Below are 137,729 nucleotides of genomic sequence, written 5' to 3'. Positions count from 1 at the left end.
GGTTGATGTGCTTCTGGTGGTGACATGGTGAAATAGAACCCTGCAGGGATAAATGAATGAAGGGGAAGAAAATATTGGAAATTCAGAATGTACTGTCGGCTTGCGAGCTGTAAGCTGTCTGTAAAAGAACTAGTTAATAAATAATAACGAGCATGTTAGTATATTTGCATTTTTCCGCATTTACGGATAGCATATTCAGTGCTAACTCTGTCGAATTCATTAAATATACGACGGTTATGACAAATTAAGAATGGAGGGAGTATTTACTAGAGGACACGGTCCGGTCAAACAGTAGTATTTCCCTTCCCCAAGAGAGTGATTTTCCTCGCTTGTTCTTCGAACCTGTTGCCTTCTCGTCTAGAAAGGAGGATCACAGAATCGTCGTCCTAGGAAACTTATTTTAGAGGTATAGATAAAAAAAAACTTTTAGACCAACTCTAAAAATAAATATACTCGGGGCCCGATTTAAGCAGAAGTAGGCCTAGGCCCGGTGTGTGGGGTTCCTGGCTGGCCCAATTTCTTTCAAAAAGAAAAAAGAAGTCAGCCCAAGCCTCAGGCATTGGAAGGCCCATCCCCTCCCATCCCTCGCCGGCGCTCCCGCTGCGCATCGCAGCCTCTGCTCGGCCACTCTCCCGTAGTCCCGTTCGTCCCCCTCCTTTTGGCTCCTTCCTCCTTAAACCCTAGATCGGGTCCCTCCGCCACCCGTCCGTCCCCCGGCCGCCGCCGCCGCCGCCGCCTTGGTCTCCTTGACTTCCATCTTTGACGTCGGCCGTAGGCCTCCATCAGTCCTCGGCTCGTTCCGCCGTCGCCGACTCGACAGTGCCGCACCTCCGCTGCCGCGGCCTCCCTCGGTACCTCTCCGGCTTTCCCTCTCAGCGGCCGACGCGGCGACGCCCCCCACGGTTCGTAGTTAGAGCTCCCAACTGCTATTTCTGCTCGAGTAACAAAATAGGATTTCAGTAAGTTGGAGACACGCGTTAATTATGTGCCCCTCTGGCTCTGAGAAAACTTAGCGACTAAAGTCAACTGATTTTTAGCAAATAAGACTGCATATTGAGCTCAGTAAGGATGGTGCTCTTGCTAATCTCGGGTTTTGTAAGCCGGTTGACGAGTTTGGTTCTAATATTGGCGATGGTATTAGGCCCTTTTTCGTGTCATTGCGTATTTCACTTCTGCATTGTTTGTTGGAGTAGCGATTACTCTAGATAAATTAGCTGGAACCTTGTGATACTTTTTTTTTATCATTACTTAGCACCTCCCTGGCTCTATTTGTAAGTTTGCCAATGACACTCAGTCCGCCCTGGCATGTGCTCTGATGTCACCATGAACTATTTCTGTGCAGCAGGGCTGGTTGTGTATGGAGCTATGAAGTACTCAGAAGCACGACAGGGATCCCTCACTCACTGCTGCTGACTCTGGGTTATCACCACACTCTCCCATGGCTGCCGGCACTGTGTTCCCTGTGCTGCGCTCCTCGGAGTACTTCACAAGGCCGTCGATCAATGATCTGGTTGAGCGGGAGGTGGCTGATCCTGGCTACTGCAGCAGGGTTCCGAACTTCGTCATCGGGAGGACTGGATATGGGCAGGTTAGGTTCCTGCGAAACACCGATGTGAGGGGGATTGACCTGAATGATATCGTCAGGTTTGATAAACATTCTGTGGTGGTTTATGAGGATGAAACTTGTAAACCTCCTGTAGGGCTTGGTCTTAATAAAGCAGCGGAAGTGTCATTGCTGCTGAATCTAAAGGACCTTCCGGAGCCCAGTATCCTTGTTGAAGTGCTAAAGTGTCGTGCAAGAAAGCAAGGTGCTAGGTTCCTTTCGTTCAATCCAGTGAATGGTAAATGGAAATTTGAGGTTGATCATTTTAGTAGATTTGGGCTTGTGGATGAGGAGGAAGAAGATGTTCTGATGGATGAGGCAGCTGTTCGGCAGCCAATTGCCGAACTAAGAGAAAGAGACCCACCTTCAAATGGTTATGAAATTGAGCTTTCGCATTCATTGCCTGCTCATCTTGGGCTTGACCCTGCAAAGATGCAAGAAATGAGGATGGCTATGTTTTACAATGAGGAAGATGATGAATATATGGAGGATGGGTTCCCATCTGATGAGAGGTACCTTAGCAGAGAAAGGATGAATGTGGATTCGCCCACTTCATCAAGTGGTAAAGGTCCAAAGTTAAGGTCTGTCTCACCCTTGCACATGTCTTCTCAAAAGGCTGGCAGGAGATCTGGTATGCCTTCTCGGAAAGAACCACACACACTATTGGAATACAGTGTGAATTTTTCAGAGCTTGTTCCATCGACTCGAGGCATGCTAATGTCTGGGCAAAACAAAGGATTTCCAGTGAAAATGACCAAGGTTGAAGGCTTTAAGCTGCCAGCTGAGCAAGAAACTCCTGTTGCTGGAAAAATGTATGCTAATTGTGTAGTGGATGCTGCTTTATTCATGGGTAGGTCATTTCGTGTTGGTTGGGGACCAAACGGTATGCTTGTTCATTCAGGTAGTCTGGTAAATAGTCCAGGAACTGGCCTATCTTCTGTTATTCACATAGAGAAAGTTGCAAGCGACAAAGTTGTGCGTGATGATAAGAACAAGATTAAGGAGGACCTAGAAGAACTAGTTTTTTCTGATCCGATGGACCTTCATAAGAGTCTTGATCATGAATTTCTGGAGACTGAGTCTGACTCGTTCAGATTAAAGCTTCAGAAAGTTGTGGCAAATCGTTTGGTTTTGCCAGACATCTGCAGGTCATATATTGACATCATTGAAAGGCAGCTTGAAGTCAGTGATTTATCTATGTCATCACGTGTGCTGTTAATGCATCAAGTTACAGTCTGGGAATTAATTAGGGTCTTGTTCTCAGAAAGAGCAAATGGAAACCAGTTGGAGCCCATTGGAGATGATGATCAGGAAGGCATGGTTTTAGACAAGAAAGAAGGTTCTGTCAACATAGATCTTGATGCACTCCCTTTGGTTAGGAGAGCCGACTTTAGCAATTGGTTGCAGGACAGTGTCTGCCATCGGGTGCAAGGCGAGGTCGGTTCCTTAAGTGATGCCAGGTACTTGGAACATATTCTTCTTCTTTTGACTGGTCGACAATTGGACTCGGCCACAGAAGTTGCTGCCTCAAGGGGTGATGTACGGTTGGCAGTCTTGCTAAGTCAGGCAGGTGGATCAATGACAAATCGATCTGACCTTTCTCAGCAACTGGATCTATGGAAAATGAATGGCCTAGATTTTAATTATATTGAAGAAGACAGGTTAAAGGTATATGAGTTGCTTGCTGGTAACATACAGGCTGCTTTCCAAGATTCATCAATCGACTGGAAAAGATACCTTGGTTTGATCATGTGGTATCAATTACAACCTGATACATCACTTGATGTTATAATTCGTTTCTACGATCATCTCCTGAGTAAGGGCAAAGTTCCCTATCCTGTTCCTGTATATATAGATGAAGGACCACTTGATGAAGCACTTAAGTGGTCCCCAGGTGATCGTTTTGACATCTCTTTTTACCTAATGCTTCTTCATGCCAGTCAAGACGAGAAGTTTGGGCTGCTAAAAACTATGTTCAGTGCATTCTCATCTTCATACGATCCCTTGGACTATCATATGATATGGCATCAGCGTTCAATTTTGGAAGCTATTGGTGCTTTCAATTCAAATGATCTTCACTTGCTGGATTTGAGTTTTGTTTATCAGTTACTTTGTCTTGGGAAGTGCCATTGGGCTATCTATGTCATTCTACACATGCCATATCTCGATGATGCCCCATACATCCATGAGAAGTTAATCAGGGAAGTTTTATCACAGTATTGTGAGTTGTGGAGTAAAGATGATGCTCAAAGGCAATGCATTGTGGAACTTGGTATACCAGAAGAATGGATATATGAAGCTCTGGTGAGTGTTTTTTTTTGGGCTTATCACAAATTATGTAATGCTCATATTTGCTGAGTCTGTGGCCCTTAAAAAGATTGCAAATATTTTTGTGATGCCAGTGGTTGTTTTTAAAAGAAACATTACACATGATTCATTGATAATAAGCTTTATATACAGGCTCTTTACCATGAATACTATGGAGATCAGCAGGGTGCATTGGAGAATTTTATTCGGTGTGGCAATTGGAAGAAAGCTCATACTATTTTCATGACCTCTATTGCTCATACTATGTTTCTGTCATGTAAGTTTTCCCTACAGTGCACTGGCCAAATATTCCTGTGCATAAGTATACAGCTGCACTTTTTTGCCAGAAAATTGAGCTTGGTCAATAAATCTTCTATTCTTTTTTCTCTTCATCATCTATTTGTTTATATGCTTGGTGGAGGTGCCCTTTTCATTTCCCTTCTGTTTTTTCCCCTCAATAATCATGCCATTCTTGATGCTATGATATTAGTATGCAATCACTTTATTTCTTGGTATTTGGTTCAGCAAACCATCAGGAGATCTGGGAGATCACAAGTGCCTTGGAGAATCATAAATCTGAAATTGCTGACTGGGACCTTGGTGCCGGGATATACATTGATTTCTACATTCTGAAGAACTCAATGCAAGAAGAAAGTGCAATGGATGATTCGGTATGAACTCTTTCTTCAGCCTCTATAACATTTTATTGAATATATGTAATTTTTTTAGAGAAATTGAATATATGTAAATGGAAGCAGCGTTACTTTATCTTTCAGGATTCACTTTTGAAGAAAAATGAATCATGCAAAAGTTTCTTCGGCCGATTAAATGATTCATTACTAGTCTGGGGAAGCAAACTACCTGTTGAATCAAGGTAATATTTGATTCTTCGATGTACAATAGATCCAGCACTTAAAGCGACTAAGAACCAATCCCCACTTGATTGCTTGCTTTTATTCATGTTTTGATGGAATTGGTCCCTTTGTCGCCACTGAATTCTATATTACCTAATGCGATCTCAGGCTACCTGAGGAAATCCGTTTTCATTATATTAACTACTCAAAGTTCGGCTGTTTAACTATACTTTGAATTCACCCACATTGTGTTGTAACCGTTTTAGGTTTTGTTTTAGAATATTTTCATGCTGGGCTTGCTGACAGTGTCGAGAATGGCAGGGCATGCTACTCAAAGATGACAGATGAGCTATGTGAGCTTTTCATGAAGGCCCCAGGCGTGGCAATGAATCTACACATGGAATGTTTCCAGACGATGCTGAATGCTCCGGTCGCTGATGACCGCAAGTCATCATACCTGCAAGAGGCCGTCTCTGTGTTCACCGAAATCCTGTGCAGCGATTCATGACAGAAGTATCCGTGCCATCATTTAAACATGGTTTCTGTTCAAACGTGTACGGAATCTGGGTGACCTCTGATTCCTCGACAATACAGCGAAGAGCTCCGGGTGTTCGCACGTCTCATGTGTGGCAGAAATGTATAATATGTTGGTGTCCCCGCTGAATTGGCATGTAAACCCCGGAAGACATGTAGCAGCGGGGTTTTTTTTTGGTTGCATGGAGAGAGTATCAGGTTTTGTAAACTGTAGAGTTGTGAGGCTCAGCGCATCAACTTTTTCCTCGGCTTCTTTTTTGTGATTACGAAAAGAACATTGGCACAGCGACTTTTGTACGGGATACGTTGAAGATTATAAATCCGTGCAGATTTGTTTGTCCTTCCCAAGTAACTGTGTTGATCTTGCTCTGGCGTGCACGTCTGGAGGATCAGGTATTCAGGTCACGCTGCTGGAGTGAGCCAAGACTGCTCTTGAACAAACTTGGGAAGCTCCTGGTTTGTTTAGCGAAAACAGGGACCCGCTGCCGTGGCCTAATACCGGGGGACGATGTCGACGCGGCACGCATGGGTTTCTGGCTTCGCGATGCGAGCGTTTCAAACTTTGCAGGAAAAAGATGGCATCTTTTATGGCATCAGGCATCAGAACCCCTCCCGTTCGCACGTCACTGCAGAGTGCAGACCCGGCACGCCCTGAATTCCTGGGTCGTCTATCCTCTTAACTCGAGAAGTTGGTCCGTTGCTGCCGATGGTGTGTACACACACTCTTCAAGTCCCCAGCAAGTAAACATGGTTTTTTGTGGTTTAGTGCGATGGTTTAGAATAATATAAACGATGCAGCTCGGTAGCCCAGCTGTCCAAGAGAAATGATAAGACGGTGAGTCAGCTAAGGTCTGGATGTATCATCCACGACAACCTTTTGTAGGCCTTGTTGGGTTCCAGGACTTTTTTCATAAATTCCTATCACATCAAAAGAAATCTTACTATTTTATAGTATTAAATAAAATCTGTTTATAAATGTTTTTTGACAGCTTAGTGCTAATTCGCGAGACGAATCTAATAAGTCTAATTAATTCATAATTTGCTACAGTGATGCTACAGTAACCATCCGCTAGTCATAGCTCAATATACCTCATTAATTTAGCCCCAGGATTCTGCAGTTAGTTTTATAATTAACCTTTATTTAATACTTCTAAATACTAAAAAGTTCCAGGGACTTAAAAAAGTCCCTGAAACCAAACAAGGCAAGCCTGTGTTTATGAAAGAAAATCTCAATCGAGTCCTAGTACAAAATTCTACTAGTACACTTGTGTGATTGAAGCACAAGGCATGGCGTGACCGTGCTGGGCTGCTGGCGACCTGGCGTGGTCAGTGCTACCGCCACAAGCCCACAACCGGCGGGATCCAAGGGAAGTGTCCCAGCACCGCCCTCGGATTCCAGGAACCGTCCAGAAAGAGAGACCGGGAGACAAACACAAGACAATGGCCATGTTTGGTTGGAGGGTAAAAAAATTTTGATGAGAGAGAAATGAAGTTTTGACCACTAATTAGTAGTATTAAATAAAGTCTAATTACAAAATTACCTCCACAACTGTGGTACTGTAGCAGGTGCTCTAGCTAATGAGGCATTTGACCGTACGATTAGAGGATGATTGAGCGCGGTTACTGTAGTATCACTGTAGCCAATCATGATGAAACTTGGCTCATTAGATTCGTCTCGAAAAGTTACACCCATTCCTAAAAAGGTTTTACAAATAAACTTCGTTTAGTACTTCATGCATGCATTCGTCTTTTTGTGCAAAAATTTTCGTTGTTTTATCCAAACACGGCCAATAATGCGGCGCTCATCTGCCCCGCGGGTTAACGAGCATGTGCTGCCCATCCCAGGGTTTTATTTCCCAACCGGAAACCGGAAACCGGTTACCGCCGCCCTCCGGTACCGGTTTACCGGACCGGTTAGGCCGGTAACCGGTGGAAACCGGTTAAATTCAAATCCAAATCCAAATAAATTCAAATTTTCCCGTGCAACCGGTTCCGACCGGTTTACCGGCCGGTTTGACCGGTTTACCGGCCGGTTTTACCGGTTTACCGGTCGGTTTGACCGGTTTGAAATTCAAAAGCTCCCGTGCAAACGGTTTACCGGCCGGTTTTACCGGTTTACCGGCCGGTTTGACCGGTTTGATCGGTGGGCCTTCATGGGCCGGCCCATTTTTTTTCTTTTTCTTTTTTGATTTAACTTTAAATTCCCACAAACTATACTAAATGAATGAATTTCTGAGAAAATTTGACACCATTAGATTCATCACACCTTGAAGTATTTTTAGGAATTTTTTGGGAATTTTTCATTTTTTTAATTTAAATTTAAAATTTGAATTTTGGCCGGTTGGGTACCGGCCGGAACCGGAACCGGACCGGACCGGTTTGACCGGTAACCGGTCAAACCAGACCGGTTCCCACCGGTTAGGTTAACCCTGGCCCATCCACGAGAAAGATACCGCCGCGACGCGGACACGCGCGGAGAGGTGCCAACATGTGCTAAATCGACGGCGGCACAGATGGAGACGTCTTCTCGCCAGGGCGTGAGCCAATATCTTCCCGTTTTCAACTTTTCATAGACCTAACGCTACTCTTCTGTTGATGAAAAACATAAAGAAGGCTACTTGATAGTGGTAAATTGCTTGCAAATATGCCAGGGTACTAATAAAATGTTACGGAGTACTACACTGAGACAGACCCGTCAATCAAAAGGCAAAAAAAGATTGCTGGGACAGAACGTGCAGCAAGCAGCGGCAAGGCGGCGCCACGTCGCTGCCGCCGCCACACCGGCCAACGGAATCGAAATGGGGAGACCACAGAAACAACCGGCAAACGGACGGCTTGGCCTGGTCTGGCCCTCCGTACTAAACAAAACCAGCGACGCTGCCCCACCGTGATCAGATCGCGGCGCAAACCGGCGACGCGACATGCTTAAAGAAAGGAACGCTCCATGCTTATCCGGACGGAGCTCAAAGCAATGATCGCTCACCACCGCACCGACGCCGGGCTATAAAATCCCCGCCCGCCCACCATTCGAAAACACAGCATCCAGAGCAGAGCAAGCGGTAAGCAAGATCAGAGATCAGAGCAAGCAGTAAGCAGTAAGCAGTAGTAGTTTCCGAGCCGAGCGAGCGAGATCATCAGTAGTAGGCAGCCAAGAAGTTTTGGTTTCCAGGCGGTGCCATGGCGGACATCGCGTTGCTTGTGGCGGAGGAGTTCGAGAAGAGGGTGAAGCGGGGAGCCCCCGACGGCGGCGACAGGAGGAACTTCGGCGCCGTGGCCAAGGTGTGGAGCTCGTGGGTGGAGTCCGCCGCCGGCGCCGCGTCCGGGGTGCGGGTCAACGTCGCCGTGCAGCTCAGGGAGCTGGAGCCCAAGAGCGGGCTAGGCCTGGCCGCCGTCGACGGCCTCTTCTCCGCCTAGCGGCATCGCGCTCTCCTCCATCTTTTGATTGGGCGGAAGCGGAAGACTTGTGTTTGTTCTCTCTACTTACATGTCTCTTCCTCCCCTGACTGAGTGGTCAGTCAAAAAAATATTATATGGCGGTGGAACCTGTACATTCGAAATCTGAAAAAATATAAATCATTCCAGCCTCCATCTCACCAAGCTGTGTGCGAACTGTCATGTGTCAAACTGATGATCTTCGTGCTCGGAAATGGTTCCAGACGCCGGCCGGCCGGCAAGAATCCAGTTCGGTTCGTTTGCTCCGCGAGAGCCCTGGGTGACAACACCGAGCCCTCGCCTTGGGAGGACTGGCCTTTTGCCCTTTTCTATTCTGTGTGAATTGTAATTCGGCTTCTCAACCTGTCAGTACAGACATCATGGCTAGCTAGGACAATGGACAAGGATCAAGGACTGAAACTGTTTCCTCATGGCTGGGCAGGCTGGCGCTCAACCTGTCAGCCAAAGCAAATACTACTGAAAGCAAGAGGACAAGTCTGATCCTTCTTCGTCTGTATCACAGTCCATTCAGTTCAATCTATTCAGGCAACGACTCGAAGCTGATGCTACGGACAGTCTGAAACTGTGCACTGGACAAGCCAGCACTGCTGATAATGAACGCGAGCACCTGTCACACCGTGCCGCGGGTCCGATGCTGAAGTAGAAACGAAGCTTTTGGCCGCAGACAGTGAAGCGGCCGCGGATACGGCGCGGCGCGGCGCTGGTTGGGGGCAGCAGCGCGTCGCACCGGACCGCGCGGCTTGCAAGGTGCAGGCGACACAGCTCGCGTGACTCCCCACCGTCGTCGTGCAGAGTGTCCTGGCTACCGCTACCGCTTCGCGGCCTCGGTCTCTCAATCGTTTCCACCCTCACTCCTCAGCTACCTGACTAGACGCCCACACCCCCCTCAGCTACCTTGCCACTGATTGAAACATTTAGAGCCCATTCAGGTGCAATGCCATCCAAGAGATCGACCGATTGCCTCTGCTGGTAGCATTTAGGCCTGCTATAACCTCCTCTAGCCAATGCAGATACCAACTTGGTATCCCGAGTCATCAGTTGCAGTGGCAAATTAAAAGCATGTCGACTGGCAAAGTCAAAACTCCTCCACAGGTGCTGAGCATCTGAATCCATGACCACAATGCCAAGGTTGGCCCCTTGTGCGCATCGGCCCAACGAAATCAACGAGCTGGAAGGCATCAACAGCTTCACATTTCACACTAACGGAACACGAGTCACTGGCTACAGCTACTTTGCGTGTCGACCCGGCTAATCTATCTAGCTGCTGCTTTTCATCGCCAATGTTAGGATCTCTGAGATGACCCTAGCTTTGTCGGCCTCGAACTTCTTGTCATCTGCATCCAACAACAAATGAAATCACTACTCTCGAACATGGTTTGGTTCACTGAATGCAGAAAAACAATATAATCGTGGTTCAGATTTACCTTTGTCGACGGCGGAAAAGTCTTTCAAGAACCTCAGGAGCTTGTTCCTGTTGGCGTGCAGTATACAGGTGATCTCAGACGGCTTTTCCTTGTTAACGACGAACAACTGATGACGGCAAGCATTTTGTATTAAAATCAGCCAGTGAAAATAAAAGTTCACAACACTACAACAGTATGTGTGGAGACAAGGAAGAAGTTGACTGATGTTGTACCTTGAAGACGTGGAAAGCCTCTACTTGAATAGCTTTGCTTTGATCCTGACAGTGTGAACATAATAACAGGCTCTGTCAGTCTGAACTGTGAGAGCACATTCAGGTACACGAAGAGTACCGATAATTCTAATGGTTGCGCATCTACCTTAAAATGCAAAAATAAATCTTACCCTTAGAAGGTTCATTAGAATTATGAGGTGATCTTTTGAACTAACATAGCGCGCCATCACTGCTGCGTTTGATCTTTCTAGAAGAATGTCTCGCAGGAGCTGAAAGACATACCATGTGCATAGAACAAATGGGATAAGATCAACAGAGTTAAATCGGATGTGGAAAAAGCAAAATAAAGTAAAATATCAATTTATGGGTGGCGGGCAAGATAGGAAGTGCGTAAATAGTGCTAAAATAACAAGAATAAAAAAACATACTTGAACGGCTTGTCTTCGAATGAAATAGTTGGAAGCAGATAATATCAGTTTTGAGTTAAAATCAGCAAAGAACTGTTACATATCACAATGAACAGCAACATAAAAATTTAGAGATATTAGTTAATGTAGCTTGCAAGTCACATTGTTGTATTGTACACAAAGAAGCAAAATTGATGGTAATAGATTTACCCAATCATAGTTCTTGGAAAAGAACTCAGCGACAGTTGATTTATGCCGTGTCATGAGTTCCTGTTAAACAAAAAATAAATACCATCACCTGTCAACAACAACGACAAAAGTAATGAAAATATACTAATATGCATATGTACCCATGAGTGTAAAACAAACAATATGATTATATTTTATCTCTATTAACAATTTTGAGAAAAGAAAAAACTAGAACATAATCAAACAATATTTATTTTGAAAGGTATGCACACACTCACCTTAAACGTTTTAAACACATCGGATTGTACATTAAAGTCCGGAAACTGTATATAGTCAAAGAAACTTCTAAAATGTTGAGATTCCAAAACATACCTACAAAACAATCACTAATAAATACTAAACAAAACAAACATATGAGAACGTTTGATATGTCACATGACAATAAATATTATTGACCATACCTCGCGGCAACTTGGTGGCGTATGCAATCTCTAAGCAAAGTACTATAATGTATTGCAATGTCCATGTTCTCGTACCTTCAAGCAGATGTACTTAATTTCATTTTGTATTTCAAAAATATAATGTACACTCATCATTCATCATACAATACCAAAGTAAAAAAATTCTTTTTTTCTATCCATATGATTTAGAATATTTTATATAGTTTGAACAAACTTAAAGTCATCAAGATGATAATGAGTTAACTATGTCCTTACCTAGACATTAAAATATCCAAAAGATCTGAGTTAGCTTCCAAGTATTCAGAGGCGACTAATCTTGAATCAACCTTTTGCCTTTGCAAATTTGCAATTACTTGAGTAACATCTTTTTGTGTCTGAGAAAAAAGTGTAATTAGATATGATTGATACATACCAGTATTAATTACTAGTGTTATTGGATAAAAAAATAGCGCGCAAGATATCTGAAAACATATAGATATTGACATACTTCCAAGTCGAGGTGTGGAAGGCAAACAACTAGTTGACGAAAGATGTCAACATTTTTCTTGAAAAACTCTTTAGTCAGTTGCTTGCAAGCTTCATCGCAAGGATCTTCTTCACCATTGCCATAGAGAATGACTTTCATCTCCTTGATGCTTTTGGTTAGTTCTGTCATCTGCAAGCCAATAAAAATAAGGACCTAATAGCTGCTTTCAATACTTCCAGGAATCAAAATCCATTGATTGTTAGTTTGAAACTTTTATGTTTGCACATTTCAATCAACAAGAGATAAAGCACAAGTACAGAATGTTAAACCCCTAAAATCATGCTAAATCGATTTTCAAAAGACGCATTACGATATATATTGTAAATTGTAATGAATAACCCAGCCAATTTAGTTATTTAATATATGATGTCATATGATACTCAACCTATGGCGCAGCATCCTTACATATATATAATAAAATGATTCCTTATATATAATCATTTTGGTTACACAATGGTAATATATTAAAATTTATGATTTATTACTTATAATGGCAGTGACAAACAAAAACATATATAAAAAATAAATTTGGAGTTTTCCATCGAGTAGTTGTTAGGGTTCAGCTTATTAGTCCTATGCAAGTCCTATTCAATAAACTGTGATATGTATCGCACGCGAAGGAAAAAAAAAGGGTTGACAAATCCTTCTCATTTTCTAGACTTTTCCAATAATGCATTACGGGTTCTTAGTGACAGTGGCAGCACGAGAGCATGCATTGTAAACAGAAGTAAACTTTTATGGGAAGTAGAAAATAACAATGAATAAATATGTGACAAGGCCCCAGGAAATTAAAGGCGCGCGTGTGTTACCCTGTGCTCAAGCTTGGTGTCCCGCTTGCCGCCGCCGGCGGAGCCTTCGTGCAGCTGCTTGTGGTCGAGGATGTAGGTAACTAGCTCCACGACGTGCTGCACCACCTCCGGAGGAGTCCTGGGCTTTGAGCGGAAGAGCCCCCCCTTGACGCGCCCGGCTCCACTCCCAGGAACCACCCCTGTCACGCACGGCCACAGGCACCCCGCCATCTCGATCGATCGGCGAAGAACAAGGCGGAGGGCGATCGAGGTCGCCCCCCCCCCCCCCCCCCCCGGCCGCTAGATTATATTTCGATCGCCGCCGTTGGCGACGTTCGATCGTCGTCCCCCAGCAGCAGCCCTAAAAGGTGTCTATGATGATCATTGCTGATTATGACTTGGGGACAAACTTAAGAACACCCTCACGGCGAGGGAACGCGTGCGTGGGAGATCTCAGCGAGCGCCGTGCCAATCGAGGGATCGCGGCGATAGAATGAATTATTGTGGGGAGACCGAAGAGGCCGCGAGTCTGGCGAGCTGGGAGAGAGCCGGCGGCGAAGGCGGCGCGGAGAGGAGGGTAGGATCGGAGAAAGAGGAGACGACGGCGATTGAGGCGAGGCGAGGGCGAGATGTGGGCCGGTGCGGCGTGGCCTCCGCGGCGGGTCCGTAACGTCCCGGATCAGCTGGGCGACCAGATCGGACGGGCTCGATTCGATATCGGTTCCTGTATCCGGGTGCGATGGCCGGCTCCATCGATCTCAACATGCATGCATGCCGAGATACAGGTCGTGTTCAGACTGTCTCGTGTTTCTGCAATCTTCTGGCAAGGCAAGTAGATTACGAGATGACGATGATGAGATCGGATATGATCGCGCGCGCAGGTCACGGCAATTACGACGCGCGATCGATGGCCATCAGAGTTGGGCCGTGTGCCCTGTCTCTCTTATTAGTTGGGCCGACTGCTTGCTGTTTGATGGAACAGGAGAACGATCGAGCACTTATTTGGATGTTGATACGGGGCACAAGTTTGCACGGTTGCACGAAGAGATTGACTTGCATCCGATACGTTGCCTAATTTAAATCAATGGATGGCGGTAGATCTTTTCGAAATACCATCGCAATAAGGAAGTGTGGTTTCAGCAATAGGGAAATATAGCCAACAAGTTAAGGAAAAATATATAGTATATATGATAGATGCATTATTCTGAACAGAAAAATAAGGAAATTAAGCTCTGCTACTACAAACTAAAATAGCGATGAGAAGGAAAAAAAGGGTACGGTACTCGTGGAAATCTAACGACCAACTCCTCCTCTGAAACTAAGCAGCGATCAACTAGACGTAATGCTGATATGCATGCAAATGGTTTCCTGCATGGGGCACTGCGCGTGCATGACGTAAGCACGCACGCATGCCAGGGGCTTGCATATTGTCTAAATTGCATGGGGCGTTAAGGACCAGAGCTTCCACGACGTGGTCCCCAGGATGCCCCAGACGAAGGCGTCGTACTGCGTCTTCTTGCCGCCGGTCACCGTGATGACCAGCCGGTAGTTGTACCCGCCGTCGTACGGCTGAGTCTCGCCGCTGACGACGCTCTGCAGCTGCATCCGGAGCTCCTTGGTGCTCAGCGCGTAGATGCGCACGGCGAACTGCGCCACCTGCTGGATCGTCGGGTCGTTCACGTTCGCCACGGGCGTCCAGTTGGACGCCGGGGGCGGAGAAGGAGGCGGCGGCGGCGGGGACGACACGGGTGGCGGCGGCGAAGGTGGAGGCGGGGACGACGCCGGCGGTGGTGGCGAAGGTGGAGGCAGGGATGATGCCACTGGCGGTGGTGGTGGCGAAGAAGTTGGAGGCGGGATATATACAGACGACTCAGGTGGCGGCGTCGGAGGAGGATACAGCTGGGTGTCCGGCAGTGGGCTCGGCGCTTGCGCGGTGTCGGTTTGGGCGCTGGCAGTGGCAAGCAAGGTGGCGAGCAGAGGAAGGACCAAGCAGAGAACCGTCGTCGTCGCCCTGGCCATTTCTGCTCGGCGGCCGGCACTGTGCACTGTGGTCTGCTGATTGCTAGAGCATGCTCGAGAGCTACTCTACTTTTATGGTACGGTGCTTGTAGTGAGAAAGGGACGTGGTGGTGTGCGAGGAAAGCTGTGTCCCGTATGGACTATTTATAGTGCACCGTCTCTGCAGACTAGATTCAGTTGGGCAGGTCGGCAATGCGCAGTAATTGCACATTTGCCCTCCAGCAAGGAGATCAGTGAACACAGGAGCGAGTTGTGTATTGGGAAAACAGCAAGTTGCGTTGTTTTGACTTCACGGATACATATACTACATTGTTAATAACCACTTGTTTTAGTTTGCACATTTTCAAAAGAACACGTTTGCCTTTCAGGGATCTGAACAAATATGCATTTGTTTTGCTAGGGGTCGCTCGGCCTGTGACTGAACAATTTGCACCGGCCGTCCGGCCGGGCAACTTCCGATCCGATTCACACCCAATCGGTCGCGGGAGTGGAGATTACTACTTAAATGGTCATGATGCAGTGTTTGCGAAATTACTGCAGTGCTTGCGAATAAGTACGTAGTCCCCTTGCATTTTGATCCAGCTGAGCTGCAGCAACCAACTGCATATCGGTGTACCTCGTACGTCTCGATATATAGATGAATTTTGCACCCAAGATATCGTTATTAGTTTATTTCTGCTACAAAGCGTGAATCGTTATTGTTATCCTTATTAGTTTATCACTTTGTACGACGTACTACCGCCGCGCGCGCGGATTTAGCCGAACCATATGCAAAGATCTGACCTGTAATTTTTTTAGATCGGGCGTGGTCAACGAGAGCTTTGTTGACTAGCTAGGGAGATGATGACGTGACACTAGCTACTCCCTCCGTTCTAAATTATAGGTCGTTTGACTTTTTTTATTTCAAATTTAATCAATTGTCCTATTCAAAAATTTGTGCAAACTATTATTTTTTTATTATAATTTGCTTTATCAATACAACTTCTTCCAGAATAATTTAAATTTGACTATGTTTGTACAATTTTTTTGAATAAAACAAGTGGTCATACTTGATGTCAAAAAAGTCAAACGACATATATTTTGGAACAAAGGGAATACTAACTAATGGCTTGAGAGTTTCTTTTTGTTTTGGGAAACTAATGGCTTGAGAGTTTATGAAGCGAGCCAATGCTACTATACGGCGGCTGATCTAGCTACCAAAGCTGGGCGGACTTGAACAAATTAAATTACCCCAGTTGGATGTAGAAAAGGCCGGTCGTCACTCGATGGCAGCTAGCATCTCTCCACTGCGCTCGCGCACACCGTTGGAAAGTCCACGCAGTATGTACTGCAAGCGCGCCTCGCCGGCCGGCCGGTCAGATACGATCGACGACCTTAGCTTGTAGAGAGACGACTTCGTTCCTTGCTCTTTCAGGTCAGCGGCCAATAATAATGCTTCCGGGAAATGCACTCCACCATAGACGACGACCTTGCCGGATGCCCTATATATGCATATGCGTCTATCTGTCGACACTTACACAGTTACTATTAATATATGTGTGTGTATACATGTTGGAGTGGAGCATAGTCAGTACTATATGCTGTACTTGTACTTGTGGGTAGCTGATGACAATTTTGTTCAAGTTCAGTGCATGCCGCTCCAAGTTCCAACCACCACTTATTTGAACAAATAAAATCTGGCCATGTCGGCGAGCATGCACGATGGTGATCTACTTACTTGAGAAAGTAATTAAGAACTGATGATGGACATCGTTGTATTCCGATGCAAGGGACAGCGATGAGCATCGTTCAGAGTTCAGACGTTGACGCTTGACCCATGGTAACGCTGTTTTGTTGGATCCAAAGCTAAACGGCCCACAGGAGTCTCCCGACGTCCCAGCCCATGATAGCCCGCCTACGATCTGGTCGTCGAGTCCTAGCCTCCGAGGGCAACGCGGTGGCCCATGGGGATTGAGGAGAGGGACAAGTCCCTCGCTGCTGCGGTTTTTTCTTTTTTATATTTTTTAAAAATAAAAATTTCAAAAATATATGTCCGTTTTGAAATATTTCAAAAATACTCCCCGGTCGCCCCCCATAGGGCGACAGGCTTTAAGTGTAATTTTTTTTAAATTCGCAATGAGGTCACTGGAAGAAAAAAAAGGCCCTGTCGCCCCCCAACGGGCGACAGGGGCCTGTCGCCCACCCCTCGGGCGACAGGGGCCTCTATGTCATTAAGCATGCCATTTTCAGCCATTCCCTTTATCATTTGAGCATTAAAATTTAGGAAAAAACAGAGGGGTGAGAATAAGAAAAACGGCAAAGCTCTGCCGAATTGCGTACTTTTTGAAATGGTGGAAGGGCACTGTTATTGGGTCACGTATGTCTGGGCAAAGAATGCCACATTTGGAAAACCCGTGATCGCCGTGCTGAGCAGTGGCAATCTGTGATCTCGTACTCGCAGCTAGATAGACTATGGTTCCTATTTTGAGCTATTCGAGCGTGTAGTCGTCATCATCGCCGGCAGGATCTCGGCCGCTAACTCCTACCGCACCTAACTTTTCCTTCATTAAATCACGGGAAAAAATCGCAAGAACTTCCCTTATTTCACGAGCATTATGGAACACATAAACATAATAAGTTCACATCAATAGTATCTATAGAAACAAATGACAAGTAAACTACCACAATCATAAACATCGGATACAAATAAGAGGTCCACAGCTATCTCATTACAATTAAACATCAGAGATACAAACATCAGATACATCTAACCACCCCTAGGGCGTCGGACCCTCTTAGCCCTCTGCTGGGCACGGACATGGCCCTCGGAGTAGGTGAGAACATCCGGAGACCTCACCTGTCGCTCAGGACGCGCAAGGGGCTGCGGTGTCTGCTGCTGAGAGATCCCAAGTGGTGCTCCTCCTAGATGTGAATACCCCAAGACATCGGGGTCGCCTTGTGCGGCAGGCTCTTCTGGACTCAAGCTGTCCAAGTCGTCTAAGGTGAAGGTCTCGTTATCTGGTCGAAAGGAGGAAGAAGAAGGTCCGGCGAACGCATGGGGGTAGAATCCTACGCAAAAAAATGTGGATGTTAGCGTACGCTCGTATATTTTGTCATGACATGTAGAAACCGAAATACGAAACATAAACTAACCTGTGTAGGCCGGTATCTGTGGCCCGGTACCATCCCTGGATACGGTCCGCCAACTGGTGCTGTCCCTCTAAACATTCCAGTATGGCCGAACACAGTAGCTGGATCGTATCATGTATGTGATATTAGTAAATATGTAGGAACACTAGATGTAATTTTAAAGAGATATGTACGTTACCTGCACTTGGGAAGAACTGCGACGTCGGCCCGTGCATGGTCGACGGACACGGGAACGACGACGAGGCCTGAGACGACCCGTGGCTGTCTTCGTACTGCACACGGCTTCCGAAGTTGTGCACTACCTGACGCAACTGATCACGCTGCCTCGACCATGCCTCTGTCTGCTCAAACTGGGTCATTGGGGATCCGGCACGTACCCTCGTCAAGTAAGTCGAGCAGTCCGTCTCCATCATGTTGCAAAGGCGAAGCTGCATCAATTCAGTAAAGGTACAGTTACAAACACATGAATTATCTTATGAATATGATTATATATATATATATATATATATATATATATATATATATATATATATATATATATATGCAAATATGATCAAGAGACTCACCGCGCCAGCTAGTGCCTCCACGTGGTGCCTGCCATAGCCATCCTGAGGCCTCGCCTGGTGTGGCTGCGGGTGAGTGTCAACAAAAACCAGACGAGCCCGAGTCCGGGGTAAGTACCAGGTGAGGTAAGCCCTAAAGGAGCTGTCTGTGTGTGGTCCTGTTGGATGGACCAAGTGCTCGTCTGCCTGTTCCCATTGGTCCACCCACGGCTGGATCTTGGTGATCCAATCATCAGAGCACGGCAAGCCACTCCTTGACAACCTACAAAGTGGACCACGAAGAATCGTTAGATTCGACACGAATGTATGAGCCAAGTTCATTCATAATTACCTGTGGTCCTGGCGACTGACACGCTCCAACGCGGTGGGCACCGGAAACTCCTGGCGCTGCCCAAACTGTCTCCTGACTCTCCAGGGGCAATATGCCTCAACCGCGATGTCATAAACCAGGACGGCGGAAGTAAGCCACAGTCTCGCATTCGCGGAGCAGTGCGAAGACAGGCCTGCTGGTGCACGGGTAGCCACAGCCTCTGGGCTGTAAGGCTCCCAGACAACGTCCTCGGGCGTCAGCATGTCGAGCTCTGAAACAAACTCAGGATATGCGCGTCTAACCTGCGCATGCGCCCAGAACCTCTGCATTCGGAATAAGTAACATTAAAAGTGCGCTAATGCATCATGTAACAATGAATAACAAAATTAGATGTATAAGAACGCACCTGACGCCAGATCCAGATAGTTCCCATAGTGGGCCTCTCGTCCTCCTCTTCGCCGTACATGCCCCCGTGGTAAGGCTCGTGGCTGACCAGGGGCCGACCAACGGCTAGCCTCTCGTACGACCAAAGCTGTAGCAGTAGTGGGCACCCTGCCAAGATAGCGTTCCCATGTGTCTTCATGCAGCCGTCGCAGAGTCCACGGTAAGTGGCTGCAAGTACCGCCTCACCCCAGCTGTAGGGCGGTACGTCCTCGTCCCCATCCGCAATCTCCCGTGCATACGGAAGGAGAATCCTATCGACCGAGTTGCCATGAGTGTTGTTGAACATGATGTAACCAAACAACCAAAGTAAGTACGCCTCCAGCGATCTGGTCACACTGTACTCGTCTGCATCCGCAGCCAACAGGGCAGGCTGCATAAACAATTAAGATTAATGGTTTCAACTGTCAATGGAACATTTGAATTGTAACAATTAAATTTATATATGGAATGAATACGTACTGTAAACTGTAGGAACTAGGTCTTCGAAGGACCTGCTGCTCGCGGGTGTGGGTTGATCGGACCTGCTTCCTCCACGCGGTCAACCAGGGCAAAACGGGCCTCCAGCTCATCCTTCCACGAGGCCGCCACCACACGCGGACCTACAGCTCATCCTTGCATAGAACCTCAAATCTATGCTCCATTGTACCTGTCGATATGACGCGGTGTAGTTTGGCCTTTTCAATCTTCTCTTGCATATATTGTGTCACTCTTTTGCAAAACTGAATTTGGGGGTTGCTGATGTTTATGCTTGTAGCCGTGTAACGCTCTCTGAAATACTTCATGCACCCATACATGATGAACTCAACAATTCCCACAAGAGGAAAGGCACGACAAGAACGCATAACCATATTGAAACACTCTGCATGATTTGTTGTCTGAATACCATACCGTATTCCGTTGGTATCATAAAGGAATGACCATTTCTCCTTAGGTGCACCTCGAATCCAGTGTGAAAATGGCTTCTCAATTGAATCCCTAGCCTCTGCAGCCTGACTCGTGCCTGCTCCTGATGCCCTTGCCTTCACTAGCTCTGCAGTCAACTGATCAAGCATCTGCCATAATGTATTGAATTTTCTCTGTTGATTTTGGGTGCACAACCTCTTAAACAGGTTCTTAAGATCCTTGTTCTTGAAGTGCTCATAGAAGTTTGCACCCATATGCCTAATGCACCACCTGTTTTAGACATCGGGCCACAATGGAGGCGTTGTCGCAGTTCCACGTTGCAATTTCAGTATTAATTGCAGGATACCTGCATGCCTATCACTAATAAGGCACACATCTGTGCGTGCAGCAACAACATGAATCTTCACTCGTTCAAGGAACCAATACTAACTGTCTATGTTCTCATTCTCAACAAATGCAAATGCGAGCGGAACTATTTGGTTGTTGCAATCTACACCGATTGCGGTGAGTATCTGACCTTTATACCTTCCAGTAAAAAATGTGCCATCAATGCAGATCAACGGAAGACAAAACTGAAATGCTCTAACACAAGCACCTATGCAAAAGAAGGCTCATTGCATAATTCTTTGTCCCCTAGTCACGGCTGGTACGAGGTATGTGTCATAAAAGCTTCCAGGATTTCTAGCAGCAACCTGGGATTACTTACGAGGTAGGTTATCATATGAAGCCTCGTATGTGCCGAACCGCATCTCCAACACCCTTTGTTTAGCCCTCCATGCCTTCAAATAACTGATGGTGTACTGTTAAGTCTGCTCAATGTGTCGAACAATCATTTTTGGCTCATAATTAAGGTTGTCCATAATAAACCCATACATTTGCTTTGCAACAAAGTCGCATGATATATTGCGATGCGAGGGAAGAACTTCTGATAGCAAACAAGTGTGCTCTGTGACAATGGAACATTTCCAGTTGGACTTCCATTTTCCCTTGAATGCATGTACTTGCCTTGGACATCCATCATTCACACACTTCACCTCATATTCTTTACTGCCAGACTTTACGACTCTGAATTCTCGTTTCAATGATATTGCCCATAGTCTCACAGCATCTTTTACGGCTTCAATGTTTGGATATGTTGCACCTTGCACTACCTCATTCCCTCTGTACTCCCACTCCTGATTTCGTACATCTTCTGCGACATGGCTGCCAAAACCATGCTCCTTCCACTCTTTTGGCAATGAGTACTGTTCGTCATCAGATGAGCCCTCATATTCTTCCATCTCTATTGCGGTTTTATCTTCTGCCTCCATCTCGTCCACAATGCTATGTATCCTCTCTCCCTCATCAGCAAGGCCCTGTGGTCCCATGTTTTGGTTCTCTGACTCTTCTGACTCTTCTGACTCATCTTGCTCAACATAATTGGTCTCTCTTCGAATACTTGGAGTTCCTTGACCTGCACAATGTTGGATTTCATTTTCTGTCTTCTCCCTAATTTGAACAAGAATGGCCAGAGGCCACCCACGCTCTAGAGCTGCTTGCATGTACTTCTGCCAGTCATCAGTGCTGTGTATCATCATCAATTCCCATAATTCACTTTCTACCTCCCAATTAACAAGAGACTGGACAGTGATCACATGTGTCAACGGATCAACATGGAACCCACGCTGCAGCCACTTACATATGGAACCAAAACTCCTTTCCAGAGGTTTATCTATGCCGCTAGATGTGCGCTTAAAGGCAGAAAGATCTACTCCATTTGGCCCATACATAACATTGTATTCACCATAAAATACTTGAAACTGCATCTTGCTCGACATATCTGTATATCACATAATACTTATCGAGTTATACTCTTTACTTCACTAACTTATTCAATAATCCGTAAAAACTAAGTATGAAATTCAACTACAACGTATAAGTATTCATAACTACGTGATGACACTCAAATTCTATACTGCATATGCCAAATTCTATTCTAAATCATAATTAATTTATAAACACGTCTCTAATAGTACTGCAATTGTAATAATAAATGCGTAGAACTAATTTTCTAAACTAATTTACTACTACGTAACTACAAACTAAAGTATCATTGAACTCCTACTTAAATGGTTCTATTATAGCACTAATTAAATTAAATTACTCACCCTACTTAAATTATTCATATTTAAATACGTAGTACTTAAATATAACAATATATAAACTAAATGTACTAACCTGCAGATCACAAGTGGTGAATCCGGCAGGGCTTCGCCGCTTTCTTTCTCCTCACTCCTATCTTTTTTTTTGGATTTTTGGTGGAAATTTTGAGCTCAAATGAGGAGGGAAGGGGAGGGTTGGAGCATTTATAGGGGGGATACCCCGGTCGCCCGAGGGGGGGGCGACAGGCCCCCCTGCCGCGCCCGTGGGCCGGGGCGCGCGCTGGGCCCAGCGGTCGCCCGAGGCGGGGGCGACAGGCCCCTGTCGCCCGTTGGGGGGCGACAGGGCTTTTTTTTTTTCAGGGACCTCATTGCGAATTTGAAAAAAAATTTACACTTAAGGCCTGTCGCCCTATGGAGGGCGACCGGGGGTATTTTTAAAATATTTCAAAACAGACATATATTTTTGAAATTTTTATTTTTAAAAAATATAAAAAAGAAAAAACCGCCTCGCTGCTGCCGCTGGAGGTGCAAGCTGATCTGCTGCGGATGCATGCATGATTGATCAACTCGATCACGTGTAGCCTCCACGTTCTGGAATTCGCAGCTGGATCATCATGCATGCACGGTGTTGTTGCGTCCAAGATTCGCAGAGGCCATATGTATGCCTGTCGTTGACGCTTACTCCCGGCCCAGGGGTGCATTTATTGGGGCAAATTTTGCTAACGTGACAACGTAGGTCATTCCAAACCTGAATGGGATACCACAATTCACAAAACATTGTCACATGTGACAAAGAATGAAATATAACAAACAGGCATTCCCTCCGTCCAAAATTATTAGTCGTTTTGTTGTTTCTAGATATATGAATTTTGCTATATACTCGTATAAGATATAACATATATCTAGATGCATAACATAAACTACGCACGTACAAAAACCAAAATGACTAATATTAATTTAATTTAGGACGAAGGGAGCACATCATACATCATACATGACGATGTAATAAGTATATATCTTGAAACAACAACTTACACTGATGCAAATATCAAACGAGTAACAACATCTATCGTACGTCTATGCTGCAGCTGATCGATGAGCAAGACCAGCTAGACCTTATTTCGATGAAATTAAAATACATGCAAGCACTGCACGTGTGTGCATGTAGCACGCACGCCATGCATGATGTGCTTCGCTCTTTGCTTGGACGATCAGAGCGTGGGCGTGAAGGACCAGAGCTTCCACGACATGGTGCCCAGGATGCCCCAGACGAAGGCGTCGTACTGCGTGTTCTTGCCGCCGGACACCCTGACGACCAGCCGGTAGTTGTACCCGCCGTCGTACGGCTGGGTCTCGCCGCTGACGACGCCCAGCAGCTGCATCCTCAGCTGCTTCGTGCTCAGCGCGTAGATGCGCACGGCGAACTGCGCCACCTGCTGGATCGTCGGGTCGTTCACGTCCGCCACGGCCGTCCAGTTGGACGCCGGTGGCGGCGGCGCCGTGGAGTTTTGGGCGTCGGCGGTAGCGGCTAGGAAGGTGGCGAGCAGGAGAGGAGCGAGCAGATCAGCAGAAGCGATGGCCTCATGTTGGCAATGCAAGGTCGATCAGTGGCTCTTGCTTGCTTGCTCTTGTGGTTTGTGATCGAGACGACGTGTGTACCACAGTATGTGCACAGTGCCTGTTCTAGTCGCTGGCGGAGCGTGCTCCTATCTTTTATCACTGAAAGCGCGTCGCGCTCGTGGCCAGGGAGGCCATCCACGTCAGCTCCGAAAATATCGGCCGTCGGATCGCGATCCGACGGTCATGAATAGATAGGGACGTAAATTTTGCAAAAAAAACCCCAAACTTTGCTAAAATGAATACGGAGTCCATTAATTTAATGGAAAACCCCTCGGACTTTGTGGAACCTTACTTTACAAAAAAACCTGAACTTTTAGTGAATTTTGTAAAAAAAACCCTGGACTTTGTTAAAAAAATTATGAAGTCCATCAATTTTATGAAAAATCCCTTGAACTTTTCAGTAATGCTCCGAAAATATCGGCCGTCGAATCGCGATCCGACGGTCATGAATAGATAGGGACGTAAATTTTGCTAAAAAAACCCCAAACTTTGCTAAAATGAATACGGAGTCCATCAATTTAACGGAAAACCCCTCGGACTTTGTGGAACCTTACTTTAAAAAAACCTGAACTTTTAGTGAATTTTGTAAAAAAAAACCCTGGACTTTGTTAAAAAAATTATGAAGTCCATCAATTTTATGAAAAACCCCTTGAACTTTTCAGTAATCGACCGGTAGTCCATTGACGCCAAATTTAACAAATAACCCCCGCAGTCTACCAATTTTACGAAACCCCCCGAACTTTTTGCAGTTCAATTTTTTAAAATAAACCTGAACTGGAGGGCTCTTTTATCACTGAAAGCGCGTCGCGCTCGTGGCCAGGGAGGCCATCCACGTCAGCTTCGAAAATATCGGCCGTCGGATCGCGATCCGACGGTCATGAATAGATAGGGACGTAAATTTTGCAAAAAAACCCCAAACTTTGTTAAAATGAATACGGAGTCCATCAATTTAACGGAAAACCCCTCGGACTTTGTGGAACATTACTTTACAAAAAAACCTGAACTTTTAGTGAATTTTGTAAAAAAAACCCTGGACTTTGTTAAAATAATTATGAAGTCCATCAATTTTATGAAAAACCCCTTGAACTTTTCAGTAATCGACCGGTAGTCCGTCGACGCCAAATTTAACAAATAACCCCCGCAGTCTACCAATTTTACGAAACCCCCCGAACTTTTTGCAGTTCAATTTTTTTAAAATAAACCTGAACTGGAGGGCATATTTTTGCGCGGCAACGCCGCGCAATGTTCTAGTGAGAAATAGAGAGACTTGCAATTGGTGGTAGAAAAGCTGTGCCTGGTGCGGCCTATTTATACCCCTTCAGGGGCCAGGGAGGTCGCCACGTGTCAGTAGTACGAGGTGCGTACCGACATATAGCATCTCCAGCACGCTCGTTTATATGTTCGAAAATCAACATATAGTAGTACTTGCGTGCCTGGCCGGCTAGGTCAAAATAATAATGGGAGACGACTTGCTCCTGGAGGCCGACGACCCGTCTTTTCTTTTTTCGGAAATGCACACTGCCATGCTTTTTTTCCTTTTTCTGTAAAGTTACGACAATAAACTTTTTTCAAAGATTGGCTTCGGAACGCGAAAAATGGTAAGCTTGTATAGATTTGTCTTGAAATTAAATTAAAGGAATCAAATTATTACTCGTTATGTATATATTTTAGGCCGTGCCATCTCCAAGTTACTTGGTAATTTTTTTATTGATGGACTACATATTATATGTAGATCATACGAGTATGGGAGCAATCAGTCGCATACACTTAATAATATACAGTCTGCGTTTACCAACATTTATTTAAACACATTCGATGTGTACGTGTACATTTTGCAGCACACATCTAGAGACTAGAGATCTAGTACGTGTACTTCCGGATGGCTGATTGTGTTTAGATACAGTGCATGTTGTTCAAACCCCGAGCCGCTTCTATAAATGAGCTATGCTTAACGAAATTATTTAACAGCTGCTGCAGTCATATCATACTACGAGTGTTGTCGGCACAGCTACTACGAGTCTTCGACCAATCAAATTAACTGTTACTCCGTATATCATTACGTTATTTGCTCCGGCCGGCCGGCTTTCGGAAGTCAGGTCTCAGGACTCGGACCTTATGATGAACATGGTAAAACTCCTGGGTGAATGAACCTCACGAACCAGCACACGTAGGCCTTTGTTTCTGCTTATCTGGATCTCGCTTTTTCCAAGTTAGTTCACACTCATCATCGTCACTTTCGCCGGGAAGTTGGGGCGTGTCCCATGTGAATCGGGCTTTTTCCAAGTTGGGTCGAGATGTCGAGTGTCTGCATGTTCAAATGGCCGATATACAGATGCGATTTCGGCCTGGATCTAATGAGTCTTCTTTCGCTGGCCCAAGATGCGATTTCGCCCAAGTGTTCGTTTGACCAATTCAGTTCTGGTTTCATACCCAGTTGTGCTGTAAGCTGGAGACCATTGTAGTCAGCGTGTGTTTTGGGCTCTGGCTCAGTTATGCTTTGGAGCCAGGCCCCTGAGTTTGTTGCTCATCTTGTATCAGGAGATTTGCCTAAACCTAATGTTTAATGAAAATATGCATCTGTGTCAAAAAAAAAAACAGTTCTGGTTTCACTCACCTCTTTCTTGGATAGAATCAATGCATGAGAGATACTTCTCGAAATATCATCTAGAAAAATCGAAGCGCGCGTGCAGTAACGATGATCGCATGTTTATTGATCGCGTGTACTTGTGGGTCGTATTGCAGGTTGCAGCTGATTCTGTTCTAAGTGCAGTGCGCATGCCGTTCGAAGTTCCTATAGGGTATTGATATATTGTTTCCCACTAGTACTACTAGCCGGAAGAGAGTCATGGTCCTCAAAATTGTCAAAAAAAAAAAACCAACGAGGTTCTCAATTGGGAAAAGAAAAGTGAGACAACTCCGGTGCGTAGGCTGATAGGCTCAGTAACAACTGCTATTTTAAAGCATCTCCTTGGCCTTTCAGCAAGTCCAACTTCAATGCGGCCCCTGTTTAAACAGTGCCAGAAAAGCCCATCTGAAAATCCGCTCAGAATTCCGCAACTGTAGGGAGCATTTGTGCTTGGCGAAATGAGCATATTACAAAGCTTTTGGCACAACTGGTAGAGAAGATTATATTTCTGCTAGATACAAACGATAGTTCACATGCTTATATACTTGGACATTAATAATTGTATTCACTTGCTTATCAATGGTAATCATACATGATAGTACGGCCATGATGACTCCTGCTAAAACAAGGAGAACAAGCCTTGAAGTTTGACTATTTTGATATAATAAGAACCTTATTACTGACGCTTACATGGCAGAAAATGTTTGGTTATCGTAAAATACGCCAGCTGCGGCATATATGTGATCCTTAAATAGAGTTACTTACTACTACTCTAGCTGCTTGAGGGGACGGGTGGTGAGATTGAGATCATCTGCCCGCTATATATAGCTAGCTCTGGATCTTCCTGAACCTGCGGAGCTTCCAGGTGTCGGAGCGCGAGCCGGGCACTCCCCACACCAGGCAGTCGTACTGGGCGGGCCTCCCGTCGTCGCCGGGCTTGGCCGCCGCCACGACGAGGCGATAGTTGGTGCCGCCGCCGACGGCCTCCTGCGTCTGGGCGCGCACCACGCCCAGGAACGCCAGGTCCTTGCGGTGCGCCAGGCCGTACACCAGCACGGCGAACTGCCCCACCTGCCTGATCACCAGGTCGTTCACGTCCGGGACGGCCGCCCACTCGGCGCGCGACGGCGCCGGGAGCGTGGACGCCGCGGCCAGCAGCAGGAGCGCGACGACCCCGAGCGGCGGCGACCTCCAGCTCATGGTGTGTCTTGCTGTAATTGGCTACTGGTTATCGTTGTATGGCCGTGACACTGACACCTGACAGCATTGTGGCTATGCGAGAGATTTATAGGGCAGGAAAAAGGGTATCGCTGTGTGCGTCCACCTGACGTTGTATGCTGCTGATAGATCGAGCCACGTCGATCGGTGGATGCATGCAGCATGAGACCGTGATGATCAGCACGCGTGCCGTGGCTAGTTCTTCGACGAGGAGGTCAAGAGGTTTCGTACGGTGTCAGGCACTACTTACCGGAACGTGAATCGAATTGATTTAGTTTAATTTAATTATTTTGTGGCGGGCGTAGAGTAGAGAGGCTGGAAAGGTACGTACGTTGGGTGCTGGGCTGGGTGGCCGGCCGGCCGTCGATCGGCGGCGCTCCGGCTTTTCTCGGATCTGCTGTTGCCAGCTATAGCAACAAGTAGCTTATCATCCCGGACCCTCTCGTGCGCCGTGTGGGATCCAGGGTTTACGTTATCACTGATACATGGTTTATCAGTGCCCTCCGGTATCGATAATCGATTGAAAATCGGTGAAATATCGCTAAAATCGACTGATAAGGAAGATCAAATTCAAATATCGATAATCAATGATTTATCATTGATAATCGATGCAAATCGGTCGATTTATCGAAAATTCGGCTGAGAAATCTATTTAGCAGATGGAAAATAGAAATTTTTATAGTATTTTTATTTGGTTTGTTATGTATGGTATTTTATAAGGTAAATTATACATACATACATAGCTTACGATAGAATTGCATTAGAAATAAACATGTACATATATTTTGGACATAAATTGAATAAACTATAGATACATATTACATATATCCATGTTATGTATAATTATGCAAACCACACAAATAGACATACACCAAATGAAATTGCACATAAATACAAAAAAGTACATAGTCCATACAAACCACATTGTCCATATTAGCATAAATTGACACAAGTTTTATGCAAATTGGTAACAGACTCATATGACCACATCCATAATTCATACAGAAAGACACTTAAAACATCCATTTTTCATAAATGACACTTTTTTATATAATAATTATGTAAACCAATTAGACATTTAGACATAGTTTTTTTTAGTATAAGCATACATATTATAGTCAACATTGAAGCCTATTGTATCCTAACCGATTTAACAACAAGTCAACATTGAAGTCTTTCTTCCCACCACTAATATTTAACACTAGTCTACATTGCAAATTATCAGTATAACCATCCATTTGTAGCATAATATACAACAATATAGTAAATACCCCATGCATATTTGGTCAAGTTGGTGAAAGGAAATAGAAAATCAACCAAAATTGTTGAATATCAACTGATTTGCATTGATTATCGATGGATTTGCATCAATTATCAGGCTTTAGTATTGGAAACATTTTTTTGTCTAAGCAAACGGTGGTTGTTTTCAATATGTGACATCATTCTAGACTATAGAGAGGCTCTAGTTTTTTATATAATTTTTTCCACACTAGTTATAAATTTTTTTGAATTTTTGAAATTTGGATTGAAATCCATCGAAAAATCAATTGATAACGTTTATCAGTCAACATCGGTAACGGTAAATTTCACCGATAATCACGATTATCGAGCGATTTTGTATTCCATGGTGGGATCTCGGATGATCAACGGTCCCACCGGCGCGCGCACTACCCAGCCTCATGCATGCATGCAGCCGGCCGGGGCTGTTAGCACTCTTGGATGAACTAATATTAAAATTAAGGGAAAATTCGATTCATGCCACCACAACTCCGTGAAATTGGGTTTCATGTTCAAAATCATGCCACTCAATGGCATGTATTTCAACATGAAATCCAATTTCAAGAAGTTGTAGTGGCATGGATCCAACTGACCCTAAAATTAAATATTTTCATCTATTAGCACTTGGATCTGAATACGATCAAGTGCAGTAGCAACTGCGCGTGGCCAAATCATCCAAACGTACGCCATGCAAATCGGTATCCGAACACGTAAACGCCAACTTGCATGAGGCAGTACTACTACGTGCGACGAGATGAGCTGGCACTGCTCCGATCCAACTTTGATCACTAGCACAGCAAGCAGCACCGTACGTCCGTACCTAGCCGTCTTCCTTAATTTCATCGCGCGCGTTGGGTGTTGTGTTGGGTGCAAGTTCGCACGGCACCTCGAGATCGCCATTGAAATAAAAGCTTCGATCAGCTCTCTTGCTAGCCTCACGAAGAGTACAAAAGGACGTAAAGAGTAGAGAGCGAGTACCTTGCATTGCCGGAGTTCACGCATCACTCAACTATATATATTTATTATTTAATTTATTTGGAGATACACAAAATTTCTGGAACCGACCCAAAGTTATTGAGACCATCCACCTAAACCTGATCATATCATTCGTAGACACCACCCACCCACGCCAAAAGCATATCTATCACTGATCCAACATTTTGTTAGCTAGCAAAACCCTCTAAACCCGCAGTACACTCATTACAGTACGTGCAACCCTCTAAACCCACAGTATACAATCATGTGGAGTCAACGCCATATTATGATATATACAAGCAAGTTAGTGTCCACTGTTTATTAGTAGTAGCACTTTTAAAAATAGTACTCCATTCGTTCCAAAATGTAGGTCATTTTGGCTTTTTTAGATCTTAGAAAAGCCAAAACGACCTACATTTTGAAACGGAGGGAGTAGCTATTAGACAAAAGGAAACATATCTGGTGCAAACTAACCTCTCCGTACAAACTATGGAAACTTCAATCTGAGCCATCAGATCAACATCCAAGGGGAGGGGCGCAGAGAGGTTGGAGGGGGGATTTGCAAAAGTGTGATTACTCAATCCAAGGGCGGGTCTAGATTGTAAAATTACCCAATCCCCCATACCTCTTGGATGTTGATCCATTGACTCAGATTAAAGTTTTCATAGTTTGTATGGAGAGGTTGGTTTGCACCTGATACGTTCCCTAGACAAAAATACAGCTAGCTTGCGGTACAGTGTGCCGATGGCTTTGCTGCAAGCAGATACAAAACTTAAAGTACCTCCACAAAAAAAAAACTAGAATCCTTAGCAGTTAGCATGTAGCTAGTTGTACACATTCGATCGGAACACATTTTTTTCTTGAATACCATTATTGATCGCTCTCAATGCACGCATTGCAGATACCAGATAGTGAGGCAATACCACTGATGGGAGCTGAACTTTCTTTTTTTTTTATCTGAAGTAAAACATAGCATGCATGCATGATACGGCGGAGATACAAAAATTAAACTCCTTTAGTTCACAGATCATATTGATCGTAACAATGCAAAAACACAGTCGTCTCTCTCTCTGCTGGTGTACTACTTTAGGAAGAGAGACATCTTATTCTTATTCCTAATAAGGCAAGAAAAGCACACACGTACATCGTCACTGGTGGTAGGCAGTGGCCCCTAAACGATCGATGCTTGAAAGGGAGTGGCTTTGCCGTCGACAACTGATGGATGTGCTATATATAGCTAGACCGCCGCCTGCTTGTATTGCACGAAGCTGTGGAGCTCCCACGTGGTGGCGCGCGAGCCGGGCTTGCCCCGCACGACGCACTGGTAGAGGCCCGTGCTCCCGGTGGCGGTGTTCCTCACGTTGAGCACGAGGCGGTAGTCGGTGACGCCCGAGCCCGCCGGCTGAGTCTCGCCGCGCACGACGTCGACCAGCGCCAGGGGCCGGAGCTTGCGGGGGTCTGCGTGGCTGTAGACGATCACGGCGAAGTTGCCGATCTGCCTGATCACCAGGCTCCTCGGGTTGCCGATCGGCGTCCAGGCGGCGTCCGCCCCCGCCGCCGAGAGGGCGGCGACGGCGACGAGGGCGGCCACGAGCAGCGGGAGCACCGACCTCGTCATGGCTTATTAGGCGCTTAGCACTGTGAGCTGCAACTGCTTGGTCAACCTTAGCTTGCCATGCATGGCGAGGAGCAGGTGACCTTTATAGCGGGGGGAAAGTGTAAGGCGACGCGTCCATCTGAAGCGAGTGCCGACGCTCGCCGCCTGCTGCTACAGAGAAAGTTTACAACTATCTGCAAGGTCCAGCTAGGGTGACGAACGCACCCATGCTGCCATCATGCATGCATGCATGATTCAGCATGAGAGAGCGCACGGCCGACTTGACGAGGCCTCGAGATCGCGAGGGCGGTGAGGTCGAGTTGCTTGCAGGAAGGTGGCATCTGTTTCGATCATTATTTTTTACGTGCTCTCGTGGTGGTGTCGGGTTGAGAACCCTGCAGAGTCCACCCTTCGTGGCGAGAGTCAGAGTCTCGGATCGGAGTCAATTTAGAGTCAGCATGAGATGCATGCATAGATGGTTGTGAACTCTTCTGCTACTTGCAACTCATTTTTTTAGTGGCGGCAATCTCAATTCTTTAGCTATGCCAATGCACACCCACCTGGAAAGGGCCTCTGACCTTGCTTACCGTTTGTAAAATTGTACTGGACGAGGGAAGAGACAGCTATTTGACCTAGAAATCTTGGAACTTCTTCGATGCCGACCATGATTACAAGTTTACAGCCATCTAGACGCGTTCAGGCATGCAAGTTGCTAATACAAGTTGGGATTCCTAGCTGAGTCAACTCAGCAGTGTTTTGTCTTTATCTCGGAATGCACTTTACTTGTGGGTTTCTCAACCACAAATATAGTTTTCTTTTGCTTACAAGTGACCAGATGAGGAGTAAAGAATGCTAGGCGCCCCAAAAAAAAAACGAGCTTGGGAACTTCCATGAAGATCATGTGTGATCTTTGCATCTTCCCTTTGCGTCTTGGGATATCCATAAATGTACGTACGTACTTATTCCCTTTTGTTTTTTCTTTCTTTCGTGTGCATTGCGGTTAAGCAAGCTATAGCTATCTTGGAGATCGATCTGAGATCTCCCAAGATGAACGTCTAGTAGTGATCATGAATCTTCTCTAGTCTCTTGTAAGGCAACTAACCAACACGCCTAGTGGCATTATTGTGGTAGTCTCTCATAGCTAGTCGCATGTACTATATGCATGGCAATTAACAGTAGTACCACACGACTAGAGTGACCAACAAGTTCATTATTAAGCGTGCAACAGCTGGATGCAATCGATGTTGTTGTGTGTAAACGGAACAGTGGTGCCTCAATATAGTTTCTTCATGTTAGCTGATGCGAATATATATAGGTCCTAGTTTTTTGCATGTCGTTGACTTCTTTTAAACAAGTTGTTTTAGTATAGTATCTATGCAACCTTAGTGTATTAAACGGATACATGCATGTTTCTATACTGATCGTATTCGCTCTGAAAACCATGACCTGAACAAGTTTCTATAGGCAGATTTGGGCCTCTTTTTTCAACTTCGTTCCTGATAATACACTAGCATGCTATTTCAGAAATATATACAGTACAGTAGAGTCAAGTGCATGGGCAGTTTTTAAATTTGTTCGGCGAAGCCATCCGAGTCGTTGACTCTGCCTAAAATGTGTTTATGACTTTCTAAATTGTGCCACTTGAGGTCCTACATTTTGTAGCCAGCATGTTCTTGAGCCTTCAGGCGGTGTGACCTGCCACTTATCGTTCAGATCACAATGTTGGCTCTGTAAGCCAACAAAAAGTAAGAAATTTTGAGTGCGCAGATTGGACACCATAATATAATTAATGTGTGTACAGTACAGGACTAAATGTCGATGACAAATTTTATTTTGTATTTCTTCAAAAAAAATATTTTGTAATCAAGTAACCAACAACATGTAATATTATGAAGTATCTAGGTATTATGCGAAATGAGATTGTTATCACACTGTCAAGGAAACAGAAAAACTATGCTATAAAAATGGTCATAGGTCACTAAAAAAAAGTTAAAAATGCAAACTGTTGGCCACTCGTAGCCAAATGTTGAAACTCTGGTACAGGTAGAGATGAACAAAGTATATATAGACATTATCAATAATTGTAAATAATTTTTTTTCCTTATTAATTAGCTGGCCTCATTTGGCATACACGTAGTAACATGTTTAAACAACGATAAGATAGTGTAGTCCTCCCTTTCCATGAACGTAGACACATTATTATTTTCTTTCTCTAGCATACGTTGCCTACATACATATATATAGGCTAGCGCTTTATATATACTTGCAAGATTTCGCGACGCAGGCATGTGTACTGCTTGGTGATCGCGAGATCAGTTGATTTTGATTTTCTTGAACCCCAAAAGCATCCACTGGTACGTCCCAGGGATCCCCCAAACCAGCACCTGGTACCGCGCGGTGGCGCCGCCGGCGTCCGCCGCCGTGACCACCATCTTGTACCTCATGCCGCCCTGGTGGGGGCGCACGTCGCTGCCGGACACGCCGACGTACTTGAGCTTGGCGTCCCGGTTCATGCTGTACACCAGCACGGCGAAGCGCGCGATCTGGGGCGGGTGGGTTCCCGTCGGCTTGTCGGCGCCCGGTGGATCCACGGACCTCGCGGACGACGCCGCGCCGGCGGCTACTGATGTGGCGAGGACGACGAAGAGGACGGCGGCGAGTGACCTCATTTTTTTTTCTCGTTTTTTTGGGTGGTGATAGATAGAAGTAAGCTACGGTGTGGTGAATAGCTAGCTAGTTAAAACTACTAGCAAAGCTACAAAAATTTACTCGCTCCCGCGAGCGGTTGGGGGGTGTGTGTGTGTTTACGCCAGAGGTGATTTGTTGGCCTAGCGAGATGGCTATTTATAGCACAAATGCGATTCTGCGAGGAGTGAAATGTCGGGAAGGAAGGTTTGCGACTTTGTGTGCGACGGTAATCTTAGTTTCTCAGTACAACTGCGTTACTTTGCTTGGCATTATATAAAGACACATTGTGGCGTAAAATAGTGGCAAAAATTTACATTTTCTTTTTTTGGAAGAGAATTCCATGATGATGATTATGATCCGTTCGTGCTATTTAATGACATGGGCCAGGCCGCGAGTAGATTGATTGATGCCGTCGAGCAAAAGAAAAATGCGAAAATGATTCGGCTCGGTCTGCCACGGAGAATATGACGAAGCCCACCAGTTTATACCCTGATACGGCCCAAAATTCTGACATCGCGGATCGCAGCAACGCGACCACGGCAGTCGGCAATCCAAGATCACTGGCAAACTTTGGTCAGTTGCAGCCATGTGTTCTAGTAAATAGTAGAAAAAACGAAAAAAAACTATACAGCGAGAGGCGACAGTCTACGCGGGATTCAGTGGATTGGTATCCAACGTCGTTCATCGACTCAATTCTACAGCGAGTGAGCAACTCTCGTTGCTTTCCTTTCAGGCACCCATGATACTTCTAATCATAGTACAACACAAGGACATTATAGCACATTACACGGCTACTAGTAAGAGTATATATATCCTTGCAGAAGTAAATTTTTACTTTAATAGAGATTGTATTTCGGACTTGCTAGCGCCCAGACGTCTGATGGGAAGTCTCATCGGACACTCCGCTGCAACATCGAAACAAGACATCTATAACATCAAAAATATACAGGTGCAACATTGGACAACATGTAAAAAAACTAATTAAGTCGTTTGATTCTCGGATATGAAAATTTCCGTCGCAACACGAACACCATGTTTCATGCAACATTCACCGTGAAATATGAGGAAATAATAGTAGCAACATGGAAGATCAACTAGCGAAACATACGTCGGAGCTAGCGTCCAATTTTCTTCCCTATCGGGCGTCTATTTCTTAGCATTTCTGATTGTATTTTCTAAAGCCGAAGTTCAAATGTGGACAAAGCAACATATCATAATCTTCACGAACCCCATGAGTCATGAGGTCCAAATGCCAAGCTAGGTAGCGTCTGCTGCCCAAACAGTGGTGGCTGCTGCCACAGAGATTGGTAATTGCTGTAGCTATGCACGTTAGGGCCAGGGGCAAACGATGCATACACAGGATTGCATGGGCCAGCCCACTTGTTGAAGCACTGCAGCTGCTGCTGCTGGTGTGGCACATTCTGATTAATGTTGCTGTCAGATATGAAAAACTGACCCCCTCCCATCTAGTGAAGTTAACCTGCGGAGGCAGGAAATGGCCGCACATTCTAGTCACCTTGTTGTATGGCGTGTAGGAAAAAAGGATAGCACATAGCATATTGTTTTGATCAGGATGGACATGTGAGCCAATATAAGAACATTCCGCGGAGCACTCTAAGCTCCATTTTGGGCAATGGTTGATATTAAAAATAACAATGCGTACTCAATAAAATTCTACAAAAATTTAGAAATAGCTAAGAGAGAGGAGTTGGCATGCTCCATGGCAAGGCAATAATTCTCTAAAATTAGATATTTTATATAGTTGGATAAGGATGACGAAAATTCTAGAATTAGATATTTTGTAAAGAAGAGTGTCGAAGTTATCACATGGCAACACTACAAAAGCCGCACCTATAAATAGAGGTGCTCCCATCCCCTGCATAAGAGCTATCAAGTAGGAGGTGACATGGTAATCATGTAATGTAATTGTGTCATGATAGGGTAGCCACATAAATAATGCAAGATTCTTGTGTTGTATCAAGTTATAATGAATAAAAAGTTGACTTCTCTTTTATAGAGTTGGTTTGGTCTAAGTTAAGGTCTCATGGTGTAGTGTGGGTCTAAGGACATAAGCAAGAGAAGCTTAACTAGCTGGAGCATTTTGCAATCCCAAATTTATTAATCCTCGATTACCCTTCCCCTATTTTTATCCCCTAGAATCCCTAGGATTGGAATCGGAAATTCCAGCCCATGATCGTTTATCCTTCCCCGAATATATCAATCCTCGATTACCTATCTCCTATGTTTATCCCCTATAATAGTTATCTGGCTGCCATAGGATTGGAAACGGAAATTCCAGCCCAAGAAAGAGTATATGCAGACTTACCAAAGTGATGATGCAGTAGGGTTCGCAGCCTCCCGTGCGCTCGGGGAAGAGCCTTATGCGTCGTGGCACGGAGCGCCGGAGGTGCTAGTGGAGAAGATCATGGGCACGACGGTTCTCCACAGGGCGTTGGTGTCCTCGGCGGAGGAAAAAAGGCATCGCGGATGGCAGTTCGAAATTTCGGTGAGCCGGTGAGGAGACGACGCATCGCGGATCGGCGGGTGGCAGTTCGAACATTGGGTGAGCTGGTGAGGAGACGAACGGACGGCCGTTCGAAATATATATAAATGTAATTTTTTGGACGACTCGCAGCATTGGTCGGCGCGCTTCTGCTTCCCCCCTCTCCCGTCCGGCGCCCGTCCTGCTTCTTTTGCCCGGCCGGTTTTTGCTTCTCCCCTAAACCTAAAAAGGTTAAACCCAGAGCATCTGCTTCTCCCCTAAACCTAAAAAGGTTAAACCCAGAGCATCTACTTCTGCCCTAAACGATACAAGGGTAGACGTCGAAGGATAAACGTCTGGGGATAAACCTAAAAAGAACAATCAACAGTAGACATAGGCCCAATTATCCTTCTCTGTTTGTCCCTACTCGTTTATCTTTTCGAGTTTGAGCCTTGGACCTTAACCTTCTTTAGCCGGATGCCCCGATTATCCTTCGACATTTAAACCAAATTCACAGCACCACATCGTCAGTCCATACAACAGGTTAGCCACTCATCTTTATTTCAAGCCCATCTTATTGCATATCTTCGGGAACTCTGCCGTGTTTTTTTGTGTGTGTGGAATACAAGGTACTAGTATTCTAGAACTGAGGTCATGGACAACGTTTTCATAGTATGTTAAAATGCGGGTGAGGGCCAATATACTTACCATGAATGACATACCAGAAAAGTTATCCAGGAACTGCATTATTTCCAATAAGCCAACTTTATTGGAAGTACTGATCAAGCTTTCGTATTCAGCACAAATAACATCCCGATGTTGCTTTTAAATGGATGTTGTTGTTTTTGGCAGATGTATCTGTTTGCAACGTGGTGCTTTTCCTATTTAATTATTAAGAAGTGGTAGGAGCTGTTGCTTTCAATTAAGGTAGGAAAAGAGTTTATACTTTATACACAGCTCTTTTCCCTCACTTGGGCACACATAGGCACCATCGCCCGAAGAAAAACACAATTTTATACTTGTAAGACTTTAATTTAGCCCAATTTTGAATTTGGTACAGAGCTAGAAAGTTGCTTGCAAGTTCCCCACCTCCCCAGGCCAGCCAACTAGGCCCACTCAACCATTCCCTCCAGGATCTAGCCCAGGATTTGGAACAACGGTGTGGAGCATGGCTGACAGTGGCAAGGCACAGACTCATGTGAAATCATTAGGTAGGTGGCGGATCATTAGAGTCGTGCGCTTAGAAGCTAGGTCGAACAGCAGCCGAGGCTTCATGACGCTTCGCCGCGCTTCGCCTTTGGGAGCCCGCTGGGCACGAGGAGGCCCGCGCCACCGCCACTAAATCTTCGGTGGGCCAGCCGGCATGCTACCTGTACCGTGCTCGGTGCTGTGGCGAGGCGGTTCCGTTGGCGGGGCTAGGGCCGCAGTCGCCGGAGGCGGGCATGGCAGCGGGGATGACGACGGAAGGGACATCGTCGGCGAGATTGGCGGGCTCATGGCAACGAGCACCGACCACGGGGACCGCACATTGGCTGCCTCCTCTCCGGCCACCAGGGCCTTGGTGTCGCGGTACGCCGGATCCGCCTTTAAGGCCCTGTGGACACCGGCACCAGCAGACTTCGCGCCGCGGGACGGTGCGGCAGGACCCGGACACCACGCCACCGGTCGCTGCAACTGCGGCGGCGGCGGCCCGGTTTATGATTTTGAGTTTGAGCCTTGCCCCTTAGCCTTTCTTGTTGAGCCCGATTAGCCTTTCTCGTTTATCCTTCTAGGTTAATCCCTCCTTGTTTATCCTTCCCGAATCATCCTTATCATCACATGATGAGTCATTGCTAGATGATGGTGATTCAATTATCCTTCTATGTTTATCCTTCTCTGTTTATCCCTCCGCGTTTATGCTCCATAGCAAGGCAAGAATTCTCTAAATTTAGATATTTTATATAGTTGAATAAGGATGAAGAAAATTCTAGAATTAGATATATTTGTAAAGAAGAGTGTGGAAGTTGCCACATGGCACACTACAAAACCCATGAGTACCTATAAATAGAGGTGCTCCCCTCCCCTCTTATTACACCATGGCATAAGAGCTATAAGTGGGAGGTGACATGTTAGTCATGTAATGTAGTTGTGTCATGATAGAGTAGCCACATAAATAATGCAAGTGTCTTGTGTTGTACATTAAGTTATAATCAATAAAAAGTTGAGTTCTCTTGTATAGAGTTGGTCTCCAATTTTTGTCTAAGTTAAGGTCTCACGGTGTAGTGTGAGTCTAAGGACATAAGCAAGAGAAGCTTAACTAGCTGGAGCATTTTGTAATACAAAGAGAGAGATATGATAAAAGGTACCTACAACCTTATTATTTGACTTTTTAAAGAGCTCCACGACTATATGATCTAGCTTGCTGAGACTTTAATGACTAAAAAAACCGACAAATAAACCCATAATCAATGCTACAATCATAAATAGGGATTCAATAGTGCTCAAGTTATTTTATTTTGGTAGACTTAGATAGAGAGCAAAACATGCTCTAGAATGCCAAGCTCCCATTAGAGATGTTACTTTGGCCAGGTAGCAACATCGAATACACTAAGTTGTCAACCAAAATATCATAATCAAAAGTGCAACCTCGGTGCCAATAGTTGGACATTAAATACCTAATCCATATCGTGGCACTCTAACCATTCATTGAGAGTAGCATTTTGAGCTTGAAATCCACATTTTTTTTCCTTCCTTAGCTTTATCTACTTTAAATTGAAAAGTACATCCTTATGGCGGGGGTCAAAAGATTGTTCAGTAGGAACATCTCTAATCACTTTTGTGATCACGCAGTGTTCCATCTCAAGAAAAGTGAACATAGAGATCCTGAAAGCACTCGGCATAGAGATACTGAAAACACTCGGCGCTAGGTCCATAGAGAAGTAAGAGGTTGGGCAATGGGATGTAGTGCAGATGAGGGTTTTTGAAGTATGTCGCGCACTAGAATGCCTTGCACAAGATATACCCACATAGCACCCTATAATGGACCATGAAAACCTTCTCAGGTACAATTGCATAACATCCAGGGCATGGACTATGGATGGCTGTCAGCCATGGACCGAGGAGTTTCTTAATTAGTCCCCCATGTGCTGTCCTCAGACGATAAGATGTGAAGCTGGTAGGGCGATCAAAAGATAATGTTCCTCCAAGTCACCGTGGGGTACGGTTCAAACTCGCTAGCCCAGTGCAACAGCCTAACATTATCGGGGAGTAGGATGCTTTCCGAGGACGGAAACTTCTGATCGCCCTTGTAAATGAATTATTCATCGACGCCTTCGCCGGAAGCGAAGTGGGTACAGAAGAGAATGAATCGACCATATGAGCCGACCACATGGGGCTGAACTTCCAAGTCAGCATGCTCGCAATTGGACGGGCGGTTTCGAGCAGTGGAAAGTGTAGAAGGACATAGATGGAGGGTAGATATCCACAACGTGACCTCCATAGTATAGCCGACCCTTGATTTGGCTGAGGTTGTGGTGTCATTCTTTATCTGATCAGGACATATGCCTTGTCGGTCAGGGGAGGCGTTGTCGGCGTAGTTGGAGGGGTTTAAGGATGTCATCGGCATCCTGATGGGATTGAAGAAGGCACTCAACATATTTTGTGGAGGGTTACCTCTCGGCTTATACACTTTGGGAGAAACTCGAACTCCTAGTCGTATCGACTTCCATGTCAGCTAGTCAAGTGAGGTGGAAGGGAGAGGATAGCGAGCTCGTTGCTGCTCTCGTCAATTAGCTAAGAGCGTGCTCGAAGACTCGCATGTGGGTCCCGTCACTTCTATTCTCTCCTCTCCGATCAGTAACCATGCCATTCACACGTGAGCATATGACATGTGGATCTACTGAAATAATAAATTAAAGAAGTATGTCTTGAGTCCATGAAAAGCTAAACCGTTGCATGAATTGATCTCTACCGATGATGCAAATGGCCTGATAGCCAAATGCTCGTCTTAAACATGCTTTTATCTCTAGAGGGGATGGGAACGGTGATGCCCAAAGATTTTGACTGCAAAAGACTTGGTTGAATTCTGACTGGGCTTCCACCAACTGCTTCACCACGGGCCAACCTTTCCCAGTATGCGAGGCACGGGCACATTGGACTCGCCTCCTGCATCGCCAAGCCACCGGTCTTGTCCTACTTCAGCGTCCACTGCCCTGGCTCTCTGAATTCGAGTGTGTCAGCTTGAGGTCAGGTGGTTGGCACGGAGGGCGGTTCGTCCTCATGCGCACGCGACATGTACAATATGTGTGGAGTGATCGGCTTTCTTCAGTAATGACAACTGTGTTGAATCATAACAAAAAGAGTCGTCGAGAGATTATAGTTTGGATCTCGTCTCTCATACCAAACCATAACAAAAAGCACACGAGATACGGGCACTTATGTGGAGTGTGCTGTCATTAATTATATATCAATAGAGTATAATGAGCTACTATTTATAGACTTGAGCCCTCTAAGGGCAACTTTGGTATTAAACCTATTAACCCTAATCAGGGTTTCTTAACAAACTTAATGTAAACCTGCGTGAAGAGCCAAGACGCCCATCTTGTTTTTGGAACGTGCTGCATCGTCTGTACCTTATTATGTTATGCCATCTACCTCATCGCGCCCTCTGTTGTATATAGAGGAAATGATGTGTAACGTTTACGTGATGGGAGCAAGTAGTGGTTGCTACTTTGACCAAGATACCATAGCGTTTTTTTAACAGCTTATGGCAGGTGCTCTACCTATTATTTAAGTAGATAGAAAAAAGTATTATAGAGATTAGCAGAGTGCTGAATATAAGGAATAAAAAGATAGAAAGTGATTTTAAAAAAACTACTGTACAACATCAATACGTAGTTGTATGTATATTTCTGCTAAATGGATGAGAGAAAGTTCCATCACCTTGTTGCATTGCGGCCTCTTATGTTTGACGTTATGTTTGCTGCTGCAGACATTCATAGAGCCAAATAGGGAGCTCCTGACTCTTGAGCTCCACGTCCAAGAAATGAAAGTGTTTATTTGAAAGATGTTGATGCGGTCATCAGAATCCAGTTTTTTTTTTTTGAAAAGGCATCAGAATCCAGTTCATCTACTGGTAATCTGAACTGCTGAATGTTAGTACGAGGACAATCTGCGTCAGCTGGATGCTCCTTAATCCTCATCGCTAGGAAAGTTGCAGGAGGTGGGTTTGACAAATGATGAATCTGAATCACACAAGGATAATCTTGCAAAAGTGATGACGCGCTAGACCACTGAATGAAGAGGAGAATGCTAGCTCAAAGAGTCGCTTGATATGCCATTTGTGTGATCTGAAAAGCTTGGAATTCTCCTTTTTCGGCCAAGGCTAACGCGACGCGACTCCTCGTCATAGCACCACGACATGATCGAAAATGTTATCTGAATTCTCTAAGGCTAGGCTTAGAACGGCTACTAGCAGCAGTGAAGTTTATCTGGGCCTCTGGGGAGGATGACGATTCCTTGATTGATACTTCCGTAGTCCTCTTATGTACATTATTGGACCTCACCATCGGCGCTAATTTGATACTTGCTGTGGTCGGTCAGATAAAACACCAGCAATCTCGGCATCTGCCGAATCAGTCCAGAATTATATTGGATCAGCATTTCGTCAGAATGTTGGTTCTGCTCGTCCTTTCTTCTTTTCCCTATCAGATTTACATTAAGGTGGAAGTGTGAAGGAGATGATTGATCAGCTTTGAGCTAAAGCTTGAGGTCTTCTTCTGAACCGATAAGAATCGAAGCCATTGACGGGGCCACTGCTCCATCTGCGCCGCCTGTGGCGGTTCCACCTGAATGTCAGCCAGCGTCTCGTCTTATGTGCTCTTCTGACGGATGGAGCCGCTGGGTGCATCGCAACGCCGCCGCCGCCAGCGGCATTTTGGGCGCCGCCGGGTCTGCGCGGGCATCAGAGCGCACGGCCCGCGGCGCGCAGGTCGCGTCGTCAGACGGCGTCGAGGACGCGACGTAATTGGTCGGGCAGATGGCGGCCCGCGGCGTCGGCGGTGTATGAGCTCATGGTGCTCGCGGAGAGGGAGGCAACCAAACCCCGGGCGCGCGGCGGCTCTCCGGCGAGCCAAGTCGGCATCCCCGGGGACGGACCCAGGAGGACGGGACTCCAAATACCGTCCGGGGTGGACGGTATTTCAAATACCGTCCACCCCCTCGTACACTTCTAGCCGTTGGATCAGTTTCTTGCGGCTCAGATGATCAGATCGGGTGAGGACTGAGGAATCCGTCGTCCTAGTCAGGCAGACGCGGCCGCGCGGGAGCTGGATGCCCCGCCACCGCCAGCGGCATGTTGGAGGCCAGAGGCGGCCCAGGTTCGTCGTTCCTCTGGAACGCGGTGGAGCACCCCCGCGGGCTCGTCGGTCGGGGTTGCGGGAACGTCGTCGCCGCTTCCTTCGAAGACAATCCTCGCGAGCTCTGGTCTGGGCAAGCGTCCGTAGGACCACCGGCTCGTATCCCCTCGCCGCCGCCAGCTCGGGCTTCACCGGAAAGGGCAATGTCCCATCGACCGCGCCGTCCCTGACTCCGGCGGGTACAAGGTGGAGAGCACGCCGAGAGAGTCAGCCGTGGACACGCGCACGTACGCGTCCATCCCGAGCTGCACCGGCGCCCGCGCGAGCACCCCTTCCTCCATGCTAACTTATACAGGTGTGGTGCAATATCCCTTGGAGCGTGACCATTTACCCAAGAGGAATCCCAGAACAAAGCTGTCCGGCCATCACCAACCGTGACTCTCATGCAGCACCTGAACAATTGCTTGTCAATTTCTGAGCATGGGACAGCCGAGCTAACCCAAGGGCGATCAGGATCCACCCAACTGTACCACAACCATCTAAGCCGTAGAGCTCGACTAAATTTCTCCAAATCCAGCACACCAAGCCCCCCTCTTAGTTTTGGCTTTTTGCACTTCTCCCAGGCCACTAGAGATTGGCCTCCATTAGCCTCGGCAGTACCATTCCATAGGAAACCCCGTCTGATCTTGTCTATCTTTTTAATGGCCCACTTCTTAAGTTCAAACACTGTCAAAAAGTAAACTGGCATAGATGATAGCACTGTGTTTCGTAACTTCAGACGTCCCGCTATATTGATGAAGCTTCCTTTCCAAGTTGGCAGCCGATTTGCCACTTTGTCTTAACGGTTGAATATCCACTCTTCTCAACTGTCTTATGTGGAGAGGCAGACCGAGATAAAGAGCAAGGGAAGTCCTTAATTGGGCACTGAAAACCTTCCATCACGTCATCTAAGTTAATGCCATCACATCTTATAGGATATACTGCACATTTGCTCGTCGTCGTCTAAGATTGAGACATTGCGTTCATCTCTCTGATCAGGGAAACAAAGCAAGTGAGGAGCATTTTCTGTATATCAAGCACGAGCAAGTAATGAGGAGAGTTATGTTCTTGTTGGGCCTAGTCTTCTTGGTCCATCCTGGCCCAATGCTTTTATGTGGCCTTGGACATTTTATTTTGGGTTTACTCCTAATTCTTTGTTATTCTTTGCTGTAGTTCCCATTTGGTTGGGTTACGTTTGGTGTGCTCGTCTTCTCACCCTGCAGGCTGCAGCCATTCCGGGCACCCCATGAGGATGAAGGCCATGCCCCTGCCCCGCACACATAACTTGTTCCCCGTGAAGCCAGCAGAGAGCGAGCGTGCGTCAAGTCCCAACAGCAGTTCCACACAGTGCCCACTGCACCCAGGAGCAAGAAGATGATGAGCACATACTACAGTGTAGTAGTGTACGTGTCGATGGGATCTCTATGCCGGCATGTCCCGCGGGGTGCCCAAGGAGCTGGTCCCTGCTGGCAGCTCAACGAATTCGAGCCGAGCTAACGTTCCATGGCCGTGTTTAGACAGAGCGCAAAACTTTTTTTCCGATGGAATTTTACTAATTTGAAGTACTAAATGAAGTCTATTTATAAAATTTTTTACACAGATGGGTTGTAAATCGCGAGACGAATCTAATGATGCTAATTAATCTATGATTAATTCATAATTAGTGGATGGTTACTGTAGCATCACAGTTGCAAATCGTGGATTAAATAGGCTCATTAGATTCGTCTCACGATTTACAACTCATCCATGTAAAAAGTTTTGTAAATAATTTTCATTTAATACTCCATACATGTGTCGAAATATTCGATTTGATGTTTTTTTTGTTTTTAAGAAATTTATGGAGTGGTAACTAAACAGCGCCCAAATTTGGCTAGCACGACCATGTACGTACTCCCCCAAGCCGAGATGGCCAATGTCGAGTGGGTGCACCTGGCACGCATGCCGCTGCACCTGCACCGTCCAGGATAGCAGACAAGACGGGGCACCCCAGTACTCGTCCGCATCTCCTGACGAAACAAGTTGGCCCGTTTGCTTCGCCGTTGGGGCCGCTTAGTTACCAAAAATTTTTTACCTCTCTTTAAACACATGTATGAAACATTAAATGTAATTAAATAATAAAACTAATTACACAGTTTGGATGTACACGACGAGACGAATTTTTTAAGCCTAATTAGTGCATGATTAGTCATAAGTGCTACAGTAACCCATATGTGCTAATGCTGCAGTCAAAGGCCTCAAAAGATTCCTCTCGTGGTTTCCAAGTGAGTTCTGAAATTAGTTTTTTAATTAGTGTCCGAAAAACCCTCCCGACATCTGGTCAAACACATGACGAGACATCCAAAATTTTTTGCCTTTGGAACTAAACGGCCCCTGAATCTTTGATCCGGCGCTGGGCCCTACCATTTTCGCCGTGCATGCCGACTGCCCCCTGCTGCCAGCCTCGTCGTCTTGTCCCCGAGCTCAGCGCAGCAAGTGGCCAATCTGGCGAGCTCCGGACGGGCAAGTACCTTCCAGAAGGCAGCGCAGTGCGCAGAGAAAGACGACGGCACGGCCCCCCGTCTGATCAATTCCCTCCACGCCGACGCCCTATCCCTCCCGCCTGCCTCCTCCCTGCCGCTAGCTCCGGCCCGGCCGTGCCCGGCGTCCCATCGATCTGGACCCCGTCCATAGACCGCGGCTCCATACCCCAGCACGCTAGCGAGCGAGGCTTGAACGCCAGCGCCTATAGACCGGGTGTACGTGGCCTTGCTGGTCACTCACTGCCCCGCCGCGGCCTCGCTCGTGATCTTCTCCCCCATCCACTCTCCCGTGCACGCTTTTCAGCGCGAAAGCAGGAAAAGCAGCAGCGGCGGGGGAGGGGACAAAGGCCGTGTTTAATTTTTCGCACTGCCAAATGAAATCTATTTATAAAATTTTTTACACAGAGTTGTAAATCGCGAGACGAATCTAATGATGCTAATTAATTCATAATTAATCAATAATTAGCGGATAGTTACTGTAGCATCACTGTTGCAAATTATGAATTAAGTAGGCTTATTAGATTCATCTCGCGATTTACAACTCATCCATACAAAATTTTGTAAATAGACTTTTTATTTAATATTTCATGCATGTGTCGAAATATTCGATGTGTCATTTTTTTTATTTACGGGTTTTATGGTTTATGGGGGTGGGAAGTAAGGGCAAAAGCGACGGAGAAACAGTGCTAGGTAGCAGGGTTCACAGAGCCTGCCCGCTGCTCCGTTCCGGGCCCCGCATGTCATCCCCGTCCGCCTCCGCCGTTCCGGCCCGCGTGCTCGTCCCCCGCCGGGTGGGGCCGGGCCTTGCCGGGGGTGGGGGGGGAGGAATTCCAAGCGTCACGCCTGCGACTGCGAGCTGGCCCCCCTGCCCGTGGTGGTGGGGTTGCGGGTGGGCCCTGGGCCTCCGCACCCTTGCGTGCACCCCAAGCGTACTTCCCGCACTGGAGAGATCGGCACGGAGTCACCGCCGTGTGGGTCCAGAATCATGTGGGCCCACCGACAGAGAGACGGGATCAGAATGCCCCTGTGGAGGAATAGAAGCGCCCCGTTGTTGTCCGCAGTAGAAGTGGAACCCGGCGCTCGGCTGCCTTTTGCTTTTATCCGAATCTAATGGCTTGTCGATTAAACAAGGAATTATAATAATTAATAATCTGATAAAAAAACTCAATCCCCGTTGCTTTCAGGAGAGATCCTCAAACCGGAGCACGACACGTGGCGGGACCCGGTGCGATTGGACGTCACGGTCGGGCGGGAGCCAAGAGTGGCGCGGCGGGTCATCCCGATTGGTCCAGTGCGGCCACGTCGGAGGCCACCGTGCCAACTCACACTCGCCTTCTCGGGCAATCCTAGCTGGAGCACTATGCCCCCATGCTAATGGGCACACCACTTGTAAGTTGTCACGCAAGACGAGATAACCGAGCAGCACGCTCCATTTGTGACTTGCAAGCCAAGATGGGGTACACGAAGCTCCAAGAATCTACACATGCTGTTGCTTGCAAGCAAGCAAGCCACACCACGCATGCCAATCAATCGCAGCTCAAAAAACGCCTGCGGCTACCTTGCCATTCGCATCAACTGCGTGGCGATTCTGATGTCAAAAAAAAAAAACTGCGTGGCGATTGCTTCATCAGAGCGTGCACTAGTTTGTGGAAATCGTCTACTAGCTTTAGAACAGACAGCCTGAACATTTACATTTAGAAAAAAATAAAACTATGTAACTGTGAATTGGGAAAAAAAATCAGCTTGCCTGAAACGCAGCACGGTCACAGAGGAAACCGCGCTGTCCCACGCCCGCAGCCCACAGGCACACGCCCATCTACTGGTACAGGCAGCTCCACAGTTGGGGTATGTTTAGATCCCCAAATTCTTTCAAACTTTCCAAATTTTCTATCACATTAAAATCACATCGAAACATTAAATATAGTAAATGATCCATGCATGGAGTACTAATTGCATAGTTTAAATGTAGGTAAATTAAAAAAACTAATTGCATAGTTTTGATGTACGTTGCGAGATGAATCTTTTGAGCCTAGTTAGGTCATGGTAGGACAATATTTAACACAAACAAACGTGCTACAGCCTGCTACAGTGTTTTTTCTGGGAACTAAGCACAGCATTGGTCGCGAAATCTCGGCCATGTTTGGTCAGGAGGTGAAAAAGTTTTTATGAAATTTTTTTACCTCTTTGACCACTAATTAGAGATATTAAATAAAGTTTAATTACAAAATAATTTTCGAAATCATGATATTGTAGCAAGTGTTGTAGCTAATAAGGTCTTTGACCGCATGATTAGAGAATAATGAGAGGCGGTTACTGTAGCCAATCATGGTGGAACTTGGCTTATTAGATTCGACTCGAAAAATTACACCCATCTGTAGAAAGATTTTGCAAATAAATTTTATTTAGTACTCCATACATACATTCGTCTTTTTGTGTAAAAAATTTCACGAGGGAAACCAAACATGGCCCTCCGTAGTACCCTTTGGGAATCACGGCCAGTGTGCTTGCCAAGCATAACCTTTCTTGTGCCGCATCACCGTGGTTTCCATGGTGCAATCATGGGTAGATTTGGTGGTGACAGTAATTGTCGTGCTCTTTTAGGTGAAGTGCGGTGGTTCCCCCTCATTCCTTCTCGTACTCGCCAGCAGTAAATTATTGCATTAAGGTTGCCACCGCAATCCAATTCATTTGACTGTTTGGGTGTCATCGCAAGTGGAGGAGTTTTTATTATGTGCATAGCTAGGGCATTCCAATGGGTGATGATTCTTGATTTTTTTTTCCGGATTTTATCTTGGAAAAAACCTACACCATGAAACTAGAAAAACGTTGACAGTGGAGCCGAGAGAAAATCGTAAACCGAGAGAAAATGAGGCAAATGTATCGTGATTTTTTATATTTTGATGATAGCAAAGCAAAACGGAAGAAAAAATATATATACTACTTTTCTGTTTTCTCTTAAACCTGTCCCCACCGTGGCACCATCTGCCTGCCAGCCCCACTCCTGGCATCCTATGATATCAGCCAGCCAAAGCTCTGAACGACGCCTCGTCCTCCTGCTCCTGCGTCCTTGCCCGCCCCCCAAATTCACCTCGCAACCCTCCTCCACCTCGTCGGCGCGGGCGGGCAGCCAAACTCGCGCCTCGCGGGCCACTGCATCGCGCTCCCGCCGCGTGCCGTGCATCCATCTCTCGCCTCATCTCCCGCGCGCATTCCGCGCCTGACGCCTCTCCTGTGCCGCCACCCAGAGCCCCTCCTCGCCGCGCGCCTCCCCCTCCGCCTCTCCGGCTCCCGCATCCTCCTCTCCCTCCGCGGAAGCACGCCACCTCGACTTGTTCTATCGCGCAGTCATTGCCCTCCTCCTTCTCCACTCCATTACTGGTTCTGGAGGTGGAGATCTGCCCGGACTTGCATTTTCTTCCTTTGTCCGGTAAGTAAAAGCCTTTGCTTTGCTTTTCGTTATCTTGTTCTTGTCTGAGCCTCCCCTTTCTCTGATGTGAGCAATTCGACCTTCCGGGGATGGATACGCCAATCTTCCATTTTGCTGCGGTTTTGGTTGCTGTTAAATTGTTAATGGAGTATCAATGCCAGTCTGTTTTCACTTTTTTTTTTAGGTTGAACTGAACCCCATTAACTCCGCCCCTCTTGCACGGTTATTCTTTTCTGGATTGCGCGTTGATTCGTGCAAGGTATCCGTTGTCCTCCGCTTTGGTGAATGCCCATTGTGGCATTGTAGCAGGGCCACCTTTGTTAAATCATTTTGCGGTAGGATGACAATTAGGCTGCTGTGTAATGCGAATATCAGCTTGCAAACTGATACCTACATCCGTTACTAAGATTCAGTAACCAAGATCTGCAGTATTGCTTAATGTCTTTGCTGCCCATCTGGTTCAGTTTAAAGATCAGCGCGCAAATTGTACGGCCCCGTACATTTAGGCTTTTATTTTGATCCCCAGCTGCAGCTGGCGACCCATTCCTGCTTTGGTTTCATCAAAATCAGATGTATATAGAGCTATCCCAACATTTGATACACATCCGATTGTTTCTGATTTCTATTTTTATGAGACTGTTTAACTCACCTTTGTTTGGTTGATTTCTGTTAGGTTCATGTTGCATCATAAGGGATGAACAGCAGTCGACAAATGGAACTCCACTACATAAACACTGGATTTCCGTACACTGTTACCGAGAGCTTTATGGATTTCTTTGAAGGTCTCACCTATGCTCATGCTGACTTTGCTCTTACCGATGGCTTTCAGGATCAGGTATGCAAAACATAATTGCCACTTTTCTCAAATCATGCTATACAACAGCCAGTCGACTCCATCTCATTGAGACCTTTCCTGCCAAACTTTTGATTTTGTAACCTTGTGTATTTGCCACACCAATGTAATTACTTTGGGGGCTGTAATTCACTGCCGTAGCTAGCGATTCCTTCTTTCCCCTTATCATTATATGTTTTAACTTTTACTTCACTATTTGTTGTTGCTTTTTGCAGGGTAATCCATACTGGGCAATGATGCATACAAACTCGTACAAGTATGGATATTCTGCTCCAGGGAACTATTACAGTTACGCCCATGTCTACGACATAGATGATTACATGTATAGAGCAGATGGTGGGCGCAGAATATGGGATAACACTACACCTGTAAACAATGTAGACTCTGCCAATGTTGTACTGCAGGGTGGTGAAGCTTCCCGTACAACTGCAAATTCTACTACCGAGGAATGTAAGTTCGAAAACAGAAGTCCTGAAAGTCACACCATTTTGGTAACTTCGCTAATTTCTCTTTTAAGTTGCTAATGATATACAATGGTACTTTCAGTTTATCACAATCACTTCCTTGCAATTAATGCACACTGGGTCTACATACTGAAAAGTTATTTTGGGGATCTCATATCAGATGGTGGATGCAGAATTTAGGATAACACTATGCATCTCTCACCTGGGAATTAAACTGTACTCTTAATAATCTGCTTCTGTCAGCCTAAAATCAGTGACTACTGTTGAGCTGAATATATTGTAGTCGTCACATTTCCGTTGCAACTTGAAATACATGTGCAGTTAGAGTTGTTCATGAGTACTAATGTAGATTTTTTGTACATATGCAGTCGTCACATTCCTTATTTCATTATAGATTTTTTGTTGTAAAATAGTCAACCTTGGATTTTATACTGATAGGAGAGTAGAGGCCTCAATATGACAAGCTTACTCAAAGTTTCAAGCATACATAAAGCAACAGCTCTTGCTGAATTCTATTATTACATTAACATTCACTAATGAGTCGTATGGTTTTATCCCCCCCCCCTTCCCCCGTCAAATCAGACAGTCACTTTGCAACTTCTTCATCATTTTCACTTTTGCACATTTTTTAACAATTTAACTCAAAATAACTCCATCTTGACCTGCCTCTCTGATGTTGTTCTTTTTACAGGCATCCAACAGGCACATCAAACTCCGGGTAGTCCTCAGGTAAACGAAGATTTAAGAACAAGTGCATGTGGCATTGTTTTCCCTTACTGTACGAATTCCTCTTCTTTTTGTTGTTGTTTCACCACATTTTTTCTGTCTCTGATAAGTCAATTTATGTCCATTGTCCAGTGTTGCCTAAAAGCGCCTTTTATATTTTCAGGTATAGATGCCACAAAGTTGTCTCCGATAGCTAATATCTTGACATATGTGACCCTATAACATGCCTAATATTTGTTGCTTCTATCAATTCTACGTTCCACTTTGTATATCGTTTGACATTCAGTTATTGTCTATTCATAAACACTGAAACATGCATGATGTAGTTTCTTTTCCATAGGTGAGATGACATTTATGTTGTCTGCTGCGGATGGCAGTGGTTTCCAGTTGCTTCACTGAAAAATCATTACTATATCTGTAGGTTGTTTGGCAAGATAACATTGACCCTGACAATATGACATATGAGGTTAGTGACTTCCCTGCACCAATCTTTTGTCCATGTTCTCATGCTGGTTATCTCAGGTAAAGCAATACTTCAAATATGTATTGCTGTACTTATTGTCCTAGAGTAGGAGTTTGTTTGTGCAAGTAAATAATTTCCTTTGTCTATTCATTATATGTGCCTTTCTCCTTTGTATCACGGGTGCCAACTGGTAGTTGTGGAAATGTTAAGCAATTTCTAGTAGCCAGTGCTGTATGGGACATTATGCTTGGCTGGTCTAAATTAATAGATTGCTTCATTACTTGATAGAAAGCATTTCTTATTCGAATAACCATATATGTCTTCTTTGTTTTTTTTTAATCTGAAAAACTCCTTGTCAAATTTGCCTTGGTGTGCTGCTTCTATTTGGTTCATTCAATGGAACTGTTCATATTACAATGTGATTTCAATGGTTGAGCTATATTTCCGCTAACCATTCTTTGGCAAAGTTCTTGTACTGTTTCATTTCTATTGTATTTCTTCTCATGTTTGATTATTTTGGAAACTCCATTACTAACAAGGTTTTGGTGACAGGAATTGTTGGACTTGGGAGAGGCAGTTGGAACCCAGAGCCGTGGTCTCTCCCAAGAACGCATTTCATTGCTTCCTGTCACAAAGTACAAGTGTGGTTTCTTTTCAAGGAAGAAAACACGCCGTGAAAGGTCAGATCATAATCTTTCATTTCTGCTATCTTCATGTTTAAAATTTGTGGCATATTAATATATATTTGATGCAACGTGATGGTCTGTGCTTACCAGTCCACAGTGGATCAGAATATGAAATTGTTTGCAACAACTTCGTACTGCTTGTTGACTGGATATGAAGTTAACTTGAAGGACTTTCCTTTGGATGACAGGTGTGTGATTTGCCAAATGGAGTACAGGAGAGGAAATTTGCAGATGACGCTTCCCTGCAAGCATGTATACCACGCCAGCTGTGTGACAAGATGGCTTAGCATAAACAAGGTCAACAGCTAAAAATTGGCACCATAATGTCTGGTTTTCATTTCTACCCGTGCTTCTTTCGCCTGAGCAAAATACATTTCTTTCGCAGGTATGCCCAGTTTGCTTCGCCGAAGTTCCTGGCGAGGAACCCAAGAGGCAATGAGTTATCGGTTATGTGGCCTCCATGAAGGTGTCGCGCTGAGCCCACTGCCCCCAATGGACGCATGATTTCTGCTTGAAAGCCAGCATGTTGTCCCCTCCTTAGAATTGTGTATTAGCATCATATTACCAAATATAGGTTATAATCAGATGTAGTTGCTACCGAGAGGTTTGCTGTAGGCTGCTGTAGAGTTCCGACTATGAACTAAGACCACCTGCTAGACGAAAGCATGCTCGATCACTTCACTTCGATATGTTTTTGTTCATTGCAATGAGCATGCTCTAGTTTGTGTTACTTGAAGTTGAAATATGATTAAGATTTTGCGGACAGATAAAAAAAAATGATTTGTTACCGGCTGCTTCTGCCTGTTGGTCAGCATTTCTTTTAAGTTAACTTCCAGGTTTATGGCACATGTTTGCATTGCCGTTTTTCCTCAGGATTCGTGTATCGATAGCTATCCTGGCTTTTTAGCCGGCGTCATGTATACGATTTTTCATTTTTGTACCCCCAGGCCGTGTGTCTGTCGGGCCAATTGGTTCCGGCAGTTCGGCGGCACTCCGGAGGTCGTGGGTTCGATCCCCGGAAGGGGCGAATTTCCGCCTCCGGTTAAAAAAACTCCCTCGCCTGCCTCATGTCCAAAGCACTGTGGAGCCCGGCCTAACTCACAAGGCGACGGGTCCCCGTGTACGGGTGGGGCAGGGGTTCGGGGGTTTTCTTGGACTGCTGTGAGAAGGTCATTCTACCTCTCAAACAATGCCGTGGGGGCGGTCTTACCCCCCGCAGGTCAAGTTTTTTAGAGTTGCTTCCTTTTTTTCCCTCTTTGGAGAGAATAGCTCCTCCGTTTCTGGTGTGAGTACTTGCATGAGAACACTCAAAAACTCAATTGACCTGCAATGATAGTTGCCGAAGATAGGAGTGGAGCTCCTCGTTTTTGACCGGGAAAAGAAAGTCTTTTTTACAACCTTCAACTACTGCATTGGCTCGATTTTCAATCTTAATGTACAAAATCAGGAATCTTTCAACCTCCAACTATCAAAACCGTTTGATTTTCACCCTTCTCTGGTTTCCAAGGTAGTTTTAGGTTTTTTTTTCTCTCTCCAACTTTAATAGCAAGGGAAAAATAGTTAAATGAGTCTAAAAATTATGAAATTTTTTAGAGAGGTTGAGTAGGTGATAGGGAACCTATTTTAACTATTATTTTTAGTTGTAACTCAAAATATTTTGAATTATATATATTTGAATATGGGTAAAATTTAAAATTTATTGAATTTTAGGGTATCAGAAAATGCTCCAAAATTTACCAAATTTGAAACCTAAGGTTCATTTTGAACGTAGTTTATCATATTAATTTCATTTCATTCGTGTTACGCGGAAATTTTTCAAAATCTGTTAAAATTATCAAGTTTGGCGCAAATTTGGACTTTATGAACAAAATTACAATATTGCTATGGAACATTAGTCAGATAAAATTTACATGGTAAACTAAATTTAAAATGAAACTTAGTTTTAAAATTTGATTAATTTTGGATCACTTTTTTTACCCTAAAAATTCAATAAATTTTAAATTTTACCCATATTCAAATATTTATAATTCAAAATATTTTGAGTTATAACTAGAAATAATAGTTAAAATAGGTTCCCTATCACCTACTCAACCTCTCTAAAAAATTTCATAATTTTTAGACTCATTTAACTATTTTTCCCTTGCTATTAAAGTTGGAGAGAGAGAAAAAAAGAAGAAAAAACTGCCTTGGAAATCGGAGAAGGGTGAAAATCAAACGGTTTTGATAGTTGGAGGTTGAAAGGTTGAAAGATTCCTGGTTTTGTACATTAAGGCCAAAAATAAAATCAACACAATAGTTGAAGGTTGTAAAAAGGAATTTTTCCGCGGGAAAATGGCGCTAGCTCCGGCGAGGCGACGAGCACAGGCACCGCCGCACTGCAGGGCGGCTGGAGGCGTCAGGATGGGGGGAGCATGTTGACCATGGGCCGATTCTATTAACTGGACCAGCCCACCTAGGATAATGCAATCACTCACATTGTGTGAACTGACCACCAGCCCACCCAAATATGGGCCCGATAAAGGCCCAAAAGCCCGTGAATCTGGTTCAGATTAACGGGGCGAAGGAAAAGAAGACGAGCACGAGGCAGCACCACGCCGAGAGAGAGTCCGAGAGCGGCCGCACTAGTCCCAGCCCGGAGGACGCCCTCGTCCCCGCCGCGCCTCCGACCCCCAAGCAACCCCGCGCCGCTCGATGGCGGCGCCGTATCACCAGCCGACGAGCCTGGAGGAGGTCCGCACGCTGTGGATCGGCGACCTCCAGTACTGGACCGACGAGAACTACCTCTACGGCTGCTTCGCCCACACCGGGGAGGTAGGCGTCGCCCTTCAACATACTGCCCCTTAGGCCGTGCTCGCGCCCCGATTAGGCAGCTGTTTCTACCTAGGATTTGTTTGGTACGCGGTCTAAATTCGGTGAGTTTGAGCTGGGTTTAATCTGAATGTCTGATTGAGCGGCTGCATTGCTGCGGGTTGGGTGAATTCAGGTTACTTGGTACATGTAGCTTTTGGATGCTTCAGCGTCAACTTATAGTGGCTTCTAGTTCCCTGGGCTTAGTTAGGGTAGCTACGTTTATTGACAACCGTGTCTGCGCGCCTTATTCTGAGTGGTAAGGGTTTCATGGTCCTAGGGTTGTCAAGCCAACCTTTTCGTTCTGAAATTGACCCAAACAATTGTGCATTCAAGTGGTCACATGCTTCCTCTTGCGCCAATTGATGAGCTTCTGGTGTAAGTAGCAATACGGGTTTTCACAAACATTGTCCAGGCAACTGTATCTGGGTGTGAAGACTTTAACCACGCGTGCTATTGTTCGACAGATAAATTAACTGAGCAAGTGAACTTATCTGCATAGGCCTTTTGAATATGCTGTCACAGTAGCTATTGTAGATTGTTTTGTCTGTGTCTTGGCGAATGTAGTGCTTGAGACCTATTTTATCTGTATGAATGAGCCGTTTTTTTGGATCTTGTAGGAAAGCATTAAACTGTTTTGGGCTTGTTTACGCAGCATTGGTAGGATGATATTGTGAATTTTTGTAGCTCATAGTTGCTGAGCAATAGAAAATCTGGGTTTTTTTTCCTGAATAGTCAAAACTCCATTTTTTGTAAGTTGTGTAATAGAATATTCCTTGACAGCTGTTTGCGTTGATGCAGCACCCATTCAGAAGTTGCATGTCTGGTCTGTGATTGGGCTGCCTTATTGCTTTATTTTGGCACTGAGCTGATAATAGATGTTTTCTTTTACCATAGAAAGTTGCAACTTCATCTGAATATCAGAAGCATCATATTGATTTCAATTGAATGTAAGCATAGTTTGTGTTGTATAGTTTTCTTTTTCATGTTGAGCACTGGACTCATTGTACTAAGACGTGTATTTCTTGGAAGCGTAGGTACAATCTGTCAAAATAATACGCAACAAACTAACAAGCCTTCCAGAGGGTTATGGGTTCATAGAATTCATTTCTCATGAAGCTGCTGAGAAAGTTCTGCAGACTTACAATGGCACACAAATGCCTGGAACTGAACACACGTTCAGAATGAACTGGGCCTCTTTCAGCTCTGGTGAGAAGCGTCCTGATGCAGGACCTGATCATTCGATTTTCGTAGGGGACCTGGCACCAGATGTCACAGATTACTTACTACAGGAGACATTCCGTGTGAACTATCCATCTGTCAGAGGAGCTAAGGTTGTCACAGATCCAAATACTGGGAGATCTAAAGGATATGGATTTGTAAAGTTCGCTGATGAAAATGAAAAGAACCGTGCAATGACAGAAATGAATGGTGTGTACTGCTCAACAAGACCTATGCGGATAAGTGCTGCGATACCTAAGAAATCTGCTGGCTCTCAGCTTCAGTATTCAGCTACTAAAGGTAATATTAGATGATCTGTAATTTACTATGGTTTTGTTTGTAGGAGATTCTTCATTTTCTTTATATTTCTTTCATGAACTTATTACAAGTTTCAACTGGTTTTTCTTAAAGTTATGTCAAATATGCAGCGATATATCCAGCAACAGCCTATGCAGTGCCTCAGCTCCAGACAGCTCTACCTGATAGCGATCCTACAAACACAACGGTACGAACCCCTACCATATTTCTAATCAGTTTCTCTGTTGACTATGCCATTTACCTTGGGATACATTTGCAGATATTTATCGGTAACTTGGACCCGAATGTGACAGAAGATGAGCTGAAGCAGATATGTATTCAGTTTGGGGAGCTTATATATGTAAAAATTCCAGTCGGTAAAGGGTGTGGATTTGTACAGTATGCAGCTAGGTAAGTGCTATAGGAAAATTTCTGTTTACACTGTCCAAGACATGGGAGGTTCTAGTTACCAACCTCATGGTATCTGGTTATGTTTATATCCAGATCAGGGCTTGTCCAAAATCCAAATGTCTTAACATCCTATAATAAGTATGCCTGTCAACATCATTAGAGACATGCTTTACAAGCAAAACTAAACATTTCAGCGCAGTAGTACCACTCCATCGACAATGCAACAGAGAGGGACTCAATTTACTATTGATATCAGATGGATATGTCTATTGTTTTTTCGCACATATTCTCCATCTTCAAAAGCAGATGAATTTCATAGTGATGGCATTCTTTACCACTACATGTGTTCTGAAATAGTATAAGGGATTCTGAGTTGGAGTCAAACTATTCTATATTTGACCGAGTTTATAGAATAGGACAATAATATTTACTATATCTGATGAGCATTAATTTGATTCATTACGAAATGTATTTTCATAGTTTACTTCTTTGATGTGGGAGATGTTAGTACTCTTCTCTATAAACTTGGTCAACTTAGAATAGTTTGACTTAGGACAAACTCAAGATGCCTTATATTTCACGACAGAGGTAGTAGAATCTAAATCTTCTTTATGTATGAAAAGATGGGGGCATTTACCATTACCAATTATCACCATTATAGGGCATCAGCTGAAGAGGCAGTACAACGTCTTCATGGCACAATGATTGGCCAACAAGCAGTTAGGCTTTCATGGGGCCGAAGTCCTGCAAGTAAACAGGTATATTTGTACTAAAGTCTTTACTGAATAAACATATGACATTTGTTAATTCTCTTCAGCCTACTTAGAATTGAGGATCTATGGACCTGGTGAAATTAAGTAGAGGCAGTTGTGCAAATGTGGGAGTTTGCATCGATAAGCATGCTAAAGAAGATCTCACCCAGTGCTAACACTTAGAGTGAAGATTGATCAGATCCACATGATATTGTCTGTACTCTCTGTCTTGGGTGACAGCCTGATAGGGGTTTGCATGTTTGACGTAGAATTAATTTCTAAGCAGTTTTCGTTCATTTTTCTTATATATCTCCCTGAACTTGCATTCTTTTCCTGGTTGTGATTCTGTGTTTTTCCCACTACTGGAATCTATTCAAGTAGAATCTAATGTCTTCTTATTTATAATCCCATGAAACCATATGCAGGACCCATCAGCTGTGTGGAGTCAGCAAGCAGATCCAAATCAATGGGCAAGCACTTACTATGGCTATGGGTATGATGCATATGGGTATGCTCAGGACCCTTCATATGCATATGGTGCTTATGCTGGATATAGCCAGTATCCCCAACAGGTAAGGATTTTGATCTGAATTACATTCATGGTATTTTTTTCTGAGTTTCCATGCTGTGCTTTTGTGCATTTATCAGTAAGTTTTGAATGAAGATTTCATAAGCATACCTTTTTTTTTCTTGTTTAGGCTTAGAGCCTATGCCTATACATATCTTTTTTATCCTTAGTAGGGGCCTCCTGTGCTGTTTCCCTAAAAAAAGGTTGTGAATCAGGAGACTTGATGCTTGTTTATTTCATATGAGCAATGTTGTTATATGATGCACCCTCAAGTTAAACATGTATAGGATTTCCAAAACTAGAAAATTGTAACCTTGTGAATTATATAGTTCACCGTATTGAATCGCTGAAGGAAAGACTTTAGGGCAGTAGAATGTGCATATACTAGTCTTAGTTGTCTAGTTCTGTTCCTGCTAATCTTGTAGGTTTGTATGAGCTTTGCACATGCTCCCGTTATAAGGAAATGATCTTTCGGGCACACTTCCCATGATCTTTCATGTTTCGTAGTGCACAGCTGATCTGTGATTCGTGTCTGGCCAAAGCTCGTTCTCGTATGTTTAACAAATTTCACATTCTTGCAGGTTGACGGAACTGTTGACCCCGCTTCTGTTGCTGGTAGCCATCCAGGCATGGAACAAAAAGAGGAGCCATATGATCCGATGAACATACCTGATGTCGACAAGTAAGATCAGTCACATTTGTCTCGTGCGCCGCCGTTTCTTCCAAGGTGTTTTCTAACCCATATCCTCTTTCCCCCTTGCAATCTCAGGCTGAACGCTTCATACATGGATGTTTATGGTCGAGCCATGCTAGGGCGGTCCTTGTGGTTGAAGACGAACCCGCTGCCCCAGCCGACATGAGCCAGCATCCAAGGTCGCCTTCCTCCAAAGACTGCAATGCCTGTGGGCACAGCTGGGTTTCCTCGCGGATGATTCCGCCCACTTCCCAGTCAACATTATTACTATGATAGCGATCGATCACCAGACGCGAAATTACAGTAGGCTGATTGACAGCTTCATGTACGCTGAGCGCACCCCATGTATGATAGGCATGGCCCTTTTGTGTTTTCTAGGCTGCTGCTTAACACCATCAGGACAGTGTTGTGAGAGCGGTGAAAGTTATCTGTGTAGCCCCGTTTTTTTTTTTTTGCCCCCTTGATGTTTTCTGCTGTTTGATCCTGGACTGCAGTTCACTCGATTCCACAATTGCATAGCAATATGCTGCATTATCTTCACTTGATATCTGTTGGGTGGGTTTCTCTTTCTCCCCGCAATGGTAGAAGCAGAACCAACTAATTCACCTAGTTCAAAAAAAAACTATGGCCGTGTTTGGATACACAGTAAATTTTTCGCGCACGTTTTTCGAGAAGAGAATCTCGCATGCATGGAGTACTAAATAAAGTCTATTTGCAAAATCTTTTCAGGGATGGGTGTAACTTTTCGAGACGAATCTAATGACAGTAATTAATTGATGATTTGCTACAGTGACGCTACAGTAACCATCCTCTAATCGCGCGGTCAAAGACCTCATTAGATTCATCTTTCGATTTACACGGGGGTTGTGGATGTGGTTTTGTAATTAGACTTCGTTTACTACTCTAAATTTTTGGTCAAAAGTGCTACAGTAATACCATGGTTTCTAACCAAACACGGCCTATAATTCACCTCATGGTTGGTTCCCATCTGATGATTGGAACGATCAGTACTCCCATCCTGCATCTCTGCCTCTGTAGATCTGGGTCGCACATCTCATCAGGTGACGCCGTGACGACTGACGCCTGGTGATCTCGCCTCGCCAGAGCTACCCCCAAACTATTTCCTCGATGCTTGTGCCGTGGAACGTTCTACTCTACCGAGCCCTTCGCTTTGACCATGCTGGCATGCTCATGTGCGTGCCGGAGGATCCATGTGGGCCCCGCCCACTGCTGGGAGCCACCACCGTCCGCCGCCATTATTGTACTATCGGTGATCTCCAACGGTCGGAAAATTGGCTGGGAGCCAACGGGTCGTCTTCCCTTCCCGGCTCCCCCTTCTTCTGGTCATAACACGCGCAACGGCTCGCCCCCGCCCCCCGCACAACTCACGAGCGCGACGGAGGAGGAGCCGCCGCGACCAAGTTACCAGAACCCACAACGTCTCCCGATCCCTCTCGATCCTACTCAAGCTCCCGCCTCGTCCGGGGCTCCTCCCCCGCGCCTGCGCTGCGCGGCAGGAGACGGCAGAGGGAGGAGGGGGAGGGGCGATGGAGTCCATGGAGCCCAAGGACATCGACTGGAGCCGGGTGGTGTCGCGGTACGTGCGCGACGAGACCTACGAGAGCATCGAGGCCCCGCACTGGGCCGACCTCACCAACCCCAACGCCGGCCGCGCCGACGTCGACGACGAGGCCTGGTTCTGCCGCCCCGGTACGCCGCCCTTCCCTTCCCTCTCTTCTTGGCACTCCCCCGCGCCACGCCCCTGTTGGTTGGCCGCGCTTGATTGCGGGGAAACCAAAGCAGTGGGCGTTGATCGATGGTTCAAGAACAGGCCCGGTTCTTGATCCGCGCAGCTGATTTCTGGTCCTTTTTCTTGCAAAATCTGAACTTTGCTTCTGAAAAACCGGTGCTGATTTCTTGATTTGCTACGCGATGCAGATTGTCGGCACCCGAAGACGGCGGAGGATTTCTTCAAGCTGAGCCCCAGCCCCAAGGTCGGTCTACTCTTGCAAGCATTTTTCTTCCCTTGAATAGCTAAATCAATCCCCGTCTCATGCTTCTTCCTCTGAACAGGGCAAGCTGCTGCGATCAGTGTCGGCCATGCTGCCGTTCGGCGACAGGGACGTCAACGCCCCCAATCCCAGGTTGCCAAGAACTTTCCCCACCAATTCAGGTGGTCTTCGTGCACAACCTTGGATCAATCTTTGTTCTGACCTTTTGTTCCACCCCGTTGCTCAGGGACGGCAATAACAATCTCAAGTGGCGGGGCGGCGGCGCAGGCGGCCCCGTTGCCACCTTCACGCCGCCTAAGCCGAAGGCGGCGCCCAAGAAGAGGTTCCAGGAGGACAGCGAGAACCAGGACCCTGCGCTGGCGACGCCGCCCCCGCGACAGCCACCAAGTAGGCCGCCGCCGTTCGGTGCCCCTCGGTGGAACAAGAATGCCAAGGAGGCCATCAAGTCTAGTGCGGAGAAGCGACCGAGCAATGCTGAGAAGGAGGCGCTGCTCAACAAGCACGCCCCGCCCAGGCAGCTCAAGAGCACTCTCTCAGCGAGGAACCTCTTTTCTGGAAAGGATATACTTGGCCAGATTTCGGAGTTCTACGATGAGCTCAAGCGGATGGTTGGTGGCGGTGGGAGCCGGCCTGTCACAGACATCCACGAGGAAAATAGCTCAAACCCAATGCAAGTCTTCCCTCACCGAAGCAATGCAGAAATTCAGTTATCACATTGGCACTTCAGGTCCTTGACAGTTTCATCTGTGCAGGAATGGGAGCGATGCGGTGGAGAAGGTGGCTTGTGATGCTGGCGCCAGTGATCCCGTTTCCTCAGATACGGCGAAGAAAGTGGCAAGACAAGAAACAGTGAAAAAGAGTCCAAGCCCAATGTAATTTGCAAACAATCACCACAATGCAAGCTTTGTGTGTAGACGATTTTAGTGATTGTTGCTTGAGTTGCTGAATGTTGGTTTCTGCAGGAAGGGAAAGAAGGTGGGGTTGAAGGTGGAAGCCGGGAAGCAAAGGTCACCCTCTGTGCTGAAGGAGGTGAAGGCAACACCACCGACTCCGCAGCGGTTTCCATCCCCATCACCGAACCGTATCAAGAATGTTAAAGCTGGAGGGATGGCAATGGCAGGCTCACCACTCAAGAAACCACCAAAGGTGAATCCGGCATGGCTATAGTATTTGCTTATTCAGTGTCTGTGGCTTTAGATCATGGTGTTTACTTGGTGAAATTTCAACATCTTCATTGCTGGGACTAACCTATGATTGCCTATGATCTTTGAATTATCTAAGAGCATCTAATGTTCACATTAAATGGCTGCCTATGACTTCTGCCCTAAAATAAATGACCGCCTATTACTAGTTCTTCCCCTGATGATTTGATAGATCTTACAGTGAGGAATTTGCATCAGCAATTCACACAACTTAAGCTTGTAGAGCTATGTGAAAGATTAATAAATGCTATGGGTTTTCTTAGGCTTCAGATATTGTGTACCAAATCAGCAAGTCTGATTATGCAGATGTTTAGAACAAGAGTTACCGGATGTATTAATGGTATGGTGAAGATATAGTTTCTAATATTGTTATCGGTGTTATTTTGTATGCCTGTACCTGTGCAGTATTGGTTTCTAATAATGATGCTTGTTTCTGGTCTCAAGTAGGTTTCCCGCCTTATTCTATGTTCATTGTGTGTGAGCATATCATACATTTCTGTGCACCTCATAATTGAACTCGGCTTTTTGTACGGTACAGAAGGCATTACCAATGAGCTATTCACCTGTATTTGATTGTGCAGTTATCTAATCATTGTAATATGCTTTTCTTTAGGATAAGGGGACACCTAGTAAGGATCCGGAGAATAAGAGGACACCTAGTAAGGATCCGGAGAACAAAAAAGATGATGTGAGGCAACCCTTTGGGGTTAAGGATATGAACAATACTAGAGCTTGTGATGCAGAAGGGAGCTCCAGTAGCATGTTTTGGTTTTTGAAGCCCTGCACTTTCCTTGTGGAATAGCAGCATAATTATACGAAATCTTAGCGAGCAAAACTTGGTGTAGTTAGAATCCATTACTTCATTCATTCCCAAATATTATTAGTTCCTATTTGATTGATTCATTTGAGTCCGGGAAATAAACAAAAAGCATGTGTATAGTCATACAGGTTGAGAGAGTCTTTTCCATATGTATAATTCGAGATATAGTAAAATGTCAGCATTCTTCTTCTGCTTGGTTGTTTTGCCAATGAAACTGCATTTTTTGTCTCTTGAAGTGATACTGATGTAAATTTGAAACATGATATTTCCTTTTCTTCCTGACGAGATAGTTGTCATACTATTCAATGATTTGTTTGAATGCTGTTGCCCCTCTGCTACTTTGGCAGTTGAAGACTACAAACAGATCAAAAAATACTTGAAGCCCAATGCGTCCTTTGCTTGAGTTAATATAACTGGAATGCCCAATTTCTTAATTCATGAAGGTTTACTGCTCCTGATCATACTGGTTTAGTACTCTGAATTGGTGATAATGTTTGTATTTCCTCACATGTAATTTCACAAATTTGGCATAAGGATACTATCTAGTCCTAGCTTATAGCAATGGTTCATAGGTCTGTTCGGAAGTCTTCCAGAACTTGCAACTTTATATCTAGACTCTAGTCTTTAGTTACTCCTACTTAATATTAACTAACCAGAAGTTGACGCACATCGAAAGCACTTGAATTAGGTTGCATCGAGCTATTCTTTGATCTTCCACTCAAGAAGACTTAGAAGTCGTTCTTTTCACGAACAATTGGTGCGATTAGCAAACTAAGATCGATGCCTGGGCACTCACTTTTAAGTACAACACGTTCCTTGTAACTCGTTTAAAACTCAAATCACTTGCGTGGGGCCTCATTTGTACATTAAAAAAAAGATCCGGATCGAAGGCAATAGTTTATGTGAGAGATTCGAATGGATTATATACCTCACGAAGTAAATTATATACACAGTTTTTCCATTGTACCATGCTCTTTCGTTTATAGTACGAAATTTCACAAAAGAATATCATAGCTAGCGGAATTTATGAAATACCACTCTAAAAAGTTGCATATATAGAATACCTACACACAGATGACAGTTTTTTCTTTCTGTGATTCCGCATTTCTTCTAAAAAGATCGTTACTGCACAAGACCAAATTGCCCCTCGACGAGCGGGTCCATTCTGTCAGTCGCAGTGGATGTCCTCTGCTAGTCTGCTTTGTACTTCCAAGTTCCGAGCCCCCCAAAAATGGTGCTGGAGTATTTGCTCTTTGGTGCGGCGCACACCCTGGAGGCCACGCTCGGAATCCCTCCAATTTATCGCATTCTTGTCGAACCCGAACATCGCTTCTAGTCTCCGACAGGTCGTGCTCCGAGCCTCAAGATCCGCTCCGACCCTCCGACCGGTCGTGCTCCTTCGTGATTTTAATTCAGTTCTCTCTCTCTCTCTCTCTCTCTCTCTCTCTCTCTCTCTCTCTCTCTCTCTCTCGTGTTTGCGGCCCGTGCCTCCCAAATTCTCCCAGGGAGAGTCAATTCTTTCCAGGTCTTCTAGCTCTCCATCCATCCCGATAAGCGCGAGGTCCTTGTTCCTGTTTCCCCGCATCCCGTTGCCATTCCCTTGTGTTTAAATCGCATCGTTTTGTGTGTCTCCTATGGTCGATTCTTTTGTTTTTGAGGGAATCCTATGGTCGATTCTGCGGATGGTTGCGTGTCCATGAATGGCTGCTAAATTCCGTGTCCTTCAGTTGATTGGTTCTTGGTAAAAGTTTCTTGAATCACTAGCATCTTTTTGGTCCGTTCCTTGATGTTGCCTCCACTAATTTGGATCAAATTATGCGGGCTCTGATCCAGCACGCACAATTTTCCAATGCATTTGCCAAATGTGATGCTCGGATGGTAGTTTGACCATGCTCGCAATCCGTTCGACGAAATGCTCAGTGGCATTTGTGGGCGCTGCCGGCGCCCTGGTGGTGCTTGTGACCGCTGTCCATGTGTTCATGGTGCCTATCCTTCCTTCCTCCTTGGATTACTTCGGTGCTCGTGGCAGTGTAGGCCACCCAAGGAATGCAACCCCGGGCGTTGGGGTGGTGGACTCGCGTCTCAGGGGGCATTTCCCTTCTGATTCCCATGGCGCTGTGGCGTTCCGTGGCGCACCCTGGAAGGCTGAGGTTGGGAGGTGGCTTGCTGGGTGCCATGCTAACTCCTCGTCTGTCAATATCACTGAGGTGTGCACTTATCGTTATCCCTGTTCATTGGGCTTCGATTTAGTTTGTTTTGAGTTAAATTTGGATTTCTCTTTCACGACAGCGTATAGGTGCAAAGCGCTGTGAGAAAGACTGCAGTGGCCGTGGTGTGTGCAACTATGATCTGGGAGAGTGCAGATGCTTTCATGGATATTCTGGTTGGTCTTAATTTTCAGTTGTCACTTTCTATTAATCAGAATGCATTTCCATCAGGAATTTGTAGCGCTTAAAGTTTAATGGTTCTTAGTACTCGTAAGGACTGGCTCTCAAGAGCTTAAGATAGGAATTGAGTGAGAAAAGTGGTAAATAGAACATTCATAGAGTTAGAAAACATGAGATGCCAATTGCGTATTATCTGGGAGTATGCTCAGTACCAAAGCCTTTATCTTGATCTGTAACATACTCGGTTCAAATTACTCTTCACTTCTGCGAGAGCAAGAACATTGCGTGTCTGAAGGAATATAGACCATTCAGTTTGCATGTGCATAGATTCATGACTTCAAGAAAGGCAGTATTGAAGCCTCATATGCAATACTCCAATGACCTGCCAAGCTAAATTTGGATTTGATCTCTGCAAGTATCTGACCAACACGAAATGGGAACTGAAATCTGCAATAAACAGCTACTGATTATTGTTCAATTATCTGACTATACCCTAGTTTATCTATTTACATATTTCTGCTAGTGAACGGATTGCTCTTTCCATATTATGGATTTACAAAAAAAAAAACAACTCTTTTATGTAAAAATGGAAGAACATCGGTGCTACTCACTGTAGGAAGATGGAGACATAAATGTATAATTTTCTTGCTAATATTGATATTTCCTCTTGCTCCTAAAGATTCCCATAGCATTTTGATTTGTGGTGCTGTATTCCAAATCGAGACTCAAATCACAATACGGCTTCACTGATGCAGGGAAAGGATGTGAGGAGGTTTTGAAATTGGAATGTAATCTCCCGAGTTCCCCAGAATGGCCTGCAGGACGATGGATAGTTTCCATGTGTGCAGCTCACTGTGACACAACCAGGGCAATGTGCTTTTGTGGTCCAGGAACAAAATACCCAGATCGGCCTGTGGCAGAAGCTTGTGGTTTTAAAACAATGTAAGACTATCGTTGATGCTTATTTTGATTATGTGTTTTTGAGACACTTTAGTATTATTAAGCTTCTCTAGTCCATCTTTCTAGTTTACCTGCAAAACCTGATGATCCAAAGCTTACCGATTGGAAAACACCTGACCTGGAAAATGTATTCACAACAAACGGAAGTAAGTCAGGATGGTGTAATGTGGTACCTGAGGATGCATATTCATCCAAAGTGAAATATAAAGAAGAATGTGATTGCAAATATGATGGGCTCTGGGGGCAGTTCTGTGAGACACATGTTGAATGCAGCTGCATCAACCAGTGCTCTGGACATGGACATTGCCATGATGGTTTCTGTCAGGTACGTCTCAGAGAAAACTATTTAGCTAAAGAAATGAAATTGCTTGTGTTAAATTTAACTTGGTGCACTGTTTTGTATTACTTTTGTCAGCTATAATCTCATTGAGTATTTTTCAGTGTGACAGTGGATATTTTGGGATTGATTGCAGTATCCCATCAGCATATTCACTTGCATATGACTGGCCCTCCTGGCTCCAGCCACCAGTGAATTTACCAGACATGAAAATTTTAAGCAGTACCCCCATCAATGTTAAGGCCATTGTTCAGAAAAAAAGGCCACTTATATATGTATATGATTTGCCAGCTGAGCTTGACAGTCATCTTCTTGAAGTAAGTATGTCATAAGTTTCTTTTTTGTATGTGTGTGTTCTTAAAGCTTTGTTGCAGCATTGAGATATGCTTTTCCGCAGGGACGACATTTCAAGTTCCAGTGTGTGAATAGGATTTACGATGACAGGAACAGAACTTTGTGGACTCAACAATTGTATGGTGCCCAGGTTTGTGTTTGTTAATCTTGGTTGCTAGCAGATATACTTAATGTTTTATGTACCATGTTCACAGTGATGAGTTTACCAGCACAAGCACATCTGACTAATGTTTTGTTTATTTTCCATGCAGATGGCACTCTATGAGAGCATTCTTGCTAGCCCTCACCGCACTCTTAATGGGGAGGAAGCTGATTATTTCTATGTGCCAGTTCTTGATTCATGTCTAATAACTAGATCTGATGATACTCCACATCTGCTAATGCCGGTGAGAATCGTGATGCAAATGCTGTGTTTCAGTGGTCATGGTGTTCTCCTCTGTTAATTTGAGTTTTAATTTTAGAGGGACCTGCGCCTCAGGAGCTACCATGCTCTGGAGTACTATAGAATGGCGTATGATCACATAGCTCAGCAGTATCCTTACTGGAACCGTACTTCGGGAAGAGACCATATCTGGGTGGGTTTCATGTTTCGATGAAATTAACTGTATAATGATTCTTTAGTTCTTGTTCAGTAGTTGTTCTAACTGATTGCATTTCAACTTCCATAACGGCAGTTCTTTTCATGGGATGAAGGTGCCTGCTATGCTCCAAGAGAAATCTGGAACAGCATGATGCTTGTCCACTGGGGAAATACTAATACGAAACATAGGAATTCAACAACTGCTTATTGGGCAGACAACTGGGATCCTATTCCTTTAGATAGAAGAGGCAACCATCCATGCTTCGATCCAAGAAAGGATCTAGTGCTTCCTGCATGGAAGGGACCAGACCCAGGGGCTATATGGTTAAAACTATGGGCAAGGTATCTGGAAATTTAGCAACATATCCTATGAACTATTTATGTTCCTTGTAACTTATAATACAACTCTTGCAGGCCAAGGATTAACCGTACAACACTCTTCTATTTCAATGGTAATCTAGGTCAAGCATATGAAGGAGGCCGCCCAGAAGACACGTACGTATATATGTAAGTTTGTGTGTCTGAATATGTGACAGGATTTGTTCATCAGTCTGCTTTGATTGCATAATGCAGGTATAGTATGGGCATTCGGCAGAAGCTAGCAGCTCAATTTGGTTCCACACCAAACAAGCAAGGAAAACTTGGAAGGCAGCATGCAGCCGATGTGACGGTTACCTATTTACGAACTGAGAAATATTATGAGGAACTAGCAAGCTCTGTTTTCTGTGGTGTCCTGCCAGGGGATGGCTGGAGTGGGCGTATGGAAGACAGCATGCTTCAAGGATGTATTCCTGTCATAATTCAGGTATACACCATCATTTTCCCTGTGTCAAGTATCAAGGGACCATATAATGAGTATATGGGTAGACTTTGTGACATGACGGAACATCTCATCATGTGATCTCTTACACAGACCTATCTACTCTCTTGGCTTGCATTGTAGGATGGAATTTTTCTGCCATATGAAAATGTGCTCAACTACAACAGTTTTGCGGTCCGTGTACAAGAAGATGACATTCCAAACCTCATAAATACACTTCGAGTATGTTTTTACTCTATTTCTTCTTTTTTCTTCTTTTGGACATACTGCCTGTGGAATGCTTACTTTCTCCATATCGCCAGGGAATAAACGAAACACAAGTAGAGTTTATGCTTGGAAATGTGCGCCAGATGTGGCAGAGGTTTTTCTATCGAGACTCCATATTGCTAGAGGCACAGAGACAGAAAAGGCTGTTCTCTGAAGAGGCACCCTGGTCTGTTGAGGTATCAAAACTACCTGACGATGATGATGTCTTTGCGACCTTTATACAGGTAACTTCAAAATATTCAAAGTAAACATGCTCTTCAACCTTTGGTATGGATGTTACCATGCTTGCCATCTGGCATCTGCTATGTGATAGAACTGAAAACATATTTGGTTGCATTTTCAGTAGAAGCACTGGTGAATCATAGAAACTATCTTCAGTATTACCAGAATTTTGCCTGACCACATGTCCATGCTTCTCAAGTATCCCATTGCACCCTAGAACTATTGCTCTGCTGTGTCCATATTTGCTGAGAAAGACTAGTTTTGACAGGTATTGCATTATAAACTGTACAATGACCCTTGGCGGCAAGGTCTCCTGGAAACAAAGGGAACTGGGTTGCCAAACATCTGCTCAAGAGCTTCCTGAAAGTGTTTAGTGAGGCAGCATTGCAACTGTAAAGAACAGGATTGACATACTTATTAGGAAGGGATCTATAGATTTTATTCTTACATTCTGTACATCTCTCCTTTGTATTTTAAATATTGTTCTTTTTACTGATAGCCCAAGTTAGATCAGCTCAGAAACTGCAACAGCGCATTGTCTCCGCGACTCCGCCTATTGAAACATTGATGGACAATATTTCTTCTCCAGCTCTCGTGCTTGCAATGACAAGCCACGTTAGCTCTCACTGAGAATGAACCGGATTCTGTCGTTCAGTTCTGCATTTGTTTGCTGAGGAAATTGACATAATTGGGCAGATGATGGATGCAGGTTCAAGTTCTTCATGAATCAATTGCAGTGCAATTACATATTTCTAGGGTCGCTGTATATGCATTGTGTCACAGAAGATGCTCACAGAGATAAAGTTGCACACGTATTTTTACATAGGCGAGTGTAAGTGCGTGTTTGTGAGCGTCGTATTGTATTTCAAAAAAAAAAAAGGATGCGTATAGCAAGCAAATGTGGCCAAAGTATGCTTATCCGCATCTGCCCTAGTCTGCATGGTAGAGCAAGGCGGTCAAACAAGGAGAGATCGATCTCCACATGACAAGGCCGGAGGAGGGCTCAGGAATCGCATGCGCCCTGTCCGACGTGGACGAGGAGCATGTGAAGAGCGCGCTCGTGAGGGCAAAAAATGCTGTGAGGTGGATCTTTATACCTCGCATTCATGCCGCTCTTATTACCATGACGACGAATCAACGTGTTCGATCGCCTTGCCCACCGTACGTTCGTTCTCGTCTCGACCGATTATTCCTTCTTCCTCCGCATGCATGCTGCTGCTCAGGGTTTAGTAGTCCAGGGAATTGAAACCCAGGCAAAGCCTCTAGCATAATAATCTGCAATTACAAAAAAACAAAAAATGATTAAATCAAAATATTTTCGTGGATAAGTACCTCAGAATTAGACAACATGCATAGAGAATAAAATCAAGAAAATTAATTAAATTATTTTTTTGTTTTGCAATATAATGTACAGTACCGTGAAGGCGTGAATATATTCCTAGAGATGCCCAACGGTCACATGCCGCCTCCGATCCGACGAAAGCTAACGCTCACAGGTCTGTATGTGCACCGAGCATGCATGCAATGCATTCCCGGCCGTGACAACATTTAAACCCACGGCATGCGAGAGCCAAGCAGCCTTGCCGATCACACCCGCGCGCCACTCTACTAAACCCCTGCGCCCCTCGTCACACTCTCCTCACCCACTTCACTACGCTCCCTCCCACTCCAAGTTCAAAACCCTCCTCCTAGCAGATATCCTCCCCTCGATCCACTTCAAAGTTAGTTGGAGCTTCAAAGTTAGCGGCGATGGAGAGCTATGGCGGCCGGAAGCGCGCGTGGAAGAAGGGCCCGACGCGGGGGAAGGGCGGCCCGCAGAACGCGGCGTGCGAGTACCGCGGCGTGCGGCAGCGGACGTGGGGCAAGTGGGTGGCCGAGATCCGCGAGCCCAACAAGCGCACCCGCCTCTGGCTCGGCTCCTTCGCCACCGCCGAGGAGGCCGCGCTCGCCTACGACGAGGCCGCGCGCCGGCTCTACGGGCCCGACGCCTTCCTCAACCTCCCCCACCTCCGCGCCTCCGTCACCGCCGCCGCCGCCGCGCACCAGCGCCTCAGGTGGCTCCCGGCCTCCGCCAGGGGCGCCGCCGTCCCGGCCTACGGCCTCCTCAACCTCAACGCGCAGCACAACGTGCACGTCATCCACCAGAGGCTGCAGGAGCTCAAGAACGGCGGCGCGTCGCCCACCAAGCCGCCGCAGGGCGGCGCCAGAGTTACTACCCCCCACCAGCTCGTCCCGCCTCTCCCGGCGTCCACCGACACCAACGGCGGCGGCGTCGCTGCCCACGCGGCTCTGCCGCCGCCGCCCATGTCCTGCTTCCAGGCCCTGGAGCAGGCGGTGGACACGGCCACGATGGCGGCCGACGACGGCGACACCGAGCCGGGCGAGGGCGCCTGCCCCGGCGCGGACAAGCCCCAGCTCGACCTCAGGGAGTTCTTGCAGCAGATCGGCGTGCTCAAGGACGAGGACGGCGCGGCCACCAAAGGCAGCTTCCACGGTGATGCCGAGGTTGGCTTCGGCGGCAACGGCGAGTTCGACTGGGACGCGCTGGCCGCGGACCTCAACGACATCGCAGGAGGCCACGGCGGCGTGAACGGAGGGTTCCAGATGGACGATCTGCATGAGGTCGACCAGTTCGGAAGCTGCCTTCCCATCCCTGTCTGGGACGTGTAATCATATCTGAGTCCATGCAATGTCCTTCCTATCTCTGATCTATCTGCATGCACATTGGACCTCTTGTTACTTTTACCTTTCAAGTTCATGTACGAATCTGATTCTGGGTGATAAGTTTGGCACGATGAACTTTCATCAATTTGTGATGAGCTACGCCTACTTTTCTCAAGCTTACAATTTTTTTTTAAAAAAAAAACTATGCATCTTCGAATGGCCGATGATTACTAGTAAAATATACGCGCGTCGTATTTAAAAAATATAAAATTTTGATTAAAAAATATAAATTTTTATTTAAAAATATACATTCTCTATTTAGCACCCAGGGTGCTAAATAAGTTATTCAGCGCTCCTCTCCCAACTCCGAAACCGAAAAAATGTGATCCCAAAATCGGAAAAAATTTCTTTAAACCGGGAAAAAATAAGCATCCATTCCGCAACCGGAAAATTAGGAGATTCAAACCGGAAATTGTTCTGTGTGACCGGAAAATTTAGCTGAGTCATGGCCATCCATTCTGCAACCGAAAAATGAAGCTCCTAAAGTCAACGGCCAAGTCCAAACAAACCTACGAGAAATAAACGGAGGCATTAGAAGACATCAACAGGAACCTTGACAAATAATCATTCGTTTTCAGCTTATTTTATTTTCCTGTTGCAAAAAAGTCAACATTCTTCTATCCATGTTTTCAATTTAAATAACTTTATCTAGCCTCAATGTGATCACACACCCAACGTTCTTGATATATTCATAATTTTCTTATTATAAATTTTAATTTTTCTAAAAAAATAACACGTTTACGGTTATTGAATCTTTGTTTTTCTGTTTCAGCCTATTTCGAGTAATTTTTTTGGGTAAAGCACAATTTTATAGTCTAAGAAATACATTTTCTGGTTGCATATCCCTGAATAGAGGTGTGTCATGTTCTTTTCCGGTTAAAATTACAAGTTTCGGGTTTTGAGATTGCATTTTCCGGTTCCAAACCCCTATTCATGTGTTTTTCTGGTTGAACAAAGAATTTTTCAGTTTCGGGATTCCATTTCCAGTTTCAAATCCCTGTTCATGTGTTTTTCCAGTTGAACAAAGAATTTTCCGGTTTTGAGATTCCATTTTCCGGTTTTCAAATCCCTGTTCATGTGTTTTTCCGATTGAATAAAGAATTTTTCTTCTATGCGTGTTAGCGTGTCCCGACGGGGTCACGCCGTCACAGGGATGGGCCGGATGACGGGGAAGTCTATTTATCGCGTGCGCGAGTGGAATCGAGCGCGTTGCACAAGGTCCCCGTTCATCTTCCTCCTCCAGTTGCGGCGACCGGACTTCGAGGAACGTGGTTGCCGGGGACGGGCTGTGGCCACCAGCGACCTTAGAAGAAGGTGGGAGGGGGCACGGTTGCAAGAGTGGCGTGGCGATGCGGCATGATGCGAGGGCGGCGCGGTGTGGCGGCGGGGACATCACCGGCGATGGAGCTAGGATCGGGGACGATTAGCAACGGCGGTGGTGAAGGGCGTCGGCGTCGGCGGTGGATGGCGGGACGGAGCCGCGGGAGAGTAGCAGCGGCGCGGTCTCCTGGGACGGTATCGCGGCCAGCTGCACGTGCTAGATATAGACTTCCCCCCGATAGCCGGACGATTGAAAAGAAAAATATAAAAAAAGGTTCTTCGGAAAAAAAAAGGAAAAATAAAAAACGTAAATCATCTTCCAGCTTAGAAGACGAAGTTTGAGAGACACCGCTGAATACGCTTTCTGTCTTCTCCTTTCCTGAACCAAAGCCTCAATCTGAGACGCTCGACGCTTCAGAAGAAGAAAAAAACAGACCCAATCCAGCGCTCCGCGGCCGCCGAGAGCTCCCGGCGAGCGCCACCCATGCTGCGCGTCCTCGTATCCACCCTCCCCGCCCTCCGCCCGCTCCTCCGGCGCCAGCCTCTGCTAAACCCTAAACCCCTCACTCGCTCTCGCCTGCCGCAGCGGGCGTTCTGCGCGCTATCGTCCTCCGCGCCTCCCGCCACCCCGGCGCCCAGCGCCGCGGGGGCGGGAGAGGCGGTTGAAGTGGAGGAGCACCTGACGCGGTGCGCGGCGGCGAGCCGGGCGCCGTTGCGGGTCGCGGTGCTGGTGAGCGGTGGGGTGGACAGTAGCATCGCGCTCCGCCTCCTCCACGCCGCCGGCCACCGCTGCACCGCGTTCTACCTTAAGATTTGGTTCCAGGTATGCGCGCGTAAGCACAATCATTGTTTACCATTCGAGCTAGTACTGGAAATGCTACGCGGCAGGATGCCTTGTGAACTTGGTTCTGTAATTTGTAGGAAGATTTCAGGAACTTTTGGTCCGAGTGCCCGTGGGACGAGGATTTAAAGTATGCGCAAGCTGTTTGTGACAAGGTATCGTTCAAATTCCAGATGGAACATGGTGTTTCATTGAATAGTACCATGTGACGTACTCCTGTACGAACTTATTTTGGCTTGCATTGACTGACGAGCTGTTGCCTGGTTTTTGTAGATTGATGTGCCATTGGAGGTGGTTCATCTGTCCGATGAGTATTGGAACCATGTGGTGAGTAAGCTTCTTTTTGAGCTCTGTCAATGCACTTGTTATGGTATTTACTCTGAGAAAAAAATATCATCAATCGCATACCTAGGTATCTCACATCATCAATGAGTATCGCTGCGGCCGCACACCAAATCCTGATGTTCTTTGCAATACAAGAATAAAGTTTGGTATGAACAGAATTTTCTATGTCAATCTGTTACTCTACTATCGAATTTTAAAATTCATGTTGATGTTCATCTTTCAAACTATGATGTTTTGCTTATTGTTGTTTGTGCAGGGGCTTTCTTAGAAGCTATTGAAAATCTGGGATTTGACTACATAGCTTCAGGACATTATGCACATGTAATCCATCCTTCTGATGAAAATACTGAGGCGCCATCGCTACTACAATTATCAAAGGATAAGGTACTTCACTACACGTGTCCCCCGCTCAAATAAATCATTTGATTTCTGTGGATATGATTTTGATGCCAGTTTGCTAATTCTTTCTTCAAACCATTAGGGGGCCTGGAATTACAGTAATAATGTAGTTCAATTGTTAATTTTGTTTGATACTGATATATGAACCAGCCTTTTGATTCTCTATTTTTTTTATTACAGATCAAAGATCAGACCTATTTTCTCTCTCATCTATCTCAGTCTCAACTAAGAAGGCTTCTTTTCCCGCTAGGATGTATGAAAAAGGTTTGGTAGATTTTCAACAACAAATCTATTTCTCATGGGCCAGATGGCACAATTTGCCTTATTAATTTTTCTGTCTTGTATTATGCAGGATGAGGTGCGCAGACTGGCTGCTCAAATGGGCCTTCCTAATCAAGGTAGAAAGGACTCACAAGGGATATGCTTTCTTGGAAAGGTAAACATTGTACCTGCCTTCTTAGTGATCAATGTTCTTGGTAAATGACACCATCATGGAGCTAAACAAGTATCTGTTTATAGGTTAAGTTTAGTGAGTTTGTTGAAAGACATATAGGTGAGATGGAGGGAATTATATTGGAAGCTGAATCCGGAGATTACCTAGGTAACCACCGGGGGTTTTGGTTCTATACAATTGGTCAACGACAAGGATTGCGGCTTGCTGGAGGACCTTGGTATGTACAGCCTTTCAATGCATGCTCAATCTCTATATGCTTCCATATTATCAGCTTGTCAGGCAACTATCTATCTAGTAAGAGTTACTGCTCTGCCCTCTTTAGTTGCAGTATGGCAAAATTGTCCATGATCATGTTAAATGTGCGTGCTCTGGTTCATCCTGAAGCTCTTTAAATGAATGCCTTCATATGATCATTCATTCATTCTTGTCCAGGTATGTAGTTGAGAAAGATGTTCAAAACAATGTGGTTTTCGTATCAAGGAATTACTATTCGCTGGATAAGCGGAGGCGCAGATTTCATGTTGGATCACTAAACTGGTTTGATGATTCTGGTCCTGGAAACAGTGAACAACTTAAATGCAAGGTAAAACATGGTGCCATATGGTAGCCTAAGGTCGGTATGATACATGTTCGTTGGTCTTTTTCTGTCTGGTATTGTCTGGATGTCATAACCATCTGCTGCATACAAGTACATGGTGATTTTGCATAAATATGACTCCGATAAGCTCCTAATAGAAGCTTCAGTTGATTGATCAATTTTGAGTGATCTGGCATTAATATCCCTGTTTTACATTCTAACATCAAATAGGCCCCATTATTTTTTTTTGCATCAAACGTAAGTGGTTAAACGATTAATTTCCCTGATGTAGTCATCGGCATGCGCCATGTGTTTATCCCTTGTTTTCACAGTTGATGGCTTGAAAATCTGAATGGGCAGAGTAGAAAGGGTCTTTACATTTTTGTAGTGTGGGGTCGATACATGGAGTTAATTGATCCTGCTGATCCCTGATGCTCGAGTACGGCCAAAGTAGTTTGAAACTGATTACCTCAAAATTGATTTAAAAAATCGACAACAAAGTGGTTATACTGCTTCCAACTGATGCCTGATCTAATCCCATCCTTCTCTTAATTTTTCTCGAATACGCTGGAGAGCTGTGTATCATTGTATTGATATCCTTCTTTTAATCAGATGTTTTTGTTTTATGTCAATATTCATAGCACCTAGTATGTTCCCGTGTGAATTTACTGGTGTCTGTGCTAAACTGCTAACATGAAAATTCTGATTCCTCAGGTGCGGCATAGCCCTGAATTCCATGATTGCGTGGTGACAAAAGGGCATACCGAAGAAAATGGAGATGTTTTGGTGGTGCACCTCTCTGAAGATGACCAGGGATTAGCAGCTGGTCAGTTTGGAGCGTTTTACCGCGAAGACTTATGCCTGGGTTCAGGCATAATTTTGGATTCGTGGGATGAGATGAGCTTTCCCGTCTGCTCAAGGGCACTTGAAATCGCTAAATTGGAGGACAAGTCGAGCCTAGGGAAGCCAGTAAGAATCATGAACTTGGAGCACATAGTGAAATCAGAACAGGAGGCAATCAAAGTGGCCTGACGGTACCCAGCTGATCCTACAAAGCTATACACTGGCAGTTTCGCGAGCCCTGTCGAAGTGTCAATTCAGGAAAGACCGAAAGAGGGAACCCGGGGTGTTCCGGAAACTATCGTTGTGCTGCCCCCAAGCCGGGAACTCCAGGTCTTTGTTGGAAAGATGGCGGTGGCATGCTGTTGGGGAGCTTGCGTTTCAGAAGAGCAGTGCTCGACTGGTAGAATGAATAATATTCTGTGAGAGGGAATAAGTCGTAATAAGCCAGCCGAGCACTGTTCATTGGGCCAGCCGAACAGGCTCAAGCTTTGCTTCCGGATAGAACCGGTTTTCTGGCGTCCTCATCCATGCAAGGATGAAAGGTTGATTGGTTGACCTGACATCGACATAGATCGTTGACAGTTATTTCCCGATCTGGCGGGAAACCACACGATGGTTTGGGCCCGCCCTCTCCTGGGTCGAAGGATCTGGATTCATTAGCCAGCAGTGGTGCGGTAAACTAATGCAGGGAGGTCGTTGCGTTGTATGATACTGATACGACTTTGTAACTTGCATAAATCGTGAGGATAACGTCGGCGCGTGATTCAACGGTACTGGCCATTAGACAAATCATGCGTGGATCGAAATGGACAATCAGTGTCGTGTACTTAGCGTCGGTGCGACGTGTACCTGTCAGTACAGCCAGATGTACCGTACCATACGTCTCGTACTCTGTTTTTTTAGGACTGTGGTACTCTGGCTCGGCGTGCTTGCGAGTTGTGGCACAGCTGATACAAGAAGCGCTCAATTTTCATGTCTGATCAGAGAAGCTCGCAAGGCATTTCAGGGTCCGTTTAGTTCCAAAATTTTTCACCCAAAAATTTTCACCTCCTCTTTGAACACATGTATGAAGCACTAAATATAATTAAATAACAAAACTAATTACACAGGTTTGATGTACACGACGAGACGAATCTTTTGAGCCTAATTAGTGCATGATTAGCCATAAGTGCTACAATAACCCACGTGTGCTAATGGTGCGGTCAAAGGCCTCAAAAAATTCGTCTCGTAGTTTCCAAGCGGGTTCTGAAATTAGTTTTTAAATTAGTATTCGAAAAACCCTCCCGACATCTGATCAAACATTGACGTGACACTCAAAAATTTTCACGGGAAACAAACTAAACGCCCCCTCAACACTGACATCTTGCTTGTGACTTTTTGACGCGTGAACCTTCGCAGAACGCGCACCAAATGTGAGGTCCCGGCCGGGACGCCGTCCTGCATTGAGTACATATACTAAAGCTCCAAGAATTGGAGCAACCTCATGAGTCGCGGCCCCACGTGGGGCCCGCGCACTGTTCATGCGGGCCCCACATACTATTCACGTGGGGCCCACGTACTCCCTCCTTCCCCGTTTATAAGGCATACACGTATATCAAGATTCAAACCTTCTCATCTTTGACCAATAATTTGACTATTAAATTTTTATTTTTATAATGCAAATTTCATATGATTGAATTCATAATCAAACATAGTTTACAATGATTATAAGTTTATAATCAAAAGTGATATAATATATGATAAATAAATGGTCAAAGTGTTGTTTAGAAGACCGTGTCATGTTCCACCATGCCTTATAAACGGGGAAGGAGGGAGTACTATTCAGGCGGGACCCACGTGTGACCCATGTACTATTCAGGCGGGACCCACGTGGGGCTCACGATTCTATTAAGTTAGTCTCTTTATCTTAGAAAAAATATTTTCCTTCCATTATTTGACAATACAAAATATATTTAACTACTTCCTATATAAAAAATAATAACTAAACTTTGTATACTCCATTTACATGTGATAGTTGTACTGCTTCTTGGGTTTTGATTTCCCTCCGTAAACCCACAAAATATAAATAAACTGTTCATTCATTTCTAATCTTATTTTTTCCCTACTAAAGTAATTAAACTATACCTACTGGCACAAAAAAAATTCCTAAGGAAAAATTACCTGTACCTCTATACTACAATGCTTGAGATTTGCTCGCTCTCAGACACAAAACTACTATGCCGCTTTACTGTTAGATCTAACTCAATACATTGTATGTTAGATCTAACTCAATACATCGATACAATGTTGCTTCGAATATAGTAACGGATAATATCTTTCTATTAATACTTTAGGTCCACGTTTTTGGTATAGGCGCGTGTAGCGCGCCAACCTGACTAGTTGCTATTAGAGCGCAGGGGCAACCAGCGTCAGGTTCACGCAATCACGCCACGACGATCGCATCCGATTTGCTTCCATCGCGAGAGCGCGGAAAGCCATTTTACCCCCTGAAATCCAGGACGAGGAGATGCTGCTCCCGTGCTCCTCGGGCAAGTCAACGGGTCCAATGGATTTGATCCCGTAAACCCTGCTGTCCCTGCAGCTATAGTCAATTCCAAGTCGCATCCCAGCACAATCACTACAATCACCCTGTTGTGCTGCAATCCGTCAATAGTATTTTTCTATCTGTTCTGTTGCAATCAGTCAATATTATTTTTCTTACACCAAACCAGCACCAACCACTAACACCAGCCAGCAGTATTTTTCTCTCACAACAAATCAGCATCAGCCACCAGTCACAGACAGCCGAACAGGGTGAATGGCTGCTTCAATGCAGACGGAATAATAAAAATAATTAGGCCCATCGTGTGATGCGAGCGTTGCAGAAGAGAAGTAGAAACTTCCGCTGGTTCTCGACGGCTACCTTGTTTTTACATGTAAAAATACTGGTCCTCCTTGCCTATCCGGGCGTCATACTAGTATGTTCATACGGTCCATTCCTCCGACAGAAAACTAACCATTTGGGCTTTTTTTAAAAAACAAAAAAACTAACCATTTGGGGCCTATCTATCATTGCTGGCGCACTGCCATTGTGCTGTGGGGAAATGGTCGCCTGCTGGCTGACACTTGTGAGGGAACGTGCTAGGGGCTAGCACCCTTGGGCGTAGCACGATGGCTACAGAAACTGGTACTCCCTCCGTCCTAAAAAAGATGTGAATCTCAAATTTCGAGGTTAGATTAGCAGACGTGTGAAATTACGCATGTACCCTTGCCCTCTCCCTAAGAACCAGGACAACAATCATTTCATCTGGACAGTTCTTCTGTGCATCTGGACAATTCTTGATGACAGAGTATACACGGTGGCCTATTCACATTAGCTACGTGGGCCAACAACAGCCACACAATATACACTCGTGGATGGATCAGGTGATCTGCCAATTTTTTTATAGCTCACAAAAAACTGATTTTGTACGGAGCAACTCAGATTTCCATTCATTTTGGGACAAGATTTAAACCGTAGAATCACATCCTTTTTGGGACGGAGGGAGTATTCAACACCGCGTCGGCGAGAGGTCGCCATCGCTTTGCATCGGAGAATCGGAGCCCTGCGCCAGGTCGTCAAACCTAATGCCGTGACCAATCAGTCGCAACAACTGTTTTGCGAGTTTTCCCCCCAATCTCTTCTTCGTGCCTGCCGTCTCCGAGACGAAAAGTGGAGGAGCTTTGAGGTCAGAAATGGAACACTTGGATCAAAATCAGAGAGTCAAAAGGAGCTCCGTTTCCATCTCAAAGTTCTCAAATTGAAGCACTGGCAAGACGAATTAAACTGCAAATTATCAACCGATGCATCATACTCAAGTCACAAATGCTGTACAAAGGGCATCAGATTCCTCACAACCCACGCAGAACACACTAATTCATATCCATTCCCTCATCACCTCTCACAAAATCTCCCCTTTGGACAGATTATTATTGTCAACCTTAAGCCCAGCTCTACATGCTACACCCAATCCTCATCAAAAGGGGGAAAAACGTTGGAAAAACGGAGGAAACAGAAGAAAGATTGCAAAGCTAACTGCTACTCCATGCGGATTGCATTAGAAGCTACCAGAAAGGGCAAAGAAGGGGAGGAGGAGGAAGCAGAAGAAGAGCACAAGGTCTTGCTTGCAGGTAGTACCATACGCGTGTCGGCGTGCGTGGGCAGGCAGGATGAGAGGACTCCGATCCGAGCGGGGCAAGCGCGGCGGCCTAGCGGAGGGCGCGCGCGAGCCCGGCGAGGATGCGCGAGAGGCCGAGGCGGAAGCGCAGAACGGCGCCGTGGGAGTAGGGCGCGCAGTCGCGGCAGACGGCCTCCATGGCCTCGACGAAGAGGCTGAGGCTCCGCACCGGCGGCACGTAGAGCGTGAGCGGCGCCGCCGAGAAGGCCAGCGCCATGAGCAGCTGCAGCATCTCCCTCCGGCGGAAGGCGTACGGGAGGCGCCCCCTCGCCCGCGCCAAGAGCCAACCAGATCTTGGCCGGCCGGTCGGCAACGACGGTGTCCCGTCGGGACGGGAGGTGAGGTAGCTAGTAGTAGCGGCTGGAGGCTGCTGTGGTGGGGGCCCGTGTTTTTTTTTCTGGTGGTGGAGACGCGGCGGTGCAGGGGAAGAAGAGGTGCCGGGGCGTCTTGCTTTGGCAGTGAGGGGGCGTTGCCGTGCTGGATCTGGCCGTTTTATAGCGTGCGCGTGCCATGGGGATAAGCACGGCGCACGGGAACGCCAGCGTCTTCTGGAGGGGAGCGAGCGAGTGAGCCTTCTCCTCCCGGCGCGGCGGAAATCACAAATCAGTGTGCCGACGCAGGCAGCGGCGACCCGCGTGGCGGCATGCCCGACAGTTTCCTCGGAGAAACTGGTTTTCTTTTCTAGTGCGCTCCGAGAGAATAGTTGCCGATTGATTATGTAAGCGAAAGGCACTGTTAGTATAGTATAAAACATAGTACAGGACAAAGTCGCTTATCGTCGTAAGCAGGCGGAAATCCTATTCCACGTTGATTAGTCGACCGGGACGGCGAGAGACTGGGCTGCTGATTGTGATGGGCATTGGCAGGCACCCCCGAGACGTGGCATGCTGTAGTCTGTGCTGAAGACTGCTCGCGCTAATGGCCGGCCGTCGGTTTGGGGTTTCGTGGCTAGCTCGTGATGGGCATGTAAAGCGAGAGCTCTCCAGATGTTTCGAGGCTGCTAGGGCTTTCCACAGTGGAGCTCTCCAGGCTCCGGCCTGGTTGACCCGATGGATGGATTGCCAGATGTTTTGTTTTAGTTGTCCTTCAGCTCAGTGCGCCGTGGCCTACGCTACGCCTGGTTTCCTCGATCGGTCACTTTCCTTCCGCGTGGAACGTTCTTTTGCTTCGCACTAGACCCCTCGCGCGCGCGCCGCCGGGAGAAGCGGATCGGAAACTTCCACTGCCCGCTCGGTTTGCGTCTGTACGGAGAACGGAAGCAAATTGACGTCGACACAAAGCAGGCGATCCTGAACGGAACGGGATGACGCGCATAGTGGCCCATGATCGGAACATGGGACGCAAGTTCAATTTATTTTTGAGTAATTCATTCGTTGATCTGAAATTTTTCAAACTTAACTATTCAGGATCGCTTGAGACTAAAATAGCAACTATTCAGGAGTAGCTGACAAAACACAAACACCTGTTGGTGGTCCGCTCGTGTCCTGATCCGGATTCCGGATGCATACGATGCGGCGACACTCGGTCACAGCAGCGTCACGGGCCCAATTCGTGGCCTCGGTGTAGATTGCTGGGCCTTAAAGCGAAGGACGGCCCACCTTTGCGGCGCGCGGAGGACACCGTTCGCTGCCCCCTGCCAGCTGCAGTCTACACTCTACACCTCATCCACACTGAGACTGACGGAATGAAACCAGAGTTAAACCACCAGACGATGAGTGCTAGCTTCGAGGCCTTCGACATCACACTATCACCAATCATAGACGCCGCACCACCAACCATCGGCGAAACAAAATTCACGATTCAAACGAAATGCTAGTTTTTACTTATTAGAGCAGTCATCGTCTAGAACAAGTTACAGGAAACAGGGGCCAATTCCACCCTCGTCACACAAAGGGCCGGCTTCACCAAAGAACCGGCATTGGAACCAAAGAACCGGCATTGGCAAGGCCAGGTCCCAGAACAGAACGACCGCGAATTCGGTCGCACCTAGTTACAGGCTTACAGTTACTGAAACCCCAAGTCCAGTTCAGACAAGAGCCGAGTCGAAATCGGGAGAAGCCAAGGATGAGTTGCCAGTGGGGGGTTCCTTAAACGCCCCCTCTCGCGTGGTAATGGCGGTCGCCGGGCGGGAGGCTGTGCTCGTGCTTCGTGAACAGGCCGCCGTTCGCGGGCATGCGCTGCGCGTCCGAGGTGCCGCCAGGGGAGTCTGATTGCTGCTTCGTGTTGAGGAACCGCCCGCCTGTCCCCCGAGCTCTCTTCATGGCATGCAGGTGCCGAGACTCGTGAAGGTATGGCTGCACAGATACAGATGTTATGTTTAGGATTATGAGGTACTTCTACTTATTTCTGAGGCACTAGATGAATCTGGTACCGATTCACAAGAAAAAGGAAATATGAATACCAATGCCATTTTTTAAAAATAAACTTAACAATAAATCCTACAGGTTGTGGGTAGCGACAGGGTACCTTGCGACTTTTCACCAGCTTGTTTTCAGCCTCTAACTTTGCACGGAGCTGTCTGCGTCGGAGAATTGCATGGTATTGCTTAGCGTTCACATAAATGGGCTCTTCAGCAGCTGGTTCGATTGGTAACGGCACTCGAGAGGATGACACCATGCTCACAAGCTGGGGGTGCATCTGCTTAATTATTAAAAAAATGAGACACAGTATAAGATTATACTTTTAATTATCAATGCCAACTTATACTGTAGCTAGCGGAAACGAGCTATTGCAACCAGGCGAATGACAATTACATACTCACGCAGAGTAAAAATGTAAAAATGGCTACAGGAATGCTTCAATGACACAGTAAAATTTGACAGGTGAATACAAGGGCAAATCAATCGCAATAATGCTGGGTGCTGTCTCAATAGATATTCCTGATAACCAGTGCAGAATACTCAAGGCACACATGCATGCAAAGAAAACATCCTATTAGTTGGACCCGAGAAGGTAGCGAACAGCACTATCTAGCAAAGTTGATAAAGGACATCTAGCCCCATAAAGTAGGAGAAACTAATGAGATAACAGGCTGGATGCATAAAGATCACTTACAATAGCATGCTGCCCATAAGCTGCCACTGCACCACCATAGTATGAATCAGCATACGGGTATGATATAGCCTGAAGATGACAAAAACTCATGTAACTCACATGATTGCCTATTCCAAGAACTGGCGAACGGTTGGAACTTAAAATTACATAAGGACTGCTACAATTGGAACTTACAAAGGACTGACTACGGTCAGTTTTTGGATGTGCATAAGCTGTTTCTGGATTGCCAAGAGATAAAGCTGACATCATCTTATTTTCATCACTCTTCGAGTAACCATCATGATTACCTAGAATTAATACAAGGAAAAAAGGATTGTCAATATTTAAACAAGCTTTGCAGCTATGAAAATAACTTTATCTTTTTAACCATTTTTTATTTGCAAGAGATATGATATGACAGTATTCTGTACTAATACGACAGAATGGGTATGGGCCAAACCTGATTGATCATTATGATCGTTAAGGCTTCCTTCGCTCATTCCAGACACTTCTTGATGACTCTCGCTAGTTGATTGGGTAGCTGGGGAGTTGTAATCAGGCATTTGATGACCAAATTGGATCATTATTGTGCCATTTTCTGCAGAGGGACATAATAGGCGTTAAATTTCTAGCTGCAACAAACTAGACTACTAAAGGCATTAGAAAGGACAGAGGGCTCGCAAAAAATCAAATTGAACAGTATCTTGGAGATTCTCCTTACGTCTCATCTCATGGAAATTCTCAATTCTTGTTTATCAGTTCATACTGTCCAAATATAAACATAGGTCAGTCCCAAAAGAAAGTAATAAGAGATTTCAAACAAATGCAGTTTCCCTAATACGGAACAGCTGATACATGAAAACAGAATCAACCTTCAACCATATTCATGAAAAATGAAACTTAAGTTTGCATAGCTATCAGCCCCTTAAATCCATACAAGCTGAACATCTGAGATGTGTAACTTTGCCATGCACATGCTCTAATAAGATAGTAAGATAGCTAGTAATATTTTGTATCAGTGCCATGCCTCAACTCAGTAGCACCCTCGGAAATTCCAATCCTTCATGCAACAACATCCGTATAGGGCCACCATAATTTTTTTTGAGCAATCAAATTATGTGATGAGAGCTTAATTAAGTTCTTCCTGACTACTTTAGCTTTGCCTATAGGCCCACTAGTGAATTAGCGCTGCATATTAAGGTCGCTAGTTCTTCCCACCTAAACTTTTCTCAAAATTTATATACAATAATTATGTGTGAGACGAATTGTTTTCTCGAAATAAATCGTGAGCAAACTAACTTGCATGCAAATCTCTGCTGCGTGAATTGTACATAAACCCAACAGAGCTGCAGCATTGCAAGCTCGCAAGCTCCCTGTCCAAATCAGCTCCTTCCCCCTAACCATAAGCCAACGAGGCACAGCTGGCACTTGTGAATTCACAAGGATCATTCAGAAACGAACACAGAGAAGCAACAAAACCATCAATTAACCAACTTGTATCCAACATATGTTGTGCTCTAGCAAATTGAAGAAGGCTTTAGGCCTTTAGCACAGGGCACTAGGGGGCACACTGCAGCCACCACCTCACCTCTGCCCAGAAATGCACCCGCAAATCTCAGTGCGGTATCAACTCAAAAAACAACCCAGTAACCAAGAAACCAGTCAGATCCACCACAAATCAGACATAGTCGCCAAGAAACGGTCCAAGAACCAGCTCGCCTGGGAGCAGAAACAGAGCTCCCCCCTCACACCGCCGGAAAGTAATAGACCACAGATCAAAGAGGCTGGAGAGAGGCAAGTCAGCGAGGAATACCTGTGAGATGAGGAGGGAGCATGTTCCCCTTCGGCAGCCCGCCGCCCTTGCTGCTGCCTCTTTCCCACCTCGCTTCGCTCCTCTGCAAGGTCTCCTCTCTCTCTCTCTCTCTCTGAGAGGGTCTTCCAGTCTGCCTGCCTCGCTTGGATGTTCTGTTGAGCTGTTGGCCCTTATCTGTCCTCCTCTGTCTGCTCACCAATTACTTTAATGATCCTGAATAAAGCCGATGGAGTCAGTACTCGTTAAGAGGTCAGAGAGCTACACATGTCACGGAGTACATTTTAACAAATCGGGTGCAAAAAGAGTGGCAACAACTCGCAGTTATGGCCCTGTTTGGTTTATTTACGATAGAAAGTTTAGCAAATTTTAAATAATAATTAGGGATATTAAATAAAGATAATTTACAAAACAAACTTCACAACCTTATTCTATTTCGCGAGACGAATCTAATGAAACCATTGACCACACGATTAGAGGTTAGTTATTATAACATTACTATAGCTAATCATAGATTAATTACCGTCATTAGATTCGTCGCAAAAAATTACACTCATTCGTGAAAAGGTTTTGCAAATAAATTTCATTTAGTACTATATGCATGTAAGATTCTCTTTTTGCGATAAGTGCGATAAGTGGAACGTCTATATGTTTCAGTTTCTGAAAAAAAATTACATGTCACATCCAATTTTTAGACACATGTATAGAGTATTAAATAAAGTTGAAAAAATAACTAATTACATAATCTAACTGATTAGCACGAGACGAATCTTTTAAGCCTAATTAGTCTATAATTAAACATTAATTATCAAATAACAACAAAAATGCTATAGTATCAAAGTCTAAAAATTTTCACGAACTAAACAAACAGTAAGTCACACTGGTAGATCCTGATGAATCACGGATGATGGATTCACGTCAGGAGCCTGTCATCACGCCATTTAACATCGGAGCGGCAAAGCCACCGAGACGGTTAGCGTGCTACGCCTGAACATTAACTTACCGTGTGAGTTTAGGAACCGAGGCTATATTCCAAATTGCTTTTCCACTCCAGTGCCAATGAAAGATCAACTATACTGACACAACCTTTTTTTACAGTAAAGAATCAGAGTAGATGCAGACTGAAACTGAAAGACTTGCATTGACAGGGCTAATACAGCAAGATAATTCCATGGGTACAAGTTAAATTAAACTAACATGGACAGCTTTGATTTTTCTCACACAATAATATTTTACTGTATCTTAGCAGAGATTTTTCTTGCTTGCCGTCGTATTCCCATCACGTAGACCTGCACTGAAGAAGTAGTCGTCCTTGTCGCCATCCGCCCTTTAAAAAAACATATGCATCTGTAGCTTTCAGATCAGTAGCCGGGGACGCCATCGCGGCATGTCGCGCAGGCGCCACTTGTGGCAAGGCTTGGTGAGTCATCCCGACGCCATGCTGCCTCCCCCCCCCCCCCCCCCCCCCCCCTCTTCTCTGGTTCTCCCTTTGTCTACTTGCTTGCATAGACTGATTGATGGGCCCATCTCCAAATGCTTTTCCGCTCGAAATCCTTTTTTCTCATTGTATAAATTGTTTTATTTCTGTAATAGGTCTAGAAGGTCCTAAAACCTAGTACTATTAGACAGCGCTTCAGTCGGAATCCATGACACAAGATTCCTAGCAAACTAGGTTTTGGGGATGTCCATCCTCGCGTGACAATGTTCTCACATAATCGTTGATAAGATATTTTGGAATTGTTTTTCAGTTGTAAGCGTGGTGGGGATCATGACGTGTACCATTTACATTTAGTACTCCGACTTTGCACTAAAAATATCCGTGCTACTCTTGCTAGCTAGAGATAACAAATATAAACAAGATTCGTCAGGCATGGCTTTGAGATAAACTCAAGGTATGAAAAAAGCAATTATATTTTTCCACTAAAAAAAGAATTGGGTATTTTCTTGAACTAGTGAACTTTTTTCCACTGAACAAGATCAGCTGGACACTATCGAAACAGCCGGAATCAGATCAGCTGAACATATTTAGTGATAGGACAAATTCTCGTTGTTCAAATAAATGGGAACGTATCTAGTGCAAACTAAGTTTTGGTGCAAATTCTGTGCAAACCTACTAAAAAATATTTCAAAAAATTCTGAAAAAAATCATGAATGTGCTTCTCAGCTTACTTCATCTATATATAAAATTTCATAGTCAAATTCATCTTACCCTAGAAGTTACAAAAAGACAAATTTAGGGCGCATTTGAACCATTACTGTTTGTCAGAAAATTTGTCTTTTTTGTAACTTCTAGGGTAAGATGTGTTTGACCATGAAATTTTATATATAGATGAGGTAAGCTGAGAAGCACATTCATGATTTTTTTTCAGAATTTTTTGAAATATTTTTTAGTAGGTTTGCACAGAATTTGCACCAAAACTTAGTTTGCACTGGATACGTTCCCCAAATAAATAGCCAAAGCTTAGATAGAAAATTTGCAAGGGACTTGATTCTAGATTTCTAGTTTACTCAAGAGCTCGAAGAATGAATTCTACGTCAAAATAAAAATGTTTGAGAAAGAATGAATTGCAATAATATTAGCTTAAGAAATACTATACCAATTCACGAAGTCAACTGAGTCCCACGCACTTCGGATAAGCACGTCCTTCATACAGGATTATGTCGTAATCACGCATTACAAGGTTAATCACGGCTGCGGAAACCATCAAAACACACGTGATGCCACGGCACTAGCTACATAAAAGCAATGGCTTTGAACTTTCAAACCCTAACGCTCGGCCAATTAGAATATAATGGCAAACTTGAGTGCCCTCCTTGATCCTTATCCACTAATTGTACAATTGGCCGAAGCTATGCTAGGAGTACCTTGAATATGCTTAGGTATTTTTTTGATACGACAAAACAAAACGTAAGGCTTCCCTCACTCCTCGCCTTTACGCAGGACTGGACGGCGAAAGACACCCTCTCCAACGGCTAATCTTATCCATGTTCACAACTGACAACCTAACAGTACTATATTTGTGTACTGGTAATGCTAATCTAGTTGTATATTGTACTGGCGCCATGTGATTAATCTGGTGAGAGAGAGCACAAAAAAAAAGATCCACAAGGGCATAAACGTCTTGTGGAGGCAGATGAGATTGGAGGCTGGCAATTTCAAACCCTTTTCGTTCATTATAGGTATGAGCCTGTTCGACTGTTAGAATGAATAGTGCTCGGCTGACTTATTACGACTTATTCCCTCTCACAGGACAGGCTAGCTGAACAGGCTAGCCGAATAGAGCATTCCAGCATAAGGCATTCCAGCATTCCACCATGAATTGAGATTGGTTTAGTTAACTAGTTCCAATTGTGACAAACATTGGAAGAAGAACACTAGGAATGTGACACTGTGGTATCAAAGTGAGAATAACTTCTTCTGGCCCAAAAAAAAATCAATTTATTGGGTGGAGAGAAGTTCAAAGGACGGGGTAGGAGCTGTTGAATGCATCACAGATTCACAGCAGGCAGGAAAAGAAAACAGAGTCCCGCAAGTGAGTTCAGCTGGTTGTATGGTTCTAATTCTGTAGCTTGTGTTACATTGACGCAACTCACATTTTGGTTGAGTCTCATCAGTCAGACAAGCAGTAGCAATCAAGAGTCACATTCCTGGTGATGTGAACGAAGAAACTTCAGATGAAATGCCATATGATGTGAACATATTTGGGAGTACTAGCTAGCTAGCCAAAGGCAGGTCAGTTGAATTGGCCGTGAAGCATGACAACTCGTCTTGCTAGACTTCAGTTTAGGATCCTTTTCAAACATGCATGTCGCTTTTATCTTGAGGAAACAAAAAAAGTGAGTACGCGCCTACGCGGCTTCATCACCATTCAGCAGGTTACCTCTGCAGCAGGGGCGCCGCTCATGTCGCCTGCTGCTGCTCCCCGCGGCGGCGCGGCCACGGCCCGATCCGGCGCTTCGCCTCTCCATTCCGCTCCGCCTCTTCCCGGCCAGATCGCTCCGGCCTGTTCCCCGATGGCGGGACTTGGCGCGTACCCTCCATTCTCCGTCACCGAGGCTGTCCTACTCCTACCAGCAGGAGTAGCAACTCCTGGCAGATCCTGACCGAACGGCGCCACCGAATCAGTTCGCCGTGCCGGTGCCGGTGCCGGTGCCGGAGAGAGATGATTTTTTTTTTCTTTGAGACTACGGAGGAAGATGGAGAAGTGAGAACGAAAGGGGCCCAAAAGAAAACTAAACGTTTAAAACGGTTGGAGTGTCCGAGGCCGTCCTTCATTTCTGGGCTTCTTTTCTCTGCCTCGCCTCATAGGCCCACTTTCCAAGGCCAGCTCGAAATGTTGAAGCCCACGTACTACGTTCAACAAGCTAACGCCGTAACGTGTGGTAGCCAAGAGACGAGCCGGGCCATGCGCGAGCAAACAGAATGTCATCGTCTGTCCTTCGTCTCAAGAAGAATTGTTCAAAAAAAGAAGAAGAAGAAAATAAAGAAAGAAACTCACACTGTCATCGTATCTTCGTTTTTTATACACACGACAAAAGCCACTGGAAAAGACACGCTGATCTGATCCATTAATTAAGCTGGACAACACTACCGCGAGCCGTAAAATAAAGGAGATAATGTAATCTGCATTCTCGATTCTTTTGTATGGGCGCGCTGGTGATCTTTTTCTTTTATATATACAGACACACAAACGCAAGGGTCTGATCTTTTGAAGAGAAGATACGCTGTGCTCACCTGCTATGTAACTATGGCCCTGTTTAGTTGAAACGTAAATTTTTTTTGCGAAAGAATCTTACTAATTTGAAATACTAAATGAAGTCTATTTACAAATTTTTTTACACAGATGGATTGTAAATCGCGAGACGAATCTAATGATGCTAATTAATCCATAATTAAGTCATAATTAACGGATGATTACTGTAGCATCACTATTGCAAAACATAGATTAAGTAGGCTCATTAGATTCGTCTCGCGATTTACAGTCCATCCATGCAAAAAAAATTATAAATAGACTTCATTTAGTACTATATATATATCGAAATATTTGATGTGACGTTTTTTTGTGTTTACGGGGTTTATGGAGTGGGAACTAAACATGGCCTATGTAAGGCTGGTGGATTTTCACAACAAATTTTTTTCCTTACCCTCTCGTGGCTCCGCGGTTGGAGGAGGGGCGCGTCGAGTGAGATGGGTCGGAGAAGGAACCACCGATCGGAGCCTTTCGACCACAGCAGGGAGAGAGCTTCAGTGCTGTACTGCTGTCGATGTGGCAGCGAGTAGCTACCGTTCTGCCGTCTCCCCGCTTGACCGTGACGCTGGAACTGCTTGGTTTTGCCTTGTACAGTTCGCTTCGGTTCGAACCTTTCCTAGTTCGTAGAGCTCTGGTTCCTACTGAGAAGAAAAATCTTACTATTATACTATCAGTACTAGAATCTAATATCTAGACGTTGACCAATGACCACTCGATCCCTGGATTCGGTAGTTTACCGGCACACTAACCTAGCTCAAATTTTCGGAACTGTACGAAGTGGAACCTGCTGTAACGGTTTAACGGTTTTCACCTCCCCTTGTTTTCGGCTGGTTCCGAGCATCGGGAGAGTCGCCACCTTCTTCGGCCAAAATCCATGTGCTTCGGTGTCTGCTACTCTGCACGCAGGAAATCAAATGACTCCCCACTAGCAGCTTTAGTTGGAAGTTCAAAGCAACAGGGTTTCCGAAAGCGAAAAAGAAGATCAAATCTGGAACAGTTCGTGATCTCACAGGTTCACAGCAAGCACCGCAACGCGCCGAACACAAAGAGGTTGTGCATGCAGGGTGAAAGGAATCGGCAATGTCGCCAGGCGACGGCGAGACGCGTCACGGTCCGCAACAGAGAGCCAGCCGGCGCGCCGCGTGGAGCCAGCCGGGGGCCAAGACGTCGGCCTCGGCGCGGCGGCGGCCGCCAGCCGCCCGCCACCGGCCGGCCGCGCGTGTGGGCGTGGCCCCTCGGGAATCCAACGGCCGGCTGGCCGCGCTGGGCCCGGCCCCGCCCACTAGATCTGCGCGCGACCGGCCCATGGATCCTCCTCCGACTCTACGGGCGCCCAACGAACCGGAACCGCGTAGGCGCCGCCTCACGCCGCGCACCCAGATGGCCAGATCGCAGCACAGGCGGCGATACAAAGCCGTGTGAAGGACCCACCCGTCCTCGGGCGTGCCAAGGGGGTGGTGGCAGCAGGGTTTCCATTCCCGACCGGACCGGCCTAACCGCCGGGCTCCGGTACCGGTTTACCGGTCCGGTTAGGCCGGATACCGGTCGGAACCGGACAAAAGGAAGTTTGAATTTGTTTGAATTCAAATCTCGGCGTTCAAACGGTACGGACCGGTATACCGGCCGGACGGTCCGGTATACCGGCCGGACGGTCCGGTTTACCGGCCGGTTTGACCGGTATACCGGTGATGTGGGAGGGGCAGCCCGAACCGGTAAACCGGTCGGTTATACCGGACCGGTATACCGGTTTGTTTTCCGCCGCTTCAAAAATAGATCCCGGTGTAAAATAAAAGAAAATTTCGGCATGAGCTATGCACATTTTAATGTAAATGACCATACCAAAGCAACAAGTTATAATTATACATACAAATACAATAGTAATAAGCGTGCATACAAATACAGAGTCATACACCTAGACACATGAAACGAAAGTTCAACGTAGAAATGGGAAGACCCCCATTTGGGACGCGGTTTGGTATTCGGCGTTGGACATCAAAGCGATACCTCGCACTCTAAGCAGCTCAGCCTTGTAGTGTTGCCAAGTTTGGCCCGTCCACGCCGATGTTGTCTGCCATTCCTGAACTAACATAGTGTAAAAATGGGGGTCTTCCCATTCGTACACCCATCTCGTCGGTGGCTGCATGCTGATGTCAGGAATGAGATAGTGAAAAGAGTGCCTCGAATCGCTGTAGGAGGAAGAAGAGTGCTGTGGACTATCATAGTCCGTTGGTCCACCTGTTCTCCTCTGCGATTGCGGTGCTCCATGGTCGGTGTCCTGAGTAGCATGTGTGAACTGAGTCTCCCCTGCAATCAACCATATTTCATAATTAGTAGTCAATAGTCAGAAATATGTGTCTATTTGTATGTGCAATGTATACCTGTGAAACGAACACTACGAGCACGACCACTACCACCAGTAGCAGCATCAGCACCACTACCACCACCACCAGCATCAGGCCCGGCACCGTCACCATCATCACCATCATCGGCCGAGCTGCTATCCTCGGACTCCTGATATGGAGGACTACGCTCACCTTTGCCATCATCAGTCTCGGTGTCGCTGCTCACTGGTTTTGCTGTTCCTTTGCCTTTTCGACGCTTCGGGTCACCCTTCTTAGGTCCTTTCTGCAACTTTCTCTTCCCTAGGTGAGTGTCACCTATATTTGTACGTGTCCAATCGCTGATGGAATCATTCCCCATAGCCTCACGTAGATCTGACTCGTTTATTTGATCTCTGACAATATGGGACGGGAGAGGGATGTCGCCGTCATCATCATCCTCGTCCAGAACTGGAGCCCGGTTAGATCTACCATATTCCATCCATTCCCGCACCGGATTTTTCTCATCATAGAAAGAAAGATGGGCTAGCTGGTCAATGAAATCACCTTCTTCACGCATCAGTGGCCCGGAGACCTCCTCAAGTCGGAGACGAAGATTGTAGTTGACATAAACAAGCTTATTAAGTTTCTTGTGCGACAACCGATTGCGAACCTTTGTATGCAGCAAGGCAAAAGTACTCCAGTTCCGCTCGCATCCACTGGACGAACAACATTGTGAAACAAGCCTCATGGCAAGGTACTGCAGTTTTGGAGTACTTGATCCGAACATCATCCACCAGGACGCTGCATGTGCAACCGAGTATGTAAGCAATATTTTCGAATAGAGAAAATAACAATTTCATACGGAATAACTCTTACATGGGGATGTCTTTGTGTCCATCGCCATCCGCATTGCCATATCACTGCTATACTCGCCAATTTTCTGCCGAAACACGTCAAACTCCTGCAATGCCTGGATGGCGCTCTGGAGATCCGTCATGCGCTGAAATGTATCCTTAAGTCCACGAAACATTTGTTGAGTTGGATCCATCGTATATGCATACCTCGGATTTAGGACAGCAGCTGCAAAATATAAATCACTTCAAATAAGCATTATTTCAATAGAGTTTAAAAATAGACGACTGATGTGTGCTTACCTGGACCCACATACGTGCCTATGAACACATCACGCAACCTCTCGTCCACCACTTCAACATACTCTTTCAGTGTGAAAACATTTGTTCCAAAGAAAGACTTCAGCTCCTGTTTCATAGTCTGGTAGGCCATCACGACTTCGCACATGTTCGGCTTCTTGTCCTGATCAGCGAAGCGAAGGAACTTGTATATTGGTTGAACCGTGTCGATGATATATTTCAATGCATCCCACCACTCCATACTTGAAAAACTTGCATGAGTAAATCTACCATCTTCGGTATTCGCCCATTTGCTGTGTTGGAACTCAGTAGATGCCATCCACTGCATGAAACGATCACGTTTCCGATAGATGCTCTCTAGGAACATGTAGTTGGTTCCAAATCGAGTGGCATTCCACTTGACCAACTCACCACCGATTGCGTTCCTCATCATTGTATTCAACTAACCATGATTGTGTAACCAATTTGAAATTCGCTTGCACTGCTTGATGATAACACCATGTTCAGGACTTCGAGCTATATCCTTCAACATCAAATTGACGGTGTGTGCTAGACACGGTGTCCAAACTATGTGGTCATACACGTCACTTAGTAGTTCGTTGCATGCTTTTTTGTAATTCGAGTCGTTGTCGGTGACTACGTGCACGACATTCTCCGGTCCAATCTCTTCCACCACCTTTTGAATCTCCTGCAATGGAAGACAGATTGTTTAGTAACATGTCAAAACATACACCATGCGAATGAAACATGTTTAGGGACTACCTTGAACAAATATGCAGCATCTTGAGTTCTTCCGGTCGCATCAATAGACTTATGGAACCACATGACCCCATTGCAATATATCAAAAAGTTGATGACACTCATCCTCGTCGGACCAGTCCATGAATCACACATCAACGTGACGCCAAATAAGGGCCAGTCTTTCTGAAACTTTACGTACCTCGTCTTCAAGTCTTGCTCGTTCTGATCAAGGTACTTGCCATCAATATCCCGTCCAGTGGGTGATGCGATACCTTCACCTGCAAACCATATGAAAATCATGAGATACAAGGATGTACGCTCATAGGTATCATTGCAATGAAAGAAAACTTACCCCACTTTTGTGTCTCCCTGACCGCACTGATAAAGTATGGACTGTCAGCCTGTCTTCCAGGAACTCCTGCAATATGGAAAAACTTTGACCAAGCTTTACCAATAGCTTCCTTTGCGTTCTTACCCTTCTGCGTCCAGGAGCCTGTATCAATCCTTGGTTGCATCATTCCTCTTCTCCCACCAGCTGCCAAGTTATAGTCCTCCACCACAGGACTTTCCCTCTGCGAAGTGGACCTTCGAAACATCCTCTGCATAACATTCCCCCCTCGTCGAACCACTACCTCCTCCACGCTCATATGCACCTCCTCTCTGTTCCACCCCCCGTCGGAACTCTGCTTCCGCTCTTGATAGATCCATGGCACGCTGCACCTGAGCTTCCTCATCTTCTTCATCACCGGGATAGTTTCCCTCCGCTGCAGCCTTCTCCCGTCTCAACCTCTCTCGAGCCTGGTCAGCAGTTGCCTTCTTTGCCCTATCCAACTCACGCTGAAAGAAGTCCCGCACATCAGGTGGCACATTCCTGCAATGGACCACCTCCGCCCCGCGCCCAGCCAAATGTTGTTTCAATCTAGTCGCACCACCTCCTCCTTTCTGCGTACGACAATAGTTGCATCGCCATCCGGGATAAAGATTTTCCCCGTGTTCCCATACAACATCTCTGCTTGCCATTGTCTATCTGCATACATGGACAACAAAAATATATCATCTAATATTCTAACTCCTAAGTCATAGTGTCAAAAATCATCTAAATACACCTAAATCCTAAAACATTCTAAATCCTAAAACATCCTAAATCCTAAATCTTACCTACATTCTAAATATACCTAAGTCATACACCTAAATCCTAAAAAAAATCATCTAAAATCATCTAGGGAAAAAAACCTCACCTGCCGGCGGCTTACCGCCGCTCGTGGCGGTTTACCTCCTAGCCGGACCGGTAAACCGGCCTCCAAGGGCGGCTAACCGGTAGATCTGGTGGCGGCCCGGCTTACCGGTGTGGGGGCCGGTTAGCCGCTCTCAGGAGCCGGATGGCTGGGTCAGGGCGGCGGACGGCAGGTGCGGGCGGCGGACAGGGGTTCCTAGGGGGCGAGAGGAGCGGACGAGGGGCTGGTGAGGCTGCGGGACGGTTGGGGATAGGTTAAATACGCTGTGCCGCGCGATGGGCCTTAATGGGCCGTCGTTTTTTTTTTCTTTTTCTTTTTTGATTTAACTTCTAAATTCCGCAAACCATACTAAATGATCAAATATTTGGGAAAATTTTACACCATTAGATTCGTCGTACCTTGAAATATTTTTAGGAATTTTTTGAGAATTTTTCATTTTTATTAATTCAAATTCAAATTTTAAAATTTGGCCGGTTTCAAACCGGACCAAACCGGTACCGGTCCGGACCGGTTTGGCCGGTTACCGGTCAAACCGGTCCGGTTACCGACGGTTTGGTAAACCATGGGTGGCAGGCGTCAGATGGCTTGGAAGTGGACCAAGTTTAATGGCACCAGCGTCCGCAGCATCTCCGGAGGACAAAAGGAAAGGGAAAGTGGAACTATGGGCTACTCCTAGCACTGTGGCACCATATACACGAGCCTTGTTCCATGCTTGGCGCATGGCAGCTTACCTATTTTCTAGCGAGTCCCTAATGACATGTTGGGTTGTTTTTCTGTTTGCTGGAATGGAGGATGTACTGAAATCAAGTTTTAGATCATTTTTCTTCCACAACATGTGCACCCAAGAGTACGAATTTAGTGGAGGTTTCTCCAAAAAAACCAATTTTGTGGAGGTTGAACTATTTGTGTGTTGTGGGGATTCTAGGGGTACCCACAGCCGGGTGGCGGAACGCACCCGCCTATTCCCAGTGAGGGAGTACTCGGGGAAGTACTAGGCAATGGGGCTAGATCTATGCTGAGAAAGGGGACTCAAGAACACACGATTTAGAGTGGTTCGGGCCGCCGGAGCGTAATACCCTACGTCCACTGTGAGATGTATTGTTCTTGGTTGTGTATGAACCTATCCTCTGCCGGCCTTGGCTCTTGCTCAGCCTGAGGTTTTCTAGCGGCGTTCCCCCCCCCTTTTATAGATCAAGGGGGAGCGGATACATAGGGCGTTGATGCCCCGACAGGTGGGCCCAACGTGACTGTGGCTACAGCGGTAGCGAATCTTTACTGCTGCTCTCCTGACTCAGGGGGGTCTTTTCTTGTCCCGTCAACTAGGCACTCGTTGGAGTAGCGTAGCTTGCGGCGTGGCCTGCTGAGGCTATTATGTAGCATCATAATGGGCGAAGCTGAGCCGTCGTATCCATCTGGCAGACGCAGTATGGGCGGCGCCAGCGGCTCCACTGCCTTGGTAATACGCGATCAATAGTGTCTCCTGGTCAATGAAACGCCTCAGCTTCTGTCATATCAATGCAGACGTTCACCTACCGCAATAAATGCAATGGTGGGTGAACGTTGGTATGGAAACCCAAACGGCCATGTCTTGCAGACACGTGGTGGCCCCGGACCACCTCGACGCGGGGCGTCGATCTCTTCCCTCAGCGAGGGGTCCGGTTATTATACAGGGGGTCCGGGACCCCATATGGGGTCCGGGACCCTGCGGGGGTCCGGTCTCCTCGGGGAGGTCCGGAGTCCCGACTGCTTCCGCATGAGTTCCTGCCTTTTCCGGGACACGTGGTGTCTCCGGACCTTTCCCAACTGAGGAACGGCCCAGGCCGCTGCTGGGAGAACAGGATTCCGGACCGCAGGGGTCCGGTTGTTTGGATGAAGTTAAGGATAACTATAAGGTCCTTGCCTAGACACAGCAAGAGGGGGTACCCCAGTCCTGGGGTACCGACAGTGGCCCCCGGGCCCACCTCGGGTGAGGTACGAACCCGCAGGTGGGGCCACCATCGTGATGAGTTCCTACGCAAGTTGATTGCGTCGGTGTGCCCACGGAGAGAGCGTGCATCCCGGACCCCTGAGGTCGGTATGCCTGTTGCTAGGTTTAGGTACTAGAGTGCTCTCCACGGGGCAACGAAGGTGTAGGCTTAGGGTACGGAACCAAGCTAAGCGGCTACACAGACTTCGGATCGCCCAGGGAGCAAGCACCTCTTCCCGGACCTGGCTTTTGTCGACCGTGGCGAGCGGTCTCCGCCGGAGCGGGCCACCGGAGTGGACTTGGAGCGACCGTGGCGAGCGGTCTCCGCCGGAGCGGGCCACCGGAGTGGACTTGGAGCGACCGTGGCGAGCGGTCTCCGCCGGAGCGGGCCACCGGAGTGGACTTGGAGCGACCGTGGCGAGCGGTCTCCGCCGGAGCGGGCCACCGGAGTGGACTTGGAGCGACCGTGGCGAGCGGTCTCCGCCGGAGCGGGCCACCGGAGTGGACTTGGAGCGACCGTGGCGAGCGGTCTCCGCCGGAGCGGGCCACCGGAGTGGACTTGGAGCGACCGTGGCGAGCGGTCTCCGCCGGAGCGGGCCACCGGAGTGGACTTGGAGCGACCGTTGCTGACAATCCGATGAAGCTTGTTACCGGACCTCATAGTAAGGTGCAAAGAAACCAAGCCTTATACTAGAAGAGAGTCCGGGTCCTCTAAAGACAGCAGTCTTGGATACTAGAGTACTTGTAACAGGGTAGTGAAGTACGTAAACTTTAGGGTACATTACCAGGCTAAGCCACGCGGAGCTTCTCTACCCCAGGATACAAATACCACTTCCCCAGAACAGGTCCCTAGGGGTCCGGACCGCCTTCCAGCTAGAAGGGGTGTCTTCACCTGACCACAAGCCAGCAACTTAACTTGGATTGTTAGCAATAAGGGAAACTCCGGTCAAGAGAAAAGAATAGCTAAACCGAGGCGGATAGGTGTAATCAGGGTGGAGCCTAGGTAAAGCTGAAAAAGAAAGTCTCCTTTATTATTGTGGTTGTCACGGTATACATCAGAGGTCGGGATTACGAGGTCGGACCTCCACCGCTCCGGACCGCTTTTGCCTGTTTGTGTGATAGGGCCAGAGGTCGGGTTTACAAGGTCGGACCTTGACCGCTCTGGACACACACGTAGACACCACGCTATTACAAAGGAGGAATTCTCTTAGTTTTTTCTTAGGAGTAACCTACGGCTGCATGCTATACAGCGTGTTCTTCGGAGGTGAAGGCGCCCTGGACGTGCCTGAACCGCATCATCCAGCATCACCTCGGGAGCTCGGGGGACCCCTTCTTGCCTAAGAGCTGTCACATGCTTACATGGCATGAGACAAATTCTTTGGCTTTGAATGGAAGAGGCCCCCTCCCCCTGCCGCCGCCGTTGCCGATGGAAACCAGAGCGCTTGCGCAGCAGATGGACCGGCGCGACGCGTGGAGAAGTGCGGTCGTTCGCCGGCCTGTCCATGGTGCTAGCGCCAGGGGCCCCCGCACGAGGAGGCGGGGTCCTGTTTGCAGCAGCGCCGAGCAACGCTGAGGTGGATCTCCGGCGCTGGAGACGGCAGGACGACACGGTCAACTTCCTCCGGGACGGCCGTCGGCTCCAGGCTCCATGTTGAGAGAAAGCCTTGAGCCGACGCCATGCCACCGCAGAGGAGGCGTGGCCGTTGCTTGAGAGAAAACCTTGAGCCGACGTAGGGGCGGCAGCGCGCAGCGGCGCCTCCGCCGTGCGCTGCCACGCCGGCTCTGAGGTGTTGCAGTGGCGACGCACAGCAGGCGTCGCTGCCGTGCGCCGCCACACCGAGGGAGTTGGAGCGCCGGTGCCAGGGCATGTGAAGTGAGTGTGGCGCTGCCTTCCTTCATCTTCTCGCTCGTCGTTGCAGAGGATGAACACGGCCCAGAAGCCCGAAAATCAAGCCAACGCCTGTCTTCCCCACGGACGGCGCCAAAATGTTGTGGGTGTGGCGCTGCCTTCCTTCATCTTCTCGCTCGTCGTTGCAGAGGATGAACACGGCCCAGAAGCCCGAAAATCCAGCCAACGCCTGTCTTCCCCACGGACGGCGCCAAAATGTTGTGGGGATTCTAGGGGTACCCACAGCCGGGTGGCGGAACGCACCCGCCTATTCCCAGTGAGGGAGTACTCGGGGAAGTACTAGGCAATGGGGCTAGATCTACGCTGAGAAAGGGGACTCAAGAACACACGATTTAGAGTGGTTCGGGCCGCCGGAGCGTAATACCCTACGTCCACTGTGAGATGTATTGTTCTTGGTTGTGTATGAACCTATCCTCTGCCGGCCTTGGCTCTTGCTCAGCCTGAGGTTTTCTAGCGGCGTTCCCCCCCTTTTATAGATCAAGGGGGAGCGGATACATAGGGCGTTGATGCCCCGACAGGTGGGCCCAACGTGACTGTGGCTACAGCGGTAGCGAATCTTTACTGCTGCTCTCCTGACTCAGGGGGGTCTTTTCTTGTCCCGTCAACTAGGCGCTCGTTGGAGTAGCGTAGCTTGCGGCGTGGCCTGCTGAGGCTATTATGTAGCATCATAATGGGTGAAGCTAAGCCGTCGTATCCATCTGGCAGACGCAGTATGGGCGGCGCCAGCGGCTCCACTGCCTTGGTAATACGCGATCAATAGTGTCCCCTGGTCAATGAAACGCCTCAGCTTCTGTCATATCAATGCAGACGTTCACCTACCGCAATAAATGCAATGGTGGGTGAACGTTGGTATGGAAACCCAAACGGCCATGTCTTGCAGACACGTGGCGGCCCCGGACCACCTCGATGCGGGGCGTCGATCTCTTCCCTCAGCGAGGGGTCCGGTTATTATACAGGGGGTCCGGGACCCCATATGGGGTCCGGGACCCTGCGGGGGTCCGGTCTCCTCGGGGAGGTCCGGAGTCCCGACTGCTTGCGCATGAGTTCCTGCCTTTTCCGGGACACGTGGTGTCTCCGGACCTTTCCCAACTGAGGAACGGCCCAGGCCGCTGCTGGGAGAACAGGATTCCGGACCGCAGGGGTCCGGTTGTTTGGATGAAGTTAAGGATAACTATAAGGTCCTTGCCTAGACACAGCAAGAGGGGGTACCCCAGTCCTGGGGTACCGACATTGTGAATTGTGATGATTCGTAGGTTTTAGGTTAACTTTCCGGCTACAAAACTGCTACTAAGCAATAAAATATCTAGTGGCTCATGTGAGATCGAGCCGATTGAAAAGTTGGCAACATAACACCCAGGTGTTAATCCTTGGTAATTAAGTTAATTAAAGTCACTAGTTTTAAACTCACACAGCAAAGCACAAAATCAAAACGTCTCCCGATGTCAACCGTTTTGAGCCCCACAACATTTAAATCACTCTCTCTTCTCCCCACCCTCTCCCTCACCCTCCCCGTACTCAGCTCGAGCTCAGGCTCTCCCCCTCTCATTTCTCACCCCAAACCCTAGGACCCAAATCCATCCATCCTCCATTGATCCAAGGCCTAAGGGAGCTTCAATTGGGTGGGGAATCATCTTCTCCGCGTGCTCCCTCCTTGGTTGGCTTGGATTCAAGCTCTTGGTGCAAGGACCCAAGGTAAATAATATAGGGGTTGGGATTGATCTCTTGTTCTAGGGGGATTTGGGTGGTTTCCTTTGGTCATGAACCTCCACTTGCATTCTAAACTAGGGCCTAGATAGAACTTATGCTGTGGAATCAAGTCCTTGTGGGGGACAAGAACTCATTCAAAGTAATTTAGGGGTTTGGATCGATCTCTTGTTCTAGATGGTTTTAGCTGATTTCCTCCGGTCAAAAGCATCCACATGAACTCCTAAACTAGATCCTAGAAGGTGTTTGGAGTTGGTGGGAGATTTTCGCCGCGCCAAGGTTTCTAGATTCTGGTCTGGCTAGGACCGGTCCGACCGGTCGGAGTTACCGGTCTGACCGGTGTCACGGTAGGTTGAGTAGGACCGGTCTGACCGGTCGGGTGGACCGGTCTGACCGGTGCTAGCAGAGCTGACAGGGTTCAATTAGGGTTAGTTGGTGCAAATAGTTAAAATTTAATTTAGCTATTGGTTACTTGTAATTTTTATGAAATCATGCATACATTTCTCATGTCATATGCATATGCATACGTATAGCAGCCGCGGCAGAGGAGGTCGTATACGAGGTGGTTGCGGAGCCACAGGAGCCCCAGGGGCAAGCCCCGCAGCAGGAGGATCGTGGGGAGTCGCCCCAAGGCCCCACTCACCCCAGTGTTGAGCAGCAGGCGCAAGGCAAGCCCAGTGCACATTCTTTTATTTCAAATTATGACACCTATATTATGTTTCTATTACTTGTGCATTAGGTTCAGAAATTGTTTGGAACCCTAGTTGCATGATACCTAGGTTTCCTCGAGTTATACTAGTATGTAGAGGACGATAGAAATGTTATGCTTAATAGGACTCGGTAGAAGACGAGTGATTTCGGGTCACTCGCGAGATATAGGGTATTTAGTTATTTTGAATGTATGGAATATTGAATTAGGTAAGAAAGGAAAAGAATTTGGAGACCGGGCGGGGGAAAGTTAGCCCCGTCTGTGTCGGTTAAGGACCGTTCGTTGTCTGGCCCTGTGATTGAGTTTGAACAGTACTAACCGCATACCGGGAGTAGGAGGTAGTCGAAACCGGTAAGCCGAGTACTGCTTTGCTTCAAAAGTACAGGAACCCGCACCCAACTCCTGGGGCGAGTCGAGTAGTCGCGGAGAATTGGGATACATATGTTTACTTTTGGTGGTCTCACGTTGAGCTCGGCTGACCATATGTCGTTGGGCTGGTTCCTGTAGTTCGAGGCGGGGAGGGGAAAGGTTGGTGCGTGGGGTCCGACGGGGCTTTTGCGTGCCGTGTTGGTTAGGTACACCTTGCAAGGTTAAATTGGATCGATTCGCCGTCAGTCGCTCTCGGATATGAGCACCTTGATCGCAGCACCGCATCGTAGTAATGCTATATGGAATTTTAAGTGATGATTGGAAATGACTATTATGAATTATTATCCCATGCTTGTCATGATTTGCTTAGCAGGTGCAAATACTAGTTAATGATTTTTGTATATTAAAATTGGAGCTAAAAGTGGAAAAATAAGGACTTATTTTAGAAGCTTTTTATGCAAATTAACCACCAACCAGAAAGCTTTGCATGTCTAAATATGTGGGCTAAGTTATACCCACTGGTTGGGTAAGCCTTGCTGAGTATTAGTATACTCAGGATTTGTTGCCACAATTATTATTTCAGGACACCCGGCCGTCGATTTCTGCCCCTGCTGCGTTAAATTCATCCGCAGAGATGAAGAGGGGTGGGAAGTGGTGGAGAGAGACCCTTAGGCTAGGGCTTTGTTGAGGTGTACACTTGGGGCTGAGTGTGCAGCCTTTCTGTTTTACGCAGACCGGTCTGACCGGTCCGTGGGACCGGTCTGACCGGTAGGGTCAGCAGGTAGTGCCGACCGGTCCGACCGGTTGGGTGCACCGGTCTGACCGGTCTCGATGGATCAGAACTGATGTAAGCTAGAGTAGTTGTATGATCTTTATATTCGATTTCAGTCATCTCCATTGTAAAAGTTAGCCTTGTAAATTATTTATGTATTTGAACTCAATTTGTAAAAATTAAATATCTCGTGTCGTGATCACCCTCGTATTTTAAGTATTTTCTCGTGCTTGTGCCATCTGCGCCCACCATCGCGTGGGACTACCGGTGTTGTTTCGATCGGGCCGTGGGTTGAGAAAGGATCGCCAAATTAAGCCGTTAAGTTAATGCGCCCGATGCGTTCAAATGACGGCCATTACGCTTAATTAGAGTTTTAATTTGACGGTTCCGTCACAATGTTAGCGTTGGGACACTATATTAACTTGCTAAGTTGCTAGTCCCATTACACACATATTATGTAGAAATGCAATACATCGATCAATACTTCTTTTCACAATCTAAATGTTCTTAACTTGTTGTAAGCGTGGATTTCTCGAGCGTCCACACAATCACATCGATATTGTGTGATATAAATACTTGTTAACATTAGCCTCTTGTAAGCGCCAAATCCTCTGCCCACTTTTTTTTATTCGCGTGGAGCATTTTACAAGTAAGCGTTACCCAAACTCAACCAAAGGTGATACGCAAAGGTCTTGTCGTTTCATTCTTGAAAACTGGACACATTTTCAACTGGTGCTTGGAGAGCATTCATCTTACTGCTCATCATTTCCGCAAGTTTCTGCTTTCTTCTCTCTTTTTTTGAAAACAAGTTTCTACTTTCTTCTGTTTTTTTTTAAACAAGTTTATACTTTCTAACAATAGAGCATTACCGGTGAACCTCTGATCACGGCATCAAACTTTTGCGCCTCTAAAACTAGTGCTACCTGCAAATCCGGCTCCAATGTCCAGTTGCCAATAATGCAAGAACGTTCAAATAAACCCCTATTGGCTAAAAGTTCGGATCTGCCCACGAATGATAAGCACACAGAAATATTTGGGCCGGCTTGTCGGCGACCCATTTTCTTGTGGGCGACCTCCGTGTGTCTCTGTGTGCGCAACACTCCAACCCGCGCATTAAAAATGGGCGTCCTCTCACACAGAAGGTGGCCGCCACCCCGCGAGATCAGCCAATGGGCGACGCCCACCGTCCCACCGCCGGTCCCCGGTCACCTCTGGCGATAGTAATCGTGTGTTTAGTTGGTGAAAAAATTTAGATTTAGTAGTATCACACTTCGTTGTTATTTAATAATTAATATTTAATTATAGATTAATTAATGTCGTTATATTGATCTCGTGGAAATCAGTCAGACATTGTAATTAGTTATTTTTTAACTATATTTAATATTTTATATATGTATTTAAAAATTTGATGTGACAAATACTGTATAAACAAATTTGGAAACTAAACGGGCGTAACCGATAAACCCAGCATCCCGACACGCATCTCCGCGGCCACGTGCCGGTCACCGTCTGGGCATCTCCCCTCCCGATAAGGCAGTGCGGGTGTGGCCACGCCAACAACCTTCCCTATAAATATTCACTTACCCCCTCGGGATCCCGAAGAATCGCACACTCCGCGCTGCTTCTCACCTCGCCTGGCTCTCTTCAGTTTCAAGGATCCGAAGCTCTGCTCCTCTTTTTCTCGGCCTTGGTTCGCTCGACGCTCGCTGGGTGTGTGCTCGCCGGAGGTAGAAGCTGCCCTGCCCTGGGTGCCCGGAGGATCTGTAGGGGCGACATGGTGGTTCATCTGGTGCTGGCTTGATTCTCTTGGCTGCGAGGTTTGATTTGGGTTTTGGTGGTAGGCGGGAGTTGCTGGTACAATAGGAAAAGTGGAGGAAACGATGAGCTTTAGTGCCGTGGACATGGAGGAGGAGAGCGGCGCCGCGGCGGCGGCGGAGGAGATCCGGCGGCTGCCGGCCGAGGTGAACTGGGAGATGCTGGACAAGTCGCGGTTCTTCGTCCTCGGCGCGGCGCTCTTCTCGGGCGTGTCCGCGGCGCTGTACCCGGCCGTGGTGGTCAAGACGCACCTGCAGGTGGCGCCGCCGCCCGCGGCGGCCACCGCGACCGCCGCCGCCATCCTCCGGCGGGACGGCCCGAGAGGGTTCTACCGCGGGTTCGGCGCGTCGCTGGCCGGCACGGTGCCCGCGCGCGCGCTCTACATGGCGGCGCTCGAGGCCACCAAGAGCTCGGTCGGCTCCGCGGCCGTCCGGCTCGGCGTCTCCGAGCCCGCCGCGTCGGCGGCAGCCTCCGCGGCCGCGGGCGTCTCCGCCGCCGTCGCCGCGCAGGTCGTGTGGACCCCCGTGGACGTCATCAGCCAGCGGCTGATGGTCCAGACCTCCGCCACCTGCCGCTACCGCGGCGGCGCGGACGCGTTCCGGAAGATCCTCGTCGCCGACGGCGTCCGCGGCCTGTACCGCGGGTTCGGCCTCTCCATCCTGACCTACGCGCCGTCCAACGCCGTGTGGTGGTCGTCCTACGCCATGGCGCAGCGGCTCCTCTGGCGCGTCGTCGGCGCCGAGCGCTCCGAGAGCTACCCGTCCCTGATGGCCGTGCAGGGCGCGAGCGCCGCGCTGGCCGGGGGCGCGTCGGCGCTGGTGACCATGCCGCTGGACACCGTGAAGACGCGGCTCCAGGTGATGGAGGCCGACGCGGCGCGCCCGACGCTGGCGAGCACCATGCGCGGGCTGCTCAAGGAGGGCGGGTGGGCGGCGTGCTACCGCGGGCTCGGACCGAGGTGGGGGTCCATGTCGCTGTCCGCGGCGACCATGGTGACCACCTACGAGTTCCTGAAGCGGCTCTCGGCGAAGGAGGGCTCCATGGGCTAGATCCTCAGTCCCTAACCGTAGCGGTGATGATCGTCAAGTGATGACCCGACCGAATCGCCCGTGTCCATCGTCGTGGGAGCGAGATCGATCCATGATCCTTCCTTGTACATATGCTCAAGCTATTTGCCGTTCTCGTTTCTTGATCCGGCGCTATAGAGGGGGTGGGCAGGAGGAACTACTAGAAGGGGGGTTTTAGGATGCAGAAATTTTGTTTGCTTTTGCTGGGCGCTGCAGCTTCAGGCCTGTGTCTGCTGCCTCTGATGATGATGATGAAAGCTTCTATGGAAAGAAGAATTTCCGGCCAAAACTCAATACCTGCATAACTGCATTTGTCACATCATGGTAGTGAAGCTTGCCTGCCTACTCTGCAGAGTGATGTGCACTAGCTGCATCGCTGTCATGGATTTGCTTCTTGGGTTCGTGCCCGCGGTCGCGTCGCGTCTCCTCACCGTTTTCTTCGCTTCGTTGCCGGTTTGATCCACCCGTCGGCTCGCTGAGGTGATTCGCGCACATCGGAACAACGAACAAAGGTAGCAAACGTGCCACTTCGATGAGCCTCCGGATTCCCGGAATCTGGGACAGTGGGGGGGGGGGGGGGGGGGGGGGGGGAGAGCGTTCGCGCTAGTGATGGTCACGACCCGTTCTGAATTTGGTCACTTGAAATCTTTCCAAAAAGAAATAAAGAAGAAGTTTGGTCACTTGAGACTTAGAGAGGACTGCAACTGCTGCAATCAAGTGCTAGACGCGGCCTGCCTTGCTATTGGAGCCAGGATACAGTCGCAGGATTGATTAAACGGAGGAAAAAGCCAAGGCGAAGGATGACAGCGAAAGAAATGCGGATTTGAACACCTGTAGTGATCAGGCGGCAGGTGGCGATGCTTACCAGGCTTCATCCCCATGCTATTAGCGGATAAACTAAAACGAAAAATCGTGCTCCCCAATTCTCACACACCTGCGACTGCTTGACTCGGGAAATCTGGGCATTGGAAACTCAATCCCGCATCAGGAACATGGGGGAACGCCGCATCAATCACTCGTCGAGTCGTCATCGCAGAGAAAAACAGGGGCGCCTGCTCTCGCGTGATTCGCAGCAGCCGCGCCCCGAATCGGGTCTGGTAGTGGGCCGGAGGTGGGGCCCAGCCCAGGGACAGCGACGCTGGCCCTGCCTCTGCTTGGTCCGTGGCGCTGGCTCGCGCGGTTCGTTGAGCCTCGACACCCGGTGTGGGCATGGCATGGGACACCGGTGAGGCCGCCAAGGATTTGATTCATTTCGTTCGTTTCGTTTCTCTGGAATGATTCTCTTCTCCTCCTGTCTTATTTTCGAAAAAAAATTCTATTCTCCTGCCGTATTGCTTTTCTGGCTTGACTCGCAATTGGCGCGTGGGTCCGGACCCACACATTAGCTGCCAGGGTATAATTGGCCAAATGGGCCAGACCCGTTGGATCGGCACGGGCACGGGCACGGCCTTATAAAGCACAGTCCTGGAATGGCCCGGCCCGTGGCCAATCAGGCCCGTGTTGTGATAGTGCCAGGCCTAGTGCCGCATGTCCAGCTCGCGGCACTAGCATGGGCTCATTTAATGGGCAGGCACGCGGAGGCCCGTTTAAAAGCCCACCACCCACGTTTCAACCCTAATCTCCACTCACTTCTTTCCCTGTCTCTCGCCGTCTCGCATCCTTCACGCACCGCCGCCGCCCCCCTGCCGCTCGCCCGCGCTCTGTCGTCGAGTCCCGCCACGGCCAGCGCCGGCGGCTCCTCGCCTCCTCCTCAGCCAGTGCCGTCGGCTCCTCCTCACCGCCGCTTCTTCCCCGATGCGCCGTCCCCGGCCTTCCACGGCTCCTATACGCAGCTCCTCGTCGATGCTGTAGGCTCGCCCGCCGCCTCTGCAGCCACGCCGTCCGTCCCCGTGCCGTCCGTCCAGGGCCGTACCGGCAAATTCGAGGGCCCTGTGCAAAACAATGGACTGGGCCCTAGTGGACTAGTGCAGGATCGCGAATACCAAGCGATAGCAGCCGGCAAGCGCGATGTGCTGTGTGAAAGCACAAATGTTAGAAGTCACACGTGCGACTTGTAGTTAAATCATCACAAAAGGTCTAATAACTATTTTTTTGTTCCGGAATAATTTCTTTTATTGCTTGAACAATTGTTATTGTTTGAGCAACAAAAATTTTTTCCAAAAAAAAGTTTGTTCTAGCAACAAAGCATTGAGGGGTCTGGTTTATTAGACCGATTTTAGGTTCAAAATATGGAATCCTGGAGAGGTTGTGGTGCTGTGATAGGTCCACTCGAGATCACACACGTGACCCCGAGTAGCACCCATGTAAAAGGAAGTGATAAGTGATACGCCTACAATGATTTATATTTTAGGAGCAATTTGGGCCATATTTTACCACAAATTGGATCAACAATCAACTAAATTAAAATATTTACATGACTATATCTAATGTATATCTAATATTTTGGGGGCCCTTCAAATTCGGGGGCCCTGTGCGGTCGCACGGCCCGCACGTGCCTAGATACGGGCCTGCGTCCGTCCCCGCGCCGCTGCCTCGTGTTGTCGTGCTCGGAGGCAAGGCACGACACGACACGCCGCCGCCCTCGTAGGGCTGTTCTTGGGCCGATGCCGGGGCACGGCAGCACTACGCTGCCCGGCACGGCGGCGCTGCGTGCCCCGCCGTGCCGTGCTTTGCCGGACTAGTGCCGTGCCATGCCTGGGCGGCCCCGTTTGGCCAAGTATATGCTAGGGGCAACAATTTTTTTTGGAACATATTAAGTGCAAATCAATCTCTCCGTGCAAACTATGAAAACTTCAATCTGGGTCATCGGGTCAACATCCAAGGGGAGGGACGGAAGGGGTGGGAGGGGAGATTTGCAAAAGTGTGATTACCCAATTCAAGGGTGGGTCCAGATTGTAAAATTACCCAATCTCTCATGCCCCTTGGATGTTGATCTGATAACCAGATTGAAGTTTCCATAGTCTGCACGGAAAAATTGATTTGCACCTAATACGTTTCCAACGGGGGCCAACATTGCTAATTCATTTTTTCCATTGCTTGTCTTGCTTGACTCGCAATTGATAGGCTATGGCCTCAAGGTTGCAGAGGCGCGGTCTCATCTGTCGTGCTTGCAATCCGGAGGCTGCACGGTCCTAGATTCAAAATGGCATCTGGCCCCTCCTGTTCCTCACTTCCTGCAATGGCCGCCCTGGCCTCCTGTGATGGATGGCATCCTCGAAGCTTTTCGCAGCTGCGTGCGTTCTATTCTCGCCGGAACCAGCAGAAGCTTAACCCGTCGACGGTAAGCTTAACCTGATTTGCAGCTAGTTGCGTCACTGCATCATTAGCAACCGATCATGCGTGGTTCGAGCAAGTCACCAACAGTCTATTAGTATAACTGTGCTTCGAAAAGGCACATGAATGGGAGCGGAATGAGGACGGGAGTCTTCTTTCTTTCTTTTTTTAGGAAATTATGACAGAGTCATCGTCGCCTGCAACTGCAAAAGCGCAAATTCCTCCCATCTCTTTGGAGCCAAGGGGCAAGGGCAAGGCGGACAGGTAGAGTGATCAAAGAGTGACGTAGAAAAGATTGCCCCTCGTTCACGGCTAACAGCGACGTGCGGCGAAAACGTGGCCGGGCTACGTGCGATGACGACGACGATCGTGTCAATCCTCGCACTTAAATTCCACGCTGCACCTTTTGCGGTGGCGTTGATGACTTGATGCTCGGAAAATGACGCTGTAGTTAATTGAGGTTCAAGACTTAACGCCCAAGAAGAGTCGGTCATTCTTTCCCGCCGTACCTCGTCCACACGGAAGCTGACCTCACCTGACCCGGCGATGCTACCAGACAGACGATTTCATCAGTAGTACCCGCCCCGCAGGGTCGGTAAACCAATTTCTGTACTACGGACCAGGCGAACACGGCGACACATCCCGAACATATGATAACATCTTCTCTTAACATCTGCATCTCATTTCACACATACCGAGTTCCCAATGGTTAAGCTGACATAGATAGGGCACAAAATGTGCCCCCCCTCCTCCCTTCTTCAGTATGCGTAGGATTTAAGCTGGGCACCAAAATGGCAGCAGAAGAGTACATGGGGGCTCCTATACATCTCGTGAAAGATGGTTAAACAAATCATCTATAAAGTCCAGTTGATATTGAACTAGTATTTTAAAAATGTTGAACTAGTATTTTAAAAATATTAAAAAAAATATTCCGAAAATATTGAAAATCAACATTTATACCACTTTCTTCTTCGGCCGCGTGGTCGGCAGTGGAGCGGAGCAGTGGCGGCGGCGCGCAGGAGGCGGTGGCAGGGCGCCGGCGCCGCCCCCCGGGTGGCGGCAGGTGCACGGGAGGTAGGGCCGGGCATTCGGGTTACCCGAAATTTTCGGGTCGGGTAGTTCGGGTTTTAGGAATTTCGGGTTACCAAAAATGATACCCGAAATCAGTTGGGAAAAAGAAGAACCCGAAAATTCGGATACCCGAAAATTCGGGTTCGGGTTCGGGTTTTACCCGAATTACCCGAAATTCTGGAACTCCACATATGCAGTATAAAATCAAATCAAATACACCCAACCATACATCCAGTTCACACGTCCAAACTGACAGTTCAAACGAAATTAACTAACACTTCACACGTCCAAACCGTGACAGTTCACACTTCACATATCACAATTAATAAACATAGTTTTGAAGCACACAAATCAAATCATAGATGAAAAAACAAATTATTTCGGGTTGTTCGGGTATTTCGGGTACCGTGGCCCAATACCCGAACTACCCGTATTAATTTCGGGTACCGTGGGTTGGAACCCGGATTAGGGTTCGGGTTTTTCGGGTTCGGACTTTTCGGGTTCGGGCTCGGGTTTTTCGGGTTCGGGTATCGGGTATCGGGTTTTCTGCCCAGCCATAACGGGAGGGAAGGAGGCACAAGAGGGTTAGAATTTTACTAGGTGGATCCACTGGTTGTAGATGATTACACGAATCTCAATAAGTGGAAGGTGGTTTCATAAGATATATAGGATGGTGGGTGTTCATGGGCTAGCTTGGAAAAGAGCAAAGGAAAGGCCTTCTGAAATTGATACGCGGGCTCCTTCCTTCTCTTGCTTGGGCTGCAACCAGCGACAAAGAGAGGCCCATCTGGGCTGAATCCTCTCTGGAGGCCCATCTAGAACTGGACGACGGCGCGGTCGCCGCCGCCGCTGGTGGCCGCCGGCGACCGGATTTGCACGGCGATGGGAATCGCATCTAACGGTTGGTGGCGGCGTGGCGCGGTCCTTGTCTTCCAACCGGTACGAAAAGTGCCGTCAGCAACAACCCCATGTTCACAAAACGTTTGCAGACACTGACAAACCGGGCCCACGAGCAGCTGATGCATCCACCCGCCCAACCACTCCCCCTCCGGTCGCCGTCACGGCGCCCGCCTCCTCGCCAGCCGCTACACCTCGCCACGCCACTCCCCATGAGATGAGAGCCGCAGCCACATCCACATCCACTGCCGCCGCGCTCCTCGCCCCGCGCCTGACGTGCTCCGCCAGCCGCGCCCGCCTCGTCTCCTCCCGCCCCCCCGCTCCGCCGCGTCGCCGCCATGGCCGCCGCCGCCGCCCCCTCCTCCTTCCGCCCGGAGGAGGCGCGCTCCCCTCCCGCCCTCGAGCTCCCAACTCCGCCTCTATCCAAGGTGACATCTACTTCCCGCTTCGGATTCCTCCTTGTGAGTTTTGAGCTAGGTCAGGGTTTGATCTGACCCCCGCAGTTTATCTTCTGCGTGTGCAGTTCAAGGTGGCGCTGTGCCAGCTCTCGGTGACGGCGGACAAGGCTCGCAACATCTCGCACGCGCGTGCGGCCATCGAGGTGGCGGCCACCAAAGGCGCCAAGCTCGTGCTCCTCCCTGTAAGTCCCGGACAAGTTTTTTTTCTCTCTCTCGCCATCACCTGCTCTTTGGTGCTACTAGTATTGTGTAGTTGTCAAGTTGATTTCGCCGTGGAATAAAATTCTCCGTTAGGATGGTGAACGCATTAATTGTTTTTTTTTGACGATGTGTGCATAGGAGCGTCAGTTCTTAACATCGTTTCGTAGGTTGATCAGCAATTACTGAAGATGCAAGCCTTGACTGTTATTTGTTATGTCCTCTAGCAGAGGATTGCATCACTGGACAGGGGTAGTGTTCGCTGTGCCATATCATGGCCATGTCTAATTCTGAAATGTTACATGATCAAGCTATGCACGTGCACGTCAGTCTGGTTTTGTTACTTGACCTGGCCACCCCTACCAGGGCCTAGGGGCATGTTGTGATCATACACATTTTTAGCCAAAATGCATCATGTCATCATGGAGAGAAGATCATGACAAAGTAAAAAAAAATTAGGGTTGGACTGGTGCAGGGAGGAATGAGCTACGCTCAGGCAAATTAATGTTCAGACTTGGACCAAAACGTACATGGTGGGCCTGCTTTGGGCACAACTCAAGTGTTTTATGCGTTGGTGATATTATGTCGGTCTCTAGGTTTAGACAATAGTAAATTCCTTGCTCTTCCATTGTAAATTGGCGCAAATGTTATCCATGCTTATGCTACTTTCTTATATTTACATAGATCACTTATTTTTAATGCATGCAGGAGATATGGAATGGTCCATATTCAAATGACAGCTTTCCAGAGTATGCTGAGGACATCGAGGCTGGTGGAGATGCAGCCCCTTCGTTTTCAATGATGTCAGAGGTTGCTCGCAGCTTGCAAATTACCCTTGTTGGTGGTTCTATACCTGAACGTTCTGGTAACAGCTTGTACAATACATGCTGCGTCTTCGGTTCAGATGGCAAGCTTAAGGGTAAACATAGAAAGGTACTGCTGAAACTCCTTGTAGCCAAAATACAGTTTTCTGTTCTTGTTGATTAGATCAGATTCATCAAAAGTACATTCACAGTGCGCATACTATTTTGTCGAATTTATCTATCTAATTAATGCTATATTGTATATTTGTACCCACATCATACCAACTCGTAGTAATACCTGAATCATGCCAGCTTGGCAGGTCCAAGTGGTATTTCCACACTAGTGAGCGTGAACCTGAATATGTTGCAATGTTGACACGTCATAAATGCACATTTGATCTTGTCCATCTATTTAGGGGGATGCTAATTTTCTTTTTTTCCATCTTATACATGCCTTTTTCGCTCCCTTTCACTTTCAGTGTGCTTAATGTGAGTAGTAAGTTTAGTTCAGTCGTAGCGTGTTGTGATAATGAAAATTGTTGCATTTGCAGATCCATCTTTTCGACATTGATATTCCAGGGAAGATTACTTTCAAGGAATCAAAGACTCTTACTGCTGGGCAGAATCCTACTGTTGTAGACACAGGTTTGTCCAATTAATCTCCATCTGCAGCAAATGAAGCATGTACGATTAGGCTATGAGATCATTGGGACATGCATGCTTCAGAAACTTTGTCTTTCGATCCTTTGGTTTTGTCTTCCAAAGAGAGCACTTGTTTGATGGTCGGGATAGTTTTGTTCAAGTAATACTATCACATGTTGTATGTGTGTCACTTGCTTTTCAAATGTCTTTTGTTTTTGTTGCTTAAACATATCTAATATTTCAATGGCAGTGTTGGTTTCTTTTTTTTTCAGATGTCGGCCGAATTGGTATTGGTATATGCTATGACATCCGCTTCCAGGAATTAGCAATGCTGTATGCTGCAAGAGGTATGCCTTCCTCGTCTAGTGCTTTTTGTTGTGTAGTCATCTCATTGAAGTTGTAACTTGACGATGTAACTATACTTTTGCTTAATGCATGGCGTGTGCCACTGTATTTGACTATTGAATCTGCTAACCTACTTGACATATAGAATGATTACAGTCTCAGAATTCCATAGTAAAACATACTCCGATTCTGCTTTTTTTTTTCCAGTTTTCAGATTTTTAGTTACTATTAGCAAGCACGAACACATTATTACAGCCTACTACTGTTTCTTACATTTGAAAAATAATGAAAGCGGCAAAATGGACTAAGCTAATTTTGTTGACTGCAGGTGCTCATTTGTTGTGCTATCCTGGTGCATTCAACATGACTACCGGGCCATTGCACTGGGAGTTGCTGCAAAGGGCGAGGTAATACATCAATTTGCAACTTGAGATATGAGCTAAAATGACCACTACTATTTATGCTAGTCAACTTACCTAAAACATGCAGAAATGTAGTCAGATTCTTGATTAGAACTTCTGAATAATTCTTAGGGATAGTTACATATCTGAAGTGTCTCTACTGATGACATCATTTTTGCATTGCCAGGGCTGCGGATAACCAGGTATGCTGAGCTACTATGCTTGCTGCTCTTTCATTTTTCTTAACTGTAACTTATCATTCTTGTTTCCCAGCTTTATGCTTTCAAATTTTAATCAATTGTTTGGTCCCAGCTGTTTGTTGCAACATGTGCTCCAGCTCGAGATGCCAGTGCAGGTTATGTTGCTTGGGGACACTCCACTCTTGTTGGACCTGTAAGCTGATTTTAGCTTTGAATGTTCCGCCTCTAGTTCTGTCACTAACCGCCGCAGATTTCTTGTTTTCAGACAAAGACTCTGCACCACCACAAAACTAGTAGTTGTGTTGCAGATATGATCACGTCATAATTAACTATTTGTGTTTTACTCAGTTTGGAGAGGTGATTGCAACAACTGAGCATGAGGAGGCAACTATAATAGCAGAAATAGACTATTCATTGATTGAGCAGAGGAGGTAAGCAGACTGAAATTCCCGCACTCTCCAGTAGTCCTATCTGTAATCACATTGGGCTGAATGGTGTGGCATAAATCATCTCCAGGCAATTTCTTCCTCTGCAATACCAACGGCGTGGCGATCTCTATCAGCTCGTAGATGTTCAGAGACTGGGTTCTCAGTAGCAATCTCGTACGGCTTAGTTCGTGAGATGCACATGCATGCCCTTGTCTGGACAGATCTGATCGAGCTGGTTTGTGAAGAGAAGATGAATAAGGTGACTCAATAACTTGTAGTACCTTCATCCTCCCGAGTCGCCAAAGATGATTACTCCTGTGTATTAAGACGATGTATTGTCTTCATGAAACAAAGATAATGAAAGATGTCCCTCTAATTTCTTTCTTGGCTCAACCAGTTTGAATTTCGTACAAATTTCTCAGCTGGGAGTTGGAACCCATCTACTCCCCATTTGTCTGGCGTTGGAACCCATCTACTCCCCCATTTGTCTGGCCATCTGCAACCACAGTACCAGAGTAAATGGGTATGATGGAACTATGATGGAAGGGTAGGGCAACCTGTGAACTGCGAGCCGAGAGCCATCAATGATGAGGCAGGTTCCCTGGCCCTGCCCTGCACTGCACCTCAAGACGACTGCTACCCGCAGGTGCCACACGCTGTGACAGTGTCAGTCGCCGTGGCAGGCATGGCGCATGGCATGGGGAGCTCATGAGCCCAGAAGCAGCAGCCGCCGGAGCTGTGAACCGATTTAAGGCCTCTCACGCGTTCCATTTAAAGTGAGGTCGAGGTTCGGTTCGAACGAATCCACTTCTCTTGAATGCAGGCATGCAGCGCTTTGCTGTTTGGTATTTGCTCTGCTCCACTAGACCACTACAGATCGACTACAGAGCCGATGTCGATCGTCTCGGAACGTCAGTTAAGTTAGCAATTTAACCTCTACATACGTCCTTTTGCAATGTAGAGTACTAGTGTACCACAAAGAGTGGGGCGTTGTCCTTGCAACTCGAGGAAAAAAACAAAAATCTGCAATCTCCTAAACCTCTAATATTTCATTCTATTGGGCTGCAACGGTGTTTTTCTCTCACATCAAATCATCATCAGTCAGCAGTGCTTTTCTCTCGTAATAAATCAGTATCAACAACCAGCTACAACCAGCCGAACAGAATATTTGTTTTCCACCAAAACGACCGTTCCGAGTTCTTAATGGTAACCTGAAAACTTGAGCAAAATCACAGATTCAGTATGGTAAACTACTGTACTGTATGTTTTTTTTTTCAAAAAAATACTGTAGGGGATTATCCCCGTTTAATTTCTGTACATGATGAATTAGCGAAACAACAGGTAGCTCTTACCAAAGAGCTCTAGTAATGCTCGGCTTAAATTGCAAGTAATCGCTAGTGTACTAGAGCTCTAGCGATTACCAAAGAGCATTTGTTTAAGCCGAGCATTTTGGTAAGAGCTACTGTACTAGAGCTCTAGCGATTACTTGCAATTTCAGAACCGTAATGCTCGGCTAAAATTGCAAGTTGTGCATCCGTGGTACTCGCAGTCAGTACCTAGGCCGGCGTCGTCGTCGCGTGGGCCAGTGGGCCTCCTCTCACCGGCCGGCTTCCAAATCGCATGGGGGCGGGCGGGCCTTTGTTGGCTGTTGCTTCCCGCCAGGCTTGTTCGATATCGAGTGGCATCATCATCCGCCAGAGCAAGAGCCAGAGCCAGAGCCTCCCGTTTAGTTCGTGAAAAGTCGTTGATTTTGATATTATAATATATTTTATTGTTATTTGATAAATAATATCTAATTATGAATTAATTAGATTTAAAAGATTTATTTCGTGCTAATCAGTTAGACTGTATAATTAATTATTTTTTCAACTGCATTCAATGGTCTATACATGTGTCCGAATATTCGATGTGACAGATACTGTAGATTTTTTTTTGAGAACTAAACAGGGCAGTAGGGGCACAGTGCGGCGCGTGATGGCGAGCCGGCGGTGGCCTCGCTCTTCTCCAGTTCTCCGTCCGGTCCATCAATGCCTCCGTCCTCCTCCTTCGGCTCCGTCACCCCCCGCTCGTGATCGTGAGTGCTGCGCGCCGGAGAACACAAAAGCCAGACCCTCTCGCAGGTCTCACGCGCCGCCCGTTGCCTCCTTGCCGCGCCGGCACTCTACATACGTGCGTGACGTGGTGGTGCCGACGGGCTTGCCGCGGGCTGCGGATCGATCTAGCGAGCTCCCCGCGTTCGCCGGCCGCCGGTCACGTGTCCACGCGCGTACGTACGCGCGCGCATCTTGTGGTCGCGAGTACCCCCCGTCTCGTTGCGATTCAAGGAGGCCGTACCCGTACGTAGACAAGACCAGCACGGGCCACTAGCAGCGTGTAGCTGTGCGGATCAGCCGATGCAGGCTTGCAGGAGCGGTGCTGCCACGGCCAGCGGCCAGCGGCCAGCGGCCGTGCTCGCAGTAAAAGCGTAAAACAACTGCTGCTGGTTGCTGCTGGTGCTCGTAGGAGGAGTAGTAGAGTACCAAAAGAAGATAAAGGCGGGGGTACACGTAGCGTCGTAGGCTCGCACGTGGGGAGCGGATCGCGCGTGGCAGGCAGGGTGCCCAGGCCATCATTGCAAGTGCCAATGCCTCGCAGCCATCCAATCCAAGGACGGAACATTACAGAAACGCATCACATATACATACCGTATACTCCGATATAGGGACCGTGACTTTGCACGCGGTAACGAGGCACGGCCACGGCCCACATGTCATCGGGCGCCCGCTGCCTGCTGCCGCTTTCTCTTTCTCGGCTCCTGTGTCGCGTTGCTCGCGACCTGAGCCGAGCAGCAGCCGGCGAGATCGAATCGGATCCGATCCGCCGGGATCGATCGGTCTGTCGGCTGGGCCTGCCGATCGGGGTGCCGCTGCCACCGGGCATGTCCGGCCCCCGCCCGTGGGCGCGCTGGCGTTGCGCTCTCACTCCGGGTCCGGGGCTTGCCTGCTGCGGCCTCGCCGGCCTTTGTGTCTTGATCCAAGTGAAAGCGCCCGCGCGCGGCATCCCTCGCGCAGAGACCAGCCGCCGTCGCGTGAGATCCACCGAGGATTTTAAAGTTCCGTGTCCGCGCCTCGGGATCGCCGGCGCCCGTGCTTGCTAGCTCTTCTTTCTGATCGCCTCCTACCCGGCCCGTCGGGAGGGGACCTTGAATCTTTGGGGCCGCGCCAGTCACAGCCCCTTTTGACCTCCTGCTCGATCAAGGCTCGACACTCATCAGGACTTCAAGCTTTGAACGCGCGGCGCTCTCACGGAGAAAACCTGCGTGCGTGCGTGCTGGCCAAACCGAAAACACGGCACAAAGCTTTGACAAGGAGCGGGCCGGGCCGGGCCGGGTGATGACAAATTGACAACAATGCGTGCGGCGGCCAAGCCGGCCGCCGGTGCGCGGCGCCAACGTCAAACGCTGCCCTGTGCTCTCCTCCCTGCAAGGATGTCCCTTAGCTAGCGAGCGAGCTCCGTCGTCCGGGCCTGGTCATATGCCTGTGTTGGATAGCTAGGAGCCTAGGGCGACGTGCTGTGGCAATCCGAGCGCGTATGTGTTTTGTTTTTTTATACTAGCAGTGTCCGTGCATCGCTACGGGTAATATAAAGTTTACCCAAACCTAAATTAAATCATCAATTTTATACCCTTTCACTCCGTGTACGATCCGTGCCGTGTGTTGGTATGGATAATATTAATTTCTTTTTGAAAGACATGGATAATATTAATTTTATCTAGACATACATGAGTCCACAAATTTTATACTCTTTCGCTCCATGTACAAGCCATGTTGTGAGACCATCAATTTTATACTCTTTCACTCCTTATACAAGTTGTGTTTTGACCGACGAGGTATTGATTGCCCGGTTTACTATTGTGATTCGGATTGATTTGTTCGGATTCTAATTGATTTGTTCGGATTCCGATTAGAATTCTGACTGTGAAATCATTGCTTGCTTTAGATTTTCTATATATATGTATGGACGCCTAGATTGCCTCTCCCCGGCCACCGTTTCAAACTAACCACATACTGTAGTAGCATACGATCCATGCCGCTGGTCTCGACTGCCTCGCGCACGACGGATTATAATTGAAAAAAATAAAATGGATGACTTTCTGTAAGGAATGTGGTGATACTATGAAAAATACATATATTATGTACAATCATATCATTTAAGAACTATTTGCCAGGACTTTTTAGGAAATATCTTTATCACGATAAAACCCTACAAAGCCAACCCTCGACCTAGCTAAAACTATATATCTAGCTAATTTTATGTGTATACCATTAAGAAAGTTTGCGCGATGGTACACAAGTATCTCCGAAATTTTTAGTGATATACACGTAACCATGAACTTTCTTTATGGTATATACACGTAAAAGACTCTCCAAACAACCCCCGCTATTTTCAGCTGTAAAAGCCAACTAACTCCACACAGCTAGAAAAAAAATAGCTTGGTAGATCTACCTAGTTGGATCTAAACAGGCATGCATATATCTTCACCCCCAATTCCCAAAGGCCACGAGCATGTGAGTGAGTTAGTAGTAGGTGCTGAATGTGAGGCCACGCAAACGCTGCTCCATGATGTCATAATAACAAATCTCGTAGCTAGGCTCATAGGCATGGTAGCTTATATATGGCCTAGGTCATCATCCTAGCATACCTACCTCACAACAAAACCATACCACAAATACAGAACACAAAAGAAAATGCTAGTGCAGTGTTTCCTCGACCATTGTTCTATGCTTAACGAAACCTAGTGAATCTCTCATATGTTAGCCTCCTCCACTTCTCATCAACCCCTTAGTCCTTTCCTAACCTGGTTAATGTATTGTAGGGCTAAAGATATAATTAGCCACGCTTAGTGCTTGGAAAAACAATCAAGCATCAAATGTTACTTAATGGGCAAGTAAAAACTTCCTAAACCACTAGCTTCTGCAATTGTCCATACTTTTTTTCTCTGACATATAATTGGATTGCCAACTTCCACTTTACGAGCTTGGGCCTGTTTTTGGCCATATATTATAAAGCCTTTATCTGAAAAAGATGATGCTAAAGTTGTTTAATCGCGGTGCTTAAGGTTCACCACCAAAACTGTGTTTTGACCTCTCGCTCTGAGTTATTCGCTAACGCCAAACGAGCAAGTTGTCCACCCTTTTAGTTTGATCCTAGCTAGTATTCAACACTGCATGCCTCAGCGGAGGTTTTCCACATATAACTTTGTGCATAATTTCTTTTATTTGTAACAGAAACAAAAATATTATACCATGCCTCGTCATCAGTAAAATATATACATGTACTGCTACCTCTGTATTCCCTCATTGTTCATATTCGAAAATACCTTTTTATTGTTGCATTTTGATTCACATAAATAAAAAACTACTAGAGTAATTATTGGTCAAAGGTTCTCCTAATGAAACGAAATACCCGTTCTAAAGAAAACAGAGGGAGTGCTTAGTTAGGGAACTGAACACCAGCTTGCTTGGCTGCATGAGCCTTCAAGCATTATGGCCATCTATATGTTCAACCCATGAACTCGCCTATACTTAAGTGAATAATATGCATCAGTAAAAGCTCAACAATATATAAATGGAATTTCATACTTGTATTGCCGGAAGAGGAACGAATTGAAGCAACTTCTCCTCAAGAGTTTCTTGCACAATTATTTCCTCGTTGCCTTAGAAACTGCGGCCTATATATACATAAAATTGTTGTGTTGTACCACAATTAGGGGTGGTAAAGTATTTAAAATTTATCCTCGATAATCTAAGGGTCGGCCTTTAAAAGAAATGGACTCTAATTTTTCACAATTTTAAGCTAAAAATATATAAGAATAAAGTTAGATGTAAAAAGACCACTAGAGTCATATTACCCCGCTTGTCACAGTTCATCAGTAACATGGGTACTGCGTGAGCGTAACACTTGTGCCTTTTTTTTTGGTGTGCAGCCCCCCCCCCCCCCCCCCCCCCCCCCCCCCCCGCTCGCTTTCTTCATCAGCCCTGAAGATCCTTGTCCCTCTATATTTATAGCTTGGCTGGCTAGGCTGCATATGCTAAGGCCCTGTTTGTTCAAGCGTAAATTTTTTTTTGTTGAAATTTTACTAATTTTAAGTACTAAATGAAGTCTATTTACCAAACTTTTGCACAGATGGGTTGTAAATCGCGAGACGAATCTAATGATGCTAATTAATTCATGATTAATCAATAATTAGCGGATGGTTACTGTAGCATCGTTGTTGCAAATCATGGATTAAGTAGGCTCATTAGATTCGTCTCGTGATTTACAGTCCATCTATGCAAAAAGTTTTATAAATAGACTTCATTTATTACTCCATGCATGTGTCGAAATATTTGATGTGACAGTTTTTTTTTGTGTTTACGGAGTTTATGGGGTTGGAACTAAACAAAGCCTAAGCTAGGATGGCAATGGTACTAGCTACCCCATTTATAGGGACACTAGCTACTAGAGCCTACACGGACAAAGCCACATATATCTCCATATGCGCATTTGGAGGAGAATAGAGAATGTGTGCAGGGTCCAGCAGTGCAGCCACTCTGAGCTGGAAGTGCTTATCTTTCCATGATGCTTATCGGCCTCTAATAGTGTTGCATCGCATGTGTGTGTGGGTGTGTGGTCCATAAAGCATGGTGTACTAGTAGTACAATTTGTCCCACCAATTTGGGTCAGTTAAGTCCTGATCAACTTTGCAGTAGCTATCTAGCCCCATTTGCTAATCCAGAACCAAATTGCAGCTGCAGCTTTGCGTGCCAGATCAGGTTCATTTAGGGCGTGTTTGTGGTCCATGCAAATGCAGTCATTTCATACAGGCGTCTGAAATGATTCCGCACAAAGATCAATCGAGTGGATGCAAATATTGTTGTTCTAGCCGCACGCATACAAGCTGACATGCATGGTGTTTGCTCTTCTCTCTGATCTAGAAAAGAACCAGCAGGGCGTAGTTTTCTTTAAAAAAATAAAAGAAAAAAGAACTGTATAAAAAGCAGCAGCGTATTTTAGTTTCTTATTGCCAAGTCCATTAGTGTAGTACAGGTACAGCCACGATCCAAAAGGATGGGAATCGATTGATGGAGCGAGCCATAAAAAAATGACTCGAATACGACGGCTAGCCCTCTCGAGACTTGATGAACACACTCTTCTTTTTGACTGGGGGACTCACCAAAGCTGGGGAAAGGTGAAAAGAATTCGGTGGAAAATAATGCTAGGCCTTGTTTAGTTCTCTTCAAAATTCCAAAACTTTACAAGATTTTCCATCACATCGAATTTTTTAACACATGCATGAAGTATTAAATAGAGCTAAATAAAATAACTAATTACACAGTTTGTCTATAATTTGCGAGGCGAATTTTTTGAGCTTAATTAACCCATGGTGGGTAAAAAATGATCAAATACAAACAAAAATGCTATAGTGTTTTACACCCAAAATTTTATGCATCTAAACAAGCCCCTAGTAAAATACGTCACGCACAGTTTGCTTCCCGCCATTGAGACTAGTTCGGATCAAAGAGGAGTGATATAATTTGTTTTTCAAAAATTTGTAGGATGATGGCTGGGACCCCCCGCGGGGACATGAATCGATTTGATTTCGAAATTTTAAGGCAGCCTGTAGGCACCACATGAGGAAACAGTTAGCATCAGAATCGTCCGTGTACAAAACATAAAGAAGGGTAAATCGTTCGAGCGTAAAAAGGACGCACTGCAGTCAGAGCGGTAGCATCAGAAAACTGTCTCCCAAATTTTCAAAAAAGAGAGCTTTAAAAAAAAATCAAAAAGAGCATATACTAGTAATACCAGAGGGCAGAGGATGACAAAGTCGATATCGGACAGAACATCAAAGTCGAACGACAGAAGAAAATTGCAGCTGAATAATCAAAGGTGAAAGCCCCCTTCGAGCTCGCATGTGTAGCCTATCCAGTTGGCTCGAACAAATCTCTCCTCCCGGTAGCCGAAATGCTTGACTGTCCTTTTTCACACCGAACCCGGAACCGCCCTAATCCATTCATGTTACTGCTGAAATTTGTTAAGTGATGATACAAGTTGTTTAGAACATTAATTCGCACGTTTCCTAAAACTCTAGAAAAAAAATAATTTGCGCGATTTTTATTCTGCAGTAGACCTGTCGCCTACGGAGGCAGGTAGTACATGCACTCAGGGGTGGATGCACACCCCGGGCCACCCGGGCCATGGCCCGGGGTTCGGCCCAATTTTTTTTCATTTTACAGTAGCTTCTATTTCTGGATTTGGATCAATTGCTGAAGAAGGATTTGGATCAATTGCTGAAGAAGGATTTGGATCAATTGCTGAAGAAGAATAAATATATTACTTCGCGATGACGCTTTTTGTATGTTATCTATCTTTCCGTTTATATTTTCATGTATCTTTTGAACTGTGAATTTGTGGATGTCTATACTTAAAACTCGGCCCGGGGTTCGACTCAATCCTGGTTCCACCACTGCATTCACTCATTCAGTAGCATAGATAGGATAGGTAAGAAGAGAGCCAGCTAACACCATCTCGCAAGAGTTTACTTTGGTAGCAAGTCATGGGCCTGGACTCTTAGCGTTTTGATTGTGTTGAGGGCCGTACGGGCAGCCGGGATAGAAGGCTTGTTTCCTGGTTTTGCACCGCGAAATCCAGGCGTGCCACAAACATGGCAAAGCATGCGTGCATCGCTCGATCGACACCTGACTCACCAATGGAGGCAAAACCTGACCAACGATCGATGATCACACCAAGAACTGTAGTGCCTGTTTGTTTTTCTGTCGATATCCTCAACTATCAGATCGGCAATACTCGTCGTCCGTTCATCTTTTATACCTCTGCTGCTCTGCTTACGCGTTCACCTTCAGACCTTCTCTACGTTTTCCATTTTCAGTCGACTGACAGATAACACGCGAGGCTGCGGCAACTCCTGGAAATGATTCCAGTAATGATTGGCAATTCACTTACTAGCGCAGAGCACTAGCAGCAGCAGGCAGAGCGTGTGCGCCCCCGTCAAATCCCTCGCCGATCATGCTATCCACCGATCTCGGATCTCACCTTTTGCTCCCTTTTGATCTCCCTGCGTAATGCTCTGTTCGCCGCACGCTCAGTCCAGAAAAAGGAGAAGGAAAAAAAAAAAACTGCAGCGCTGCAGGATGCAGTGTTAAGTATACTGATTACATGGTACGCTTTGGGGCGGCAGTGCGCTCGCCATCGATGAGATAGAAACGTCGTCAGGTATCCAACTGAGCGGGCTCGCGATGCTTTCAGTATCCGAATCGATTGCTTTCGATTGGAATTCGCTTCTTTTTTTCAAGGCTGAGCCACAAAGAAAGTGTTCTCATACGCCATGAGTGCTTTCTGGAACAGCTGACAACACGTGGCAAAGATTAATTTACTAGTACTCGTCAAAATGAAGTGGCTTCGGAGATTTCACATTTAAAGTGGCTTCGGATTTCCTCAAAATGAAGTGAAGAAATGGTGATGGCACCGTCTAACATCACGGGAAAACAGAGGGAAGAGGACAAAAGAACATGGCATTTGCTTAGTTACTCCACTAGAATTAGTACTAACCGCACAATTACACTGGAAAAAAACAAAAATGGAGAAAAAGATCCAAGAAAGCCTCCCAAAGATCACCAGTAGTAGATCTCATCAGAGCAGCAAGCGCTTGGTGCCCCAAACCACCACGCGTATTTTACCGTTACTCCACCATTTTACAGTTACCCGCCCCCCAATCCAGAGAGAGAGAAAAAAAAATCACACCACTCTGGTACTCCTCCCGTGCGCGTAGCCGTGCCCGTGCCCGTGGCCAATGGCGCGGTTCAGCACGACCCTCGTCGTCTCGTACACCGGCAACTCGTCCCTGTACGCAGCGGCCCCGCCAGCGGCCGGCGCGACGGCCGCGAAGTTCTCGAGCTCGAACAGGTCGGAGCTGGCGTCGCTGCTCTCCTCATCCTCGTCGTCCTCATCGCTGTCCATCTCCATCCTGTGGAGCAGCATCCGCTCCAGCTCCACCACCCCGACCTGCACCCGCCGGCGCTCGACGCCCGCGGCTGGCACCGCGGCCGCCGCCTCGCCGTCGCTGTCCACGAACCGCACGGTGCGCTTCGGCTGGCCCCGCGTGGACGGCGTCTTGCTGAGGCAGGAGCGCGAGTACGAGGACGCCGTGGAGCACGCGGACTCCGCCGCGAGCGACGCCGAGGGCGGCGTCGGCGGCGCGCGCTTGCCGTTGAAGATGGCGTTGAGGAACCCCGCGAGCCGCGCGCCGGGGGACGCCGGCTTGCGGAGGTCCCTGAGCTTGGCGCGGATGTTGGCCCCCGGCTTACTCTTGGCGGCCTTCTTCGTCTTGTCCGGCGCGGGCGCGGGCGCCTCCCCGGCGGCGGCGGCGGCGGCGCTCGTGCGGATGGGCCGCAGGCGGCGGTGATGCGACGACTCCGCCTCGGACGAGGAGAAGCCGCCGTAGCTGGAGCACTCGGACGAGCTGGACGTGGCGGCGTGCGCCCGGCTGGCGCGGTAGCTCCCCGCCAGCGACGCCTTGTAGTAGTAGCTGCAGTGCAGGTCCTGGGTCTGCTTCTTGGCCGCCCCGTCGTCGGGCTCGTCCATGGACTTGTATATGGCGTCGAGCAGCGTGGACGAGAAGGACGGCTGGTCGGCGTACCGCCTCGCCCTCCCCGGCGCCGGAGCCGCCGCCCCCTTGTCCCCCCACCTCTCCATCCCGCCCGGCAGGCGACAGCCAAAGCTCACGTCCTGATACGCACACCACCGCCGCCGCGAGCAGACAGCAGAGCACGGGAGCAGAGGCGCTCGCCGAAGCTGCTCAATGCAAGCCTGGCTGGGAGCGGAAGGCGAGCTTGGTGGTAGCTGCTGCGCTGTGTTGTGTGCGGCGGAAGTGTGGGAGCTCTGCTTTGGGCTTTGGCTTGGAGGAGAGCAGAGTGAGCGAGCTGGGGAGAGAAGAGGGTGAGGGGGGAAGGGAATCATCGGCCCCAAGATATAGCGGCGGGGCGGGACGGAGGGAGGCGGAGCGCTGACGTGGCGAGGGGGAGGTGGGAATGGAAACGGGGGTGGCGCCCGGCTAATTCGGTTTGGGCGTGCGGGTGGGTGGATGGCGATCTCCGTCTCCTTGCCGGTGGGCCCGCGTGCCCGTTTACCGTCACCGCCTCCGCCTCCGCCTCCGCAGTAGACTTACAGTTACCCGCGCGAAATGTACCGCGCCGCCCCTGTGCCTGTGGTGTGTGACTGTGTCTGTGTGTGTGGTGCCCCTGTCTGATGCTGGCTGCTGCAGCTCACGCGTGAGCATTTCATCGGGGGAGGTCTGGTTTGGTTTACTGCCGCTGTGCAACAGTGCAAGCGGTACCGCCGGGTGGCCGATTTCCTTTTCGGCACCACGTCCCAGGTTCCGTTCTGACTCGTGTCGTGCCCCGTGGCGATCCGCCGCGAACGTGCAGATTTAATCGCGGCTTAGTACTACTAATCCCGATCGATCATAGTTAAGAAGGGTAGTACTAGTAATGTAGGGTGAAGTATAGTACGTCCGAGGTTTAGGAGTGGGGGGAGGGGAGGGGGCTGTCCCAGTCCTCGGCCTGGCATCACACCGCGCCGTGGTACGTGTCGCTTGGGCCGGGTGTGCACGCAGCCGGACACACTCCAGCCGCGACAGCAGACGAGACCTCTCAACAGTCCCATGTACTACGTGGGAAATAAATTGGGTGCGGTGCTGGAACACACTGCGCGATCGAGGAGCAAGCAGGCCGGCGCCCCACCTCCGTTTCCTTGTACAGGCGGGTCGTTTAATTTTCTCGCGCGCGCAAGCGTAATAAATTTCAGAAGACACACTATGCTAACCAGTGTACCAACCGATGGTGTGGGTACGTACAATGCGATGCGCTTGTGCAAATGCGTGCGTGCACCACTCGAAGAGCTCTACAGTGCCTCCTACATGTCGTCCCCCCTTGCTAAACGCTGACAATTCAACAACACGCACCACCCCTCTGCTTCATCGTCGAGGATCACGTGATCGCATCATTCAATCTCGCCGTGCTTAGCTCACCTCGCCTCGCCGCCTCGACAGGACAAAACCATGTCGCGCTGCGGACGAACAGGGCGGCGTGCATCAGCAGACGCGCCCGGCCGGCCCCCGTAAACAAGCGGCGCAAACACGCAAGAACACCACCACAATGGAGGGCGCGCCGCCGTGCTCTCGCGGGCACGGCGGGGACGGCGCTTTCTCGCATGCACCGCCGGACGACGCGATCGGAGAAGCCCCCGCCGGCCGCGTCCGTCTTTATTATGGATCGGAGGGGATGGGATTTGCGGCTTGTTGCGTTGCAGGACCAGAGGGGGGTCCCGCGCGACGGTGACAGTGAGGGGGCAGGCAGGCCGCTGCGTCGCCGCGTGAGGGGGCACACTAGCTTGTTGTTGCTCTCTCATCCACAGTGCCCTCTGTTTCCATTTCCGCGGCTTTTAGTTAGTAGTTCGGGGGGCTTGTCGTGCCTCGATGCGTACTGCGTGATGATGGCTCACCGCATGAACGCACCTTCTGTTTCATGGGGCCGAGGTGGCCGGCGATGGGGGCGGCCGCCGGGGACACGCTCACGAGGGGGTGAGCGTGACGGCGACGACGACGAGGTCATGACCACGAGGACGCCGCCGGCCGCCTGATCGGATCAGTATCATATTGAAAGACCCGATCCCGTATTTAAAACCACCAAATTTGTCCTGGAGAAAGACACCACCGAATTTAGTGGCGTTCCGACCCACGCCCCTCGAAAGCAACCCTGTCGAGGTAGCAAGCATTGAACCCCGCTCTGAATGAATAATAAACTCCCAACCAAACCAAACCAAGATCCCCGCTAGATCCGTCCGTCCGCGTACCGATCGGGGCCATCCACCGCGAGTCCGTCCTCCGTCCACGAGGGAATGGACCGGACGGCGCGCCGTCGCTGTCGGCCGCGGACATCTCGCCATCCCGCGGCCGCCCGCCCCTGGGGTGGGGGCCTGCCCGACAAACATACCAAACCGCCGCGACCCGCGCCATCCCATCACGCTGCATCCGATCCGGCTTGTGGTGTGGTGCACACTCGGGCTGGGCTGCTGTTGGTTGACTCGACAACTGGGGTGGAGCGCGATAGCGATCCTGTTCGTCTCCTCCTGCTCCGGCGGGACAGAGCAGGGCACGGAAGTGACGGGCGCCACCGATGGCTTCCTCGGGAGACAATGCAGGTCGCCTCTCGCCTTTGCTGTTCTCCCACCGCATCGGCACGCCGGGCGCCGGAGCTTTCCGAGTAATGGAGGTGCACCCTGCCTCTGCCTGCACCGTCGCCGGGTGATTGATTGGACGGGTTGGTGTTCTGATTGCGCGCGTGCGTGTGCGTGTGGGGCACTTGCGACTTGCGACTTCCGAGCGAGCCGTCATGGCGCCGTGGGTGCCTGTTGGATCATGGCCTCACCCCCTTCGTGGGTCGTTGACGCGGCTGGTTTGCTTGGTTGAAATGGGCGCGCGCCTGTCGACTCATTATTGGTCACGGTCCGGGCCTCAGGAATTCAGAGACAGGGATACAGCGCGCCTGCCTGTGTGCATCGGCGCCCTGGCTGCTCTATCCACTCTTCTCTTGCGCCGTCTCGCATCGCATGTGCAACAAGGCGCGGCTTTCCATACCGCGACGCCGCTCGTTTTGTTTCTAGTACGTGGACAAACAAAAATGAGATGGTTAGACTACCGCCCAGCCCTCATTACAGACGGTAATTATAAGCCCCTGTCTGCTTACATCTGAATTTGTTGTCTGCAATTTATATGGATCTCACGCGGTAGTATTTGTCCCAGGAGGTAAAGCCAGAACTAAAGACAACAGAATACACCCGAGGTCATGTGACGAGTGAGAACTGATTTGGTAATTACTGATTCAGAAGTAGTATTTCTAGAATCTCTCACCCGGGCAGTAGTTAACTCGAGAAATAAAGGGGGTAAAACTGTGGATGCAGGAATCAGGTCTCCCTTGCCTCACTCAGCCAACGCATTATTCTCAAACGCAAACCTAGCTACTGTAGTGCGCATAGCTCTACCTACGAGCAACAGAATCCGGCAGCACACTGAGTGCCACAGTAGTCGCGTACGATCAGCTGGCGGTGTCGGGGCAACGTGTTGGTGAGCCACTCGGCAAGGCGCCCACAGCGTGCCCTGGGTCGCGTCCGGATCGCTCGATCGATCCGCTGGCCCCTCGAGCTCGAGGGCAAAGCGCGAAAAAGCGGAGGCAGCGGCTGCTGGGACGTCACGTTGTGCCGCGGCGTTGCCGCCCCCCCCCTCCCCCCCCCCCCCCCCCCCCCAAGGGATCGCCCGTCGCGGCAAAGCGGGGGAGGGGAGCCCGCGCCCCGCGCCAGGCTTTCGCTTTCCCCGCGGTCGGCCAGCGCCGCGGCAGCCGCAGCAGCTGGGAGGGAGGAGGGGTCGCTGGCTGGCCCCTGCCCGTGATCCGGCCGCATCCGCTCAGGGGCTCAGGGCTGGCTGACCGGCCGGCCGCGCACGACGTCGCGACGCCGTCTGCCTGGCAGCTTCCGGTGCACGGGTGGCGAACCCAGATCGTGTCGCCGGCCGGTTTTGTTTCTCTCTCTTTCTCCTGTCCACCTGGCTGTCCTGTGTGCGTGCGTGCCGGGAACGAAGGTGGCCGGAACCGAAAGCGGATCAGCAGCCTGTGGCGCACGCACCGTTGCACCGCTGGCCTGGGCGATTAACAACTACTAGTGGTAAAGGCCTAAAGGGGCAATGGAAGGAGCGCACGCTTTGGAGAATGTTAAGTGTCCCTGTCGCCAGATGATGGATGCGCTAATCATGGTATACCGTAATGCCTGTGCCTGCCGCCTCTTTTGTTTTGTCGCTCGCTCTTTCCAGGCCCTAGCTAGGGTGGTCCACGGACTCAAGGAGGAAAGGGCTAGGACTAGGAGGGGGGTGGTTGCCCTCGTTCTGGGTTGGTTCTCTGCTCTGTTCGGGCATATTTTCTGCTGGGTTAGGTTTAGGTCCATAGGAGGGTAGTTACCTTTAGTCCTTTACCATGGCAGGTAGACAGGAGGATCCATGACACCTAGTACAAGCATTGCTAATGGAGAATTACATTAGGATCATGAGGGTAGTTACCACTGATCGAACTCACTAGAGCTCGATACCTTCAGCAGTAGGAGTAGCTTGCAACTCACAACGACTAGACTCAGCCAGCCTCCACGCATCTTGCAGCAAGGGTTGTGTACGTTAGCAGTGGCGGATCTAAAGGGGGGCTAGAGGGGCTCGAGCCCCCCTACTGCTTGGGAGCCCATGGATCCCCCCTCAGCCCCCTCTAATTTTTAGACTCCATGGATGAACAATGGGGGGCTGGAGAGCTTGCTGGAGGTAGAAGACGACCTGCTCGCGACGTTGGGCCAACTGGCCAAGTGAACAGCCCAGCACAGCACAAAATTTTTTGAACGGCCCAAAAGGCCACCCGCAAGCCCACTCACAAGGCCACAATCCAAAAGAGCCCAAGTGGCCAAGTCCAGTAGTTCCCCCAATCGCAGTGCCATCCAAATCCCTAGCAGGAACCGATGCACGCATCAGCTCGGTCGGCTTGCTCTGCTCGCGTCCGGCGGTGGCGGCGCTCGGCGGTCGACGAGCGGACGGCTCACCGCGGCTGGTGGGAGAGCTGCGGCCGGGGGCAGCACCGCGGCAGCCGGCAGGGTCTCGCAACGCGCTTCGCGCACGGTGCATCTACGCTGCGCCCTGCCCGCGTCGCCACCCGGACCTGCGGCCGCGGTCCGCCGGTCGCGTCCACGGAGGACGTGAGGAGGCGGCGTGGCAGCGAGACCGCGCGTGCTGCAGGCGGCCGGGCGCGCCGGAGTCCGCCCCGCGCCGCCGCGAGCCCGCGACGCTAGCCGCTTAGAGCCCCGGACACGCGGACCGCGGTCCTGATCCACGGAGGAGGCGGCAAGACTGCGCGCGTGCGACGTGCCAGCGTGGCCTTGGGCAGCCGAGCGCGACGAAGTCCGCTCAGGTCAGCTGTCAGGTGCACGGCCGGAGAACGCCAGAAGCTCAGAACGGTATGGATTATTGAACTGGTTAAATTTCTGATCCCAATTTCATCTATCTTGTAATTTGTCAATAATTTGTAGTCTTGTCAATAATTTGTAGTCTCGTAGAGTTGCAAGATGTTGAAGAGAACATTGATACTTCCGGTGGCAACTGCTTCATCAATGTTTATTAATATTTTGTAGAATTGCAAGATGTCGAAGAGAACATTGTTCACCTATTATTCAAGCAGTAGCGGTACTCCTACTCCTCCAGAAACTAATGCAAGGCCCCCAAAAAACCGCAGAGTAGAATTTTGTGCATCAGATATCATTAGTGACCCTGGATTGCGCAAGCCAATTGATGAGTATTCGTTTGAGATTAGAGATCAAGTTAAGAGGGCATATGCTTTGAGGGGTCCAACTCAACAACCAGTTGGCTTTACATTTCCTCGCTCATGGCAAAGTGGTGAATGGAGATCTTTTCAGCAGCATTGGTTTGGGACTTATGATTGGCTGGAGTATAGTGAGTCAAAGGATGCAGCATTTTGTTTTTATTGTTATCTTTTCTTTGAGCCAGGAAAGCCCGATAAATGGGGGAGCAGTGTCTTTGCAAAGGTCGGTATAGACAAATGGAAGAAGGCTTTGGAAAAAATTGATAAACATGGTGCTTCACATTCTCATTGTAATGCAAGGCCGAAGTGCGATGACTTTATGAATCAAAGAACAAGTGTCACTCGGAAATTTGAAAAGCAAAGTAAGGAGGAAGATAATCGATACAAGACTCGCTTGTCATCTTCTTTAGATGTTGCAAGGTTCCTCATACAGCAAGGTGATGCTTTCTGTGGACACGATGAGTCCTCTACTTCGCTCAACAAGGGAACATTCAGATAGATGATTGACTGGTACAAAGACAAGGTCGAAGTGGTTAAGGATGCATATGATAAAGGCTCTAAAAATTGCCAGATGTTGTCTCCTTTTATTAAGAAGGATCTTACAAAAACTTGTGCAGAAGAAGTCACATCAGTGATTATGGATGAGATTCATGGCAGGCGATTCTCGGTGCTTATTGATGAATCTCGAGATGTATCTATAAAGGAGCAAATGGCTATGGTTCTGAGGTTTGTAATCTACTAGAGACTCTGCATTGTTTCCTTTCCATTGTATAATTTTATATTCATGCTAAGTTGCTAACATATAACTTGATGTGTAGGTTTGTGAATGATGAAGGAAAGGTGCTAGAGAGATTTCTTGGACTTAAACATATTGAGAAATATACATCTATTGCATTGAAAGAAGCTTTGGTCGGTATGATTTCTAGCCACAAGTTAAGCATGAGTATGATTCGTGGACAGGGTTATGATGGAGCTTCCAATATGAGAGGTGAATTTAATGGTGCATAAATTGGTTCGTGATCAAAATCCTTATACCTTCTATGTGCATTGTTTTGCCCATCAATTGCAATTAGTGGTTGTCGCCGTTTCAACTTCTACTCCAGCTATTGCAGATTTTTTTAACTATGTCCCTTTGATAGTCAATACTGTGGGTGCATCTTGTATGAGAAAGGATATCTTGCTTGCAAAACACCATGATAGTTTGTTAGAAAAAATAGAGAATTGTGAGATTGCCACCGGAAGAGGTTTAAACCAAGAAAGTAGCCTTGCTAGGCCTGGAGATACTAGATGGGGCTCCCATCTTAAAACATTGCTTCGTATTTTGGTTATGTGGGAGGCTATATTGGAGGTGCTTGAGATTGTGAAAAAAGATTCCATTAAACCTACATGTACTGGTGGTGCTTTTGGTCTGATTAGTAAAATGGAAAGCTTTGATTTTGTGTTCATCATGCATTTGATGATTGAAATATTGAGCACCACAGATACTTTGTCACGTGCTTTGCAAAGAAAGGATCAAGATATTGTCGAGGCAATGCATTCTATCATGAGTGTGAAAGAGACCTTGCAGGATATGAGGGACAATGGATGGGAGCCGTTATTCAAAAGAGTGAAGTCATTCTGTGATAAAAATGAGATTGAAGTGCCAGATATGGATAAGGAGGTAAATGCTAGAGGGACATCTGCACGTAGAAGGCAAAAGGTAACAAACATGCATTTCTACCATGTTGAGATTTTTCTTGCTGCCATTGATGCCATTTTGACCGAGATGAATCATCGATTTAGTGAAGCTAGTTCAGAGTTGTTAGTATGCATGGCTTCACTTAATCCAAGGAACTTCTTCTCTAATTTTGATGTGGATAAGCTTGTGAGACTTGCTGAAATATATGCTGAAGATTTTGATGTCGGACATCTTGCGGTGTTGCCAAGTCAACTTAAAGCATTCCACCAACGTGCTAAAAGAAATAGAGAGTTTCTTGGGTGCACATAACTTTCAAAGGTTGCTGAAATTATGGTCAAGACAACCATGAATACCTCTTACCCATTAGTTTATCGGCTCGTTGAGCTCACATTGATACTTCCAGTGGCAACAGCTTCGGTTGAGAGGGTTTTTTCAGCTATGGCTCTTTTAAAGACGGATTTGCGCAGCAAAATAGGGGATGAATGGCTCAATGATTTGATGATATGCTATGTTGAGAAGGAGATATTTAGAAGCATTAGTAGTGACAAAATCATACATCGGTTTGAAGATATGAAAAAAACGTCGTAGGCTTGTGCCTAAAGACAATTTAGTGGTATGCTTAAATCTATTTGAATTTCATAATTTCTTGACATTATTATTTGCCCGTTCACTTATTTATTTTGTCTTGTGTAGATTGCTCCTCATGGGGAAGATTGAAGAAGAATAACGGGTGTCATTGTCAGCACGCCTCATTATGTTTTGGTTTCATGTTTTTTAATGGGCAAAACTTCATATTCATCTTTTGCTACTTCTCGTAATGTACTTATCTATGTTTTCATGAACATTTCGTTCTAGTATTGTTCTAGATTGTATGCTGGCAGTTGGCTTCAGCCCCCCAATCATTTTGTCCTGGTTTCGCCCCTGTACGTTAGACCAAACTCCACGCAGCCGTTCCATGCCATTGCCAACGAAGGAACAGCCCGCCAGGGACGGAACCGAGAAAACGATAGATCATCTCGATCTCCCACCGAAAAAGCAACAGATGTGCTCTAGCCGCGCACTACTCAGCAAACAGTCGTCCTGAATATCGATCGACGTCTTGTCCCCTGATACGATCAGATATTCCTTCCACCACTGCATCCATCTCATCTCTCCTCCCCACGTACGCCTGCAGGATACAGAGCTATCGAGATAGCACAGGGGTGCTAGCTGTTGTCTTTCCAAAGGAAAAACAAAACAGGGTGCTAGACTCACTGCTAGTCGTTGACGGCATCAATGCAAGATCGTCTCCTAGTTGCTTCAGTGCGTGGGCGGCCAGACTGCTCGCTCGACAAGTCGGCCTGATTGCGATTGGACTGCTAGCCTAGTGGACACTGAAGCCGGCTGTGTTCTTGTTGATCAGGATGGGTCGTCGATGGTGCTACAAGATAGCAGATGTACCTCCTCACCTGATTCTATAATTATTGCATATGGATCATGATTGTTTGTTTGGAGATTTGGTACCAGTCTAGCGGGCTGCGGATTATCTGAATATTCAGCTTTGTCGATTGTACTAATACAGGAAAAATATTCTGCTTATAAGTTTATAGTAGCCAAACCAAATTACATTAGCTCCAGATTTCGAATCAGGAGCATCATAATGGTTTGGTACTTTGGTGCAGATTTACCGTAGCTGTGTTTGCTGAGAGATCAGTTTGATGCGTCACATGATGGACACTGCAGCGTCTGCTCTGGAATAGTTCACCTACATGGATGCACGCCTTTTGTCTGCAAGGTTTCGATGCCGTATGCAGCTTCGCCATTTACACAAAGCCCGTGCTTGTACGCTAATACGGCCGATGCAGTGATTAATCTACTGGATCCTCATTAAATGGTCCCGGAAACGAGCACGATACAAGACAGGACAGTTTCAGTTAGCTGTAAACAGTGAGCATATACAAGCTTTTGGTAAACATGCAACGTGAATGGAGAATACAGTATGTGTGGCAAAGTGTGTGCAGCCCACATGCTACCTGTTCGGCTAGCTCAATGAACAATGCTCGGCTGGCTTATTACGGCTTATTCCATCTCACAGAATACTATTCATTCTACCAGCCGAGCACTATTCATTCTACCAGCCGAACAGGCTCTAACACGGGTTGCAGTCATGTGAATGTGTACGTGTAAATCTAGCAACAAAAGAACAAGGAAAAAAAATCTCAGGATGCGGTATGTGTACCTAATTGTCCTAGGCGTTTCGAGGCAGGTAGTACAGGACAGTGAGGTCACAGGTCACCACCACCTTAGGGCATCATTCCTGTCGTCAAATTGAAAACCTAAATTTTCGAAAGTACAGCTGAGCTGCACTCGTCAGTAACCAAAAACACACACCACATATTAGGAGAAAACTGTATAATCATCGTCAGCTGGATGGCATAGCCCATATAGACGACTTGCAGTTTAATAAACAGCTTATTCAGAGTTTCAGAGGGAAAACCCACAAATTCACTCCGCTGGCAGACTGGCCCCAGCGTGACTGAGCTGCAAGCCTGCTACGAAATTCGGTGAAACCATGCAGCGTTTTATCTTCGCACGCGCGGCGCGTCCACCAAGCACGAACAGGATCAGGCTCCTTCGGTTCCTGGCTTGGTCCCATGCGATGCGAGTGAGACGACGCAGCAGGGAACAGCCGACGAGAGGATACAGAATTCAGATTCCTTCCATTACGTTTCTATGGGCACCGGCCACACGGTTTCGAGATCAGAGAAAGCGAAAAGACGAGCAGGCATGCAGGCAAAAGAAAGAGCCGGGGCATGCATGCCGGAGGCAGCGGCAGAGGCGACAGACGTGGGAGCGGACAAGCAGCAGGTACACACACAGCTAGCTCGGGTAGGGCATGCAGGAGCAGGACCAGCGGTGCCCAGGCCCCGGGCGGGCTATGGTGATCCCGAGACGGGGAGCAGAGGCGGGCAAGGCGCATCATGAGCGCCGAGCGCGCGAGCTCAGACGATCCGATCGTCTGCCAGGTGCGTGAAAGCAGGGAGGGGAGAGGAGAGGAGATCGGCCAGGAAAGGGAGCGGCACGCCGCCGCACCCACACCACCGGCGCCTCGCCTCCTTTTGCTTCTTTCGAACGACGCGGGCGCAGCGCCCCCCGCCTCGGCGCTCGCCGATTCTTCCTTTCCTTCGTCCTCGCCGCGCTTTTTCCTCTTTTGCTTTCCGGCCGGCCGGGCGCCCATCCGCGTTCTGACGACGGCGGCCACGCGCGCCCCCGGCAGGCTCCGGACTGTTAAGAACTGTGGTGATCTATAAACTTAAACAGTGAACTCATTAAATGATCCATAATAAAATAATTAATTAAAAAATGAAAAAGATAAGAAGAACGGGATGTTTCCATCCCGTTCCACTCTGATCGGGGGTGAACCGACCTAAGGGGTGTCGGTTCCCCGGTGGGCAACGGGTCTATATATACAAGGGGGTTGAAACCCCGTTTGGCTAGCCCGATCGACTACCAGTTGCCACCACCGAGGTAACGCCACTGACATGCCCAAAATTCAAATACAGAGGCTAAGAACAGATGAGAAGAAATTGAGATGAGAGGTCCTAGCGACCAAGGTACGCATCTCATGACACTCTTGTGGTTCCTTTTGATCTAGAGATCCTAGAATTTCTAACAATGGCGATGCACCTCATTGGTTCTTAAGATCATAACTAAGATGGCACATACAAGTGTCATAAGAGGTGTAGTTCCCATTAGAAAAGTTCAATACTAAGGATATTGATGAAAAATTAATGATTTTACTGGTCATCAATATCTAATGGGAATATATTAAGATAAGTCACTTATGGACAATATCATAATCAACGGGAGCAATCCATCAATTCTAGGTAAATGTAAGAATCAAGGGGAGTAATCCCCAAGATAAGTATTTATTAAAGGACATTTGATATTAATGGTGAGTTGTTTTCTTCATATCAATGAAGGTAAGATAATATGATATGCCTATGGGCATCATTAAGCTCAAAGAAATGAGACTAAGATAAGGCAATAAGATGAGTCTCTAAGTAAGAAAATTCTAAGTTTTTTTAAAAACTATATTCATGAAAAGAAAGATAATGTTATTAGTCTCTATTAGCATAAAATTGTGTTTATTTCCTATGTATATTCATTCTTATATGTTTGAATAGGAATAGACAAATAAATAAATAAATAAAGGTTATTCGAAATATGGTACTATTGCATAGTCCACATTTCTAGGGGGAGAGTGAAACCTTAAAAAAGTGGAAAGACATTTCATTATCTTCCACCTCTTTAAATCAGGTAAGAATTAAAATTGAGAAAAAGATTAGACGAGTTTATTATAGTTTCTCATGTGTCACCTAGTTGACAATGTTGTCTTTAGAACTGAATACCATTTCAATGCTCTATCTCACCACCAATGTCATTTAGTTGATCATAAGATGGTAATTCTAAAGTAAGGAAGAATAATACTAAAAGAAAATTAGCTAAGCTCACTTATGAATACTTGTTTTAGCTCTTTATGGTGCTTTTGTGCCCACATGAAGATCTCTGATCAATCCCACTTAAAGTGAAAGGCATATATATATAAAAAAGGGATTGATTACGTTATATATGATATAAAGAATTGATGACATTCGTTGCTCATCATTTGAAAAACTATCGAGTCCATAAGTGATACATAAGTACAAAAGAAAATAACTTATTCAATTAAGTTTTAAAACAATAGGGATATATATATATATATATATATAAGATCCAGATTTTCTTTTATCTGGATACTAAGATTATCTTGGTGATATATCTTAAGTTTTGAATAATGATAATCACCAAGAT

General features: G+C 47.1%; 17 protein-coding genes, 1 long non-coding RNA gene and 1 pseudogene across 29 annotated transcripts in view; 12 read left to right on the top strand and 7 right to left on the bottom strand.

Annotated features, from left to right (window-relative positions):
• Positions 1-179, top strand: part of LOC120647153 (alanine--glyoxylate aminotransferase 2 homolog 1, mitochondrial-like) — a 3,190-nt gene extending 3,011 nt beyond the window's left edge. For both annotated transcript variants that reach the window (XM_039923807.1, XM_039923806.1), the window contains one exon: positions 1-179. This exon is cut by the window's left edge and continues 140 nt beyond it. The gene's annotated coding sequence lies outside the window, so the exon portion shown is untranslated.
• A 436-nt stretch (positions 180-615) lies between these two features.
• Positions 616-5,646, top strand: LOC120647152 (nuclear pore complex protein NUP96-like). 4 transcript variants are annotated; one of them, XM_039923802.1, is made up of 6 exons: positions 616-902; positions 1,346-3,907; positions 4,064-4,187; positions 4,436-4,581; positions 4,669-4,784; positions 5,086-5,646. In XM_039923802.1, exons 2-6 carry the CDS (start codon positions 1,439-1,441, stop codon positions 5,270-5,272), a joined length of 3,042 nt encoding a protein of 1,013 aa, XP_039779736.1. In that variant the 5' UTR covers positions 616-902; positions 1,346-1,438; the 3' UTR covers positions 5,273-5,646. The 4 variants fall into 4 exon arrangements, with proteins under 4 accessions (XP_039779736.1, XP_039779735.1, XP_039779737.1 ...); XM_039923801.1 differs by having other exon boundaries at positions 1,343-3,907; XM_039923803.1 differs by having other exon boundaries at positions 647-902; positions 1,343-3,907; positions 4,687-4,784; positions 5,086-5,638.
• Positions 5,647-8,268: 2,622 nt separating this feature from the next.
• LOC120647151 lies at positions 8,269-8,891 on the top strand. Its single transcript, XM_039923800.1, has one exon. It carries the CDS (start codon positions 8,476-8,478, stop codon positions 8,710-8,712), a length of 237 nt encoding a protein of 78 aa, XP_039779734.1. The 5' UTR covers positions 8,269-8,475; the 3' UTR covers positions 8,713-8,891.
• Positions 8,892-9,944: 1,053 nt separating this feature from the next.
• On the bottom strand, positions 9,945-12,989 carry LOC120648890 (putative MO25-like protein At5g47540). The gene is made up of 11 exons (XM_039925528.1): positions 12,780-12,989; positions 11,932-12,099; positions 11,700-11,818; positions 11,445-11,519; positions 11,262-11,355; positions 11,005-11,064; positions 10,816-10,887; positions 10,558-10,656; positions 10,388-10,432; positions 10,176-10,281; positions 9,945-10,085 (listed from the first exon to the last, which is right to left on the bottom strand). Exons 1-11 carry the CDS (start codon positions 12,987-12,989, stop codon positions 10,009-10,011), a joined length of 1,125 nt encoding a protein of 374 aa, XP_039781462.1. The 3' UTR covers positions 9,945-10,008.
• Positions 12,990-23,478: 10,489 nt separating this feature from the next.
• Positions 23,479-26,344, bottom strand: LOC120648251 (cysteine proteinase inhibitor 8-like). Its single transcript, XM_039924980.1, has 2 exons — positions 26,318-26,344; positions 23,479-23,847 (listed from the first exon to the last, which is right to left on the bottom strand). The coding sequence occupies exons 1-2, from the start codon at positions 26,342-26,344 to the stop codon at positions 23,479-23,481; spliced, it is 396 nt and encodes a 131-aa protein (XP_039780914.1).
• Positions 26,345-27,058: 714 nt separating this feature from the next.
• Positions 27,059-27,713, bottom strand: LOC120648889. The gene has a single exon (XM_039925527.1). It carries the CDS (start codon positions 27,711-27,713, stop codon positions 27,342-27,344), a length of 372 nt encoding a protein of 123 aa, XP_039781461.1. The 3' UTR covers positions 27,059-27,341.
• Positions 27,714-30,938: 3,225 nt separating this feature from the next.
• LOC120648888 (cysteine proteinase inhibitor 5-like) lies at positions 30,939-31,637 on the bottom strand. Its single transcript, XM_039925525.1, has one exon. The coding sequence runs from the start codon at positions 31,600-31,602 to the stop codon at positions 31,222-31,224; it is 381 nt and encodes a 126-aa protein (XP_039781459.1). The 5' UTR covers positions 31,603-31,637; the 3' UTR covers positions 30,939-31,221.
• Positions 31,638-48,687: 17,050 nt separating this feature from the next.
• Positions 48,688-53,051, top strand: LOC120647149 (E3 ubiquitin-protein ligase BIG BROTHER). Its single transcript, XM_039923799.1, has 8 exons — positions 48,688-49,071; positions 49,745-49,906; positions 50,140-50,374; positions 51,080-51,117; positions 51,536-51,580; positions 52,130-52,257; positions 52,452-52,560; positions 52,649-53,051. Exons 2-8 carry the CDS (start codon positions 49,766-49,768, stop codon positions 52,700-52,702), a joined length of 750 nt encoding a protein of 249 aa, XP_039779733.1. The 5' UTR covers positions 48,688-49,071; positions 49,745-49,765; the 3' UTR covers positions 52,703-53,051.
• A 1,781-nt stretch (positions 53,052-54,832) lies between these two features.
• LOC120647146 (polyadenylate-binding protein RBP47B'-like) lies at positions 54,833-59,598 on the top strand. Its single transcript, XM_039923796.1, has 8 exons — positions 54,833-55,074; positions 56,148-56,631; positions 56,760-56,836; positions 56,909-57,039; positions 57,701-57,797; positions 58,217-58,363; positions 58,941-59,041; positions 59,129-59,598. The coding sequence occupies exons 1-8, from the start codon at positions 54,955-54,957 to the stop codon at positions 59,217-59,219; spliced, it is 1,248 nt and encodes a 415-aa protein (XP_039779730.1). The 5' UTR covers positions 54,833-54,954; the 3' UTR covers positions 59,220-59,598.
• A 798-nt stretch (positions 59,599-60,396) lies between these two features.
• Positions 60,397-63,369, top strand: LOC120647147 (histone H1-I-like). Its single transcript, XM_039923797.1, has 7 exons — positions 60,397-60,763; positions 60,992-61,047; positions 61,127-61,197; positions 61,292-61,735; positions 61,818-61,937; positions 62,028-62,211; positions 62,881-63,369. Exons 1-7 carry the CDS (start codon positions 60,601-60,603, stop codon positions 63,067-63,069), a joined length of 1,227 nt encoding a protein of 408 aa, XP_039779731.1. The 5' UTR covers positions 60,397-60,600; the 3' UTR covers positions 63,070-63,369.
• A 942-nt stretch (positions 63,370-64,311) lies between these two features.
• LOC120647145 lies at positions 64,312-69,589 on the top strand. 2 transcript variants are annotated; one of them, XM_039923794.1, is made up of 14 exons: positions 64,312-65,294; positions 65,377-65,470; positions 66,230-66,416; positions 66,501-66,759; positions 66,876-67,088; positions 67,169-67,255; positions 67,377-67,511; positions 67,587-67,700; positions 67,800-68,047; positions 68,120-68,200; positions 68,279-68,510; positions 68,649-68,747; positions 68,828-69,016; positions 69,283-69,589. In XM_039923794.1, exons 1-14 carry the CDS (start codon positions 64,977-64,979, stop codon positions 69,376-69,378), a joined length of 2,352 nt encoding a protein of 783 aa, XP_039779728.1. In that variant the 5' UTR covers positions 64,312-64,976; the 3' UTR covers positions 69,379-69,589. The 2 variants fall into 2 exon arrangements, with proteins under 2 accessions (XP_039779728.1, XP_039779729.1); XM_039923795.1 differs by having other exon boundaries at positions 69,136-69,589.
• A 1,057-nt stretch (positions 69,590-70,646) lies between these two features.
• On the top strand, positions 70,647-71,823 carry LOC120647148 (dehydration-responsive element-binding protein 2E-like). Its single transcript, XM_039923798.1, has one exon. It carries the CDS (start codon positions 70,764-70,766, stop codon positions 71,682-71,684), a length of 921 nt encoding a protein of 306 aa, XP_039779732.1. The 5' UTR covers positions 70,647-70,763; the 3' UTR covers positions 71,685-71,823.
• A 1,621-nt stretch (positions 71,824-73,444) lies between these two features.
• LOC120647144 (tRNA-specific 2-thiouridylase MnmA-like) lies at positions 73,445-77,323 on the top strand. Its single transcript, XM_039923793.1, has 10 exons — positions 73,445-73,881; positions 73,980-74,054; positions 74,173-74,226; positions 74,312-74,390; positions 74,501-74,628; positions 74,824-74,907; positions 74,996-75,079; positions 75,163-75,314; positions 75,530-75,680; positions 76,389-77,323. The coding sequence occupies exons 1-10, from the start codon at positions 73,543-73,545 to the stop codon at positions 76,704-76,706; spliced, it is 1,464 nt and encodes a 487-aa protein (XP_039779727.1). The 5' UTR covers positions 73,445-73,542; the 3' UTR covers positions 76,707-77,323.
• A 5,182-nt stretch (positions 77,324-82,505) lies between these two features.
• LOC120647143 (nuclear transcription factor Y subunit A-7-like) lies at positions 82,506-85,745 on the bottom strand. Of its 4 annotated transcripts, none has more exons than XM_039923790.1 (7): positions 85,560-85,723; positions 84,468-84,511; positions 84,207-84,344; positions 83,942-84,054; positions 83,768-83,836; positions 83,180-83,353; positions 82,506-83,007 (listed from the first exon to the last, which is right to left on the bottom strand). In XM_039923790.1, the coding sequence occupies exons 2-7, from the start codon at positions 84,472-84,474 to the stop codon at positions 82,801-82,803; spliced, it is 708 nt and encodes a 235-aa protein (XP_039779724.1). In that variant the 5' UTR covers positions 84,475-84,511; positions 85,560-85,723; the 3' UTR covers positions 82,506-82,800. The 4 variants fall into 4 exon arrangements, with proteins under 4 accessions (XP_039779724.1, XP_039779725.1, XP_039779722.1 ...); XM_039923791.1 differs by having other exon boundaries at positions 83,180-83,350; positions 85,560-85,721; XM_039923788.1 differs by lacking the exon at positions 84,468-84,511 and having other exon boundaries at positions 85,560-85,745.
• Positions 85,746-94,403: 8,658 nt separating this feature from the next.
• Positions 94,404-94,685, bottom strand: LOC120648887. Its single transcript, XR_005665110.1, has 2 exons — positions 94,542-94,685; positions 94,404-94,467 (listed from the first exon to the last, which is right to left on the bottom strand). It is a non-coding gene; the product is annotated as an uncharacterized LOC120648887 (long non-coding RNA).
• A 10,078-nt stretch (positions 94,686-104,763) lies between these two features.
• Positions 104,764-106,371, top strand: LOC120647141 (solute carrier family 25 member 44-like). The gene has a single exon (XM_039923787.1). It carries the CDS (start codon positions 105,065-105,067, stop codon positions 106,046-106,048), a length of 984 nt encoding a protein of 327 aa, XP_039779721.1. The 5' UTR covers positions 104,764-105,064; the 3' UTR covers positions 106,049-106,371.
• Positions 106,372-111,509: 5,138 nt separating this feature from the next.
• LOC120647140 lies at positions 111,510-115,175 on the top strand (annotated as a pseudogene). Its single transcript, XR_005664695.1, has 10 exons — positions 111,510-111,735; positions 111,831-111,947; positions 112,672-112,896; positions 113,318-113,411; positions 113,681-113,755; positions 114,082-114,160; positions 114,342-114,357; positions 114,467-114,547; positions 114,703-114,785; positions 114,871-115,175. The product of XR_005664695.1 is annotated as an omega-amidase, chloroplastic-like (transcript).
• Positions 115,176-124,319: 9,144 nt separating this feature from the next.
• Positions 124,320-125,780, bottom strand: LOC120647139 (protein BIG GRAIN 1-like). Its single transcript, XM_039923786.1, has one exon. It carries the CDS (start codon positions 125,778-125,780, stop codon positions 124,560-124,562), a length of 1,221 nt encoding a protein of 406 aa, XP_039779720.1. The 3' UTR covers positions 124,320-124,559.
• A 6,457-nt stretch (positions 125,781-132,237) lies between these two features.
• On the top strand, positions 132,238-133,793 carry LOC120647138. 3 transcript variants are annotated; one of them, XR_005664694.1, is made up of 3 exons: positions 132,238-132,917; positions 133,080-133,509; positions 133,590-133,793. XR_005664694.1 is itself a non-coding variant. In XM_039923785.1 (2 exons), the coding sequence occupies exons 1-2, from the start codon at positions 132,381-132,383 to the stop codon at positions 133,611-133,613; spliced, it is 561 nt and encodes a 186-aa protein (XP_039779719.1). In that variant the 5' UTR covers positions 132,239-132,380; the 3' UTR covers positions 133,614-133,649. The 3 variants fall into 3 exon arrangements, 1 of the variants encoding a protein (XP_039779719.1); XR_005664693.1 differs by having other exon boundaries at positions 133,001-133,509; XM_039923785.1 differs by lacking the exon at positions 133,080-133,509 and having other exon boundaries at positions 132,239-132,917; positions 133,590-133,649.
• The last annotated feature ends 3,936 nt before the right edge of the window (positions 133,794-137,729 follow it).

Source organism: Panicum virgatum, chromosome 9K, assembly GCF_016808335.1.
Source record: "Panicum virgatum strain AP13 chromosome 9K, P.virgatum_v5, whole genome shotgun sequence".
Lineage (NCBI taxonomy): Eukaryota > Viridiplantae > Streptophyta > Magnoliopsida > Poales > Poaceae > Panicum > Panicum virgatum.
The sequence above is the reverse complement of the archived record's forward strand: the minus strand, read 5'-3'. Positions and strand labels throughout refer to the sequence as shown.

Coding starts and splice junctions, on each gene's coding strand:
- LOC120647152 (XM_039923802.1), top strand. CDS start 1,439: ATGGCTGCCGGCACTGTGTTCCCTGTGCTGCGCTCCTCGGAGTACTTC. Junction 3,908..4,063: donor AATGGATATATGAAGCTCTG/GTGAGTGTTTTT, acceptor CTTTATATACAG/GCTCTTTACCATGAATACTA. Junction 4,188..4,435: donor TCATACTATGTTTCTGTCAT/GTAAGTTTTCCC, acceptor TATTTGGTTCAG/CAAACCATCAGGAGATCTGG.
- LOC120647151 (XM_039923800.1), top strand. CDS start 8,476: ATGGCGGACATCGCGTTGCTTGTGGCGGAGGAGTTCGAGAAGAGGGTG.
- LOC120648890 (XM_039925528.1), bottom strand. CDS start 12,989: ATGGCGGGGTGCCTGTGGCCGTGCGTGACAGGGGTGGTTCCTGGGAGT. Junction 11,819..11,931: donor TTCCACACCTCGACTTGGAA/GTATGTCAATAT, acceptor CTTTTTTCTCAG/ACACAAAAAGATGTTACTCA. Junction 10,433..10,557: donor TTCTAATGAACCTTCTAAGG/GTAAGATTTATT, acceptor TCACACTGTCAG/GATCAAAGCAAAGCTATTCA.
- LOC120648251 (XM_039924980.1), bottom strand. CDS start 26,344: ATGGTCTCCAGCTTACAGCACAACTGG. Junction 23,848..26,317: donor CCAGCTTACAGCACAACTGG/GTATGAAACCAG, acceptor TGCCAACATGAG/GCCATCGCTTCTGCTGATCT.
- LOC120648889 (XM_039925527.1), bottom strand. CDS start 27,713: ATGAGCTGGAGGTCGCCGCCGCTCGGGGTCGTCGCGCTCCTGCTGCTG.
- LOC120648888 (XM_039925525.1), bottom strand. CDS start 31,602: ATGACGAGGTCGGTGCTCCCGCTGCTCGTGGCCGCCCTCGTCGCCGTC.
- LOC120647149 (XM_039923799.1), top strand. CDS start 49,766: ATGAACAGCAGTCGACAAATGGAACTCCACTACATAAACACTGGATTT. Junction 49,907..50,139: donor CCGATGGCTTTCAGGATCAG/GTATGCAAAACA, acceptor TGCTTTTTGCAG/GGTAATCCATACTGGGCAAT. Junction 52,561..52,648: donor GATGGCTTAGCATAAACAAG/GTCAACAGCTAA, acceptor TTTCTTTCGCAG/GTATGCCCAGTTTGCTTCGC.
- LOC120647146 (XM_039923796.1), top strand. CDS start 54,955: ATGGCGGCGCCGTATCACCAGCCGACGAGCCTGGAGGAGGTCCGCACG. Junction 56,632..56,759: donor TCAGTATTCAGCTACTAAAG/GTAATATTAGAT, acceptor TCAAATATGCAG/CGATATATCCAGCAACAGCC. Junction 57,040..57,700: donor TTTGTACAGTATGCAGCTAG/GTAAGTGCTATA, acceptor TCACCATTATAG/GGCATCAGCTGAAGAGGCAG.
- LOC120647147 (XM_039923797.1), top strand. CDS start 60,601: ATGGAGTCCATGGAGCCCAAGGACATCGACTGGAGCCGGGTGGTGTCG. Junction 61,048..61,126: donor AGCTGAGCCCCAGCCCCAAG/GTCGGTCTACTC, acceptor TCCTCTGAACAG/GGCAAGCTGCTGCGATCAGT. Junction 61,736..61,817: donor GAAAATAGCTCAAACCCAAT/GCAAGTCTTCCC, acceptor TCATCTGTGCAG/GAATGGGAGCGATGCGGTGG.
- LOC120647145 (XM_039923794.1), top strand. CDS start 64,977: ATGCTCGCAATCCGTTCGACGAAATGCTCAGTGGCATTTGTGGGCGCT. Junction 67,701..67,799: donor CGGGAAGAGACCATATCTGG/GTGGGTTTCATG, acceptor CCATAACGGCAG/TTCTTTTCATGGGATGAAGG. Junction 68,748..68,827: donor ACCTCATAAATACACTTCGA/GTATGTTTTTAC, acceptor CCATATCGCCAG/GGAATAAACGAAACACAAGT.
- LOC120647148 (XM_039923798.1), top strand. CDS start 70,764: ATGGAGAGCTATGGCGGCCGGAAGCGCGCGTGGAAGAAGGGCCCGACG.
- LOC120647144 (XM_039923793.1), top strand. CDS start 73,543: ATGCTGCGCGTCCTCGTATCCACCCTCCCCGCCCTCCGCCCGCTCCTC. Junction 74,908..74,995: donor CGCTAGGATGTATGAAAAAG/GTTTGGTAGATT, acceptor TGTATTATGCAG/GATGAGGTGCGCAGACTGGC. Junction 75,315..75,529: donor CGGCTTGCTGGAGGACCTTG/GTATGTACAGCC, acceptor ATTCTTGTCCAG/GTATGTAGTTGAGAAAGATG.
- LOC120647143 (XM_039923788.1), bottom strand. CDS start 85,581: ATGCTCCCTCCTCATCTCACAG. Junction 84,345..85,559: donor GCTCCCTCCTCATCTCACAG/GTATTCCTCGCT, acceptor GTCCCTCTGCAG/AAAATGGCACAATAATGATC. Junction 83,008..83,179: donor AGCTGGTGAAAAGTCGCAAG/GTACCCTGTCGC, acceptor GTATCTGTGCAG/CCATACCTTCACGAGTCTCG.
- LOC120647141 (XM_039923787.1), top strand. CDS start 105,065: ATGAGCTTTAGTGCCGTGGACATGGAGGAGGAGAGCGGCGCCGCGGCG.
- LOC120647139 (XM_039923786.1), bottom strand. CDS start 125,780: ATGATTCCCTTCCCCCCTCACCCTCTTCTCTCCCCAGCTCGCTCACTC.
- LOC120647138 (XM_039923785.1), top strand. CDS start 132,381: ATGAGAAAGGATATCTTGCTTGCAAAACACCATGATAGTTTGTTAGAA. Junction 132,918..133,589: donor CTGCACGTAGAAGGCAAAAG/GTAACAAACATG, acceptor TGTCTTGTGTAG/ATTGCTCCTCATGGGGAAGA.